A 121,896-nucleotide genomic window follows, 5' to 3' on the forward strand; every position below is an offset into this window, starting at 1 on the left:
TGTACTTGTACACACCTAGTCTCTAAGCCAAATTTATTTCTTTCCCGGTATCGTCCTATTTGGTGTTAGTCAGAGGCAACGCTATAGCGCTGCCTATAGTAAAGGTCACACGGCTCCAATGTTTTATTATTTATATATTTATTTTTATTTTCCCTGAGTCACTTCATATGGAATGGGTCGTCGGGTAAATTTCGGAAGGGGCTCATTTAATTGCAAATCGGAGGCTCTAGTGCCTCTTTTAAGATTCAAAAGTGATCAAAGGCAACTAGTCCCGCCTCCCAATGTGCTTTTTCCCCAAATGCATCTGATAAAAATTTTGAGATAGGTATTTTGTTTAAAATAGTTCAAAGATCATATAAGAAAAACTCCGATGTCGACACAACCCCCCAGGGCCCGGCTTTGTAAGTTATACCCTGGGGGTATATATGGTTCTTATGGAAGGGATGCTCGTGTAAACTTCAAAGAGGGCTCATTTGATATGAAATTGAAAGTTATAGTTTACCTTTTAAGACTCAAAAGAGATTGCAGGGCAACTAGCCCCCCGCCCCTCCACGCTCTTTTTTCCTCCAACCCATCCGATAAGAACTTTGAGATAGCCATTTTCTTAGAAATAGTTCAAAGTTCATGTAACGAAAATTCTGGAGTCGACACAGCCCCCCAGGGTCCTGGCGCAGGCATTGTAAGTTATGCCCTGGGGCATATATGGTTCTTATGGAAGGGATGCTCGTATAAACGTCTGAGATGGCTCATTTGATTGAAATTGAAAGTTCTAATTATGTTTTTGAGAGTCAAAAGAGATTCGAGGGCAACTAGCCCCGCTCCCCCACACCTCTTTTTCTCCTAGTACTCTGATAAATTTTGAGGTAGCCATTTTGTTAAAAACAGTTCAAAGGTGAGATAACAAAAAACCAGGTGTCAACACAACCCCAAGTGACCGGAAGCAGACGTTGTAAGTTATGCCCTGGGGGCATATATAGTTCTTACGGAAAGGATACTCGTATAAACTTCAGAGACGGCTCATTTGATTGGAAAATTCTACTTTACTTTCTAAGAGTAAAAAGAGACACGATGGCAACTAGTCCCTCCCTTCTCTCCCATATCCGTTTTTCCCCAAACCCATCCGATAAAAATATGAAATAGTTATTTTGTTAAAAATAGTTCAAAGGTCAGATAAGAATAACTCTGGTTTGATACAACCCCCCAGGGCCTGGGGGGTTGTAATTACGCCCTGGGGGCATATATTGTTTTTATGTAAGGGATGCTCGTATAAACTCAAGAGATGATTCATTTGATTGGAAATTGAAAGTTCTAATTCTGATTTTGAGAGTCAAGAGAGATTGGAGGACAACTAGCCCCCTTCAAACCCCTTTTCTTCCTAGTGCATTCGATAAAATTTTGAAATCGCCATTTTTTTATAGTTCAAAGGTCAGATGAAAAAAAAAACTCCGGAGTCGACACAACCCCCCAAGACCCACAGGCAGGTGTTGTATCCATGTGGCATATATGGTGCTTATGAAAGAGATGCTCTTATAAAATTCAAAGAGGGCTCATTTGTTTGGAAATTGAAAGTTCTAGTTCACTTTTTACGAGTCAAAAGAGATCCGAGGGCAACTAGCCCCTCCACACCCTTTTTTCCCAAAACCCATCCAACGAAAAATTTTTAGATATCGTTTTGTTAAAGATAGTTTAAAGGTCAGATAAGAAAACTCTGGTGTCGATGCAACCCCCAAGGCCCGGGGGCATGCGTTGTAACTTGTGGTCCTGGGGCACATATGGTTCTTATGAAAGGGAAGCTCGTATAAGCTTTGGAGAGGGCTCATTGTATTGGAAGCAGAAAGGAGTTCACTTTTTAAGAGTCAAAAGAGATCAGAGGGCAACTAGCCCCCCCCCCCACGCTCTTTTTCTAAACCCATCCGATAAAAATTTGAGATAGTTTTTTTTTAGATAGTATTTGTTAAAAATAGTTCAAAGGTCTGATAAGAAAAACTCCGGTTTGATACAACCCCCCAAGGCCTGGGGAGTTGTAAGTTATGCCCTGGGGGTTTGTATGAAAGTGATACTCGCACAATCTTCAGAGAAAACTCATTTAAGTGAAAATTGAAAGTTCTTATTCACTTTTTAAGAGTCAAAAGAGATCGGAGGGCAACTAGCCCCCCCTAGCCCTTTTTTCCCCAAATCCATCCGATAAAATTTTTGAGATAGCCATTTTTTAAAAACAGTTTAAACATCAGATAACAAAACTCCGGGGTTGACGCAATCCCCCAAGCCCTTGGGCAAGTATTTTAAGTTATGCCCCGGAGGCATATACGGCTCTTATGTAAGGGACGATCGTATAAACTTCAAAGGTAGCTCGTTTGATTGGAAATTGAAAGTTCTAGTTACCTATAAATGAGTCAAAAGTTAATGGAGGGCATCAATCCCCCCCCCCTAACACAAACACCTTCTTTTCCCCAAATACATCGAACAAAATTTTGAGATATCCAGTTTATTTGAAACAGTCCAACGGTAAGATAACAAAACTTTGTTGTCAGCACACACACCCCCCTCCAGAGTCAGGGGAAGGGTTGTAACTTATGCCACGGGGGCATACAAGGTTTTTATAGAAGAGGTGGTCGCATAAGCGTTGGAGAGGACCTAAATGATTAGAAATTGATAGTTCTAACTCACCTTTTAAGAGTTAACAGTGACCCGATGGCGACTAACCTCCCCTCTCTGTCAACCTTCTTTTCCCCAAATGCATCCCATCAAATTTTTTTACTGCGATTTTGTTCCAAATAGGCGAAAGATAATGTAACAAAAACTCCAGGGATAACCCCCCCCCCCAGTATCTCGGGGCAAGTGTTGTAAAATTTGCCCTGGGGGCACATAACGTTCTTTGGAAGGCATGGTCATATAAACTTCGGAGGGGGCTTATTCGATTGTAAATCAGAATTTTTCGTGCCCTTCTCAAGATTCAAAAGTGATCAGAGGGCAACTAGCCCCCCCTCCCAGTGCTGTTTTCCCCCGAATGCCTCCAATCAAAATTTTGAGGTAGCTATTTTGTTCAGAATAGTTTGAAGACCAAATAACAAAAATCCCGGGGTCAACACATCCCCCCCCAGAGCCCGGGGGCAAGTGTTGTAAGCTATGCCTCGAAGGCATAAAAGGCTATATGTAAGGGATGGTCGCATAAAATTCAGAGCTGGCTCGTTTGATTGGAAATTGAAAGTTCAAGTTACCTTTCTATGAGTCGTCAAAAGTGATTGGAAGGTATCTAAAGCCCATGCCTTTTCCTCCAAATATGTTCGATAAAAATTTTGAGATAACCATTTTGTTCAAAACAGTCGAAAGTTCAGATTACTATAAATTAGAGTTAGTATAGGTTTCTATTTCTTCTGATCTTAAGTTTCATATGGCCTTTACTTTTCTTTAGAAAACTTCTTTTTCGGAAAGTTTTTTTAAAAATTAATTTTATAAAAAGGATTACTTGCGTTAGATAAAAACGGATGGCTCTGGATAAGAACCACCAAATCTTGAACTTTCGCGTGCTTAAAAGTTGACATGCTTTCCAATTTCAAAAATGCTTACTCATTTTTGCTTGACGGCCTATAAAAAACAGATTGGCACCCTAACTCCGGTACCGATCGGTACTATGGGAAAAATTGACCGGTTTTCCCATGGTACGGATCGGTTTCTGAGCGTTTCTCTCTGCGTCTGAACGGGATATGAGTGAAAAAAGTTTTTTTTTTTACTTTTTTACCTTATTACGTTTTTATAGCACATACTTCGCATAAGTAATTATAAACTATTGCTCTTTAAGGGAAAAAACGTTGAAATAATGTTTTCTTATTCCAAATTTTTACAATTTCACAACCTGTTGTCCTGCTGTCTCGGGAATCAATGCCAAATCGAGTTGAATAAATTGATCCCATCCCACATCAACATTATTAATGTGGATCATAGTTGTTATTATCTTCTAGGTAAACTTTCAAGAAAAAGGGAAGGCGAGTAAAGCGAACGAGTCGACTGGAAAACATGTAGCAGGAGTAATATCTGGGAATAGTCAAAATGTTCAAAATAAAGTTAAGAACTTGAAAGACGAGGAAGTTGGAGTATTTCGAGTTAGTTTTTAATTAATTATCTGTGTGGCATTCTCTCATTACGTCTGTTGTTTGTATTGATTCCTCCCTGTCTTAAGCTGTCTTGCTATTGCTTGTACGGTGTGAGTTGCTAAGATGACAAATCGATTAGCTTCATATAGAATAATGGAGAAAAGTGACAAAAAAAAGCATTGCTGGCAAAATACCCACCACCTTATGAATGTGCTTTCTTGATTTTTTTTTTTTTTGGGGGGGGGGGTTGAGTTCAAAGAATGTGTTTAAATTTGTCTTAGTATGTAGCTTATGTTACTTTAATACTTATCTAGGGATTTTTTTCGTACGGGGTGGGGGAATGGCAAAAACATAAAAAATTTACGATGGTCAATAAGTGTTAGGAAACTAAGAATTTATGTTTTTCAGGAAATGGCGAAAATTCTCCTTCCGCCCGCATAACTGGTCGAATTAATTTGAAAATGCTATTTTGTTTTAAGTTTTTTTTTTGGGGGGGGAGACTAATGGAACATTCTATTTGAGGTATTTCAGACAAACAAAGTTAAGAATCACTCAAGAGCTTTCATGACTCCCCGACACTTAAAGATCTAGATTTGGTCATTTTGGTTTAGCTAAGCTAGATCATAAGGAATAACATAGAGTGAAGTTGATTGAGCCACAAATTTGTCAGTGGTTGTTCAAAGATGCTAGCTAAAAATATGGCCCTCTTACCAGATGTTTCTTCTTTTATTATTCCCAAAAGATCTACTACTCTATGGAGAAAATCCAAATTTCTCCACACAGTATTTATACATTCTATAAAACTGATGCTCGAGCCACGTCATATACCCAGCTTTTGAAAAAATAAAAAGGATCCATGAAATGAAATTGGAAGAACAAGACTTGAAAAGCTTATATCAATGCTAATTTATTCCCACATGTTGTCTACTATTCTGATGACCTTGTACTTTTTGTCAGATTCATCATATAGATGGAAAAACTGCTGTTCCAAACCGTTCGTAATTCCGATTTTATTCTCAAATATGAATAAAATGTGTTTCAGGCAAAAGGAGAAGTAAATATTGCCCTTGTTTTGGGCATTACGAAATGGGCCTCAGAAGTTGAAATCACTAAATGACACGTTTTTAAACTACCTAATAAGTAGTATATATGTATGTATGGGTTTTAGCACGAAAGGCGCACGCGCACCAGGATATAATAAACAGATAAACAAAAATTAAACATTGAGTATATTAAATTTGTTGTCATCACTACAAAAAGAACAGTGTACAAGAGAAACAAAATGTCTTCACTTAGTCCATTACTCAGGAAGTGCAGCCTTTATCGCATACTGACCCGCATAAACCTGCCAATATTATTGATGTTAATGTGGTAGTTACTTCATAGGGTCTTATTAATTAATCCCTTCTGCCTGGAACTATCCCTAATTATTCTGCTCTTAATTCTTGCAAACCAATACACTGACAAAAAAGTGTTCTAAATATTCTAAATTACCTCACATTAGACAAAAATATGAACCACTCTTCATCCTAAATTTTGCAGAGGTTTTTTGGCCAAAGTGGCATAAAATCAAATGCGTAATTTATAAAGTATTTTGGTGACTTTAGGAGTCAATGACAAACTTCATGAAACATAAGTAACAAACTAAGTAATTTTGTATGTTCTATTGCAGCGGTGTCAATTTAAAGGGAGGGGCTTGTTTTTAAAAACTGGAGGAGCAAGTTTTTGTAATTTCTTCATTGAGAATGATAAAAAAAACGACATTTTCAAAGAAAATACAAAAAAAGTATTTTCGAAACCTTTGGGGGGATTTTGGAAAGAGGGAAAGGGCAAATACCAACCTCTGTCCCCCTTTCCCTCAGGACCCCCCCCAGATTGACACTACTGCTCTACTGATAGTATAAATATGTAAGAAATTTATTTAACTGTATTAAATGTTATTATTCCTGGGATACTTAAGAATAACTGAATTTTCTAGTGAAGCTTTTCAACTTTGCATAAACTCCTCACAAGTTTATTCAATAGTCAGGAGCCGCTGGAGGTAAATGTATTTAAAATTATAGGTTATTAAAGGTTGTGCGTTATCAGTTAGCAGCATGCAATTGGATGTAGTCAATCATGGCGAATATAAAAATCAGTTTGAGAATGCAGTTTGATGTAGTCGATAATGATAAATACAAAATACAAAAATCAACATTATAGTATACAAGAAGATGCAACATCCCATTTTTTCAAATTCCCAAGAAATAGAACCCAACTGTCGAAAGTTCCCTTAAAATCAATAAGAAATTTCCAACTGTTCTAAAATTACTCAATTAATACTCAAATCTAAGGGAATTGACTATCTTTTGTCTCACGCTCTAGGAATATTCTTATCCATCTTGAAAATCTGACGACATAAGGTTTATTTTTGTTAATAGATTTTGTAGTAAATTTTATTATTTTACAAAATGAATGATGTATGGATTTTCTAACACTTTCCGTTTTTGAACTCTTAGCGAAGAGGCAGACTGATTTAATTTTTGGCTCGGATAAGCATAGATGTCTATCCAACGCGTATGCGCACGTCCCGATAGATCTCAGTGACTTCCAATGAATCCAGGCTCAATCCTTTTCGATTCTACGATGACGGTTTGCTCAATATTTATACTCTTAATACAGTGAATAGTGAGATGGCCGACAGATTTCTTGATGTGTCAGCTATTGGAAATAGAGTGCTAATTGGACCGAGGTAAAGCTGCTTTTAGCAAATTGATGGTCACGAATAATCAGCAAGCAAAACAGTAAAAGAAAATCAGGCTTTTTAGTGCCGTAAATAGACTTATCAATGTTGAAGTTCAAACTATCAAAAGGGTATAGGTGAGTGATGACTTTACGGGTGACACAGGACCTCACCATATGAGGAACTTGCTTTCTCATGAGCATTTCCCATATACACCTTCTATATTGGAGAGAAATGCAATTTCTGGGAAGGTTATACTTTAGTCAGGAACCAAGTTAGGCCTGGTCCTGGGTTCGATGCCAGTTGCTGCAAGATTGGGCGACAGACACGCCATCTGTCCCTGCCGTCATCTGTCGAAATCTTGACGATTTTCAGCACAAAGTTATGCTTAACAGTCTCTACCTCATTTCATGTATACAGACACTGAAATTGTTTATAGTTTACCTGGATTGATTCTGATTCTAGGTTCTGTTCTCATAATCTATGAATATAAGTGAAAACGAGGACCGCGAAATGGACTGGCCTATATGTAACGGAGAAATCAAACTGATTTGTGTTATAAATACATACATGAAAAAAAGTCAGTGAGTCAGTGAAAAGTCAGTTTTACCATGGAAAGTGTTTTCTTATTTTTTTTTATTTTTTTTAATAATGTGACTTTTGAACTTTGAAATCGCTTTTTCAGGTTAGATTACCGAAAGTATCCTAACAAATTATTCAGCTAAAAGAAACCTGGTATCAAAGAATTGTCCAAACTTGCTCTTTATAAATTAATTGTTTTTCTTTCTTATGTTTTTTCCTTCTTTACTGTGTGCTAAGTCCACATTGATGGTTTCTGAACAATGTATTCCAATTTAGCAAAATGAAATCTGTGACCCATGTTTGATTGCATATTCAGCATTTAATGTAATGTAGCATCGTGTAATGTCTATTTTTGACTGTACATATGTACATTCACATTTAAAGACTAACTCTTGGTCGAAATTACTGGAATTCTATACAGTTGGCTATTTGATTTTATGAATTCAGAAAATAAACGTTATAGTTAGACTCCTTGGCCGAACAAACGACATTGGACCTAACCTTACTTCTAACATGTTTGAGTCTTCACTTAATATTTTCAAGCTCGTATTGTGAAACAAACAGAATAATAAACAAGGATCTATATTTGCACCGGGAGGTTTTACCTTGGCTTGGTCTGAAATGTCTATTTTGTCAACAAGATAGTATGTTTCTAACCCTATCTGGTACTTTTGTCTTTTATAATAAATTTAGGGCCAAACGTTACTCCTCTGAATTTATTACGAGGACAAATTATAACCATCAGCTTCGATATGATTATAAAGTTCTTTCAGTTTGTGTAAAAAGTTAATGTCAAAGCGGTACCTCATTTTGGGGCCATATGGTACCGTTTTATATTCCATGTCCTTTTTAAGGGTCAAGCACCATATGAAGGTGCCTAAAAACCTTGAAATCACAAAAATCTTGAAGCTTTTAGGAGACACTCCCCTTCCCTTGCAGTAGTATCAAGCTTCGCTCAAAATATATGGGTTATTCATTAAAGTTTCTTAGGGGCAAGAACATCATAGTTTTCTACAGGATTAAATTTATTAGCGAAGTGAGATTCAATAATTTTTATAATAATTACTTTATGTAAGAATTTTGTGTGTGTTTCTTGTACATTCTAAAAAAAGAATAATGTCAAACCTGGAGATTGTGTGTATATTCTCTGATGAAAATAATATTTATATTTTAATTACAATTCACTAAAATCCTATTCAAATAAATTACAATTCACAAAGGATTGGTAACCCGTTAGAACTGGCTAAATTGTTATATTCCTATAAATCCTTATGTCTTGCAGATTCACAGCCTAACAGCAAGGAACGTTCCTCGTGAATTTCGGAAGGGCTTGGAACTAAATCGTGATAGACCCCAAGACAAAATCGTAAAGTTGCTATCTCCTTCTCGTGCTAATGATAATGCAAAAGTCACCATTCCAGCTAAACAAAGCGAATCAAAAGGTGCCGCATCTACAAAAGGTGTTAAAAGTGGTATTGCCAAACGTGCCGCCTTTTGGGACAATCGTATTGTCAACGGGATAGTCGAAGACGCTGAGGTATCTGATAACTTTCCAGAGTTGCTTTGAGTAATATTTAGTTTTTGCAATAATCCAAAGCTGTTATTTTTGTTATATACTAAATAATAATGTTTTTATGTGAAAATGTCTAAATTCTAATTTGGTTCGTCTTATAGGGTAGGCTGAAATAATGCCATGTTTCAGAGTAAATTATAGATCTCATTTTCTGCCTTTTCCATAATAGGAATGTTGAGAATCCCTCCAGAATAGAGAAAGTAGAAGGTTCACTTAAAAATAGTCCAAAATCAGTAATAAAATACTTTTTTTTTAAATTTAATCTTTAGTAGGTTGCAGCTACTGCCACAATCATTATGGATAGCTTTGCTAAAATATTCATTTACTTAAAGTGGAAGTTTCTTAAGGTATGTCTTTTATACGTTGAACAGCAGTATTCTACCCTTATCATGATCTCCAGGATATTTTGTTTTTACCATGGAGAGCGATGGTTTAGTGAACTCAATATTGATTTTAAGTTTCCCCGAAAAGTATTTTCGGGAAAAGGCATTTTCTGCCTTTTCCATAACAGGAATGTTGAGAATCCCTCCGGAATAGAGAAGGTAGAAGGTTAACTTAAAAATAGTCCAAAATCAGTAATAAAATACTTTTTTAAATTTAATCTTTAGTAGGTTGCAGCTACTGCCACAATCATTATGGATAGCTTTGCTAAAATATTCATTTACTTAAAGTGGAAGTCTCTTAAGGTATGTCTTTTATACGTTGAACAGCAGTATTCTACCCTTATCATGATCTCCAGAATATTTTGTTTTTACCATGGAGAGCGATGGTTTAGTGAACTCAATATTGATTTTAAGTTTCCCCGAAAAGTATTTTCGGGAAAAGGCATTTTCTGCCTTTTCCATAACAGGAATGTTGAGAATCCCTCCGGAATAGAGAAGGTAGAAGGTTAACTTAAAAATAGTCCAAAATCAGTAATAAAATACTTTTTTTAAATTTAATCTTTAGTAGGTTGCAGCTACTGCCACAATCATTATGGATAGCTTTGCTAAAATATTCATTTACTTAAAGTGGAAGTTTCTTAAGGTATGTCTTTTATACGTTGAACAGCAGTATTCTACCCTTATCATGATCTCCAGAATATTTTGTTTTTTACCATGGAGAGCGATGGTTTAGTGAACTCAATATTGATTTTAATTTTTCCCGAAAAGTAAAAGGGAATTAAAGCAAATAAAAGACAAAGCAAATAAGTTTCAGATATAAATGTTGAAAAAAAATAATTTAAGTTTCATTCAACTAAAGCACAGTGGATCTTTCTGAGTCTTAGAGGAGGAAACAAATCATTTTCAGGTAGAGTTTTCTGAGCTGAGTAAAGTGTTTTTTAGGTGAAATACAAACAAATCTCTTAGGAGAGAGAGGGTCCTAGGATTGTTGTTAAGGAGCAGTTTTAAGAGTTACACACCCTCTCCTTGTCCTTTTCCCCCACAAAGATATTGCTAATAAAATGGGTGCATGATACATGTTGAACATTCGTCGAGCTTATTGGATTGTTTCGTTCCGCCATTATTCTATTGAACCCCACTTATGTCTTTTTTACAGTTTTCGTTTACCATTGGATGGTAATAATTCGGCGCAAGATCGGAACTGTAGGGCAGGTGGTCTAAAACTTCCCGGCCAAAACTGTCCAAAAAACAGTGGGGCTGACCTGCTGTGTGAGGTCTTGCATTGTCATGAAGAAGGACAATTCCCTTTGCCAGCATGCCAAGTTTTTTTTTTCGCTCTGAAGAGCCTTTTAATGGTTTGGCAGTATGCTTCTGCATTGATAGTGGTTCCTCGTTGAGCAAAGTCGACCAACAAAACACCATGCTTATTCCAAAACGTCTACCCCGCGATTTCGCGCTGAGAGTGAGTCTCTTTGGCCTTCAATTTGATAGTGGAGTGTGTGTGTTTCTATTCCATGTTCTGTTGCCTCGATTTGGACGTGATATGTGAAACCCATGTTTCGTCTCCAGCTAAACTGGTTGCCACCTCAGCAGCAACCGTTGCAATGATGACGACGACGTAAAAACGGCAGTGAACTCTCTGTTATTGGAGCCAGGGTCAAGTTTTTATGAAGTGTTTAACTTAAAATCAGTTGAGAGGTATGATAAGTGTTTGAAAAAACTTGGCAACTGTGCCAAAAAATAGAGTAAAATACTTATTTTCTGAAAATAAATTTACTTTTTTGAAATAATCTTTTCCAAACGGACTTTTCCAAGCTCCATCCGTTTATAGTTTACGTATTAAAAGAAAAAAAGCTCTTCTGGTTTCTTCGTTTTTATTTTGCTATGATAATAATTTTTATAAAAACAAAAGAAAAGCTGTTTAGGCCTTCAAAAAACGGGTTTAGATATTAAAAACTCTAACTGAAAACGTGGTACCTTGAGTAAATATATACGCTACCCCTAAATGTCCATTTTTCTTAGATTTTCATATTATTTGCATGTTTGGGGGAATTTTGACGAAGTTGGTATTCGTTAAATTCACGCATTTGTATGTGTCTAATCTTGAAAAGTAAGCGAAATAAAGAGCAGTAGATTCGATACTGTGTGTTAAGGTTTTAATGATGGGGTATGAATGTTGGGGAAAAAAATTACATGATACATTGGGAATTACTATAGTCGTATTATGGTTTAGTAGTTTCCTTTCCCTTTAATTAATTTAAAAATACTTTTCGAGTTAGAAGTTCTATAAAGAAAAGTGAAGAGCCACGTTAAACTTAAGACCAGCAGAAATAAATTTCTATAATAATTCAAACTCAAACAACCAGGAATTATTATTAAAGAGTAAACGAAACCCAAAACGAACAGAAATTTAATAAATAATCATCGCAAACATACAGATAACAGACACCAATGTTAATGAACAAACACATCCTAAAACGAATAAAAATTAAATTGAATATTCACGTCAAACTTAAAACGAACAATAATCACTACAAACAAGAGTTTGGATACTGCCACCTTCCCCCTCTCCTAACCATAAAAATCTAAAACATATTACGTCACTGGCATTTTGCTGAAGACTGTGTATCTTGAACAGTCCTTGGAAAGAACCAATAAAAGTAAAAACTGAATATTTGATATGTAATGATATTAACTGAGGAAAACTCTGCAATTCAAGATTTTAGTTCACTGTTTTCTACTTTAATTTATCAATGTTGTAAATATAAAATAAAATATCTGCGATATGATACGTTTTCAGTGAAGCACAATACGTTTCAAGTAGATGTAGTAGCAATCGCAAGCAGTTGTAGTGGCAGCTGCATGTTTTTCAAGACAGAAGTAGAGTCAGTAGTCGCAACCGGTCGTGTTTGCAGCCAGAATAGTTGTAGTATATCGAAAGTTTCAAGTTAATACCCTTACCCATTCCTAAGATACCCTAGGTATGCCTTTTAGATAACTTCGATAAGCATAGTTTCTTTTGATGTAGCTCAATATACCCCACAGTGTTTCCCATAATATTGCCTCGATATCCTTAGCCTTTTCGGACAGAGCCAGGATCAAACATTCCCGCCTTTTTCAATGATTAATCCTCCATGTAAAAAATTGAAAAAATTTGAGTAAAATGTCTATTAATATTTCTATTTGTGTTAAAGAGGGCATCTGAAAGAGCAAGAGGTGGTTTTCCCCTGTTCCTTTTTCAAGGTCCCTCTCAAATTTTATTTGATGTTCTAACTTAATGCTCTTCACCGTTCCTTAGATATTGTTAGACTCTCCTGTATATACTGTTCTGATTTTGTTTGACATCTCCCTCAACCTTAAAAAAAAATTTCATCAATACCTTTAGCCGTTTTGGAGACTCAGGATCAAATATGTCTCCTTTTTCCAATAACCAGCCTTGTATATAACCAATGGGCAACTTATATGACTTTGAGCACTTGCCTTAGGGGTTATATGAGTTAAGTCATCACTGGGGGCATAGCAATTTGATTTTTTGACTATTTTGAACAAGGTAGCTATTCTAAAACTATGATTAGGTATCTTTGGAGAGAGGGCAGCTAAAAATTAAATGGGAGGGGGAGTGGTTGCCCTCTGACTACTTTTTAATATCCTTCTCAACATGCCCAGAAAGTTTAAACTTAATACCCTCAGCCGTTCTTGAGATATTGCAGATACGCATTTTTGATAAACCGGATGAACGTAGTATAATTTGATTTAGTTAAAAAGTTTTAATACCCTATCCTTTCCAAAAACACCCAGAATCAGACATTCGCCCTTTTCTTATTGGTACATCTTGCATGTAAAAAAAGGCAAATTGCATAATTTACAATCTTTGTCCTGGGGGCTGCGGGGGTATTGCATCTCTGAAGACATAGTTACTAGACATTTTGACTGTACTGAAAAAAGTCGCTTTTTCAGAATTTTGATCAGTAATGAAGGAAGGGAGCATTTAAAAAAGGCAGGGGGGCAGGTTGTCGTCCGTACCTCTTCAGCATCCCCAGAAAATTTCAGCTTAATACCCTTAGCCGTTACTTAGACGTTGCTGATATGCCCTTCTGACAAATGACATGCACACAGTGTGTTTTGTTGTCTTCAGCATCTCTCTCAAAAGCTGTGGTGGCGGGGATATGTCATCCCCATAGGCATAGTTATTTGACCTTTAGACTATTTTGGAGATCTGTTTTAAAACTTGATCAAATATCTTTGGAAGGAGGGTAACTAAAAAGCGCAACAGATAAAAAGAAGTTTAACTGAGTTATTCTGAAGCTGGAGTACTCGCTCACCCAAAGAAGAGAACTCACCTGACGAGGAGAACCCACTCAAAGAGGAGAACTGATTTTCTTCTTGTCTTGCTAGTACTTTGTCTGAGCTACTATCCATTATGGATAGTAATATGTACCTTCAAACATACCATCAGACGCAATGCTAATAAAAATAATACAGTAACAATAATAATAATGAAAATGACAGCAATTAAAAAGCGCATAAATGGCACTGAAAAATAACAACGATCTCGTGCACCTTCTAGGATCAACTTTTCTGTTTTCATTAAGTATTCGCTAACGACAATTCTTAAATTTAGGAATTCGTTAAACTTCGCTCTAGACAAACCATAAGTAAATTTTTCGCTTTAATTTGGGCACATGGTTTTTAAACATCCAACGTAGTGATAACTTTTTCCATAGAATGAAACTTTTGGTTGAAAATAAACATAGCCATTTATCAGGAGCTAGGAATAAGTACCTTTTCCCGTTTGTTAAAAATGAGAGATTAAGAGTCTAAGATATCAACTTCCACAGATTACCAACAAATATAAGCTATTTCATATAGCAAGTGAATCGCCATCTCTCCATATATATATTAAATAAAAAAAAACAAGTTTTTTTAAATGAAAGTAAGGAGCAACGTTAAAACTTAAAACGAACAAAAATTACTCCGTATGTGAAAGGGGCTTTTCCTCCTCAACGCCCCGCTCTTTACGCTAAAGTTTGACTCTTTCTCTTAACTCTACTTTTTAAAACAGGAAAAAACTTATATAATTAAGTCTTAATAATTAAGACGAAATTTGCATATTAATTAATCGGAATTAATCGGAATTAATCGGAATATTTTGAGAAAGAGGAGCGAGGGAGGAGGACTAGTTGCGTTCCAATTTTTGGATTACTTAAAAAAAACAACTAGAACCTTTAATTTTTTACAAACGTTTTCATTAGTAAAAAATATACGTAACTTATGAATTAACTTACGTAACGAAGTTCTATATTCGTATGTTTTTAATGCGTTTATGAGGGGGTTCAACCGTCGTCGATACCTCGCTCTTTACACTAAAGCTGAAATCTTATCCCAATTCCTTAAGAATGACCTCTGAATCACAAAGGCCGTAGAATAAATAGTTGAAATTACTAAAAATACTTTAGCGTAAAGAGTGGGGTATAACGAGGGGGTAATCCCCTCATATGCGTAATAATTTTTGTTCGTTTTCAGTTTTAATGCTGCTCCTTACTTTCAGTAGAAAAAACTTTTCATATTTTTTCCCTTGTTTTTTCAAATAATGCTAGAAAATCCTGCGCCTTCTTCATTGAAATTCTCTTCCCCCATGAGAAGTTTCTCCATGGAAATATCCTCCCACGTAACCCCCCCTCAACTCTCCCCCTAAACCGAAAAATCCCCCTGAAAACGTCTGTACACTTCCCAGTAATCTTTACTATATGTAAACACAGGTCAAAGTTTGTAACTTGCAGCCCCTCCCACGGGGACTGCAGGGGAGTAAGTCGTCCCTAAAGACATAGTTATTAGGTTTTTCAACTATGGTGAATAAAATGGCTATCTCAGAATTTTGATCTTGTGACTTTTGGGAAAACATGAGCGTGGGAGGGGGCCTATGTGCCCTCCAATTTTTTTGGTCACTAAAAAAGTGCACTAGAACTTTTAATTTCCGTTAGAATGAGCCCTTTCGCGACATTCTAGAACCACTCAGTCGATACGATCACCCCTGGGAAAAAAAAACAAAAAACAAATAAACACGCATCCGTGATCTGTCTTCTGGCAAAAAATGCGAAATTCCACATTTTTGTAGATAAGAGCTTGAAACTTCTACAATAAGGTTCTCTGATACGCTGAATCTGATTGAATGATTTTCGTTAAGATGGTATGACTTTTAGGGGGTATTTCCCCCTATTTTCTAAAATGAGGCAAATTTTCTCAGGCTCGTAACTTTTGATAGGTATAACTGATCTTGATGAAACTTATATATTTAAAATCAGCATTAAAATGCGATTCTTTTGATGGAATTATTGGTATCAAAATTCCATTTTTTAGAGTTGCCGTAACTATTGAGCCGGGTCGCTCCTTACTACAGTTCGCTACCACGAACTGTTTGATATTAAAAGAATTTAAAAGAAATAGTTTTTTCCGCCTAAAGTAGCTGGAATTAAATGCATTATTGATTTATCTATAATTTGTTTTGTAAATCCCTTCCCGATCCCCGCGAGTCAACATTTTCTTTGCTGTTTTTTTCTCTTTCTTTCTCTCTTTTTTCCTCTGTGCTCTGTGAGAGTTATTGAAGTGTAATTTATTTTTCCTTTATCATTATTAAAGAAGACGTACGAGTTGCCTCTCTGTCTCCTTTGTACCACTTTTGTGTGTATTGTTTCTGGTTAATAAAGCAAAGTGAAATCAAAGTAATTTTTTAATTCATAAGCTTCACAAAAACAGGTGCCACAGTGTTTATAGAATTGCTAGGGTTGATGGAGTTTAGGAGTCTGAATCTGGTATTTGTTGATATTTGTGATTGAATTACAGTTACTATTCACAACAATATTAAGCAGAGCCACATTTAACTCAACTCCTGGTGTTTAGCTTAGTTCTGAGAATGCTAACAAATCAAGCATCTTCTCTTGATCGAAATTGTTCAGCTTTTCTTCAAGCTTCGCAACACGAAACTTGAGAGATTGAATCTGAGCTTCGAAACCTTCTATGGATTTTGAGAATTTTTTAGGTTGAATAAATATTGATTCTCAATCATTTGGCGCGCTAACATTCATTCCTACTTTTTTTGTGAATACCCTTCTTCAGCTTTGCTTTCACTTTCTCTACTTCTGCTTTAGTGAAGTTGAACTGACTACTAGTAATTGATGCATCTACGCCTGTATAAATGACAACATCATTTTTCGTGTTAATAATTTTTCCCCAACCCCTTTTGTGAATATCTGGATGATATTCGCAGGGAGCAGTCTTTACTCCGTTTGTGCTTTCTTTAGAGGCATCGAGATAATTTTCCTTAAAATCCAGCAGGTCTGCATCGACAACATTCTTTGGTTCATCGAACCCGTAGCAACAACAGTGTGTCAAAAAGTTTTCCAGTTTGGTTCATCAGCTTGGCCACACAAACCGGCCAAACACACTTGGCCACATAAAACCGGATAGTTCTGGAAGCAAGCAAAGACCACATCCCTTTTTGTGTATCGCTACAGTCAAGTATAAATTCTGAGGCATTGAGGAAAGATGATAACAAAAGAAAAACTGGCTGAACTTGATTGGGGCAGGCCCACAGCTCACATTGGAAACCACCGTTCGGATAGGTGGCCCAGAACATCATGGGGGCTGCTTCATTCTCCGAAGTACCCTGACATCCAATCTCCATCCTCATTATGATAATGTCAAATAATTCAAACGAGCTGAATAGTTAGTTTACAACAGTTCACTTCACCGGAAATCGTTTACTATACAGACTCTGTCATTCAGGTGCCAAGGCGATGAATGCTAGATTGCCACTGTAAAGTAAAATTTTTAAATATTATAAAAATAAAAGCAGAGTGATATTTAAATGAAAACATTTTACCACGTCATAAGCTTCAGTGTCATCATTTCCTCTAGACAAGACGGTTTGATTTGAATAGCCACAAAACAACCTTTTGCAGAAAATTATTTTCTTAATCTACCGTAAGACAAACACGATTACCTGCAGGAGAGAAATCAATTCAACTGTTGGTTCCTATAGATGGTTCGAGAAACAAGAGAAAAAGTATATCATACAAGTGAAACCTATTCAAAGTAAAACGAAAAGTATATCATACAAGTGAAACCTATTCAAAGTAAAACGACGCGTTTTAGGAGTTGCCGCGGCAGAGACTGGTTAGGTCAGGAAAGCTACCGCACCCCTAATCCCTGTTCTAAGGGGTGCCAAATCTAGGAGGCAGGAATTTTTGAAGCTTATCCAGAATTTTAGAGTTTTGGTATTGCAGCCGTGCCATTTTTTACTTTTTATTTTAATTACCCAATATTTCAGGAAATTTAGTTTGATGATTCTAAAACATGTATAAAATAATATGAATTTCTAGACAATTATCGGCTGCAGACCTAAATTGTGCTACAAACCAATTTTTTCATCCTAACTGCAGTATATCAGAAGGCCTTCATATTACAAAATATGAAAAAATCGAGGGAAGCCTTCAGACTTATATGATAAATGAGTGTAGCCACCTTTCTGTATCGTAATTTCGGTGGTACCAATCCATGAAAGTTTAGGAGGGGGGGGCGAAAACTATTTTTCAAAATCTAGGAGAAGAGCCAACTTATTGATTTTTATTCAGCTCTTTCAACAAAAATACAGAGTAAATTTATTTTCAATGGAAAGACCCCAAAGAAAGATATTTTCAAAATCTGGGCTTAAATCGAAAGTTTGGCTTAATTAGCCGAGCTTTCAGAAAATTTATTTAATTCTTGTAGGCCATGTTTAAAATATAATAAATTTACTTGGAAAATTATTAGCTGGAGACCGAACTTGTGCTACAAACCAATTTTTCCATCCTCATTGCGGTACATCAAAAGGCCTTAAGTTGCAAAATAGAAATAATATCAGAATATGAAAAAACTGAGGGAAGCCTTCACAGTTATATGATAAATGAGTGTAAACTCCTTTCTGTATCATAGCTTCAGTGGTGCCAATTCACGAAAATTTAGGGGGGGGGTTGGAATATATTTTTCAAAATTAAAGAGGAAGGCTAACATGTTGTTTTTTTTTTCAATTTTTTTTCAACGAAAATATAGAGTAAAGGTATTTTTATGAGGGGATCTATCAGTTCAGATAATCAAACGTAGAAAACGGGCTTGGCTCTTGTGTCAACTACTTCAAACAACAGAAAACCCCAAGAAATATTTGCTGGTGGTAAGGAAGAAAAGCACAAGGAGCTTGAAAAATGCTGTTTAAAATCTATCAAAAATCAATAGATATGAGTTCTTTTTTAGCTTTTAGGAGGGGCTCTTTGGGCTTCGAAACGTGACAAACACAATTCTATTTGAAGCATTTGATAGGTTAATACTTTTAATATAAAGGGCTCTTATAAACAAATGAAATATTGGAAGATCAGTTAACCTAATTGATTGAATATGTGTGGTTTAAGGAGTGGATAATAGCTATTGGTTTTGTAATAAATATCACAAACTGTGTATCTGATTATTCAAAAGGTTTAAGTCAGGCCGGTGAACGGGGTTCACTACTCCCATGACCATTTAAAGAAATGAAACACATCATTCTCGCTATTTGAAACTACTACCCTAAAAATTGACGCCGGAACTACGTTTCTCTGAAACTGGACCACTACTCATAAATTTGAACTCTCAGAACTTTGAATTTTGGGGATAAATAAATATCATTTTTCTAACTGTTCACTGTCAGTTCCTAATACTATTCAAAGACACATTGTTTTCAAATAGAATGAAAGCATGCCTTTTGAAAGATAGGCCTGTACTAATTTTGGTAGGTTGCATTTGGAACTTGAAATGCTCTGGTTATATGCCGAGGCATATGCCTGATTAAAGGCTATTTGGAGGGTGGTCCGAGTCTACATTTTCTAATTTTGAACCGTTCCACTGTCATATCTTGTGTAGTTAATTGTTCTATTTTCTAATTTTCGTTTCATTTCTCTTATATAATTGTATTACTACACCTATTTTGTATTACTCCACCTATAGCTGGGTAAAAATAAATTATTATAATATAAAAGATATAATTTTTATAAGGAGGTACAGGGTTTACTAAAACATAGCACCACTAGAGGTGCTATTTATGTCAGTGTGGGCAAGTTAGCTCGAAATACAACTGGTGTTCAAACGCTTCGTGGTAAGGGGCGATGAGGCTCAATAGTAACCAAAACTTTAAGAAACAGAGTCTTGATAACAATAGATGCATCAAAAGAATTGAATTATGATGCTTATTTGAAATATGAAAAATTCATCAAATTTAATGGTACCCATCAAAAGTTCAAAACATGAAGTGACCTTAACGAAAATCACTTCATCAGATTCAGCATACTAGAGAACCCTACTGTAGAAGTTTCAAGCTCTATTATTCTTAGGGGAAGGAAATTTTCCATGAAGGGGGGCTTGGGTTTTCTAGAATTATTTAGAAACGATCAGAAAATAAATGAAAAAACAAGTTTTTTCAACTGAAAGTAAGCAGCAATATTACAACTTAAAACGAACAGAAATTATTACGCATATGAGTGGGGTCACCCCCTCGTCAATTAAAAGGAGCTATTTTTCTAATTAAACGGCCTTTGTGATTTAGGAGTCATTCTTAAAGAATAGGGACAAAATTCGAACTTTAGCATAAAGAGTGAGGTATTGACTAGGGGTCAACACCCCTCATACACGTAATATACGTAATTTTATCCCTCTCTCTCTTTTTAATTGGTTTCTTTTGGCATTATGGCTAACTTTTGGCGAGAAAGAAGTACAAAAGCACCTACAACATCAGCTAACTTGTATATAACCCAGGATAACCCCTGGGGGGGAATTAAATAAAACAAGACAAGTTTTTTTAACTGAAAGTAAGGAGGAACATTAAAAATTAAAACAAACAGAAAATACTACGTGTATGAGGGGGGTTGACCCTTCCTCCACATCTTGCTCTTCGCGCCCAAGTCTTTAGTACTTTTGAAAAAGCTTCTTATTCTTCTAATTAAACAAACTTTGTGTTCTAGGTTTCGTTCTCAACGGATTGGGACAAAGTTCTGACTTCAGCATAAAGAGCGAGGTGTTGCGGAGGGGGCGACCACCATCATATACGAAATAATTTCTGTCCGTTTTAAGTTCTAATGTTGCTCTTTATTTTCAGTTAAAAAAAACTTGTTTCTTTTATTTAATTTCTGATCGTTTTTTAAAAAGTGCCAGGAAATCTGGCTCCACCAACAAGGAAATAATCCCTACTCCTCACGGATGTATCCTCTAAAGCGATTCAATCCAGGTAAAAATTTACCCCGGACAATTACCTTTAACATCTCCACGCGTAACATTGAATCGGCAAAGAGAAAGCAAGACATAAGAAGAATTTCGTCTAGGAGTTGTAGCAAATTCACTCAGTGTAAAATTCCCCTGAAAAAATCACCCCAGAAAAATTCCCTCCCCATAGAAATTTTACCCCATAAAAAATCCCCCCAGCAGAAAATTCGTCTCCTCGCCCGAAAAATGCATGCATTCTTCCCAATAGCAAATACTATACGTAAACAATGGGCAAATTTTATAACTTGAAGACCTTTCCCCAGGGGCTATGGGAGGAAGGGGTCATTTTATCTCCAAGGGCATAGCTATTCAGCCTTTCAACTATTTTGAACAAAACGACTATCTCAAAATTTTGATAGGACGATTTTGAGAAACAAGTGGCGTGGGAGGGGGCCTAGTCGCCTTCCAATTTTTTGGTCACTTAAAAAGGGCACTAGAACTTAGAATTTCTGTTCAAATGAGCCCTCTCTCGATATTCTAGGACCACTGGGTTGATACGATCACCCCTGGGAAAAAAACAAATTAACACGTATCCGTAACCTTTCTTCTGGCAAAAAATAAAAAAATTCACATTTTTCAGGTAGGAGATTGAAACCACTACAGTAAGATTTCTGATTCGCTGAATCATGATGGCTGGATTTTCATGTAGATTCTAAAACTTTTAAGGGCGTTTCCCTCTTTTTTCGCAGTTAGGCAAATTTTCCGAGGCTTTTAATCTTGATAGGTAAGTCTAAACTTAGTGAAGCTTGTATATTTGTTATCAGCGTAATAAGCCAGTTCTTTTGATATATTTATTGGTATCAAAATCCCATGAACTGCGAATCCTGCATACCACGAACAGTTTGATAAACAGAATTTTGCATGCAGTTCTCTGCCAGTTCTTCATATTTTTCGAAGGAACTTTCCTTTCCAATAGAGTGAAAATAGATTTTTTTTGTTTTTATAGACATACTAATTTTGGCTCTAGGAGTATACTTTTGGAGCTTGGCGTCCAAACGCCTATGCTTGCTTATTCGGAGCATTCCAAGTTCCAAATGGCTGTATCTGTATCCAGAATTACTACATATATAAAAAGCCATGCTATTATTTAATTGGAAAGCAAGGTACCATTGAGAAATGTAAAGAAATGGAGGAGAGAAGTAAGAAAAATTATGTTTAATACCCCCCCCCCCCCGAAAAAAAAGAAAACCAAAGGATATATATATGAAAGTCAGCTGATTCTGTGGGTTTTCCATTTTTGTTTTTGCTTCTTTTTACCAGTGGTTGGCTCGCAATGTCACATAGAACGAACAGTTGTGTATTCTCTCAATATGAGAGAACAGTTGTGTATGGCCTTCGGTTTTATCTGACCCCATCAGGGAAGTGGGATCGAACACATTTTCAGTGGTTGTAGTTATTGTATTTGGAAGGACCATGGAATGGAAAAGAAAAGATACGGAATGGAAAAGATATGGGAAAAGGCTGTTCAGCTGTGTGAGAACTTTTGCTCGTAATTATTTTATGCTTGATGCTTATTACGTTTGTGTTCTGCTACCGTAAAGGTAGAGGCATAAAAGAGACCGGACAATGTTACAAATTTATGTGAATTAGTTTACAGGGATGGATTTCAGGTTTGACTTTCCCACCCACCAAAAGTATTGGAAACCTATAAAATATGGATTGTTGAACATATAAAGGGAAGACATTAAATGATTTTCTACGCTGACCCCCTAAAATTCGTCCTTTAATTAGAGTGTAACTCTATACTGGTTTAGTATTTTAAACTTCTTACTGTCTTGAACTAGTTTATCATTAAACCTCAGCTTTCTTCCCCTTTCCGCAAAAAGTTCATTCTTCTTTTTTCACTAAAGGTGGATTTTATAAAGAGGATTTATACAACATTCCACAACAACATTTGAATGGTTGCAATCTTCTTTCATTCAAATTTTCTCATATTTCAGATAATAAAAAGAAAAAAAAATGGTAATCGTCTTCAAAATGTCATTTTTCCACAACTAAAAATATCTTTGTTTACTCCAGCCAAGAACCACAGCCAGTCACTTAAAACACTTCGAAGGTTCCAACAATAATATACAAGCAAATCAAACGGTCATTCGGTCTAAATTTTGTGTGAATCAAGTCCCAGAAATACAATTTGATTATGGAATTAAAAATGTGATTCAGGTTCACATTTGCAAGGCATTATGTCAGTTGGTGATGGTGAAGGAACTGCTGGACAGCAATGTATCTACATTTTGAGGAATATTTTAACTTTCCTTGTTTCACATATTGGATTAGTATCCCTGGTTGTTGGATATTGTATCATTGGAGCCTTTACATTTGAGGTAAGCTAAATTCAGCATTTAATTCAAAATCCTTAATTGTCTCTTAATTGTCTTTACTACTTGCAAGCCTTGTATTGTTGTTGTTTTTACTTTTTCCTTTTATTGTACCATTTTTATGTATTGCCTCATCACGGGTGGTAAGAGATTGTCATATGGCTGGGCACCAGAGAAAATAGGATAATAAAAGGATCGTCGGTTTTATAGATTTTGTACGAAACTAATCTTTTACGATTAAATCTTTTAAGAAATTACACCGACAGTTTAGATCACGATTAATTATAAAAAAAAATCGCGAATTTAAATGAGAGGATAGTTCTTTGAGCGCAGAGAGGCTTAGGTTCTAATATATTTCCTAACCTAATATATATTATTATATATTTCCAATGCATTCTGCCACGCGTAACTTGTTTTTCCAGTTTTTGTTTCGTCACAGTTGATTCAATTTAAAGCTGCACGCGTTAAAACAACTGAGACGCATTGGGAGAAAAGGTAGGAAATATATAATTTAGGCTATATATTTGAACATCAGGGGGGTTGGGGGTAAAGTATAGCGAGGCTGCATGTAATATGTGATAACTATGATTATTCTGCATATTATGAAGCTGATAGGTACTTGTAGTGACATAGCTGCGGTCGATATATCATTCAAGTACCATTTTTTGTAACCTGTTTGCTAAATAAAAAATAACAATTGTTTGCTAAATAAAAAATAACAATGATCGTCAAATATTTGTTCAAATTGTGATTTATCTTCTGGCATATTTTGTCTGGTTTATGCAATATCTGTCATACTACTTCATACCAATTTTCTTGACAAAGAAGCATAAACAATCGTGACCGATGTATTTATGCTACTAAAACGATTTTCAAGTTTCACACACAAAATTATAACTAGTGAAATTAACGGCATTTTGTCTAATTGCCACAATGTCATCAAATTGCTCATTACAAAAATTCATTCGACTATAAATCTTGGATTCTACTTAATTAAGGACATTATAGGCTTTAGAGGCAGAGCATGAACTAGAAGTGAAGAAGAAAATGTCGACGTTTCGTCATGAAGTTACGGAGGATCTTTGGGACATTACGGGCAGCATGCCAGTTTTGTTTCAAGACAATTGGACCGTATCTGTTTCTCATAGATTGAAGGTATTTACTTTTAATACTTACCCAAATTTTGAACTTGTGTCACCGTACCTAAAATTATATTTTAGATTTTAAGAATAAAGTAATTTTTTTAAGCTTTTTGAGGAAATATGATTGAATTAAAAAAAAATATGGACATATACCTGTATAAACAAAGACTTCGTTGTGCTGCTAACTTGTGTACAAGTTATATCTATAACGCTTATTTGGAGCGCCAACTGACGATATTTTTACCTAAAGAATATTCATGAAATAATCAAACAGTTCGTGGTAACGAACTGTAGTAAGGAGCGATCCGGCTCAATAGTAACTAAAACTCTAAAAAATTGAATTTTGATATCAATAGCTACATCAAAAGAATCGCATTTTAATGCTGATTTTAAATATATAAGTTTCATCAAGTTTAGTCTTACCCATCAAAAGTTACGAGCCTGAGAAAATTTGCCTTATTTAGGAAAATAGGGGGAAAGACCCCCTAAAAGTCGTAGGATCTTAACGAAAATGACACCATCAGATTCAGCGTATCAGAGAACTCTACTGTAGAAGTTTCAAGCTCCTATCTACAAAAATGTGGAATTTTGTATTTTTTGCCAGAAGACAAATCACGGGTGCGTGTTTATTTGTTTGTTTTTTTTTTGTTTGTTTTTTTCTTTTCCCCAGGGGTCATCGTATTGACCGAGTGGTCCTAGAATGTTGCAAGAGGGCTCATTCTAACGTAAATGAAAAGTTCTAGTGCCTTTTTTAAGTGACCAAAAAAATTGGGGGGCATCTAGGCCCCCTCCCACGCTCATTTTTTCCCAAAGTCAACGGATCAAAATTTTGAGATATCCATTTTATTCAGCATAGTCGAAAATCATAACAACTATGTCTTTGAGGGATGACTTACTCCCCCACAGTCCCTGGGGGAGGGGCTGCAAGTTACAAACTTCGACCAGTGTTTACATATAATAATGGTTATTGGGAAGTGTACAGACGTTTTCAGGGGGATTTTTTGGTTTTGGGGGTAGGGTTGAGGGGAGGGGGCTATGTGGGAGGATCTTTCCTTGGAGAAATATGTCATGGGGGAAGAAAAATTCAATGAAAAGGGCGCAGGGCGCAGAACGAATCTGGTCACGTTAGAAAAAACGTCAAATTCAGAGATTAATATACAGTGCTGGGTGTTCGGAGCCTCTCTATTATGGAGTAAAATTTGAAAATAACACAACTATACGAGCGATAGAACATATATACCACAACCATAACTCAACTAACGAAAGAACTGCTAAGAGATAACACAACTATAAAGCGAAAACAGGTGAAAACTAACGGGAAAATAAACGAACTAAGAGGTGGAAGGGGCCCAGAGAAAAAATATAATCCTTTTCGAATTTTGAGCCTAACTTCCGCAAAGGAGTAATAATGTCAGAAGCCCCGAAATACCGAATTATTTTCTTTCAAACAGTTCGTGGTAACGAACTGTAGTAAGGAGCGACCCGGCTCAATAGTAAACGAAACTCTAAATAATAGAATTTTGATGCTAAAATATACATCAAAAGAATGGGATTTTCATGCTGATTTTAAATATATAAGTTTCATCAAATTTGGTCTTTGTCATCAAAAGTTACGAGCCTGAGAAAATGTGTCTTATTTTAGAAAATAGGGGAAAACACCTCACACAATCTTAACGAAAGTCACACCATCGCATTCGGCGTGTCAGAGAACCCCATAGCAAAATTTTCAAACTCCTATCTACAAAAATGTGGAATTTCGTATTTTTTGCCAGAAGACAAATCACGGTGCGTGTTTATTTGTTTGTTTTTTTTTTCTTTTCCCCAGGGGTCATCGTGTCGACCAAGTGATCCTAGAATGTTGCAAGAGGGCTCATTCTAACGGAAATAAAAAGTTCTAGTGCCCTTTTTAAGTGACCAAAAAAATTGGAGGGCACCTAAGCCCCCTCCCACGCTCATTTTTTCTCCAAAGTCAACAGATCAAAATTTTGAGATAGTCATTTTGTTCCGCATAGTCAAAAACCATAATAACTATGTCTTTGGGAATGACTTACTCCCCCACAGTCCCTGGGGGAGGGGCTGCAAGTTACAAACTTCGACCAGTGTTTACATATAATAATGGTTATTGGGAAGTGTACAGTCGTTTTCAGGGGATTTTGTTGGTTTTGGGGGTGGGCTTGAGGAGAGGGGGCTATGTGGGAGGATTTTTCCCTGAAGAAATATGTCATGGGGGAACAGAAATTCAATGAAAAGGGCGCATGATTTTCTAAAATTACTATAAAAAAAAAACAATGAAAAATAAACATGGAAAAGTTTTTTCTATTGAAAGCAAGGAGTAGCATTGAAACTTAAAACGAACAGAGATTATTACGCATATGAGGGGTTCTAAAAATACTTTAGCATAAAGAGCGAGGTATTCAGGAGGAGATAAATACCTCGCTCTTTATGCTATAGTATTTTTAGTAATTTCAACTATTTATTCTACGGCCTTTCTGATTCAGGGGTCATTCTTAAAGAATCGGCACAAAACTTACGATTTAGTGTAAAGAGCGAGGTATTAACGAGGGTAGAAACCCCCTCATATACATTATAAAAATTTAAGAATATAAAAGTTTGTTACGTAAGTTAATTCTTAAGTTACGTATATTTTTTACTAATAAAGAATTATAGTTGCCTTTTTGAGTAACCGAAAAATTGCATGGCAACTAGGCCTCCTTCCCCATCCCTTATTTCTCAAAATCGTCTGATCAGAACTAAGAGAAAGCCATTTAGCCAAAAAAGGAATTAAAATGTAAATTTAATTTTAATAATTTATGTGTGGAGAGCCAAAATCAAACATGCATTAATTCAAAAACTTTCAGAAATTACATAAAAAAAACTAATTTTTCTAACTGAAAGTAAGGAGCGACATTAAAACTTAAAACGAACAGAAATTACTCCGTATATGAAATGGGTTGTCCCCTCCGCAATCCCTCGCTCTTTACGCTAAAGCTTTTAATTGTTTTAAAAAGTAGAATTGTGGCTAAGAGTCCAACTTTAGCGTAAAGAGCGAGGGATTGCGGAGGGGACAACCCATTTCATATACGGAGTAATTTCTGTTCGTTTTAAGTTTTAATGTCGCTCCTTACTTTCAGTTAGAAAAACTAGTTTTTTTTATGTAATTTCTGCATAACGTCGCTCCAAAATTTTGCTAGTTTGTACAACCTATAGATCAGGGGTGGCCAGCCTTTAAAAGTTCATGGACCACTAAATGTATCATTTTTTGTTTGGAGGACCAATAATATGGATTTTGGAAAAAAAGGGTTCATACATGATAATCAGGAAAGTCTTAATATAGTTAATAGTAAATACACACAAATGCAAATATATATATATATATATATATATATATATATATATATATATATATATATATATATATATATATATATATATATATATATATATATATATATATATATATATATATATATATATATATATATATATATATATATATATATATATATATGTATGTATATATTGTAATTATTTAAAAAAAGAAAAACTGGTGTTTTTAGTATGATAGATGCTCTTGTTTATTTGAGATCATAATCAAGAAAATTCGGTTTCAATGACGTTAATGCAAGACAAAGAGCTGCATCTATTTTAAGCGGAGAATGGTACCGAGCTTGGTACTTGTTTATTACTCAGAACACACTCAATGAGTGAAGTTAGGTTCAGACTCTTTGGTGAAACAAACTAAGATGCAGGTACATTTTAATTAAATTTTTTATATATAGAGGTGGCTAGGTTAGGTTAAGTATTTTGATATAATTTACCCCACCCCCCCAATTTACAAATATATAGCCCAAAATTTGATAAAGCTAATGAAATAAAACAAAATATGATGAAAATATAATACTTGATTAGGAAAATTGTAAAATTACCATATAAATGGTATTCTACTGTCAGCAAACCACGTATTTACGCACATATTGACTTTTTCCGAACATGGCCTATTGTTACACTTTCAAAAATGTTCCTTCTCATAAGAGTATAAAGTCATGTTGTGTTCGTTGACGCACTGTTTTGTTGTGAGCAACAACCCCTTATCCTGGAAAAATATAATTGCCTCTTTTTCAGTCTTTAGCAAATCCCAAATCCATGTTCAGACACTATCTTCTATCACTATGCGTAGAAAACTAAATTGAGTTTTGTCTTTGTGGCTATGAAACCGGATTTTCTCAGCAAAATTCTTGGGTGTGTTCTGAATTGAATTGAATCAACTGAATAATGAACAAGTACCAAATATTTAATTAAAATACACCTGCATCGTAGTTTGTTTCACGAAAGAGCATAACTTCGCTTATTGAATGTGTTCTGAATAATACACAAGTACCCAATTGAATAATGAACAAGTTCCAAATATTTAATTAAAATGTACCTGCATCGTAGCTTGTTTCACGAAAGAACCTAACTTCACTTATTGAGTGTGTTCTGAATAATACACGAGTACCCCGAGTTTAATTGCTGTCACAAATTAAAACGTTTTTCACATAAATATGTAGTTGAACATTGAATCAAAATTTTCATCGTCTTTTCATTCATTAATGGGTATTCATTTTTTAGACAGACCAAAAATTAGCTCTTTACAAAGAGGATTTGAATTTTAATTTGAAACTGTCATCAGAAGAAAGATCAATAAGGCGTTCTTTTGTCTATATGTTTCATTTGTCTTCCTTGATTTTAGATACAAATGGATTTATTATCCACATATTTCCAGGTCTGGGATCTTCCTCTTTTGGGTAATACAAATAAAAATATTATGTCAGTGACAGTAAGTGCTGGTGAGTAATCGTGGATACCCCTTGACGGTTGAAATCCTTCTCTCCCATATACTCATCAACATTTATGAAAATTTATAGATCTCATCCACCAACCACAATTGCCTCAGTGATATTTACTTTCGAAAAGCATCTATCTTTCCTCGTAATATAAACACATCCTTAATTTCTCCTTGCAAAAATATATGGTTAGTTCATTTAACAGAGAAAAATATCTGCCAGGTATGCCAGCTTGGCTACCCACTCACCATCGGACAAGGATCCTTGAGATTTCTGACTATTTTGTTGCTGGAAAAATAATCCAATTTCTTCACGCAAAACGAACAGTCGGCTCAGTATTTTGCCCCTCGATAATCATATGGCCTCAGCGTGAAGAAGAAGCGAGTATACTGGGATCCCATTTCTTTGCATAGCATTTCAAACATTCAAGAGTTCAGATCTTTATGTCTAATTTCATTCACAATTTTTATCACACTGAATAATGCTTCGTTTAGTCGAAAGTATTTTTTTTACCATAAGCTGCTCGCAATGCATAATACAATGTGTAGACAGAACATATGGGTGACACATATTTTTACTCTTGCAACAGCTCCTGAGCAATGTCCAGTCACTTTTGCAGCACCACCTGCACACATGCTAATACATTTTTTTTTACTCAATTTTGTACTTCAGGAAATAACTGTAAGGTGCTTTAAAAATATCGAAGCTAGTTGTTCTGTCGAGCAAGCTCAGCCAGCAAAGAAGTTCTTCTTTTAATTCACCTTGAATTTCAACCCTCAAAAAACAAAGGAGAAGTGCTTTGTTACTGACGTCTGTGTATTTATCAAGTTGAATTGAATAAAATGGTTTAATTGAATTCAAGTAATTTGTATCTAAACTGTCAAAGAGTAGTTTAACTCTCTCTGCATAATTTTTCAAACAAGAGAATCGTGTAAGAAGGGGTTGCCAATCTTTTTTTCTAAAATTCCATATTCAACATTGCCTGGCAATCAGCAGGGCCACAAATATATTTTAAAATACCGAGTTAGTCGAAGTAAAAATTTAGTAAATTAAATACCCTTGTGGGTAAAAAGATCAATAGTTTGAAGCAAGTCCATGTACTAAATTATGGTCAAACTAGCAGTTGTTCACTTCAAATGCTCCAGCATTGAGAGCACTTACTCACATAAGTATTAGTCAAATAGTTTGTGGTAACGAGCTGTAAGCAAGGAGCGACCTGGCTCAAAAGTAACCAAAACCGAAAAGAATCTGATTTTCATGCTGATTTCAAATATATAAATTTCATCAAATTTAGTCTTTTGAACCAAAAGTTACGAGCCTGAATAAATTGTATTATTCAAACAGTTCGTGGTAACGAACTGTAGTAAGGAGCGACCCGGCTCAATAGTAAACAAAACTCTAAAAAACGGAATTTCGATGCTAAAAGATATATCAAAAGAATCAGATTTTTATGCTGATTTTAAATATATAAGTTTCATCAAATTTAGTCTTTTTCATCAGAAGTTACGAGCCTGAGAAAATTTGCCTTATTTTAGAAAATAGGGGGTAACACCCCCTAAAAGTCATCAGATGTTAACGAAAATCGCACCATCGAATTCAGCGTATCAGAGAACCCTATAGAAAAAATTTCAAGGTCCAATCTACAAAAATGTGGAATTTTGTATTTTTTGCCAGAAGACAAATCACGGGTGCGTGTTTATTTGTTTATTTGTTGTTGTTTTTTCCCTAGGGGTCATCGTATCGACCAAGTGGTCCTAGAGTGTTGCAAGAGGGCTCATTCTAACGGAAATGAAAAGTTCTAGTGCCCTTTTTAAGTGACCAAAAAAATTGGAGGGCACCTAGGCCCCCTCCCACGCTCATTTTTTACCAAAGTCAACGGATCAAAATTTTGAGATAGCCATTTTGTTCCGCATAGTCTAAAACCATAATAACTATGTCTTTGGGGATGACTTACCCCCCACAGTCCCTGGGAGAGGGGCTGCAAGTTACAAACTTTGGCCAATGTTTACATACAGTAATGGTTACTGGGAAGTGTACCGACGTTATCAGGGGGATTTTTTTGGTTTGGGTGTGGGGTTCAGGGGAGGGGGCTATATGGGAGGATCTTTTCTTGGAGGAATATTTCATGGGGGAAGAGAAATTCAATCAAAAGGGCTCAGGATTTTCTAGCATTACTATAAAAAAACAAACAATGAAAATATAAACATGAAAAAGTTTTTTCAATTGAAAGTAACGAGAAGCATCAAAACTTAAAACGAACAGAGATTATTACGCATATGAGGGGTTCTAAAAATACTTTAGCATAAAGAGCGAGGTATTTAGGAGGAGATAAATACTTCACTCTTTATGCTAAAAATTTTTTAAGTAATTTCAACTATTTATTATACGGCCTTTCTGATTCAGGGGTCATTCTTAAAGAATTGGGACAAAACAAGATTTATTATGAAGAGCGAGGTATTAACGAGGGGACCAACCCCCTCATATATATAATCAAAAATATAAGAATATAAAAGTTTTTTACGTAAGTTAATTCTTAAGTTGCGTATTTTTTTACTAATAAAAACGTTCGTTAAAAATTAAAAGACCTAGTTGCCTTTTTAAGTAACCGAAAAATTGGAGGACAACTAGGCCTCCTTCCCCACCCCTTATTTCTCAAAATCGTCTGATCAAAACTAAAAGAAAGCCATTTAGCCAAAAAAAGAATTAATATGCAAATTTCATTTTAATAATTTATGTACGGAGAGCCAAAATAAGACATGCATTAATTCAAAAACTTTCAGAAATTAAATAAAAAAAAACAAGTTTTTTGAAATGAAAGTAAGGAGCGACATTAAAACTTAAAACGAACAGAAATTACTCTTTATATGAAAGGGGTTTTTCCTCCTCGACGCCCCGCTCCTTGCGCTACAGTTTGATTCTTTCTCGCAATTCTACTTTTTAAAACAATAAAAAACTTTAGCGTAAAGAGCGGGGCGTCGAGGAGGAAAAACCCCTTTCATATAAGGAGTAATTTCTGTTCGTTTTAAGTTTTAATGTCGCTCCTTACTTTCATTTCAAAAAACTTGTTTTTTTTATTTAATTTCGAAAAAGGAGGAAACACCCCCTAAAAGTGATAGAATATTAATGAAAATCACACCATTAAATTCAGTGTATCAGAAACCGTATGGTAGAGGTTTCAAGCTCCTATCTGTAAAAGTGTGGAATTTTTGTATTTTTTGCCAGAAGAAAGATCACGGATGGGTGTTTATTTGTTTGTTTTCCCAGGGATAATCGATTCAGTGGTCCTAGAATGTCACGAGAGGGCGAGAGATCCTTAAGTGTAAGGATATATCCATGGAGGATGTTTTCATGTGGGAAGGGATATTTCTATGATGGGGGCACCGGATTTCCCAGCATTGTTTAAAAACGATCAGAAATTAAATTTAAAAAAACAACAAGTTTTTCAACTGAAAGTAAGGAGAAACATTAACACTTAAAACAAACAAAAATAATTGCTTATATAAGGAGGTTCATACCCTAGTCAATACCTCGATCTTTACGCCAAAGTTTTTTTTTAGAACTTCCAAAAGAGCTATCTATTCTAATTAACTGGTCTTTGTGATTCAGGGGTCATTCTTAAAGAATGGGAACACAATTTGGACTTTAGCGTAGAGAGTGAGGTATTCACGGGGAGGATAAGCCCCCTCATATACGTTTGCTCGTTTTAAGTCTTAATGTTGCTCCTTACTTTCAGTTAAAAAAAACTTTTTTTTTTAATTTAATTTACTTTCAAGGAGCTTACGCCAGGCCGCAGGAAATTCAGGAACGTGTAGTTCCCACCACAGATTAGATACCAATACAGTTATGAAAACTCCTATCTTGCCAATGAGAAGCTTTTGGTACAGAGCTATAAACTTGGCACCTCCTCCAAGCCCACGCTCCGAGCGTAGATCATATTACAACACCATTGGTGGGAACGCAATTTTGTTTGTTGCATATACAGCTTAGATACCGATACCAGTTGCCTGTTATCAATTAGATATCAATACCAGCTTCCTGTCTCCAGCTGCTACCATCGTTACCGCACACTGTGTCCCAAAAATAAATCGAGTTTTAATAACTGAATATTGGCATCTAAGCTGTGAGTTCACACCTACGCTAATACTGAAGATTGTGAAGACTGGATTGAAAACTGAAACAGAATGGAACTAGTTCGCATAAATAAGAAGCCAAACGAATCCGAACCCCCATATCAACTTTTTTATTTATTTAGCCTTTTCAGTAGCAATAAGGCTATATAATAATAAATGTAACTTTTAAATTTTTAACTTATTATGAGTTTCCTTGAAACTCAGTTTCTGAGTTTCCTTGTCTTTTTTCATGTTCATGTTCATGAAATATAAAAAAAAGCATTATATAATAATGGTCCGTTCTTTTCGTGACCCAGCTCAACATTTTTACAGACTATCAGTGGTCCATGGACCACAGGTCGGTGACCGCTGCTATAGATAAGAATCGCTTCATAATGATGATAAATAAAAAAAAATAACTGCAAATAAGGAGCGATATTAAAACTTAAAATGAACAGAAATTATTCCGTATATGAAAGGGTTGGTCCCCTCCTCAACGCCTGGCTCTTTACGCTAAAGTTTGACTCTTTCTCACAACTCTGATCTTTAAAACAATAAAAAACTTTAGCGTAAAGAGTGAGGGGACAATCCCTTTCACGTACGGAATAATTTCTGTTCGTTATAAGTCGTTATGTCGCTCCTTACTTGCAGTTAAAAAACTTGTTTTTTTTTAATTTAATTTCCGAAAGTTTTTGAATTAATACATGTTTTGATTTTGGCTTACCACACATGAATAATTAAAACAAAATTTGCATATTATTTTTTTTTTACTAAATGGCTTTCTCATAGTTTTGATCGTACGATTTTGGTTAAAAAAAGGGCTGGGGAGGAGGTCAGGTTGCCCTCCAATTTGTGGTTACTTAAAAAGGCAACTAGAACTTTTTTTTACGAAACGTTTTTATTAGTAGTAAATATTCGTAACTTACGAATTGACTTGCGTAACGAACTTGTATAATTGTATGTTTTTATTACATATATGAGGGGGTTCACCCCCTCGTCAATATCTCACTCTTTACACTAAAGCTTGAATTTTGTCCCAATTTCTAAAGAATGACACCTGAATCACAAAGGCCATCGAATAAATAGTTGAAATTACTCAAAACACTTCAGTGTAAAGAGCGAGGTATTGCAGAGGAGATGAATCCCCTTTTATACGTAATAATTTCTGTTCTTTTTAGTTTTTAATGCTACTCCTTACTTCCAGCTGAATTTTCTGTATTTATTTTCTCATTTTTTTAAATCATGTTAGAAAATCCTGCAGCCCCTTCATGGAAATTCTCTTCCCTCATGATAAATTCCTCCATGGAAAGATCCTCCCACGAAATCTCGTCCCCCGATCCACCTCAACACGAAAAAGTCCCCCTGAAAACGTCTGTACACTTCCCAATAACCGTTACTATATATAAACAATGGTCAAAGTTTGTAACTTGACGCCTCTCCCCCGGGGACAGTGGGGGATTAATTCGTCCCAAAAGACATAATTATTAGGTTTATTGACTATGCTGAACAAAATGGCTGTCTCAGAATTTCGATCCGGTAACTTTGGGAAGAAATGAATGTGGGAGGGGGCGTAGGCACCCTCTAATTTTTTGATCACTTGAAAAGGGCACTAGAACTTTTATTTTCCGCTAGAATGAGCTCTCTGGCAACATTGTAGGATTTCAGGGGTGATCAATACGATCACTCCTGAAAAAAGAAACAAAAAACAAGAGCTAAGAGCTCATATGGCACTTGTGACGAGGTCGGAAGAGCCAAGGGCCAGGAGCTCATACGGCCTGAGCTTTAGCGAAATTCTAAGAATCAATAGATTAATTTAAAAGGAAAATCAGAGGCTTAATGCTGGTCGGGATTTAAAATAATAGCTCTGAGACACGAGGTCCTTCTAAATATCAAAACTCATTAATATCATATTTAAAAATGCCTTACGAACGGTCACCCGTTCTTAAGTTAAAAATATTTCAATTTTTCTAATATTTCCGAACTAACACCCCCTCTAATCCCCCAAACAGAGCGGATTCAGTCCGGCTATGTCAATCATGTATCTAGGGCTTGTGCTAATTCTTCCCACCAACTTTCATCCTGATTTTTCCACTCTAAGAGTTTCCCAAGATTTCCGGTCCCCCAACTCCCCCCAATGACACTGGATCCGGTCGGGATTTAAAATAAGAGATTTGAGTTACGAGGTCCTTCTAAATAGTAAAATTCATAAAGATCCCATCACTCCTTCGTAAGTTAAAAATACCTCATTTTTTCTAATTTTTTAGAATTAATCCTCCCCCCAACTCCCCAAAAGAGATCAAATCTGTTCCGGCTATGTCAATTACGTATCTAGGAATTTTTTTATTTTTTAAAATAAGGCATATTTTCTCAGGCTCTTAACTTTTTAACTTTCTAAGACTAAACTTGATTAAACTTATTATATGTAAAATCAGTGTAAAAATGCGATTCTTTTGATGTAACTATTGGTATTGAAATTCCGTTTTTTAGAGTTTCGGTTACTATTGAGCCGGGTCTCTCCTTACTACAGTTCGTTACCACGAATTGTCTGAAAATAAAAGTTACTTCAGTTAGTAGGGCTCTTTTCTCGAATGGTAGGTGTGTGTGTAGGGGAGGGGGTTACCTTACTTATTCGTCCTAATTAATGCTCTACTGCAACAAACCGATTTGGTTTGGAATTGGTTCTGAATTCTAATTTATTATGGGATTTACTGCATAAAGTGTTGGTAAATAAATAACTTATTAGCTGATTTTGAAGGGCCCTTAATGACGCTCACTGTCTGAAAATCAGACTTGATATTACTTTTATTAAGTATTGAAATAAAACTTGAGTACTAAAAAATCAATCAATGCTACATTTTAGTTGTATTACATCAGTAACTCAGATGGATAAAAGAGTCCACTTTTACATACATATTTTTACGTTTTAGTTTTTTTTTAAAACTTCACTGAATCGTCGTACTGTAATGTGTAAACGTGTTCGATCAACTTTTCATATTAAGGAGGAGAAAGACATCTGACTCTTGCAAATTGGAATCTTAAAAAATTGACAAATTGAAATGTAATCGAAAGGTGTTTTAACAACCATTTCTAAAGAAACTGTAGTTGCTTTTAAATTGTAAATAGCCTATTTATTATAGCTTTCTAGAAAGTCAAGCAAATATTTTTAAGTGTAACAGGATTTTACAAGAAACAGAGTAAAAATTGCACAAATGCGTTTGTTCCACTTAACTTCTGACTCTTTCTTAAACAAAGAAAAAAATATTGCAAAAGCCAGAAAGTATTGAAACAAGATGTATCCGGCTCACTACTCTTCTCTGACAGTGTCAAAGGGTTGCACAGATACCAATGACTCAAATTTGTGAAAACCTGGACAAAAACGTTTATGTTTAACGGTATAGATTTTAACCGCGTACACTTACAAGGATGTTACCTAACAATTAGGTATTACAAAGAAAAACAAATTAGGTTATTTCGTATACAAGAAAAAAAAAACTGAAATGAACTTGATCAAAATCTGTTTGACCCAAGGACAAGAAAAAAACGTTGTACATTTTTTCTGTCAGACCGTTGTTATGCTTGGTCAAAATCTGTCTTTTTTAAGTTGTTCGCACCGTTTTTTTTTTCTTTTTTGATTTAATCAATTCAGCCTCTGTTAAGGAACAGTTATGATATTTCTTTCTCTCTTTAGCGTCAGTGCATGCACTTCAATTTTTTCCGGGGGGGGGGGGGTCAGTCTAGAAGTGAAAAGAAACAGATGAAGCTATGGTAAAAATAGGACATTAGCGTAAAATTATAAGAGTAACTATAAATCAACAGAGTCTAGCCCAAATGTCCCTTTGGATAGCCTACATCCCTGCAATAATACATAATCGATTATTTTTTTCGAGAAATTCGAGCTTACTTTGATCGAAGCTATGAAGAAAAAAGGATGGGATGGAAGTGAAGATCTTGAGGACCTTCAATGGACCTTTGGTGGCTCCTTATTTTACTCAATTATTCTCATCACCACTATAGGTTAGTACATTTTCTTCTATCAAGTCATTTTTTGACTGTAGAGTATTACTTTCACAACACGTGAGTGGAGAGAATCTGGGTTTTAACAGTTCATAGTGACTTTAATTGACAAAGACCACAAGGAATGCTAGTAGTACTGATTCACATAGTTGGGTAAATATCCTTGAAATAATAATCAACAAAACGTTATTATTAAAAAGATAAAATTCTCTACAAGTAAAAAGTTATAGCTGCAGTCATCATAAATTCTTACATTGTAATTTAGTCATCTTTTGGGATTTATCAAATGCGTAGAGGCTGTGGGAGGATTTTTTTTTTGGCATAATATCCGAACGATGTACCCCGTATCAAACCTTATAAAATCAAACCTAGAAAGCACAAATACAATGGCCCATTACGCCCTTATAGAATGAAATTTACTCTGCCTTTCTCTTCTTAATTACTCGGTCATTGTTATGTTTCTGCAGACAGGTTCTCAATTAATGCAGATGGTGCTAAAATATGTACGGACTTTTTCTATTAGATATTTGTTATGGTGAGATCGAATCGTTTTTAATTTATTATTTTCTTTGAGAAATCATTACCTTAAACAACAAAGAGAGATAAAACTCCACAAAAAAAAGCTCAAACGAAACTGCGGCCAGTAGAGAGGAAAGACTAAAATAACGCGGATATTTCGCCTGTATCCAAACTAGGCGTCCTCAGCACAAGATACAAAGAAAAAACACTAAAATAAAAACAAATAAAACCACCACCAATAATAATAAATGCAATTGTCGCTACTGATCCACGTAGGAAAAAGAAGCTCTTAGAGTTACTTCAATCAGAACATCAAAGCAATTGAGGAAAAATTATGAAAATTGAATCTTAGTTAACTATTCTGTTGCGAAATAATCCTCTTGTAAGTTAATATTGAAGCAACTTTTTTGGTCCAGTAGGTAATCTTGTCCCCTGGTGATTGTGTGAAATTTTAATTCCCTTATTGTCTATTGGTTCATTTTTCAAAAGACAATCATAAATTGGGTCAATAAAAATTCCCTTGTCTCTATTTACTGAAAGATTAGCAAATATATGTTTTTTAGTTTCTATGGCCTCCCTCGCCCACTGAGAAAAACCTCTATCATTAGAAATAGCTGTAGCCTCATCAAATTGTATAAAACGTTCGGGATGAAAGAATCTATGTTCAGCCAGAGCCGGAACAAAAGTTTCAAGAGGCTTTCTTAATTGTAGGGTTCTTTCTATTGAGTTGCGATGCTCAATAAATCTTTCAGTAAATTGTTGGTGAGTTCTACCAATATAAAACTTTCCACAAGAACAAGGAATTTTATACACCCCACTAACTAACTCTCCCCGGGTTAAATCCTTCCCAGAATTAAGAAAACTACCTAATGGTCTCACTGATTGGAAACAAGTATCAATGTTATTTTACCTACATAACAGTCTTTATTTTTTTTTTTCTTTTTTATAGTATCTTTATTTTGGTTTTAGAGGTGAATTTTACAAACAAGTGTTTGCTTTGGCTATGGGGCATCTCTCTCCCCTTTGTTGGCAAATCTCTTCATCTAATCTATTGAAACCTCCGCTATACACAGTTTTGGGCTCTCCCTTTGTTTCTGGGGCAGATTTATCGATGATGTTGTTTGCATTTGAACTACGGTTTAGAGTCCTTAGACCTTTTCCGTAAACCAGAGGCGCCATTTGGGGGGTCAGGGGTGGGCAAATGCCCACCCTAGATTTTCTAGGGGGCCCAAGCTTCCACCACAAAGGGCCCTTTGCCGGCCATAATAATCCATTATGTCCAACATGATCCATTCTGTCCAATTAATTTGAAATTACTGCACGTCTATTAACCAAAGAGCATAATTACCTGATGACCCTTGGGGTAATTACGCTATTTGCTATTTATCATTGTAAACTTTGAAAGTAGGTTAGATACATAATAAAAGTCTCAAGTTCTGTCAAATGCCCATTTCCTAGATGATTATATTAATATTATAAATTCTGAATATTTGCAGTAATTCCTCTAAGTTGACAGATTAAAATAGGTCAGTTCCTGTCAAATGTTTTGATGTTTATTTCCTTGTTTTAGTGAATATAAGCCACCATTTTAGATTACTCGAGTCAGTTCTTATTCTCTTTCTGTCCTCGTTTTATGTACATTTACTGTATCATATGTGTAAATAAACATTTTATGTTCGACACTACAAAGCTTATGAAAGTTAGAGACGCTTGACATCCTCTACTGGTCGAACCCCAGATTGTAGGCCAGCGCTACCATAAGACTCTAAAGACGAGAGCACAGAGAGAAGTAGACGACTTTACATCATTAAGCCTATTAACTTTTTAGTTAGGTAAATATAAAGATATTAATAGCCATTAGCATTAGAACTCCAAAGATGACCAAGCATCTGAAACAATTTGTGACAACTTTGACGCTAAGAAAGAACTTCATCAAATCTGGAAATCGGACTACTACTTTGGCGGATGAAATGAAGCGAGTGTACTCCAAGACTTTCGACCGTCTACTAGCCGAATTTGACAGAAGGTTTACAGATAACTTGCCAGTGCTGAGCACACTCCAAGCCTTGGATCGAAGCTCGACCAAGTTTATGGGCACAGAGTTGCTCAATCGTGTGTCTGCTCTTTACGGCGAGCTGGATATCGACGAAATGTTTCTCGAATCTCAAGCTGGTACTGCCAAGCGTTTCTTGCTGGATGATGAGAAAAAGCCGGAAAACTTCCTAGACATTGTCGACCATTTTCAGGCATTACCAGTGGCTTACTCAGAAGTAGTTAAAGTACTTCGTATTGCTGCCACACTTCCTGTCACAATAGCAAGCAATGAGCGTTTGTTTTCTAGCCTAGAAATAGTGAAAACTACCTGCAGTCTACACAGGAGACGATCGTCTCAATCACCTCCTTTTGATGTTTGCAGGGAAGGATTTAGTAAAAAATTGGACTACGACCAGCTTGTTGGCGATTTTGAAAAGATGAAACCTCGGCGGTTCCCCTTATTACCTCGAGTGTTGTAATATTTTTTTTCTCTTGTTATGTTTTCCTTTTTGTAAATATACTTGATCTGAAAGATTTCTGCTGAAGGAAAAGCAAGATTTTGGTTACAACCCTCAGCATGTTGATGAAGATTACTTTCACCAACGTATTGTTTACTTAAATAAGAAAGTTTCTCGCTGAGGAAGGCCAGCCTGTAGTCTAATTGAATTTTCCACTTTCAACTTAATCACTTAACCTCGTTGATTGTGATCTTCGATGTTATAATTAATCTTAGAGGCCAGTGTGGCTGAGTCCAACATTCGGTTACAGTACATTTCCAAGCAACACACGGTTGCTGAAAATGCGTTTTTACCTAGAATATTTGATCGATGTGCTGCCAAAACCCGCATTTTTTCTTACGCGAAACGAAGTGAGTCGGGGGGGGGGGGTCAAGATGGAGTTCATGCCCACCCCAAGATTTGGCCCAAATGGCGCCTCTGCCGTAAACATTTAAATAGTTTTGACAAAAATGTAAAACTTACAGTGGAGTTTGAAGAAAATGACAAACTACCTTTTCTTGATATCCTATTGACTAAAAGTGATTTCCATTTACTTTTTTCAGTATATAGAAAGCCTACACACAGTGATAGGTATTTGAACTTTCACTCATGCTACCATATTTCAGTGAAATGAGGGGTTTAGATTGCACTGGTGGATAGAGCTTTCAGAATTTGTTCTCAAGAGTTTTTAAATTCTGAATTGTTGTATTTGAGGGATATTTTATTTTGTAATAGTTATCCGATTAAATTCATTGATAAAATAATAAAAAATAGACGCATCAAACACAACAATAGGGTTATTGGGGTCTCACAGTGTATAGAATTAAACATGCCGAAAAGGTTCATTTCTTTGCCTTATGTACCTACTTAAGGGGAGATGCTTAAACGAATTTTAGGTAAACATAACACTGATACTTGTTTCCAATCAGTGAGACCATTTGGTAGTTTTCTTAATTTTGGGAAGGATTTAACCCGGGGAGATTTAGTTAGTGGGGTGTATAAAATTCCTTGTTCTTCTAGAAAGTTTTATATTGGTAGAACTCACCGACAATTTACTGAAAGATTTATTTAGCATCGCAACTCAATAGAAAAAACCCTACAATTAAGAAAACCTCCTAAAACTTTTGTTTCGGCTCTGGCTGAATATGCATTTTTTCATCCCGAACAGCTTATACAATTTGATGAGGCTACAGCTATTTCTAGCGATAGAGGTTTTTCTCAGTGGGCGAGGGAGGCTTTAGAAATTAAAAAACTTGTATTTTCTAATCTTTCAATAAGTAGAGACACAGGAAATTTAAATATTGACCCAATTTATGAATGTCTTTTGGAAAATGAACTAATAGTCAATAAGGGAATTAAATTTAACACAATCACCAGGGGACAAGATTACCTACTAGACCAAACAGAGTTGTTTCAGTATTAGCTTACAAGAGGATTATTTCGCAACAGAATAGTTAACTAAGTTTCAATTTTCATAGTTTTTCCTCAGTTGCTTTTATGTTCTCATTGAAGTAACTCTAAGGGCTTCTTTTCCCTACGTAGTTCAATAGCAACAATTGTATTTATTATTATTGGTGGTGGTTTTATTTGTTTTTAGTTTAGTGTTTTTTCTTTTTATCTTGTGCTGAGGACGCCTAGTTTGGATACAGGCGAAATATCCGCGTTATTTTAGTCTTTCCTCTCTACTGGCCGAAGTGTCGTTTGAGTTTTTTTTGTGGAATTTTATCTCTCTTTGTTGTTTATTGTCATATCTGGCCAGTTCGGCTTAAGAACTTTAAAATATTACCTCCACTGATCCCTAGAGGCCTCTCATTTAGCAAAAATGTGTTGAAAGTGGTACAGAAAACCTAGTATTTTTCTTAATTGTAATGCTCTTTCTTTTTCATTTTTTTTTAATTTCTGACCTAAATTGCAGTATAAATGAAGACTGTAAGAAAAATCCCCCTCCCTCAGTGAAGCTTACGATCTGAAAAACCCTTTTTATCCCACCGCCCTCGACCAAATTTATAGGTAACACTTCTAACATTATCCTCAGATTTAAGATTATCACCAAAAAAGGGAGCAAAACTGACCAATCAGGTGGGTCAAAGACACATAAGCATTTAAGGAATGTATACATTATTATCAATGCTATCTATATTTGCTTAGACAAGTTTTTTGTTTTGATGTCTAATTTTGTTTTTGTATTTCTGATGCTTGTGAAGACCCGTTGCAGCACCAAGTCACCTGAGGTCAATACAGCTGCACAAACTCAACCTAAAAATTTATCTTGGCAGAGCTTCAAAGCTGCACCATTCCCCTCTGTCGTAAATATCCTACTTCCTTTGACTTTTTCTTGTGATCTCGTCACATTTCAGGACACATTACCTTTTGCTTTGCCACACCTAAATTTCCCAGAAGCATGACTTCAGGCACCCTATCATTCCTTATCCTGAAAACAACTTAGTCTGTTATCATATTTCCTATATATGAAATTTTGATAAAAATGAACGTACCAAATGAATTGGCTTTTTATGTTGATTACAAATATATAGAGCTTTTTAGGTCTAATGGTACAAGACTGATGTTCGACACAAATAGGGAAACATCCACAAAAAGTCAAGCGATTGTTATGACATGATCACCCCTTGGGGAAAAAAACAAACAAATAAACACGCATCCATGATCTATCACCCGGAACAAAATGGAAAGTTCTAGATTTCTGTAGTCAGGAGCTTCAAACTTTTACAATAGGATTCCATGATCTAACGATGTGATATCCATCACCATCATGGGTATGTCCCTATTATTATACCCATGGGATGTTCCACCCAGCATAAGAAACAAGACAAATTTCCTCAGGCTCTTAGCTTTTGAATGGTAACTTTAAATTTAACGAGTTTTATATATTTGAAGTCAGAATTAAAAGTCAATTCTTTTAATATATTAATTGTTATCAAAATTCCTTTAAATCAAGTGTTGATTACTAATTGCCCGAGTCACTCCCTAGGCTTAATCACTGTTCGTTACAACGAACTGTTTAATTTACTTGTTACTTTAGTACTGTTTCTAAATCGATAACGGCAATGCATTTGTTGTTAGCTATAACTAATGGTTGCATATGATTGATTGGTTTAATGAACATTTTTCTTACAATAAACCTATCAGTGAAATTTTCTTAAAATTTATAAATATTACCCGTGACTTCAAAAGCTGGTTTTGGCGATTGTTCCGTTAAGTGCTAACATTCGTTTAACCTTTGTTTTGGTTGATATTTCAAGTCGGGCAGAATATATAGATCGCATATTGCCGAAAAATTACTAAGAACACATGAATTTTATGAAAAATGAATATTTTTCCTGGTTCAATCCATGTCCTTTATTTTTCGCTTGTTAACCACCGCTTACTTTATTGTTGCTCTATTTGTTTTTCATTTGACTCTTTTCTCGGTTTTGTAGATATCTTTTTATGTAGCTCTTTCCACTTTTGATATTTAACATCACATGACTTCTGAGTCACTTATAGGTTATTTAGCGAAAGATAGTCTTGTGTGAACTGTTAAAAATGTTTTTCAGGATATATTTGATTTTTCAGGCTTTCTTTTTTTTTCTGTGAAAGGTGTTAAATTCCTTATACTTGTAGTTTTTCAAAAAAATATTCATACAGGTGTAAATTTTTCAATATACATATCATACATATCTACTTTTCAAATAAACGTTTCTCTGTTCTATCTCTTGCTCTTTCTCTCTCCTCTCTTTCTTTTTCCATCCCTCTTCCCTCTCTCACTCACTATCTCCCTCTACCCCCTCTCTCTCTCCCTGTATAAAAGAAAGTTAATTAAAACACAAAAGTTAAGAGCAGCTAAATCTAAGAGAAATAGAAAAAAAAACAAGAATTTTCAAAGGTAAAACCACGGTGTTTTCAGAAAGAGGGAATGCAAACGAGTCAAGTAAGGCAAATTAAAGGACCTTCACTTTAAACTTTATTAAATATCAAATAAAAAAAAACAAGTTTTTTTTAACTGAAAGTAAGAAGTGACACTAAAACTCAAAATGAACAGAAATTATTCCGTATTTGAAGAGGTTGCCCCCTCCTCAATACCTTGCTCTTGACGCCAAAGTATTCAAAACTTTAAAAAAAACTTTCTATTTCAATTAAACGATCCTTGTGTGTTCAGGAGCCGCTCTTAAAAACTGGGACAAACTGTCAAACTTTAAGGTACTGAAGGGAGGCCATCTCTCCACATACGGAATGATTTCTATTGGTTTTAAGTTTTAATGTTGCTCCTTACTTTCAGTTTAAAAACTAGTTTTTTATTTAATTTCTGATCGGTCTTCAATTAATGTCTGTAAATCTGGCTCACCCTCCATAGAAAATTCCCCCTCACGAGAACTCCGTGGGAATTTTCTCCTAAGTAAAATACAGCCCCCCCCCCGTCAAATTACCCTACCTGCAAAATTTCTTGCAAACTATTTGGCCTGAAAATTCCTCTTAACATAATTTAATTAGAAAAAGACTAATTTCTAATCGTTTCCTTGATCACTCCAGAAATACCCTCTTTTCATGGATTTTTTTTTTTTTTTTACAGAAATCCAAACACACTGAAAAAATTCCCCGGATAGTTTCCCCAGAAGATCTCCACATAAGAAATCGAATTGGGAACGAGAACGGAAGACAAATAAAAGTCAAATCCCCACAGTGTAAATTTTCTTCTTTAACGCTCATTCTCCGGAAATTTCCCTCCCCAGAGGGAAATTTTATAATTATCCCTAGGCAAACCCACCCCAAGCACAAAACACCCCCCCCCCAGAAAAACATATGTATACCTCCCAATAACGAATACTATAAGCAACCAATGGAAATTTTCGTAGCTTACAGGTCTCTCCCCAAGGACTGTGGCGGGTCATGTTCCCCTAAATAAATAATTATCAAATTCTTTCAACTATGTACAACAAAGTGACTATTTCAACGTTTTGATCGGAAGATTTTTGGGAAAATGGGTTTGGGAGGGGGCTAGTTCCCCTCTAATCTTTTTGGCTACTTAAAAAGAGTAGTAGGACTTTAAATTTCCGTTCGAATGCATCCTCATCCAATCTTCCAGGACTATTATTTCGACACAGTTCTCCCTGGAAAAAAACAACAAATAATTACGAACCCATGATCTTTCTTCTGACAAAAAGTGCTATATTCCACATTTTTGTATAATAGGAGCTTAAAATTTTCCTGAAGGATTCTTTGGCACGTTGAATCTGATGGTGTGATTTTCATTAAGATTCCTTAGCTTTTAGGGGTGTTTCTCCCTTTTTTCTAAAATCAGGCAATTATCCTCTGGCTCGTACCTTTTGATTGGTAACACTAGACTTCATGAATCTTATATATTTGGAACAAGCAAAATAAGCTGATTCTTTTGATACATCTCATGATATAAAAATTTCGTTTTGTAGAATTTCAGTTACTATTGAGCCCGAGTTGCTACTATTGCCCTTGCTTACAGTTCGTTACCACGAACTCTTTGAAAAATTATATACCTGTAGCACGAAGAAGCGGGTAGATCTTGTAAAATGAAGAAAGTTTGACAGTCGTTGCTCGAAAGAAGACGTGTAAATTTACTTGGGCAATCAAACATTCACTTGCTAGTCTACCCTCTTAAAAAAATGTGGAGTTCAAAATTTCAGCCACGAAGCTCCTTTCTTCAATTATTCGAGTTTGATTTTATGCAAGAACATATTTTTGAAGTCATATATTTATTTTTTCTCATGATTTAGATCATGAAATAGAGATTATTTATAGAACACAGTTATTACTTTTAAGGATATGGTCATATAGCTCCAAAGACACAGTGGGGCAAAATTGTGACAATTTTCTATGCTGTGCTTGGAATCCCTCTGATGCTGCTATGCTTAGCTAATATAGGTGATGCTATGGCTCATTCATTCCGCTTTCTATATTGGAAGGTTTGCTGTTACGCCTGCACAAGGAAACCGAAAAGAACCAGAACTAGAAGAGGTCGTTCCATACGGGGTAGTGGGAGATACAGGTAATTGTTTTTTTTAGCTTCTTTTACAACTAATACTATTAAAAATTCACGCAAGCGCAAAGCTACCTGAGTGAACGCTTCTTTCATCCCAATCTATTAAAAGGTTCTCTTTTTACCCTCTTTCACGTAGTTATAATTTTCTTTAAATCCTTTCTTATGACCACTTCCTACCCCTTTCGGGGACGACCCGCTTTTCGTTTGACCACAAATAGATGGCCAAAAAGGGCAATCTTTGGCACCCTCTATTCCTCATCCGCAAAACGTGCACTGGCATTCTTAGCCTTTCTTTTATTATAGCCCCATAAAATGGGATCGAACAACATTTTTCACACTATTTAATTCCAATCCCCCCCCATCCGCCATAATTCAGAACGCGTTCACTGCAAAAAAAAACTAAAAAACAAACAAACAATAAATCTTCAGGTGATTCGACTACAGCAATTATTAGGTGTTACGTTACGAAACATAAGTTTTCTAAAACAGAAGAAGAACTAAAAATATTTGTCGGTTGTTTGGCCATTATTCGTAACTGATTATTCATGCAAAGGATGTTCTATTAGATATTCAAAATGTAATGAGAAGATTTTTGACGTCAGAAATTCGTATTTCTAAGTATTTCTGGAATTGAGAACCGGGAATATGTTGTTTTTGGGACAAAATAAATAGAAATAGCTAGGCATGTAAGATAAAAAGCGCTTTGGCACAAGCAAAGCCCACATAAATCTGGAGGCTTGTTCGGTTTTCCAAAGTATGCCATAATGGCCCTGGATAATTAGTAATTTTTCCTATCTTTTGAACAGGTCCACCTCCCCCCCTGATCATCCACTATCGGAACTCGAGGCAAATTTATGAGTATATTCTTGTTTTTAATTATTTCTTATTTATTAATTAAATTTATTTATTAATTTCTTAATTATTTTAATTTTTAATTTAATTACTGGTGCTAAGAAAAATAAGACAAGGACAAAGAGACTAGAGAAAGCCATTGAATGGATATAAATTTAAGGATAAGGTTAAATGCTCTAAATTCCGTTTATACAATAAAAGTTCCACAAGCCACCTTTTGAATCAAACGTAAACGAACTGGAATTTTGAGTCACTAAGAAACATGAAAAATTATAATACCTATTAAATTTTGAATTTGGAAAAAATTGAAAAGAAGATGTGTAGGGGGGGTCTAGTTTTAAACACAAATCAGATAGCCAGAACCCAAACAAATAGCTGATATTTGAACATCAAATATTGGCAAATTCTTTGGCAAAATCCGGCAGATTTTGTAAAAGCAAGGGTGGCACAACTGCAGTTTGAAGTTAATGCGCCATTTGTAAAATGTCAAGTGCACATCAGATTTTGAGATTGTGAAAAGTAGAAAACCTATTTTGTCAAAGCATTATATAATATTTGGTGCTAAGAGAATAAGTTAAAGGAATTAAAATGTAAAAAGTATACTCCAAGGCCGTATCCATGAGGGAGGGACACTGGATTTGAACCCCCCCGCCAAAATTTTTGGGTGACTCGCAAAAACATATCAAAATACATACAAGTAATTTTTGATGCTTTTAAAGTTTTTGTAACCCCCTTCTCATTTCCCCGAAAAAATACCCCCCAATCCTTGAACAGAATCTCGGATACGCCCTTGTTGTATTCATTTCAGACATCCAAGCAAGGTTGTTTATGAAATAGAATGCATTTAATTGAAAAATTTAAAAATCTATGTAAAATGTTTAGATATTGGACAATGGCATTAATTTAATGTCAAAATTTATGATTTGTATGTTAGAAAAAAATATATTCACCTTGCATAATTAGGCATCGTTCCCGACCTGGATCCATTCACAGAGGGCAGCGCCATTCCCAGCGCTCTGCTGATAGTGGTCGTTCTGATTCCGCATTTTCAAGATCATCCAATTCGGCTTCAATATCCGATCAAGATCGAAGGTAAGTGTACCAAACTCAGAAAAAGGTTTTTATTTATTTCATTTTTTTAAATATCTTATATTGTGTTTTTGTAAGTAATGATCCTATTTATATCATGTACACATGGAGGCATTATCGTGCCATTGCTTTGCTTTATTGGTTTCTTGACCACTGAAATTAGAAATTTGAGTCCCCGTTTTTTGTTAGGCTTATGTTTAAATTTCTATTTCTGACCGAAAATAGAAAGCGCTTCTTCAATTCTTCCTACCTCTAGCAATGCATTACACTCATAAGAAGGTAATATCGTATAAGTGAACATAGGCTATCGAGGCACAGTTTTGGCCTTAAAAAAGAGGTAGCGTAACTACCCAGCAAGACGTAGTAACTATAGCAAGTACTATGGTAAGGTCAAGAAAGACACATAGAATAGAAAATAGATTAGCGCTATGTGCGAGAATCACATAGCTTCGAGCAAGGTTAGGAAATGAAGTTAGTTACTGATTTCGTATTAAATCAGGAATTAAGTAGGGTTGTGTTCTATCCTCATTTTTAATTGATCATTTTGGGGGACTTTGACCTAAGGAGGACAGTAAAGGCAATGGAATCAATTGGGTAAGTAAAACTCTCCTTGACTTAAATTATGCTGATGATTTAAGTTCCCTAGATGAGTATGTTGGGAAAATGAATAGATTTCTGGGGGTTTTGAGCGTACAGGGTGCAAGAATAGGTTTGAAAATTAATGTTAAGAAGACTAAGTCGCTAAATCTAGGAGTAATTGAAGGTGAAGAGGTGATCCTGGATAACCAGATGATCAATCAAGTTGATAGCTACACTTACCTAGATGGTATTGTAAGTAAAGATACTGGGTGCAGTGTGGATGTTAAAAGTAGAATAGCAAAGGCCTGTGTTATTTTCTTCACAGGTGAAAAAAAGTTCGGAAGAATAGGAAATAGGTCTGCAAGCCAAGATTAGAATATTTGGGTTTACAGTGATAACAGTGGACGAGTACAGTTCTGAAGCATGGGCGCTTCAAAACACAGAGGAGGATTTGCTAGATGTTTTCCAAAGAAATTGCTTATGGATTGTTTTGGGTAACAGACCGATTGACTGCTTATAAAACAGTAAACTGTATGAAAAATATGCTCAAATCCCTCTTTCAAGGGCTATAATAAAGTAGTATCAATTTAGGGTCCAAAGTGTCAACATTTTTCAAGGCTGAATAATGTTAATTCAGTGTTCATTATTGAAATGATTCATTTTTCAATGTTCAAGGATGAACATTGTTCAGTCATAGTCCAGGCACCAAGACCTTAAAAATGTAACACGCCCATGACGCATCTGTTTCATGCAATCTGATAGCAGTTTCTAGCCCTATCAAAACCGCTGATTACGATTATACCTGGGAATAGGTACCTCCGAGGGGTGTTTGACCCTTAAAAATGACCGGAAATATTAAATAGTACTATCTAGCAAATTTCACTTGCAACCCATTACATTTTGGTCCTTTTAGCTGCAGCTCAACCTAACTGTGCAAAAATGTAAGCAAGTTAGTGCTAAAAAAAGTTATTGGCTAAATGCTATTTTTATTCAATAAATTGAATAAAGTGTCACAATTAGTTTATTGAGAAATCGTTTACATTCATTACAATGTTTAATTATTTATGACCCACAAATGAACATTAGCAACTGAACAGGAACAGTCCGAGTCAAGAGTAAAAATAAAATGTTCGAATTTAAAATTTTCAAGAAAAGTAGATAGTGGAAACTTAGCGTGGATAGTTTTGAAAAAACAAGAAAGTTAATGCAGTAATTGTTCAGTCTGGTAAAAAAAAAAAAAAAAGAGGCTATCCAGTCAAAGAGCCGTACAACATTTGATATAGATCATAAAATGAAAATATATTGATAGATAATAAAATCAAAAATATTTATCATCATCAGAATCCGGCACACATACACCCCCACAACTACATAGCAAGCTACTATTTTCTATTCCTTCATAATCACAACATTATTTGCAACCGTTTTTGCAAGTGCAATGTTGTGAGATTCTCTGGATCAAAAGGGGCCACTGAGGCAAGGACCTAGTTAATGGTATGAAACCTTGGATTTTACTGAATCCCCATCCAAAGCTCAAAGGCTTTGGATAATTGAAAGCAGTTTTAGATCCTGAAGCAGGAAATAAAGTTGGAAAAGGACATGTTTTATATGGAACCAAAAGGTGTTCTTGGTCGGTGGAATATTTTTTAGGCCTTTCTTCCTATGGAAGAGATGGACCCAAAGATCATTGAGTGACTTAGTCGCCAGGATTCTTACTGTGTGCAGCAACAACCAGCTTCCTGCATACCTCTGGAATTATCTTTTTGGGAAACTGTACAAACATCTCAGGACTTTGGGTGCTGAGATAGTAATGACTTTGGGTGCTGAGATAGTGTTATTAGCATGAACACTAACTTCCAAACACCCATTCTGTAAGCAAGATGCAACATAAAGCAATATTTCAATGTTGGCCCCCTTGTGAGTGCTTTGAATCTGTAATATTAACAGCTATGCATGGTAATTAAGCAATGACAGACTCTATTTTTGTGTGTCCGGTGTTGAATTTCTTGAAGCGGCATAGAGCGATGTATAAGGACTCAATCATTCAAATTGCTGTAACATTTGTTGGAATAGATGCCATAAGCATACGATCCTGACTTGCAAAAATGCTTTTCAAGTGGTTATTTTTGAAAATCAAAGAGGTTCGCACCCTACTATGTCTTTCCTGTCAGATATTTACAAATTAATTAGTGGCTTAGTGCGACGTGAAGAACCTCCACCGCTTTTTGTCATCGTAGAACCCTCGGATATAGCATCGTTTCCAAATTATGCGCCTATGATTGTGGCTTCACGCTTAAACGAGTGTGTCCGTATGCTAAATTTCTTAGTAGAAAAGCAATAAACTTGTTCACAGGATTCAGTCACAACTGTCTGGCCATCAGCATCACCACGCCAGCCACATACCGTTCTTGTCGTGCTCACGAACCTTCCTGCAAATATTAACGTTCATAACTCGAAGCACCAAAGTGAATTTGTGCAGAAAATTGGCTGCGCAGATAAAGTAAAGTACATAGTTGGTCGACAAGATGGTCGTTCATTTAAACGATGAAGAGTCGGCCACTGCAGCACCTGCAGCAATCCCCCTACTTTAAAAATTCGTGTTAGAGTTACTAAAACTGCATATACCGATATTATCAATATGGATCCCGATTACGATGTCTCCCAGATTCCACGCTTAATAGCAGCGCTGTAAGTGCGAAAAGGTATGGAAATTCTAGAATAGTACAACGGATCTTTAAAACTAAAAAAGAGCTTGATATCACAATCAAGCTTGGCATCAAAATTGAATATTGCCTATTCCGAGTGACTCTCCCAATGGGAAAGCCAAAGCAGTAGCTAAAATGTCAAGGATTTGTGCTTTTCGCAAATGACTTTAAGAACCCTGTTACTTGTAATAAATGTGGAGGTAATCACACTAACATGGACCAAGCATGTTCCTTTCAGATTGCTAAGTGCGCTAATTGTGGAGGGAATAATTGTAGCAATTGCTTGGTGTGTCCAGAACTTAAGAAGCATCTCCCTGTTCAAAGGGCCTCAGGAAAATTTAATTCATCTGTCCGTGTTTAATCTTTTAGTGATGATGAATTCTAACTCATCCGTGTCGTTATTTTATCAAAATGTTAATGGTGGTTGTGGTAAGCTTGGAACTCCCGAAAAGTTTTCTAGTAGTTAAGAAATTGTGAAACACCTTCTAAGTGCTTATAATGTCTCACAGCTAGAGCTCTCGCGTGAAGACATGTTCTTTCTTCGACCCGCCAAACTGACGTCTGGTCATCCTTCCGGCGGCCTAGAAATTTCCGTGAATAAGAAGTTTTCTTGCTCTCTTTTTGAATCTTCCAATGTATATATTTCAGTCGATTTTGGTTCTTTTGTTTTAATGTGTGTGGATGCCAACAAACTACCGAAGCGAGTCCTCTTATCAGAAATTTGCCACAGCTTGTGCTTCGCTTTCTAAATCCATTCATAGGGTTCGGTCAGCAAATAAGTCAATATTTATTCGTGGTGATTTTAATACGGATGTATAAAAAAGAGAGAGCGGGAGTGAGTGGGAAGAGCCGTATAGGTAACGCTCGGTCTATAGGTCTTAAAATGCTGGGGACAGGCAGCTTAAGTACCCGCACTTCCCACAACACATCATTAGAATTAAATAATTTCATAAGGAGAATCCATTTTTAGCTGATTTGAGGATATTTTACTTTTATCTGAAGATATTTTTGAGGAGGCAAAGAGATGAATGGACTAATTAGGTAGTCATTACACCCTTACACACTATTTTGAAACTGGAACAGGATGCTGAAAATTGTTTTGAAATTTAAAGTTGTCAAGAATTGTGCGTGTTTTTGTCTGTGCCCTTTGTGTTTTTCTTTTCATTTTCTTATACTCCTCTTTAGTGCATGTTTTTTGTGTACAGAGGGTAAGAATAAACTATTATTATTATTATTATTAATAAGAGAAAGCTTGAGATGGCTTGGACAAATTCTATGGATGAAGGATGACAGATTGCCAAAGACTGTCCTTGTCAGCAAGACGTTTAGTGCCATACGAGAAGCAAGTCGTTCCCTAATGGGGTGTGTTTTCGAAGAATTCGTCAGGAGAGATTTAAGGGAATGGGAGCTTCTTGGAAGGGTGTAAAAAAGGAGGCTTTGAATGTATTGGGATGGCAAAGGAGTGGCGTAGTATTGATGGTCTCTGGTGGCTTGGTGCTGTCATGAGTAGTTAGTAGTTGTAGTAGCAGTAGTAAAAAAATAGTGTGGTACATCTCCCATTTTACTTCTTTTTTTAAATGATTCGCAAAGCAAGACAAATTGCTTTAGTTCATGAGAACAATAAGATAGACATCAGAGTGTGCAAGGCAACATTTGTCTGGTAAAGTTTCAAATATTCTTTTATGATTACCCAATCATAATTATCTGAAAAGATGCTGGAAGGGGTTCCATAGACAGAATATTTATTTTCTAAAATAAAACAGGGAACGGCCCTGATAGAGACATTATATTTTCAGTAGCTCCAGCGCATAGACTACTTACCATCGTTTTTTGTTAGTCAACAATGTTCAGGCAAACCATAAGTTTTATGTATCCTTGTGAAACAATAAATCTATAATTTAAAGAAAAACTCTTTTCCCCAAAATACTGAAGATTGTTATTTTCACTTGCAAATAAATTTATAAGAACATGATATAGACGTTTTGTTTTGTAAAAAATATAGCTGGTTTTGTTTTGTCTTGTATGTATTTTTGTATGTTTCGCACCGTGACGTATCGCACGTGTATGTATTTTTGTATGTTTTGTTTCGCACCCTGATTGCTGGTTTTATAAGATGAAAATATTTTATGCTAGTTATAAATAACCAATATTTGGCTGATATCTAATACAGAGTTTTTAAAATCTCATAGGTACTTGGACGATCCGAATATGGAGATAGAAATCGCATCACCACAAATACACAGAGGAAGATCTTCCCAGCATTCCAAAAAATCTTCAAAACAGCCTGTGGGTAACAGTACTGAAGTGTCAACCACTGACCAAGGAAGCTCAAGAAATAACCATGGAGGAGACATGAGTCATCACGGTACAAGGGATTAAAAATACTTATAATGGTTCCTTTTCAGATCCCCAGCTACACTGCCAACCTCTACACAAAGCTCTGTTCATAACTTCCCATCCCAAGTTTCACCGCTAACACAACTCCTTACCCTAAAGCTCCGTACAACACTAATCTTCTTCCGCCAAAAATCCACAGCACTTCTTTACAGCCTTCGCAGTTCCCTAGTCCTTACAAATCCCCATCAACGAAACTTCAAACCAGTCAGAACTATAAGTAACTTTGAATTTGAATTAACTTCAAAATTCCGGTTTTTAGGATCTTGTGAAGCCAAAATTGTATTTCGGACGTCCTAAAAAAAAAAAAAAAAAAAAAAAAAAAAAAAAAAAAAAAAAATATATATAGCTTGCATATTTCGTAAACAGTTTCCAATTTCGATCACAGTTTGTATTTAAAAGCTTCTAAGATTTTCAATTGCAGAAGACCAAATATAGAACACCAAAATCATTATACGCTTAGTACACAAACCACAAAAGGTTTTTGATTTCCATCAGTTAGATAGATATAATGGTTTGCTTAGTTTAAAATATAAAAATAAACATGCAGTATATATCTATATATATAAAAATAAGTTGTCTCTCTGTGTGTCTGTCTGTGGATCAGGTGACGTCATGTTTCTGTGTTGACTGACGTCATGAAATTAGTTGTCGTCATTTTTGCTTTGACGGTGACGTCATTAACGGTATTTAAGACATTTGTTCACGGAAAAATGTTTAATTGTAAAATGACTGAAGAACCTACAATGGCAACAGCCGAGGAAGCTGCTCAAAGAGTTTATGCCAAAAAACTTGCTGCTGATAGAGAAAGTAAGAAAAGAAAGCGTTCCGAGGAATCACAAGAACAGCAAGAAAACAGGCTTGCGGCTAAAGAACGCAAAACCGCGCAGTTAGATGAAAATCCACCTGGACAGCGAGAGTCAAAACATATCAAAACTGAAAATGATAGCGATGATGATTGGGTTTGGGATTTTGACTTGGATAAGGTCATCAATGCCTACCAGATTTAAGTTAAAAAAACAAAGGTTCGTCGATATGTACTTCATAGTGACGCTGAAAAATAAAGAAGAAAAAGAAAACTGAAAAAAGAAAAAAGGTAAAAAACTAAAAAAAAACTAAAAAGAAAAAACACTCAAAGAGAAATTGCAGACCGGGACACAAATGACGACCGAGACAGAGGGAATATAAGTGACGACCGGGAACCTCAAAGAGAAATTACAGACTGGGACACCCGGACACAAATCACGACCGGGACACAGGGAATATAAATGACGACCGGGACACAGGGACACAACTACAACGGGGACGCCGGGGGCACAGGCGGGATATATAAATGACGACCGGGACACAGGGATTGTTCGAATAGAAATTACAGACCGGGACACCGGGACACAAATGACGACCGGGACACTCAAAGAGAAATTACAAACTGGGACACCGGGACACAAATGACGACCGGGACACAGGGAATATAAATGACGACCGGGACACAGGGACACATCATTAGAATAATCAGGTATAGATCTGAATACGGATTGTTTTTCCCATGGACAATTATATGTTGCATGTTCAAGAGTCAGTAAACCTGACAATCTATTTATATGCACAGACAATGGGACAGCGAAGAATGTTGTATATTCGCATGTTTTACGTAGTTAAAAACATATATTTATATCTATCTCTATTCACAGGTGGGACACAGGGACACAACTACAAAGGCGCGTAACTAATATGGCGCGTAACGACTTACGCGCGCGGGGGGGCTTGGGGGGGCGCGAAGCGCCCCACCAACTAGGTGTTGGGGTGGCGCGAAGCGCCACCCCAACAGCTAGTATATATATATATATATATATATATATATATATATATATATATATATATATATAAATCATGAAAAGAGAAATTACCAATGCAACAGCACAAACACAAAAAAAAAAAAAAAAAAAAAAAAAAAGAGACAGAAGGAGAAAAGGAAGACTGTTTTCCTAAATTAGTGATTAATATAGACCAGCACTTGAATGAGGCCTTAACCCTACTCATCCATACAATCACATAGGTCAAACAGCATAGCCATACACAATCAACCATAAAGAATAATCCATGGACAGGCAGTCATGTCGTCAATAAGTATAAGTCGTCATTTACCAAACAATAGAAAAAATAATATAGACAAATAATTCAGAGGCAACAACCCAACACAGGAGAATACACTGGCCTATATAGGGTTTCGCCACTTTAAATTCTCTACCCAGCACAGTGTTGTGGCTACCATAGAATATCCATGGCATCCCCGTGTCAGGTATCACCCCCCAAAATACATGCCTATGAAAGAAAAAAAACAGCAAATGTAAAACAACCAAGTAAAACCAAAACAAGCTTATCCTGTTAATATATCCCTCTTTTTAGCAACAATAGGTAAACTAAATATTATAAAATTTACCAAATCACAAATATTAACACATTGCAAAAAACCTGAATGAACTAAACAATTATAGAATTCATCTTTACCATGTGGCTAATTTTTAAAACAATCCGCTCAATTAGAAACACAATTCAAAATAAATGGCGCTGCGACAACATTTCTCGAACCTCCCAAATTAGTTGAAAATTTCTTTAAGTATTTCTAGATAATTCTTTTGATATTTATTTAAAAGTTCGTTATAATGAAAAATAAATTTTTTAAAAATTGCCAAGTTAATTTATTTGCAGAAAAACCTCTTGATATCAATTTTTGGCTTAAGATTTTACATCTATTTTTAAAATCAATATAATTACTACAAATCCTTGCATAACGAAATAACTGTGAGAAAAACGCTGAATATGTGATATTTGAGTGTATATTACTTTCAGGGAATGGGAAACTAATCACTTCAAAATCAAAATCATCCGTTTTATTATACATTTTAAAACTTAATTTATTATTATCACAAATATTAATATTTAAATCTAAGAAATGATCTTCATGACCAGCGCCATGACTAGGCTCAAGAATAAGCTCTGATGGATATATATTTTTAGAAATATCAATGAAATCCTTACAATTTAAGACCAAAATATCATCTAATTATCTTTTATTATTTGACAAAACATGTTTTAAATTAATTGGATTATTCTTATCCATCATATATTTATATTCTAGTTGACTTAAAAACAAGTCAGCTATAAATGGGCTGGCATTCCCCCCCCCCCCATGGGAATTCCCACAATTTGCTTGTACAAATCACCCCCAAATCTTATATAAGTATTGTATAAAACAAATTCTAATAACTCAAAAATCATATCTAAGCTGTAACATCTCAAGTTAACTGTAGTATTAAAGCAATTTGTCCATATAGCTTTTTTATTATAAGTGTCTATTTTTAAGAACCTTTTATTAGATAAGAGGAAAGATTTCTTGATAACAGTTTTTAAATTATCAAACACTACATTAAGTGATAAATTAGTATACATTGTCGCAAAATCGAAAGACTTAATTCTTTTAGCTGAAACCATTGTTAAAGAATCTATCACCTGCAGTGAATTATTAACACTCCAATATGGATTAAAATTCGAAAATTTTTTAATACCAGAACAATAGGTTTTAAGTTTATTTACAATTTCCTTTAAAATTAAAGAGAGTTATATATATATTCGTCTTCTTCACATTAATTTTTGACTCATTCTGATTCTCACTGTCGCATGTCGTCTAACTGCAAATGTCTTATGTCCGCACCGTATTTTTCTTTCTTCTTTATTTTGGAATTTCATAATTTCAGACAATTTTTCAATGCCCTTTACCTTAACTGCTCGTATTGATCTTTGTTGTTTTGGGGGGAAGCAACCCTTCTCCCCCAGCCTGGGGGAAGGGTTGTAACTTATGGCCGGGGGCATATAAGGTTTTTACGGAAGAGTTGGTCGTCTAAGCCTCGGAGGGGACTCAAATGATTAGAATTTGAAAGTTCTTGGTCCCTTTTCAAGAGTCAAAATTGATCGAATGGCAACTCCCCCCCCCCCCCCCTTTTGCCCCAAATGTGTCCAACCAAATTTTGGAGATAGTCATTTTATTCAAAAAGAAACCAAAGATCATATAAAAAAAAAACTCCTGGATTTAAACAACCTGGATTAAGTGTTGTAAATCAAATCCGAGGGTATATAAGATTTTTATGGAAAAGGTGGTCGTATAACCCTTGGAGGGGGCTCATTCGATTGGAAACTGGAAGTTCTAGTTCCCTTTTAAAAGTCAAAAAGGACTGGAGGACAACTAGCCTCCCCCCTACCCTCTTTTCTCCAAATCTATCCGATAAAAATTTGGGAGACAGCCATTTTGTTGAAATAAGTTCAAAAATCAGATAACAAAACTCCATGGTCGACACAACACCCAAGAGTCCGGGGGCAAATGTCTTAAGTGACGCCTTACGGGTATATAAGGTTTTTATGCGAGGGTTTTTGAAATAGCTCAAAGATCACATAAGCCCATCCCCCATCCCAACTAAAAAAACTTACTAACGGTATTTTATTCCAAAAATTATGGAAGCTGACCCCTATCCTTCCATGGCCTGATCCCCCTCTCCCCAAAAAGCTTATCAATGAGAAATCTTGGGAGCTGATCCTTCAATGTCCTGACCCCCCCCCCCCCCCAAAAAAAGAAACAATTAAAAAATTATCAAAGATATTTTATTCCAAGAATATGTTAGCTGATCCATGGCCCTCCCCCATGGCCAAATCACTCCCCGAAAAACGTATTTACAACGTTTCATTTGAAAGTCATGGGATCTGAACTCTGGAACTCCCTCCATTCCACCCCCCCGAAAAAATTGCTCTGGCCCTCCTTGCCCCGACCCTCCCTCTCCAAAAAACATCTTATTAACGACATTTTTCCCAACACATATGGGAGCTGACATCTGGTCCTCCATGGCCTGATACCCCTCCCCTCCCCCAAATGCCTATCAATGATAAATCATGGGAATTAACCCCTGGTCCTCCCTCTATGGCCTGACCCTCCCTCCTAAAAATTATTATCGTTATTATATTTCACAAATATGGGAGCTGACCGTTGATCCTCCCTTTAGGTCCCAACCTCCCCCTCCCTCCAAAAAACTTATTGACGATATTTTATTCCAAAAATTAAGGAGATACATTCCTGGACCTCCGAGGCCCCACCCCACTCCCCAAAAAACTTATTAACGACGTTTTATTCCAGAACTAATGGAAGATGATGCCTGGCCTTTCATGAGTCAATCCCCCTCCACCCAAAAAATGTATTAATGATAAATTATTGGGGCTAACCCCTAGTCAATCCTCCATGGCCGAACCCCTCTCTCCAAAAAAATTGTTAATGATTTAATATTCCAAAAAATACGGGAGCTGACCCCTGCCCCTGTCCTCAATGGTCTACCCCCCCCCCCCCAAAGAAAGAAAAAATATTAACAGTTCCTTATTCCAAAAACCATGGGAGCTGACCCTTGGTCCTCCCATCCATGACTGACCTGCACCCAAAAATAAACCTGACCCTGACCTGACCCTGCACCGTGTTAACAATATTTTATTCCAAAAATTATTGGAATTCAGTTTAATTTTTTTTAGCAATTGCCAGGATTGTTCAAGACACTTCTCTGCAAACAAGAGTTTGGCTATTGACCGTTTCTCTAACGATAAAAGCATAACGTCTACTGCGTATTTGGTACTTCAATAAAACGAATTATATTATAATCATTTTTATTTTCTAATTTCATTTACAAAATTGAAAATAAAATGAAAATTAGTGTGAAGTAAAATCTTTAGCTGACGAGTTTTCAGCAACTAGCATCATTATATAGGCCTATCAAATATTCAGTTCAATTTATTAGTTCTTGTTAAAACTGTTTTCAGAGACATATAGTTTTATTTTGGAATATAAAATTATACTGGAATAGGGAATTTTGAAAACTTGTAACATTGGTAATCAAAAACGAACAGAAATCAATTAAAAAAGCTTCCCGAAAAAGAAGTTTTTCTAAGAAAAATAAAGGCCATATTAAACTTAAGAATAAAAAAATACGATAAGTCAAGCTCAAAATAACCAGAAATTACAATTAAAGAATAAATGAAACTTGAAAGTGAACAGAAACTAAATATACAATTTTAGAAAAAAGAACATACAATAGGATCTAATATAAATGAATAAAAACACTTTAAAATAAGTGAAACTTAAATTGAATATGCAAATCGAGCTCGAAACGACCAAAAATCACTATAAACAAGAGCTGTGGTATTGCCTCCTTCTCTCACTGTAAAAGTCTAAAGCCTGCTGTATCATTGGTGCTTTACTGAAAACGAATTATATTTCAAATATTTTCTTTTGTACTTATTACTGCATTGAAAATAAACACAAAAATTATAGTAAAATTAAATTTTGAACTGATGAACTTGCAGCATTTAATGTCACTCTATATCAAATATTCGGTTTAATTTTATTAGTTCTTTCCAAGACCGTTCAAGACAAATATAGTTTCACTACAGACAAGAGTTGGGATACTGATCCCTTCCCTAACTGTAAAAGTCTAAAGCCTATTGCGTCAATGATACTTCACTGAAAACAAATTTTATTACAAATATTTTACTTTCCAGTTATTACAGCATTGAAAGTGGAAATAATCATTACAGTGAAATAAAATCTTGAATCGAGTTTGATTTTATTTGTACTTTCCAAGACTGTTCAAGACAGATATAATTTTCAATACAACACCAATGACGCAGTAAGTTTTAGACTTCTACATTGAGAGTAGGAATTGAGAGTAGGGTAATACCCAAACTCTTAATTACGACGCGGTAGCAAACCTCTTGTTTTTAGTGATTTTTGTTCGTTTCAAGCTTGATTTGCATATTCAATTTTAAGTTTCACTCGTTTCAAGATTTATTTATTTATTTATGTCAGAACCTACTGTATGTTTGTTCGCAATGACTGTTTAATTTCTGTTCATTTTGGGTTTCATTTGTATCTCAATAGCAAAATTTATTTTTGTTTTGTTTTTGGGCCTTATTTTTTTTTGGGGGGGGGGATTTGCATATTCAATCTAGACTTTATTTGTTTTAAGACTTATTTATACATTTATATTAGTACCTGTTGTCTGCTTTTTGCTAAGATTTTTTATTTGATTTCTGTTCATTTTGGGTTCATTTATTCTTTAATAATAATTTTAGTTATTTTAAGTTCGATTTATCGTATATATGGCCTTTACTTTTCTTTGAAAAACTTCTTTTAAGGAAATTTTTTTTTAATTAACTACTGAAAATGCGTGTATTTTTATAGAATATTTTTTCTCATTATAGTGCTGAAAATAAAGACTGATATACTTTTCAAACACAAATTTTACCGGCGTTTTAGATTACTCGACACAGTGCCATCATAGTTCTTATGTTTTTTTTTCTTTTAATCTTTAAATGAAATTATTTGTGGGAAAACCTTTGCTTCCAATAGAATGTCCGAGTAGAATATTGAAAATCGAAGCTTCTTAGTTTTGTGCCACACGACATCTACGCTAGAAGTAAATAAAATCTAAAAGCAACTTTTGACATCAGCAGTCCAGAAGCAGATGATACGCATGACATATCGTATAAGATAATGGAGCATAAGATAGTGGAGCCTACGTGGACGATAAGGGAGAATAAACATTTCTAACGGCCAAATATTGACCGAATCATATCGATCAAATTTTTCCGACAGTGAGCCTAAGACAGGTCTTCTTAAACTATGGGTTGCCACCCCAAATGGGCTTGCATAGGAAAATTCTGGGGTCACGGAAGCTTTTAATGTCAAATATTTTACAATTTTAAAAATGATACATGAAAGTAAATACGGCAATAATACCCTAAGAATTCCTTTGTCGAACGACACTGTCTCTGATATATATTCTGATATTAAAAAGGACCAATTAGTGCATATTATTACGAGAATTAAAGAAATCTCAAAATCTTCAGTTCGATTCGACGAAACAACTAATATTTCTAAATTGGCACAGGTGCTAGTATACGTCAGGTGCGTTTACAAAGAAAGCGTGGAAGAAGAATTGTTATTTTGTTGCCCTATGATAGACTATACCACATGGAAAGACATATATTGTAAAGTCGACGATTTTCTTAAAAACTGAAAGTTTACAATGTAAAAATTGCTGAGGAACATGCAGAGAGGGAGCAAGAGCGATGACTGGCAGAAATATTGGTTTTAAATCATTTTTTCAAGCTGTTCATTATAACTTTTACTCCCTGCTTAATTCACCGAGAGACCCTTGCAGTGAAAAATTAGCACCAGAATTGAACGATAGGTTTCAGAATGCAGTTAGTATTATTAAGAGCATTGTCCTTAACAGTCGCTTTCATCCAAATCTCTAGGGACACAGATTCTAGCTACACAACTTAATTATTGCATGCATAAGTAAGATGGTTGTCAAGAGGTAAAAGCTTAAGAAGACTATCGTATTAAAGGACGAAATCGAATACTTTTAAACTAGCAAAAATGTGAACTTGACTCCACTTCGCAGATATTACTTCATTTTTTCTCACCATTCAGTCCCAAGTGGATAGAGAAATACTTTGCCATATGTTTTTTGCCAGGGGTTAATGAATTAACACAAACTAGTTTAACAAATCAGATTTTTTTTTTCCAGGCGCAATTTAGTATTTTCAAACAGTTCGTGGTAACGAACTGTAGCAAGGAAAGGAGTGACCAAAACTCTAAAAAATGGAATTTTGAAACCAATGGCTACATCAAAAGAATTGCATTTTAATGCCGATTTTAAATATATAAGTTTCGTCAAGTTTAGTCTTACCCATCAAAAATTACGAGCCTGAGAAAATCTGCCTTATTTTGGAAAATAGGAGGAAACATCCCCTAAAAGTCATAGAATCTTAACGAAAATCACATCATAAAATTCAGTGTATCAGAGAACCATACTGTAGAAGTTTCGAAACTCCTATCTAGAAAATGTGGAATTTTGTATTTTATCCCAGAAGGCAGATCACTGATGCGTGTTTATTTATTTATTTATTTTTGTTGTTTTTTTTACCTCAGGTGTGATTGCATCGACCCAGTGGTCCTAGACTGTTGCAAGAGGGCTCATTCTAACGGAAATAAAAATTTATAGTGCCCTTTTTAAGTGACCAAAAAAATTGGAGGGCACCTAGGCCCCCTACCACGCTATTTATTTTCACAAAGTCAGCGGATCAGAATTCCGATATAGCCATTTTATTCAGCGTAGTCGAAAAACCTTATAACTATGTCTTTGGGGACAACTTACACCCCCGCAGTCCCCGTGGAAGGCGTTACAAATTACAAACTTTGACCAGTGCTTATAGTAATATATAATATATAATTATAGTGCTTTATATAATAAATTTTTTTTATGTATAAAATAAATTTTTTTATATGTAATATAATTATAGTGCTTTATAGTAATGGTTATTGGGAAGTGCACATACACTTTCAGGGGGAATTTTTTGCTTGGGGAGAGGGGTTGAGAAGAGGGGGATATGTTGGGGGAACTTTCCATCGAGGAATTTCACTGAAGGGAGTGCAGGATTTTCTAGCATTATTAAAAAAACAATGAAAAAATAAATATGAAAAAGAATTTTCAACATGAAGTAAGGAGCAGCATTAAAACTGAAAACGAACAGAAATTATTACGTATATGAGGGCATCACCACCTCCTAATACCTCGTTCTTTGCGCTAAAGTAATTTCTTACTTTATTCTACGGCTTTTGTTATTCAGGGGTCATTCTGCATGAATTGGGACAAAATTTAAGCTTTAGCGTAAAGAGTGAGGTACTGACGAGGGAGTGAACCCCCCTCATATATGTAATAAAAACATGAGAATTCAAAAGTTCGTAACGTAAGCTAATTTATAAGTTCATTATATATTTTACTAATAAAAATACTCTTAAAAAATTAATAGTTCTAGTTGCCTTTTTAAGAAACCAAAAAATCAGAGGGCAATTAGGCTTCATCCCCCGCTCCTTTTTTTAAAAATCATTCGATCAAAACTATAAGAAATCCTTTTTTCTCAAAACATAAATATGCAAATTTCTTTTTAATTATTCCTCTGCGGATAGCCAAAATCAAAACATCCATTCATTCAAAAACGTTCTATTGAAGATCACTTAATAACGCTAGAAACATAGTTCCTCACGCATTTTATATTAAATACTGATTTCAAAAAGGTAGCTTGAATTCAAAAGCCATTTTGGTTGGCTTAAGTGATTTGAGTGATTGATCGCCTGCCACTTAAAGCTTGTGGGAGTATTCCGAACTTTCGAGTGACTCAAAATCAAAATCACGATTCCTAAAAAGGCCCTTGACCGAATTCTGGAAAAAAAAAATAGATTAAAATTTTCACAATCAGTGATATGGCGTTAAATATTCTTTTGCCATTTAAGAATATATTTATGTGAAGTTACTTTCTCAGCGATATCATTCTTTGTTAAAAATTCTGAAGTGTTCTTATGACCAGCAGTGCCAAATATTCTACGAAGATTTAATTTGTGATGCAATAAAAAACAGGCATATCTATCTAATTAAATTTCATTACTTTCCTTTTATTCGAATATTTACAACTCAACGACTTCGTTCGGATATATTACAGAGAACAAGACAGTCCGAATTCCTTTTTAATCATATTTTGCAATGAATGCAATTTTTATGAAAAATAAAGTATATAATTTTTGTAACTATAATAAATACAGTTTTACAACTATACTACAACTATATACTACAGTATATTTTTAGCTAATAAATAAGTCATCAAAGAAATTCGTTTGTCTTTCTTTTATATTTATATGGGGTCACCACGAAACTCACTATCATAATTGGGGTCATGAACAAAAAATGTTTTAAAGCCCTAGTCTAAGATTATGATAGGCCTTTTGCTAGTATTTGAAATGCTGTTTGTTTTAAATAGGTCAAAAAACGGTAAAAAGTAACAAAAAAACTAATATTAAAAGAGGGCCTTAATGGGGCTTATCGAGATTAGTTAATAAACCCAACACTCAGAGTTTCTCATCAATATTTTCTCACAGAGAGATTCCTGACATAAGATTGACTCAAAAAAGACCTCAAGAAAATTTGAAATCCCAAGGCTATGAGCCCACTTCTTGTATCCAGTCTCATCGAGCAAAAATATGTTCCCCCTACTCCTCGTAGCATTTAAACCTATGCTACGAGGTTTAAATGCCTCGTATACACCTATCTTCATATTTTATCTGAAACAGAATAGAATTAGATCTATGCTGCATGGACAACGTAAGGTGTTGCTGCAACCTTTTTTCGGCTTCACCGAGTAAATTGTTAGAAGAGTAACACTTTGGTTTTGTTTCCTGGCTTCGATTAAACGCTGAACTTGTTAATCTGTAAGGATCTTAAAATAAATACTAAGTACACCAACTCGCAAAAGCTGCAAACCCCTCATTGTAATTAGCAAAAGTTACAAACCCCTCATCACTGAAGATGATTGTAGCCTAACAGCCGATTATTGCTTACAAGGCCCCTACATGTCTTACCACTCGATCCAAATTGGTCTTACCATCAAATACACCGGAAACAAATAATAGGTACACTAACTAGCAAAGAATGTGATCCCCTCATTGTCGAAGATGATTATGAGTTAACAGCCGACTGTTGCTTAAAATTCCCCTATATGTGTCACAATTGGTATTGGCCTATTTTTGGTTTCAGCTTGTACCTTACTACTGAAGTTGTCAACCCCTTTAAGCTTTCAAACTGGTATATCTCGTGAAGAAATTTTTCTACCAAAAAAATGAATGACATATACTTTGATAAGCTCATCAAAAAGCTATCGACTGCCGTTGAAAAAAAAAACTATCTGTCTTAGTTCAAAAGCTGACTTTTTTGTCGTAAGCCAAGTTTGTAACGTTATAACTAAGAAAGGAGCAAAGGATAAACTCTAATTTATTTAGCAATGAGAGAACTTTTAAAGTTTAAGAGACCCATCTGATACAATTTCTCTACCGCAATTCCAGGTGCGTATTACCGAATGATAAACGCAGCTGAAATGACGATCAGAAATCGGTAAAAACAGTAGATGGCAGCATTTCGGTCCCCATTTTTTGTTTCTGTAAATTTTTCTGTTGATCATTCATAGAAGATATATTGGCTGTGGGGCTGGGTAATTGCCGCATATATTTAAAACTTATAGGTTTTAGTCCATTTTCAATTGGAAACTGATGCCTACCTGCTTGCCTGCTAGAACGGAGCTTCCACTCGAAAGCAGAAACTGGTTTGATGAAATAAAAGCTAGACTGCATAATTTCAGATAGTTCTCTCTGACATAGGCTATAAAACTCCACTTCACTTCACACACTACAGGCTCTGGCTCAAGGACAAACAAAAACCATCCTTTTTGGACCCAGTCAAGAGTTCTGCGAAGTTTTCCAAAATGCAAAGTCATATTCATCAATCCGGCCTAAGATTCACACTTTCTATAAAAACCGCAGAGGTTTGACCCCTACTACTTTCTAGGAATAAGCTGAAATCGGGGTGCTAAGAAAAAAAAATGACAAAACCAAACTGTTGCTCTCGCAACAAAACATTTTGTTTTATAATTTTATAATAATTGTATAATATTATATTTGTTTATAATGTTTTATAAGTTAGAATTCATGTAGCATGAAAACATCTAGGCAAATTCAATACAATTATGTACAACCAATACCATTTATCGCCATCATTTTGAATTCAAGTGTATCAGTAACAAAGTTTTTTTTATTTCTAGGGCCCCGATCTCCAGTCATTCTTGATGAAACACGATTAACTGGATATTTCAATAAATACGCACTTGATAAGAATGGTCTTAGTTCAAGAGAAGATATGATTGAACATATTAAAATTCAACCCACTACCATTGACAATAAGACAACAACAGAACTCCCTTATAAAGTTCCAAAGCCTGGAATTCATAGAAGTAGTCGAAATGATAGTGATAAAAGTGACAGACTTGCTCGCCTGCCAGAGGATGATTATTATTTTGAAGATGATTACTACGATGATTACTCGTATGATGATAGTGAAACTCATGTCGCTAAGCCAGTGCCTATTTGGCTAAGTATCCTACTTGTAGTAGGTTATATATTTGGCGGAGCTACGCTGTTTTCTGGTTGGGAGCAATGGAACTTTTTAGATTCAGCATACTTTTGTTTCGTAACATTGACAACGATTGGTTTTGGTGATTTTGTTCCTGCTCAAAAAGTAAAAGAAAATGTAGAAGTCAGTATAGCCCTCTGCTCGTTGTACCTCCTCTTTGGAATTGCCTTGCTGGCCATGAGCTTTAATCTTGTTCAGGAAGAAGTGATCAATTCAGTGAAGTCTGTGGCTAAAAGACTTGGAATAATAAAAGATGATGATGAGGAAGATGATGATTAAAATAAAATATGGTAATAAAGTTGCAATGTTTTTGTCTTTCTGCCCGGTGCGAACCTTTGGAAAAGTAGAAATTTCAATGGATTTCGAGTGCAAATTGAACCAAAATATTTATTATTAAATTAATTACAATTTAGAGGGTGTTATCATAATAGATGGCAAAGCAGTGGTAGATATTCTGACGCTAATTTGATTTCTTTTTTTTAACATAACAAATGGACTTAAATACTTTTGAAAATTTTTATAGGAGGTGGTCAGAAATTGAATTTGATTGGTGAGCACCAGACATGCTAATGAATCATTGTTCATTACCCGAAAAGATATTAAACAATATAGAAAAAGAATTGCAGTTCGCCAGAAGGGAAACAGCTGACTGTAATGGTGGCAATCAATGATAAAAGACAATCAGACATAAATAGCTGTTTTTGCATGCCTCAATCAACTTATGAAACCTTTGCTGTTGATATGGAAGAAAATATGGAAAGAGCTCGCCAATTTGCATGCTGCGCCTTATTTTATTATGAGTATAATATGTCTATGTAATCGGTCAACGGATGAAATTTTTTGATAAAAATGTCTATCGACATGTCTTCTACATGGTAATCTAGTAGGACATAGAAGACGCAGATAATACAGCGGTTGTAGAAGCTTTAAAATCATGATGAATATTAAGCAATTATTATTTAGCTTCCTATATTTTTTTGGAGTTCAGAAATAGGTGCTAGTTCAGAAGTGTCACTTTTTTCGGAAGAAAGGGTCTCGTGAAAATCTCCTGATTGGGGTGTTAAAATCCTACTTCTTCTTTTTAATTGCTTGAAAGTTCTGTCTAAATTAAAATCATTATGTCATTCTCGGCTCCTTCTTGAATAGGATCATTTACTCCAGTTAAAAATCATTATCAGGGAAAGTGGGGTTCATAGTATTCTCTGAACAAATTGCATTCCAAGAGTGTTGGAATGCAAATTGCGAGTACTAGTGTTGGCTGATGTCTAGATTTGCCGATTTACTGACATATCGATATTTCCACTTTCAATATTCGATATGAATGTTATGGAGATTATTCATTGTACTTCATTGTATTGTATAAAGGAAATTCTTTCTGTTTGTGAGGCTTAATAACTAAAACCATAGAAGTCTGGGCAAAAAAAAAAAAAAACTACTCATATAAAGAAGTATTCCTACCCCAAGATCGATCACTGGGACAACCTCTCCCTAAGAAATTTGAAGCAATATCCAGAAAATGTAATTTTTTGAATTTCCACCTTTTGGTCTCTTAGGAAGATTTCTTATTTTCCCTCATCCCACTCATGAATCAAATATAGGCTCTTTTTTTCTTGCATAGTATTTTTTACCGCTATTCAAGAATAAGAACATGTCAAAATGTTTACCAGAAACTTATTTCCGCTACTAACTTTTCAATTGACCCATCATAGGAAAAATTATATCGGAATGAGCAGAGATGAAGAAAGGGGGAGGGTGTAAAGGTCATGAAATTCACAACAAACTCATGCGATTCGAGCTCAGAAAGGAAAGCTTTGAGCTTTTCAGAGTTCAGGGTTTTTTTTTATTTGCCAATAAATACTGATTGGAAATAAAATATTCATATTCACCATCGAAAGGCTTCATGGTCAGGGATAAAAGGAGAATTCCAGACCTGTTGACAAGCAATGAGGGGATTGAAATCTGACCGTATAGAAGTGGTAGGAGGAATTCAGATATTATGTGAAAAACTAAGGCTATGTGGAGTTGAATCAGGAACAAACACTGGAGATTTTTGAAGAGATTTCGGAAGATGGCCATGAAGCAGATGAAGAGACAAAAAAGCACAAGAAAGAATGTAAATAGACTGTAGGCTTACGAGTGGTTTTGGTGAAGGACGGTTAGTGTCCATAACCAGACGCTGTACTGTATTATGGACGACAGAAAGTAGTCAAAGTGTCTAAGGAACAGTAGACATCCATAAAATGGGGCAATACAAAACATATGACTGGACAAGGCAGAAAAAAGCCTCCGAACAGATCCAAGAAATGCATGTCCGAGTTTTCGAATGATACACATGCTCCGTGAGACCTTAACCTTAATCATGGCTATAAGGTGTTTAAATAAATTTTTTCATAAAGCAAAATACCAAGAATCTGGACCATCAGATTATCTGGTCTTCACAAGGAGCCTTGTGACACCTGAAGGTGTGTAAACTAACGGAAAGTTTTACCAATTCGAGAAGAAATAAGAAAATATGACTTGCCAACATTCAAGGCCAAGTAATTTACATCAAACCATGAAATTACTCTCTAGAATACCGCCAAAAGGTAAGACCTGATATCACATTCCGTCTTCCCAAGAGTTCCAAGAGTGGTGTCATCTGCAAAAGTAACGAGAAGGTCTTCATTAGAAGTAGTATTGGAACACGAAGGAACATCAGGATGACACAGCTTGCAGCATGCTAGAGGCCTGGTGTTTTTGACTACCGAAATCAGATCACTAACATAAATCAGAAATAGAACGGAGCCTAAAACAGATCCCTCAGGGACGCCATAATCTACTTCAGAAGGGCTTCAAAAAAGCAGATCAGTTGTAATAAGCCTACCACAAAGATATGATTCAAACCAAAAGAATGTATTTGATCTTATACCACAAAGGGATAGTTTCTAAAGAAGAATTCGATGGGTCAAAGACTCAAAAGCTTTACTAATATCCAAAAATAAAGCTTCCGGGGTAAGGTCAGAATCTTTCAACTCAAAGGTTGTCTTATTGAATTCAGAGTTCTATTTTAATTGAAAAAATGTATAAAGCCCAGTATGTGGTCTTTGCGGAAACTTTTTCACTCAACCGTCCGTGGTAAGATACGGCTAAAAAAAATGTATTCTTTCAATTTACTTTTGAATTGTAACTAAAGAGCAGAAGAAGTACTAATGTTCAAATATTTTCAAGATCGATTTCAATTTCGTTATTTGTGTTGTTGATATTCCATGTTGATATTTGATGTCACTATATTGAAATATCTAGACAATTAATTTCAAGATTTGTTTATATTGGAAACGCCTTTTTCTTTCCTTTTTTGAGGGGGATGGGCTGAAGGACATCAGTACCCCATCTATTTGTGGTATAATTCTACTTTATTTAAAAAAAATTGTCTAAATTTCTTTTAAATATAATTTTTATGAATGAATAGAAAAAACACTTTCCTAAAATTTTAATTTGAACCACCAATCTAGTTTTCAGTACAGCGCAAATGAGACCAAGACCAAGAGACCAAGAGAGCCAGGAGAGTCAAGCTGAAATTTCTTTCTTTATAGTTTCTTGGAAATTCGTTTTTAGTACCAAGGCCGTTACGGGTACCCTGCATTTTACACTAGATATGGAAAATAGAGACATGTTTTCTGCAGACAAGAATAAGTGTGGATTTGTCTTATAAGGGCTATTTAACCAAACATCCTTGGTGGTGTCCCATAAGGACATTTCGATCGAAAGGGGCATGCAAATTTCATAAGACAAATACGGGCAGAACAAATCAAATAGTGTTGGAGAGACACTGGTGCTAATAAATCCATAGCATGAACTTGTGGGTTAACTGCTAATTATTTCAGCAATCTCTAATCAAACCGAAAGACCAACTTGTTTGCAAGATAATTCCAGCATTAGAGACCTATTGACCCACATGATCAAAGGATCGAACAAAATGAATAACCTTGGAAACAAATATAATACAGATACTTAGAATAAAAAGACGGGGACGTTATTTTCCTGTGGGGGAAGAATTTTAATAAGTATAACTAAATGAATATAAATTATATTGCATAAATTTTAGAAAATATTCTTAAAAATATTCTCTAACGATTTGTTTTTCTTTTATTGTTTTTTAACTGCTTTTTCTGTGTTTCAATAATTATTGTAAATATATTTTATTAATAAAATTTGTGTGTATAAAAGCCTTCATTCTTTAGATTTCTTTTTCAAAGACGGAACTTCGTCAAGTAATCGTTAACTCAATGACATATCTAACACCAAAGCTATGTAACATCTTCTATGTAACTTAACCTGTCTAAGTCACGTTAGAAAATTAATAAGATTGAAAGAAGCAAGTGTGCTTCAAATGTAACCAATTTTTCGTAATCGATTGTCTCCCTGTATGCGGATTATCACAAGCGATACGTAAACAATGCGGATTATCACAAGCGATACGTAAACAATATCCTATTACGTAAAATACAAGTTTACGTATGTAACAGCCCCCATGTGTGCTACTCCCAGTTACAACCGGGAATTCTTCACGGCCCCTGAAGTCTAGCATGTCACACGATATTGTGTTATCCTTAACATAAGTAAACAATCTCCTAATCCGTAACAGGCAGTGGAACCTTGAAGAAAAAACGTCTTGAAGAAAAATGTCCTACAAAAACTTCATGAAATGTCATGAAACGTCTTTAAAAACGTATTGAAGAAAGATATCTTAAAAAAAAGTCTTGCAAAGTCTTGAAAAACGTCCTAAAAATATCTTTAAAACCTCTTGAAATGTTTTGAAACCTCTGGAAAAACGCCCCCGAAGAAAAATGTCTTAAAAAACGTCTTGAAACGTCTCGAAGAACATCTTGAAGAAAAATATCTTTAAAAATGTTTTCGAATCTTGACAAGTCTTGAAGAAAAATGTCTTAAAATACGTTTTCGAACGCTTTGAAACCTCTTGAAAAATATATTGAAGAAAAAGTCTTAAAAAATTCTCCACTTGACTAGTGGACTCTAACACGTTCTATAATGTAACAACAAAAATTAAACAAAACCCTATTACGGAAGAACCAAAGAAATTCTGAAGAAATTATTTCTTATTATATAAAAACCAAAGAAATCCTGATTAAGTGGGGTCTCATAAGTTTATTAAATACCCAAAGCCTATGATGTAACATTCATAGATATTATGATTTAGCGGGCCCCTGAAGTTTTTTTTTGTAAACACTCTCTATTAGGTAAACCCAAAACCTATTACATAACAACCACAGAAATCCTGATTTTGTGGGGTCTCGTAGGTTTTTTAAGCACTCAGACAATATGATGTAACATCCAAAGAAATCTGGATTTGGTGGTCCCCTGTGGTTTTTTTTTGTTAATAACTGTCTTTTAGTTAAAAACCCAAAACCTATTATATAACAACCAAAGAAATCCTGATTTGAAGGGGCCCTCGTTGGTTCTTTAAACACCCAAACCCTATGACGTAACATCCAAAGAAATCCTGATTTGGCGAGCCCCTGAGGTTTTTTTTTAACAATCTCTATTAGGTAAAACTCAAAACTTATTACAAAACGACCAAAGAAATCCTAATTTTGGGGGGCCTTCGTAGGTTTTTCCGTACAACCCTAGGTATTTTAAAAATGCTTCGTTTAGAAAACACTTCCCTATGACATGACAGATACCGGCGTCTCTTAGAAAATATTCCCTGTGATGTTACGAACACCTACACCCTCAAGAGGATAGTAACAACTGGGTCATGAGAGAATTGCCGTTCAACATAAATCATCAAAGGAAGAAAGGAGTAATGGCTATACTGTCTCTATACTGGCTATAATGTCTCTCTCTCTCTCTCTCTCTCTCTCTCACTCTCTCTCTTTCAAACGATTTTTCGACCTATGTTTTTCTTGAGAACAACAAATAAGTTATTCTCTCTCTGTCTCTCTCTCTCTGTCCCTGTCTCTCTCTCTCTCTCTCTTTCCCTCTCTTGAACAGTACTTAGAAATTCAGTGAGGATTTAAGACTCAAATGATTTGTCGACCTATATTTTTCTTGAGAACAACAAATAAGTCGACAATTTCATTTTAAAAGCAGAGGGCTGTCACTACTCATATAAGCAATATCATAGGCAGCACCACTGTATAACAGCTTGAAATATTATTGAAACTTTTAAAGGAGCTAATTCAATTCAAAATTAAAATTTCTGTTGTCCTTTTTAAGAGTAACAAGAGATTGGAGTGCAAGCATCCCTTCTCTCAAGCCCCTTCGTTTTCCAGATGCATCCAGTCAAAGTTTTGAAACAATGGTTTTATTCAGCATAGTAGGACGGTACAGTAACTATGTCTTTAGCATCTTTCCCACCACACATACCAAGTCTTATTTATTAGGCATGTTAAACCCCCCTCACCACCACTCCACAATTTTACAACTGGAGCATAATGTTTCAAAACTAAATGTTACTTTAAATAAATGTGAAGGCATTGTGTTTGCGGCAGCCAATAAGACATCCCAGCAATATATTGAGACGGCTAATGGTAATAAGTTGAAACTATTGAGGATTTTACTATTGCTACTTCTGCTCTTACAATTTAAGTAAATACAAAGAGTGTAGGCTAAGTGTATCTAGGTTGTCAGAGAGCTTAGATAGAATATTTTGGGAGCAATATTAAGTATTATTTTTCAGGTAAACTTCGAAAGCTGTAAAATTAAATTAAAAAAATACTTTCTCTCTCTCTCGCTCTCTCTCAAATGATTTTTCGACCTATATTTTTATTGACAAAAACAAATAAGTTTCTCTCTCTCTCTCTCTCTCTCAAATGATTTTTCGACCTATATTTTTCTTGAGAACAACAAATAAGTTATTCTCTCTCTGTCTCTTTCTCTCTGTCTCTCTCTCTCTCTTGAACACTACTTAGAAATTCAGTGAGGATTTAAGACTCAAATGATTTGTCGACCTATATTTTTCTTGAGAAAAACAAATAAGTCGACAATTTATCAAATCCTCTCACTCTCTCTCTCTCTCAAATGATTTTTCGACCTATATTTTTCTTGAGAACAACAAATAAGTTATTCTCTCTCTGTCTCTTTCTCTCTGTCCCTGTCTCTCTCTCTCTTTCTCTCTCTTGAACAGTACTTAAAAATTCAGTGAGGATTTAAGACTCAAATGATTTGTCGACCTATATTTTTTTTTAGAACAACAAATAAGTCGACAATTTATCAAATCCTGCCCCAACAGGTTTAATTTATTTAAAATTTGATGTCACTAGATTATTCTCTCTCTCTTTCTCGCTCTTAATCTTTCTCTCTCTCTATTTCTCTCTCTTGTTTTGATTTTCCGACCAATATTTTTCTTGAGAATTACAAATAAGTCGACAATTTATCAAATCCTGCCCGAATAGGTTTAATTGATTTAAAGTTTGATGTCACTAGATTGATCTTTCTCTCTCTCTCTCTCTCTCTTTCTCTTGATTTAAAGTGTGTTGTCACTAGATTATTATCTCTGTCTCTCTCTCTCTCTCTCCCTCTCCCCCCCTCTCTCTCTTTCTCTCTCTCAAATGATTTTTCGACCTATATTTTTCTCAAGAACAACAAATAAGTTATTCTCTCTCTGTCTCTTTCTCTCTGTCTCTCTCTCTTGAACACTACTTAGAAATTCAGTGAGGATTTAAGACTCAAATTTGTCGACCTATATTTTTCTTGAGAACAACAAATAAGTCGACAATTTATCAAACCCTGCCCAAACAGGTTTAATTTATTTAAAATTTGATGTCACTAGATTACTCTCTCTCTCTCTCTCTCTTTCTCTCTCCTTCTCTCTCTCTCAAATGATTTTTCGACCTATATTTTTCTTGAGAACAACAAATAAGTTATTCTCTCTCTGTCTCTCTCTCTTTCTCTCTCTTGAACACTACTTAGAAATTCAGTGAGGATTTAAGACTCGAATGATTTGTCGACCTATATTTTTCTTAAGAACAACAAATAAGTCGACAATTTATCAAATCCTGCCCAAACAGGTTTAATTTATTTAAAATTTGATGTCACTAGATTACTCTCTCTCTCCCTCTCTCTCTCTCGCTCTTAATCTTTCTCTCTCTCTATTTCTCTGTCTTGTTTTGATTTTCCGACCTATATTTTTCTTGAGAATTACAAATAAGTCGACAATTTATAAAATCCTGCCCGAATAGGTTTAATTGATTTAAAGTTTGATGTCACTAGATTGATCTTTCTCTCTCTCTCAATCTTTCTCTTTCTCTCTCTCTCTTTTTCTCTTGATTTAAAGTGTGTTGTCACTAGATTACTATCTCTTTCTCTCTCTCTCTCCCTCCCCCCCTCTCTCTCCCTCCCCCCTCTCTCTCTCTCTTGCTTTTGAAAACTATTTAGAAATTCAGTGATGATTTAAGACTCTATTCAAATGATTTTTGACCTATATTTTTCTTGAGAACAACAAATAAATCGACAATTTATCGAATCCTGCCCAAAAATGTTTAATTGATTTCAAGTGTGATGTCACTAGATTACTCTCTCTCCCTCCCTCTCTCTCTGTCTCTTGCATTTCAACACTACTTAGAAATTCAGTGAGGATTTAAGACTCTATTCAAATGATTATTTGACCTATATTTTTCTTGAGAGCAACAAATAAGTCGACAATTTATCAAATCCTGCCCAAACAGGTTTAATTGATTTAAAGTGTGATGTCAATTGATTACTCTCTCTCTCTCTATCTCTTTATTGATTGTTCATAGTTTACAGTTTTAGCACATACACAACATATGCATTATGACATTAATGCAGCAGTAGGGTTTTCTTTTTCCGTTTACTTTCATTTGATTAATAATTTCAGAAAGATGACGAGAGTTTCTATCAATAGATAAAGTGTTACCAGAACCATTAGCAATTTATTGACCTTTATCGTCAACTATTAGTTTCAGGCTTGCATTATCTTTGAGCACTAACTTCTCAGGAATTGCTACTCTCGCATGCCCACCGTCATAAAGGTTGAAGTTTTTGGGGAGTTCAAAGTAATCTAATCTCTTACTGTCATGACAACGCACGCATACATTTCCAATGCTATTACCACTAGTACTTGTTCCATAGTTCAAATATTTGTCTTTGTCAGCATTCAACGGAACAATAACTTAATCAAGTCCACCTACTTTCTTGGAATATTTCATCTTCACTTTTTTTCAATCCAATCTACAAAAGACACTGATTTAAAACATACAATAAACTAGGCTGTGTCAATGACCATCCATAGAGTACCATAGAGGGAGCCACATGAAAAATAAAAAAACATGTTCACTCGTCTAATTGATTCTTTGTCCAGAAATTCTAAGCTCAAAAAATTATATGTCCCAAATTGTCTTTTGAAGGAAGATGGGATGGGGAGGGTCATTGTGTGCCTTTGAAGTGGGGCATGGATGACCTTGAGTTCCCTCTGAAGGAAACGTTCATATAAGCACTCATTCCCATGAATACGATGATACAAGTGGTATAATAAACTAGGTAGTGTGGATGACCATCCAAAGAGTACCACAGAAGCAGCCACCTAAAAAAAAATCCAAAAAACAATGTTCACAGGTATAAGAAATTTGAGTCCCAAAAATTCTTAGTTCCGAAAATTCTAAGTCCCATAATCTTTTTTGAGGCTAGGGGGGCAAAAGTTTGGATTTTGGAAGGGTTATTGCGGCCCTTACAGGTGGGTTATGGTTGACAATAAGTTCCTTCTAATAGAAGTGTTGATATAAGCAATCATTCCTATGAATATGATGACACAAGCGGTTACACTATGCCTATGCTTTTAATGATGTCATGTAAAGTTCAATACTATATCATAAATTCTATTAGTCCGGTTGGAATCAAATGAAGTGGTTTATTTTTTTTTGTTGATTAAATTACGACAGGTATTTGAAAAATAGATGTCGGATGGATTACGCTAATGATTTATCTCTGTTGTAGCATGGTTAGCTATGTAGGTCAATGCTCTTACGCTAATGATGTATCTCTGTTGTAGCATGGTTAGCTATGTAGGTCAATGCTCTTACGCTAATGATGTATCTCTGTTGTAGCACGGTTAGCTATGTAGGTCAATGCTCTAGTTTAGTATAGACAAGCGTTAGTGCCCAAATAAAGGTATTCGCCCTGTAGTATTGCCTCCTACATTACTTATAGATAAAATAATTTTAGGAAAATATTTTGTGAAGTGGCACATGGTCTCATAGGAAGGAAAGTTAGAAACAGCCAGGAATATTAGTGAAAGTACTTGAAAGTGAACAAGCACAGAACAGCAAGATGCCTATAGGACCTCCAGCATGAATAGATGTTTTATGCAATCTTGGGTCCATCTTGGTTTTCCACACTTGGTGATGCTTTTCCATCAACAAGAGTCAAAATATTGTAAAAAAAACTCTCAAACCTACTACCTCCGACTCTATATATTTATGCCTGCTAGCACTATTGGGAAGCAATCTATAAGAGATAACTTAGCTAAAAAAAGGTTTGTCAGCCTATAACACCTTGCCAAAACAAAGAAGACCCAGAATAATTATTTAATAATCAGAATCCAGTGCAAACGCTGTGTTATTTGCTAGGTTATAACTTCCCCGAGGGCCACGAATCGTCAAGGTCACCCTGAACCACCATTTTCTCTCTCTCTCTCTCTCTCTCTCTCTCTCTCTTTCTCTCTTGCTTTTGAACCTATTTTTTGACCTATATTTTTTTTAGAACAACAAATAAGTCGACAATTTATCAAATCCTGTCCAAACAGGTTTAATTGATCTAAAGTGTGATTTCACTAGATTACTCTCTCTCTTTCTCTCTGTATCTCTTTTTCGCTCTCTCTCTCTCTCTCTCTATCTCTCTTTCTTGCTTTTGAACGCTACTTAGAAATTCAGTGAGGATTTAATACTCTATTAAAATGATTTTTCGACCTATGTTTTTCTTGAGAACAACAAATAAGTCGATAATTTAATTTTAAAAGCAGAGGGCCGTCACTACTCATATAAGCAATATAATAGGCAGCACCACTGTATAACAGCTTGAAATATCATTGAAACTTTTAAAGGAGCTAATTCAACTCAAAATTAAAATTTCTGATTTCCTTTTTAAGAGTAAAAAGAGATTGGAGTGCACGCACCCCTTCTCTCAAGCCCCTTCATTTTCCAAACGCATCCAGTCAAAGTTTTGAGACAACGGTTTTATTCAGCATAGTAGAACGGTACAGTAACTATGTCTTTAGCATCCCTCCCACCACACATACCAAGTCTTATTTATTAGGCATGTTAAAACCCCCTCACCACCACCCCACAATTTTGCAACTGGAGCATTATGTTTCAAAACTAAATGTTACTTTAAATAAATGTGAAGGCATTGTGTTTGCGGCTGCCAATAAGATACCCCAGCAATATATTGAGAACGACTAATAGTAATAAATTAAAACTATTGAGGATTTTACTATTGCTACTTCTGCTCTTACAGTTTAAGTAAATACAAAGAGTGTAGGCTAAGTGTATCTAGGTTGTTCAGAGATATTTTGGGAGCAATATTAAGTTTAATTTTTCAGGTAAACTTCGGAAGCTATAAAATTAAATTAAAAAAGCACTGTTTGTGTCAGGATTAATGATTGTCGAAAACGTTTCTCCAACATACAAATAGCAACATATACTATGGATTCTTATAGAAAAAGAGCTGAAAAGATATTAAATATTATTATTTTGAATAAAAAGGACTCTTTCAATAAAAAAAGACAGAATGAGCGGAAACAAAGTCTAATAGTTGTCAAAGCGTAAAACTACCATAAACAACTATCAATAAATAAATGAAACTCAAAACGAACAGAAGTTACAATAAATAGCCAAGTCAGACTCAAAACGAGCAAAAATTAATATGAGTAGGACTGATAACCCCCATGCCTTCTCAAGACCAGAACACAATTTGCGCTTTACTGAAAACAAAATATGTTTGAAATGTTTCCACTTTTCTTATTTTCATAAATAAAAATATCAAAACTTTTATGGAATAAATATTAGTATATGTCAATTAAACCGACAATCCACGATCATTTTTTTTTTTTTGTTATTTTTTTTTTCAACTTTACTTCTCGAGTGTATATTATATAACCAACAAGTGATGGATTAACTTAACATCATTTCTCGAGTGTATACCACATAACAAAAGTACTGCAAACTTTTTTTAACTTATATGAAAATGAGCAAACAAAATAGGAACACAATATGAGCATTATAGTCTGAGATTTAATAACCTAATTTTAAACAGAAAGTAGGTCTATCAGTTTCCAAGGCTACTGTGTAATGAAACAAAGTTGGTTGGCCATATGTCTGGTATATGGCCCAGTGCTGAAAGTCTTTATTTGAAATAGTGTAGCATATTATTTTCTGATCGTATGCTCGGTCCAGGGTAAATAGGCACCCCCCTCCCCTGATACAAAGTAATCTTCAGTACTTAGGTAATTCAATAATTATTTAGTTACGTTTCGTAAAATAAAATCACACATGCAAAAATCTACCATAATATTACTAATGTCTGAAAATCAAATAAATCTAGAATTAATTGTCTCTACTTACAGGTTTAAAAAAATTGCTAAGAAGTTGAATATAAAATTCAATCTCGGGTCTTTAATCATCAAATGTTTCGTATAATTGATGATCCTTTTGATAAAAAGGGCAATGACATAGACCTTTTATCTTATAAACCTCAAATTTCCCCCTTGATGTTTTCACACTTTCAAGGATTCCATAATGACCCCTGACCTCATTTAAAAATCTAAATGCTATTAGATTTTTAACTTTTGCGCTGTATCTAAAATAATGAAATAATGAAAATGTGAGCTTTGTAACACAAATTATAAATAATTTGTACATTTAGGTGGGGTTTAGGTGGCTGGCTCCGTATTTCGGTCAAAATGTTCCTGTAAGTACCCTCCAAAAGTGAGGGTTTGCGCTAATTCGTACTTTAATCTTCGAAGTTGGCTCATATTTTACTCTTTACGTCAGTGCAAACGTGACAAGTGTTGCCTTAAAGCCACGTCGAGTTAGGCTCAGAATACGCAGGGCGAAAATAGCTACGTGGAGCTCCAAGCGCAACTTAATGCTTTACCTGAAAAAATTATAAGATCAGCTTGAAATGCCCAAGGCTAAACTCAGGCTAGAGTCGAGCCCTGCTAGCCCCATTTAACGTGTAGATAATGCAACCCCGTTTACTTATTTGGGGCAATTGCTACTATAAAAAGAAAATTAGATAAAAAGAAAAAGAGGGGGACATAGAACAATGGTTTGTAGAATTTGATTGAGTAACCGGAAGCTACAGTGGAAGCTACAGTGATGACAGTGGTCTAGTATGGCTCTGTAACGTTGGCATTCCGAAAGACATAAGAGGATTTATTAGATGTTTTCCAGAGGAATTGCCTACAGACTGACTTCGGTATATGTCTTGTGGACCGTTTGTGAAACAGCAAGCTTTACAAAAAATATGATTTTATTCCATTCACGAGGGTTATAATGAAACAAAGTTTAAGATACGTAGGACACGTTATGTGAGGAAAAAAGACAGATTGCCAAAAATCTCCCTTTTCCGCCCACCACCCACAAACGGAGAGGCAAATGTTTGGTTTTCAGAGATTTCAACTATCCAGAACATTCACTAACCATCCACAGAGGGTTTGCAGCCTGGTTTCTGTCAATCATCAAATATTTTCAACTGAGGAGGAATTTCCTGGCATTATTTGAAAACCAATCAGAAATTATGTATAAAAACAAGTTTATTCAACTGAAAGTAAGGAGCAGCGATAAAAATTAAAATGATCAGAAATTATGTCGTATGTGGAGGGGCTGCAGCCTCCACAAAACCTCGTCAACTCCTCTTTGGATTTCCGGAAATTACTTGAAAAATGATCAGAAATTACATTAAAATGCCCCTTCCCTATCCCTTGCCCCTTATGTTAAAGTTTGACTTTATGTCCAATTTTTAAGAACGAGACCTGAAACACAAGGGCTGTCTAATTGGAATAAGAAGCTTTCTTACAGAGGCACTTAAAAACTTAACAGTAAGAAGTAAGGGACTGAAGAGAGGACAGTCCCCGTAAAAATACATAATAATTTCTGTTAATTTCAAACGAACAGTTTTTGAAAAAAACAGTAATTTCAAGTGAACCAAAATTACCAAGTATTAGAAGGATGTTGCCCTCCCCCTTGATTGCTCAATCACTTCTCAACCCCTTGATTGCAGAATTTTTGTCTCAATTCATTAAGAACGACTCCTAAATTTAATTGGGACACTAAGAAGCTTTTTTTAAAAAGTAAAAAAAAAATTAGCATAAAGACCAAGGTTTTGAGAAGGAGGCAACCCCCTTCATATGCGTAATAATAGTAGTATCGACATAAGGCTTTTAAAAGACACATAGCCATTGCTCCTTTCTTCCTTTAATTATTAAGTTGAACGGCGACCCAATCAAGATATAGGTATTATTAAGCTTCTTAGAGATGCAGGTGCATTTCACGTAATTGTAGTAGAGGGTGGCGCAATCTTGCGATACTTGTTGAATCTTACGATTTGCTTCAGTATTATTTCTGCATCGGAAGGGTAAACATCTACATTTTATTTTAAAAAGGTGAAGATGAAATATTCCAAGAAGACGTGTGTACATGATGAAATTGTCGAAGCAATGAATGCCGACAAAAAAAATATTTGGATTATGAAGCAAGTGCTAATGATGGTTTTATTGGAAATGTATGCATGCATTTGTGAAACCGAGACAATTCAAGTGTTTTAGAGGTGAATATGCGAGAGTAACATCTCCAGATAAATTAATCTTGAAAAAGAACATAAACCTAGACTTTTGTTGTTGACAAAGGCCATCTTCCTGCTAATGGGAAATGTTACCCGTTGATAGATCTTATCACCATCCTCCTACTATTACCATTCAGCGAAAGGTAAAAAGAAGACCAATGTACCCTCACAAAGTCATGCAGCACATCTTGTCTATATACCAAAGCTGTTACCTATGCAATAATAACGTGGTAATAGACAGAGAAATCGTAAGTAAAATAAAATGGGTACTAGCATGCATTATCTGCAAGGAAATCTAAAGTGAACCGACGAAAAATAACCGCCGTACAAGCACAAGCGATAGTTTACCCACAGACATATTCATTGAACCATGAATCAATCTATAAAAAAAATGAGCAACGTTGCTACAAGTGAGACCTATTGTTAGTCTATAGTCGGTAGTTAGAGAGTTTGGATTAAAAATCAATAAAATTGACAGACGAATAACTATAGATAATCTTGTTATTTTTGAAAAATGATGAATTCTAGATGATAATTTTCAAAGACTGCCAGTGCAGAAGAGAATCTTCACTAAGAAAATGGTTGACGATATAATGAGAAATGATTCTCCGTCTTTGGAATAATGTATGAGACTTATGTGTTGTGGCCCAGAGGAATTTACTTAATTTATTAACACACTAATTAAAGAAAATTATATTACACATCTGTTTGAAGATTACCCAGAGTTCCAATTACTCCTCCAATTTCTCTAGTGATACAATGAGCAATTTGCATAAGCAACTAGTTATACCAAGGAACATTCATTTTATTGATCACGAGTCAGTTTCCTTATGCAAGTGAGACAGTCAACATCGAAAAAATGTTATAGACATGTCCATTATGTTTGTATACATTGAACACTTGGTCATCCTGTGAGAATTGTACTTTGTTTATATCTATAATGAAAAGTGTAGATTAGACAGTCCATGTAAATTGCAGAGAGGATATAAAGTGCAATTTAAAGACTATAATTCCTGCCGTGAAGAGATTTTCGACTCTCATACTAGAGGTTTCCTATGCTTCTATCGTCACTATGATAAATGTAATCAACGGGAAAACACTTACCCTGACATCATTGAAAAAAAAATCCCTAGACGCGATTTCAGTTTCTTTTTATGAGACTGGTATCGTCATGTTTTTATACTGTTCTGGGAAGAACAACCTGGTCTACGCTTCAATTTCTGGAATAATCAGAGAGTCTCGCTTTTATGACATCGCTGTGAAGATACAGGCTACTATGGATATAAACCTACTACCTTTTATTTAGCTGTCAAAAAAAGTGATTCTTCACATGAGAATTTTGTGTGTGACATTGTGTCAAATAAGGAAATTGAAATAGCTAAATTTTATAACATGAATCAGAATGGTATTATTGACTTTACGAAGAAAAATTAATAAAAATGAATTTACAGTGTTTTCTAGAAAATGTGACCCTGACTTTGCATGCCAAGATGAATAACAAGTTGAATAATGACCAGATGCCGCCACTTACCGTTTCCGATGGTTTCTTATACGTGGAAACAGAGTTTTTTAAATACAAGTTTTACTAATAAACAAATTTACAAACATTTTTAAAACATTTCCCTCTTAGGGCACTGAAATTTATGTAACAAAGGTAAGTCAGGGTATTTTCAACTGGAAAGTCATTCAATCGAGGATTGTTACCGGAAATGCTGAGGTATTAACCGTAAGTATTTCGACGACACCGAAAAAAATATAATAATGCATAAATCGACAGCTTCTGGTTCATAAGTCTTACAATTGCTTCCAATTTTGAATAATAGATTATCCACTTTAGTAAAGACAGTTTTTAATGTGAGGCACTTAGAGCGGAAGTTGTAGGCCGAGAGGATAAAAAATTCCATATTTTTTGCTGTTTGAAAGATGGAGAGCCAATGTCCCTTCTTTACAGTTGATGGGCTAATATTAACAATGTAAAGGATATTGTTAACGCTTTGAATATGATGAAGGAAATCCGAGAGTATGCAATAAGATTGGTATTTTGACATGTAGGGATCCAAACTGAATACATTGATTATTTGATTTGTGTTAGAGCACTAAAGAGAGTCTAATAGAGCACTGCCTTCAGGGGTAATTTCTTAATAGATTTCAAATTGTTTTAGCGAGATTAATGCTACACATCAAATACAATGATTCCACGGGTTTTTGCAAACCTTTCTTTGGCTATACCATTTTAAACTGATTGGGTATCTTGATCCAGGGATTGTATTGTCAATTTATATAAGGTCCTGTAGGATTTATGAAAGGATAAATTTTAGAGTGGAACTCAATTTACTTTACATACAAAAGATGAAATTTGAAATATTTCTAATTTATGTGGAGAATTTGTCCATGATCCAACGGCACTAACAGTTTTTGCTAAATCCAAAGCAAGTTTTGAAGGAATTTCACAATTAATAAAGGACGAATCGGTGTAGGTACGTTTGCCCGTAGCAATATGTCGTTGATTTGTGATTGTAAGAGGAAGGAGCAATTTGATATTATTTCCACTATGTCGCAATTTCTCAATTGTCAAAGCAACAGAACTCATAACCTGTGGTTTTCATGCATTAAATATTGCTGAGATGAGAAAAACTGTCACATCGGGTCCAGTGCCAGCAACGTTTCCCAAAATAAAACTGGACCGTGTAAGTTCTAGCTTTATATCAATCTTTACATTGGGAAGCAGCCACTGAGGTATAGTAACTATCTTGTGATTTATTTTCCCAACCAAGTGTAAATCTCTAGTTGTTGCATCTCTAAGTAGATTGTTTTTGTCAGTGTCCGTTTTATATTCATATCCCATAGCCATATCTCTCAAAAGCTTATAGGAAATTGGAGTCATCAACATGAATTGCATGTAACTTGCATAATTTGAAATATTATTGCATATACTCACCCATGTTCCATTTATGTAGACACTTATTTGTCTAGGCAAATTGTATAGTATACAATTATCATAGAATACGCCCTCGGCTGCAATGGGTTTTCACTATTAGATTGTTTGATATTAACATATAATCTATAAATGTGGAACGTCAATCTATGAAATAATCTTCACTGGAATAAACCTGAAAGTGTACGGTTTCAGAGAGCGGTTGTTGCAGATAAAATTGTTCATAGTAATCATGTTTTATACTCACATCAACATTTTTTGTATCGAAAAGACTTAGAGATTAGTTGACTGAAGGAAGATCTTGTTTATGTAGTAGTTACGCCATTTCTACGAAAAGAAATCCTTTTTCGATGTAACAGTTTTTTCTTTTGGTTTATTCTTGGACAAGAGCGATGTTTCACGATTCTCTTCTGAGTCGAGACTGAAGTGTGCTGAGGTGTTTCTCCCCTTATTAAACCTTTTCCATTTTGTAATGATTTCAATTGCTAGCCAAGACATAGCGCGCCATACCTGAGTCTTGTGAAACACTTTCTTTAAATTTCTTCCCAGAGCCCCAATAATGTATTGTGGAGAAATCACAATCTGTGGCAACCGGTCCAATATATTTCTTTGCCTGGGGTAATGCAGAACGAAACAGCTTAGCAAACCAATTGCCGAGACTGTAACCGGACACTGACGAACGAACCCAGTAATAGTTCATTCTATGACCCAATTGTCTCGGTCAAAGAGCAGCAACAAGGGAGATTTGAAACTTTCCTCCATGAGAAAACATAGACAGACCCAACTAATTAAGTTTTGACTGAAAATACTGCAGTGTCCCACCTCAAGACTTATCAGTGCAGCGTATGATGAATTGCTTATCCTGGGACAAAAACCTCAATGGCCCTTCCATGTCATAAAACTCCTGGACATCAGAGGTTTATCGTGTGCGTGGAATAGAGAAGATGGCCCAATCTCAGATCACAAAGTTTTTTACACGATCTTCAAAACCGAGATTCTCACATAAATCCTCATTTAGATGATTCGTTTCATTCTCAATGGGAGAGCTAATGTAAATTCTTCTATGTCCCATTGAGTAGTTGAGGGTGAAGACACTAATTTGATGGACGGAGATTTTTCTATTGATGGATAAAAATCGGTCATACTACCACGTCCATTGTATTTTAAAGTGAGATTTGGGTATATATCAAAGTCAAGGGATTTTATCCATTCCTCCCCGTCACCATAAATTGGCCAAACGTTTGGCCAATCATATGTACGATCACTTTTTTTTACCCGCAATTCTTTTGTTGATAACTTGACACAGCTCATGCATATTGCTGTATTCCTCACTGGGTATAGTAGCAAAGGGGTAATCATCAGAGCCAAAATTTGCCACCGAACACTTGTCAGAGAAGTCACTGGGTCTTAATTTAATCTCATGTAGAAGATCCTTTCTCAGAATATCATGTGTATTTTTAAGAATACAATCAACAAGAGCAGCTTCATACCTTCTCTCAAACATGATGGCTGAGGAGAATTTTGTCCCAGAATCGCTTGTTTTATTCAACTCATCGTAGAGTGGGTCGGAGACATAGGACATGAATGTCACTTAAAAGTCATTGGACATTGTGAACGTCTTCAGTGGCAATCCAAGAATCAAAATCAGTTATATCTTAGCCAATGAACAAGCAGCCTTCTCTTACCCCTCGCGAGTTCTAAACTTTCATATCTTTTCAATTTGATATATTCCAGTAGTTTAACCTTTTGCAATTCATGGTCACAAAAACCATCAAAAATCCCGTCATCTTTTATGTCTTGTAGACGGTATGTAACAAATTTAGCGTCTAAGACTTTTGATATTTTAAAAAGTTCAGAAAGCAACAAGTTATTCCCTTTTGAAAAATTTTACTTGTTCGATTGACTCGAAGTGTTTCAACAAAAATTAATTTCTGCTTGACAGCCGTTTCACTACAATATTGTTTATGAAAAATGTCAAGTATATTGTTACTGTGATGAACTTCAAGAGGGCTACTATTGGAGAAAGATCGACGAAGACATTGATTATAAATCAACATTATTTTATCTAAATCTTGAGTAAAAGTAGCAGTATTTTTCAATGTCCAATATCCTGAAATTTCGAATCATTCTTATCAATCGTTCAGCCAGAGTTGGCTTTGTCGGACTATGACTATGATTAAATAAAAAAACCTAGTTTTTTTAACTGAAAGTAAGGAGCGACATTAAAACTTAAAACGAACAGAAATTACTCTTTATATGAAATGGGTTTTCCCTCCGCAATCCCTCACTCTTTACGCTAAAGTTTTTAATTGTTTTAAAAATTAGGATTGTGGCAAAGAGTCAAACTTTAGCGTAAAGAGCGAGGGATTGCGGAGGGGAAAACCCATTTCATATACAGAGTAATTTCTGTTCGTTTTACGTTTTAATGTCGCTCCTTACTTTCAGTTAAAAAGACTAGGTTTTTTTATTTAATTTCTGAACGTTTTTGAATTATTGCATGTTTGATTTTGGCTCTCCGCACATAAATTATTAAAATGAAGTTTGCATACTATTTCTCTTTTTGGATAAATGGCTTTCTCTTAATTTTAATCAGAAGATTTTGAGAAATAAGGAGTGGGGAAGGGGGTATAGTTGCCCTCCAATTTTTCGGTTACTTAAAAAGGCAACTAGAACTTTTAATTTTTAACGAACGTTTTTATTAGTAAAAAATATACGTAACTTAAGAATTAACTTACGTAAAAAACTTTTATATTCTTATATTTTTATTATGTATATGAGGGGGTTTGTCCCCTTGTTAATACCTCGCTCTTTATACTAAATCTTAAGTTTTGTCCCAATTCTTTAAGAATGACCCCTGAATCAGAAAGGCCGTAGAATAAGTAGTTGAAACTACTAAAAATACTTTAGCATAAAGAGCGTTGTATTTATCTCTTCCTAAATACCTCGCTCTATATGCTAAAGTATTTTTAGAGCCCCTCATATGCTTAATAATCTCGGTTCGTTTTAAGTTTTAATGCTACTCCTTATTTTCAGTTGAATAAACTTTTTCATGTTTATTTTTTCATTGTTTTTTTTTATATTAATGCTAGAAAATCCTCCGCCATTTTCCTTGAGTTTCTCTTCCCCCATGACATATTCCTCCAAGGAAAGATACTACCATATAGCCCCCTCCCCTCAACACAGCCCCCAAAACCAAAAGAATCCCCCTGAAAACGTCTGTACACTTCCCAATAACCATTACTGTATGTAAACACTGGTCAAAGCTTATAACTTGCAGCCCCTCCTCCTGGGACTGTGGGGGAGTAAGTCATCCCCAAAGACATAGTGGAGTCTCGTCTAGAGTCGAAAGATCTACTTGCATTATATGCAAGAGTTAAAAGGCTTTAGTTTTTTGATAATGATTACCCCAAACTTTATTATTATGATGAAAAGTGTAGCTAGGTTAATTATGTAAATACTCTCTCGCCAACTTCTTTTCAACTGCAGCGCCTAAGGCAATTTGGGGGAGGGGAGTATTCATAATTCATAAAAAACCTTCAAAACTTGAGCAACTTTGAACATAATGTGGTGTGAAGCGTAATGTGGTGTGATGTGATGTGAAGTGAAATTTGTACATTTTCATCTCCAGCGAGATAGGTTGAGGATCTTTTACATTGCTCACGATATGAACGAGGCATTAGGTCTACAAGCCTTGATGAAACTTTAGATAAATCTTCTTCTGGTTTTGTCACATTCCAAGTTTCAGAACTTTCTGAAGTTGGGGGTTAATCAATGTGATTTATTTTGAATGGTTTTCTTGCGGTAGGGTTTATGCCTATTGACGCTTCGAAGGGCATTTTGAAGCCAAATTAATTTTTCATCGTTGGCAATTGTTTCATTATTAATAAACTTATCATGTCTATCTTCAAAGTGCTCTTTTGGTGGAAGAGCAAGTTCGATTGGCGTCAATTTTCAAGGCTTAGCCATCTCTAGAGAATAGTGTTTACAAGACCTACGATTATTGGCAGTAAGAATGACAAGAAACTACCACCCACTTGAACTAGCCATATTCTTTTAAAAATATTTTCCTTTGTTTTTGCAGGCAAGGGTACGTAAATGTGAACGATGTTGCTTTGTCTGTTGCCCAAAACCTTCTGGTTGTTGAATATTGCCTTCAGCTAATTTTATACAAAGCGCAGATAGAAGATTAATGAATTCATTGTCAATACCATATTTTAGTATAGCTTTCCTAAGCCGTGGTTTTTAATTACCTAAGAGATAAAATATATGTCTTTTTCATGTAGCTTCTTCAATGTCATGATGGTGACTGATGAACTTATTTAAAATTCACGGGCAGATATACAGTAATTTCATTATCAAAAATATTCATGACCACACGTAACTCTTTGGGTGTGTTTTGATTAGGATAAAATAGAATATAGCCACACGGTTTATTAGCAGCGTGATTATATGCCAAGAGTAAAAATTTTGGTTCACCCGGATATATTTGCTTGTTTAAACTTAAAAGAGAACTTGACTCACGAACAACCCTATAGATGATATAGTAAGTACAATTAAAAGCAAGCGGTCTCATACATTTACTCTAATGAAAGAGAATATGGAGAACAACGGTTACGGAAAATTTTTCATGATGAGATCGGACAGTAAACAATTGTAACATCTCCTGAGAACATTCTTCAATGGATTCATCAAAAATCAACCACGAGTTTGGCTATCCCAGCTTGTCTGATGTTTAAATAGTCTGCTTGCAGGTCCGAAGGTGTATTGTGTGCAAACACAAAATAAGGATATCAAACAAGTCTGCAAGGGGGTGCCTTCATACTATTTAAAGATAAATTTCGATATGGGCGTTTATAGGAACTGTGTAGAAAATAATTTAGTTCCAAGAGCAAAGGTTATGGCGACTCGCCCTTTATAATTTAGAAACTATACAGTTCAAGTAGAGAAAAATGCCATATTGGCCATATTGAAGAAAGTCTATGTGCGCACAGACCGTTTGAGAGTACTATCATACGGTCACCACCTTAATTCAGATCGAGACGTATGTTTAGAGTATAGAAAGTGAACCAGTCTTGAAAAAGCTCAATAGTTGGTGGGAGGGGGGTTCCATCAGTCTTCAGCTCTGCAATTTGCGTTTTCTCGTAATTTTTTATTGTTTTTCTAAGTAGCATTCTTACGTATTTTTTTAAATGTTTTTATTTATCTATTTTATTTTTTGCGCAAAGCGGAATAAATGTTTTCAACAGTGCTTAATAGTATACTATTATTTTACCATAGCCGACCGGGCTCCCGGCCCAACAGCCAACACATCTTCCGGCCACACCCGTTCGGCCGTTCGCAGTGTTGCCGTGCTGACGGGGTTTACATGTCAAAGTGCCTTTTTTTATGTTTTTTTTTTAACGTCCAGAGCCTATCTAAATATATCTATGTAAATGTATCTCTATCTCTATGTTTCTCAATAGTAAATACTTTATGTTGAAAGGGGCTTTGGGGTGTCATATCACCCTCAAAGGCATAGCCGTTGGACTTTTCAACAATGCTGAACAATATGTCTTTCTCACAGTTTTAATCAGATGTCTATGGGGTAAAAAGGGCAGTGGAAGATTTTTTTTTTTCAAGATTCAAGATTTTATTTAAACTTCTGTACAACAAACACAATATATAAAAAAAAGGGTTAAGCCGGAGACACAAGGTCGATCGACAAAGACCCGGTATAACAATATAGCACACCTATTTGACAGAAAAAAGAAACAAAAACAAATGCATAAAATAAATATAAATAACTCCACGACTCACCACTAGACAGGAACCCACCCACAAAACAACTGACACTCGGCAAATATCAATCCGAAAAACAAAACAAAACAGTGTGCAAGCGAGGGTGACCGATGACCAAAAAAAAAAAATGAGCCCACCTTATCAATATCAAACAAACAACTATTCACTTTAAGATTTTTTTTTATTACTGATTCTTAAGGATAGAATGAAGTTGCTTTTTAATATGTGGGAGAGATTTATTGTAGTCAATATATGGTAGATAAAGATGCCATGAACCCATGATCGAGAAATATGGCGAGAACCGTGATCTCTCAGTCGTTAATTTCAGGTGCTGCATTCTCCATTTATTACGGGTTTCATAAACATGGTCAGGTTGCTCAGGGAAAAAATTTCTCGTACGAAAGTACGAAGGCAGTTCTGAGCGGTTATATTTTACCTTGAATAAAAAAGAACGAAGAGTGAATAATTCTGAAACAGGCAAAATATTAGTTAATAAATATATAGTTTCAGTTTTAGATTTATTTGGATAGGAAGAAGGCGACGGTAAATATCTTTGCAAAATTCGAAGAGCCCGGTTTTGAAGAGTCTGTATCGGTTTTATATGATATTTGAAAGTTGCTAAATAAATTAGGGGACAATACGTAAGATGGGAATGCACCAAGGCAAAATAAATGAGTCGTAGAACTTCATAGGGGAAAAAATGCTGAAGCCTCCTCATTACACCAACTCCTTGGGCGATTTTAACGCGTGATCTATTACGATGTTCTTTATAAGATAGATTTTCATCAATAGTTATACCAAGATACCGGACTGAGTTACCCTTTGAATTCGAATATCTGTAGCCTGATCAAATATAGTTGAAATTCCTTTTGCTTTGTGTCCAAGTCTACTATAAATGATGAATTTCGTTTTGGCGGCATTCAATGACAAAAGATTAGCTTTTAGCCATACAATCAGCTGGGAAAACACGATTTGCAGCTTCTCTTTGACATCATCTTCCGACTTCCCTGCAAGTGTTGATCCGGTATCTTCGGCGAAAAGGACATTCAGGCTGTTGGTTTCTGTTGCTGATGGAAGGTCATTTATGTATATTAGGAAGAGCAGTGGTCCTAGAATTGAACCCAGAGGAACACCAATATTGGGCAATAAGCATGGATCCGAAACTGTTTTATTGATAGTTGTTACTTGGGATCGACCTGTTAGGTAAGATGCGATAAAATCGTGCGCTGGTCCTCGTATCCCGCCATGGCTTAATTTAAACAACAATGTTTCGTGACAAATCGTGTCAAATGCCTTCTCAAGATCCAAAAAAATACTTGCCGGCATCATTTTTTTATCAAGACATTCGTGAATAAATTGGACCATTGTCAGGATAGCGTCCTGCGTACTTTGTCCCTTTCTAAACCCATACTGATTTTTTGAAAAATAATCATTCGAAATAAGGAAATTTTACACTCGATTATAAAAACATCGCTCCATTTTTTTAGAAAAACCTGAAAGAATAGATATCGGTCTGTAATTCGTGCAATTACTCCGGTCAGAGCTTTTATACAGTGGTATCACCTTTGCTTTCTTAAATGAATCCGGAAAAGTTCCCGATCTAAATGACAGATTTATCAAATGACACATTACTTTATTAATACTCGGTAAAATAACTTTCACAATGTTCGTAGACGATTCATCAATCCCCGGGGAATTCCCATTTTTCAAAAGCTTACCAATATTGGCAAGCTCTTTCTCTGTTACCGGTGTTAAAAACATAGATTTTACAGAAGGCTTTACAAGGTATGTACGATAATCACATTGACCATAGGGCAGGTTATGTTGGAGCTTGTTGGCTACCGATTGTCCAATTGACGCGAAATGCAAATTCATGTAACTAGCTATTTCTAGCTCCCTTTCAATTATATGACCATGAGCGTCCTTTATTTCTGATGGTGTAGAAGTTTTTGGTGATCGATTTAAGCATGAATTGATTAGCTCCCAAGTTTTCTTTGGTGACTTACTTACTTCTCTACAAGAATCAAAATAAAATTTTGTTTTAGCATTACGTATTATTTTTGAAAGTAGATTTTTGTATTTTTTGAAAGTTGTTTTATTTTCTTCGCTTGGGAATGATAACAATTTTTTATAAAGACAGTTTTTTTGTTTTATTGAGGTCAAAAGGGAGGGCGATATCCACGGTTGAATGGGTTGATTATATTTTCCTTTTCGTGTTTTTACTCTGGGGCATGACTCGTCAAAAGCAGCGTTAAATTTTTCAAAGAAATGAGCCATTGCAGAGTTTACGTCTTCAGAATCAAATACACGAGACCAATCGATAATATTCAATTTATCCTTTAAACAGTCCAGAATTTTTTTATTGATAATCCGGTGTGATATTTCTGGTGCTTTTTTTGTTTGAAGTTGATATTTCACATCGGAAATTAACAAAAAATGATCAGAAAAATCCGTTAAAACAATTTGTGAAGACGTGGCTGGTGTTGTTAAAAATATGTTGTCGATGAGAGTTGCACTAGTGAGTGAAACCCGCGTTGGGATTGTACATGAGGGAATCAGTGATTTTGATGTCATTAGAGAAATAAATTCGGTTGTTTGAGTATTTTCATCATAATTCAGTAAATTTAGATTAAAATCCCCCATGACCACAACATCTTTATCGTCTAAAGATGCTAATAAGGATTCAAAAGATCGCAGAAAAAGCGGGATTGGTGCCAACGGAGGCTTATAAACGACACAAATTTGTAATTTCTTGGTTCCGGCCCGACATTCAACAGCCAAAATTTCACACAATTTTTCAACGTCATATTTTTCGAGCTCTGGCAGACGTTTAAAATGCACTCCTTCTTTCAAACATAACCCGAGGCCACCTTTTCCATGGTTGCCTTGTCCATGGCTAGCTGCCCTTCTGTCTTTTTGGTCACTTAAAAAAGGGCACCAGAAATTTTAATTTCCGTTTGAATGAGCCCTCTCTCCATTTTCTATGGCGACTCGATCGATATCATCACCACTGAAAAAAAATTAGATAAACAAACATTCGTAAGCTTTCTTCTGGCAAAAACTACAAAATTCTACGTTTTTGCAAATAGGCCTGAACCCCTACCGTGGAGTTTTCTGATATATTGAATCTGATGTTGTGATTATGATTACAAGTCCTTGACCTTTTCGGGGTGGTTCCCCCTTTTTTGAAAACCAGGCAAATTTTCTCAGGTTTGTAGTTTTTGGTGGGTAATATAAAACAGTGAATTTTATGTATTTGGAATGATTATGGGGAGAAAATTCTTTCGATGCATGTATCGCTGTTAAAATTCCATTTTTTAGAGTTGCGGTTATTATTGAACTGATTTACTCCTCACTTACAGTTTGTTACTACGAACTGTTTGATAACAGTAGTGGATAAATACAGATTTTAGAACTTGCACTTTACAGTTGATTAACTTAGCCCACTACAATTTAATTGGCTTAGGCTTTAGGCTGTAATTGAGAGAGTAAAGTTCTTTCCAAACCAATTATATTATGTATCTGTCAAAAGTAGTGGAGCCAAAATACCCATCAATGCTTAACAGGGCTCATGGATGGCTAGAAAACCAGGGCGTCGAAGCGCACTTTTTGAGGCTCCAGGCAAACTCTCTTTCCTTTCTCATAATCATAGTTGTGACGCAAGACAAAACCTAGTAAAGAACGAAGTCAAATCTTGAAAGACCAAATCAGTATTGAAATCAGTTTTGATTTGGTCTTTGAACTGTAAGGACATAAACTGGATTTAACTCTGAATCTAATTGGATTGCGCAACTTGTGACATTGAATACAGTAAGAGATTAAGAAATATTATTATCTTTGAGCATTCAAAGAGTGTAGACTTAAAGCGGTATAATAAGACATTAATATAACCCTAATTTGCAAGCAGGAGAGGGGCAGTTCCCCCGTCGCAACACTGGTGACCACACAACATTTATTTCCATTTGTGAAAATCGTCAATTTTTTACAAGTTATTTGAACAAACTGTGGCTTTAATTTAGTGGCATTGGAATATAATTATAAAGGTGTACCGTGTCCCGCAATTCCCGTTCCACTGGGCCACCTTTCCAACGGTGATTGCCACTTCTATCGTGGGCCTGCCCATATTCAAGAAAAGTGCTTGTTATTTTGTGTAAGGAAGAGAATACTGTTCATTCTTCGCGGATTATAGCTGAAATTTTCCAATGTCAGTACAGTAGTGACCCAGTCGTCCTTTGAGCAATCCAAGAAGCTGATCAATGAGAAGTTGGATAAAATCCTAACGGCACAAGCTCAAGTTTCTACAAAGCTAGACTCAATTTCGGCAGAAATTAAAATTCTAAAGGATGAGGCCGTATTGCGAGATTATGTTACCAGATTGTTTTAAATCATTTTTTCCAGGCCCTCCCTCAGTCCGACCATATAATACTCGTTGTCCTTTAAGTAAGCTTCCTGTGCCTTTCATTGTCTCCGAATGGTCAAGATTTTCGCCTAAAAATGTTATTACAAATTATTGGAACACATATTAATCTTTTTTTGATCAGAGTCTATCGCTATTAACATTAAAAACTAAAATCAAAGCTCTACTAATTAGTAAATATTAATTTGTGAGTAGCTCCCGGCCCTTCAGCTATCGGATAAATATGAGAATATTTTTGATAAATGTTTTTCTGCATTTATTTTTTGGTGTGAGATAGTGAGAAGTGTGATGACATTCGTTTCTTCTGGGTTTCGTTGTTTTTACTGTTTGTATTGTCGCCCGGCTTTCGAGCCAGTCTCCCTGCCGGGGATGTTATGTGAATAGTTTGAATATGTATAGTTAAAGAATAATAAAGAACTAGCCCATAGCAATAGAAGACTTGAAAACGTGTTTTGGAGAAGAAATCGTCCAGTGAGGATGAATTACCATTTGAAGTTGATTCAGGAATAGTAAATGTTATGTTATGTCGATTAGTTTTTATGGTAAAAGATTATGCGAAAACAGATATATGGAAATTTTAAAAATAGCGTGAAACCCCTTAAGGTACATACCTGTTATCCCGACCACACTCAAGAAGTTCGATTTGTTTAATAACGGTTTTTCTATGAGCGCTCTCAGATAATCACCTTGGCCTGAGTGAGATAAACTACTATGCAGGTATACTTTAATTAAATATTTAATATTCAGAGTTGCTTAGGTATTTAATATTATGCGTCCTGGGCGGCCTAATTTCCATAATGTTTTTGTTGTAGTTTCCATAATTGTGTTATTAAGGTAGTATGCTGTCATCATATTTAGTATGTGTTATTATGATTAACCTAATTTCACTTGTTGAATGTGTTTGGAATAAGACTTAGGTACCCCCTCCCTCTCAACAAATGAACTACGTTCATCTTTAGTTAGAGAGTTTGGTAACACAACAAAGCTACGGTTCATTAAAGCAAAAATATTTGTAAAGTAAAAGTAGTACCTTGAGATTTCTGATTTTATGCTCCTTTTCAATATTATAGTTGATATATCATAGATTCTTTGTTATTTATGAACTTTATGTTATATTATGGGGTTTTCTGCAGTATCAATCCGACTTTCGACTGTGATTGAGTGCATTATTTCCCAAAATATTATTTGAAATTATTTTAAAAAGTGGATAAAGAAACATGATAATCTGATTAGTAAAATTATGCTAATCAGATTCGCAATTCCGTATTATAAAGTAAGAATTTATAGTTTTTATATCTTCCTTGGGCTGTATCCGGGACCGTAAGGAGGTTGAGGTGCCTTGTTAGGGTAACGATTATGTTGAAAAGGAGCTTATAATAAGGAATCTTATGGTATTACTTTCGTTTTATTAAAACTTTCCCTTCAAAACCGCTGTTATTTTCCAATGCTACCAAAAATTTATCTTAGTCGATTCCTACCAAGGGGTTGCTTAAGCTTGTTTGCACTTACGCTTTTTACTATTTATATTAGTAAAAGATTTTTCGCGAGCATTACCTAATGTAATGTCATCGTTCGTGTCATCATTACTGGTTTTTCATTTAAAGGTTATTAAACTAAACTGAATCAGAACCAAGGACGGAAGTAAGTGAAACAACCTCAATCAGTATTCTATGATCGTTACTTCAGTAAAGACTATATAACGTTCACAAAATGACAAGGTAAGTGAACTACGGTAACTGGAGCTTATGTTATTGTCTGAACTAAACATTATCGTAAACCATTAATTCAAAATTCCTTTATTGCTTCCAGTTTGACCGAGTCCCATCCTGGACATAGCACTAGACTGTATCCAGAATTTAATGTTTTGATGAGCCTGCTCTTTGTAAAAAAATAAATACAGAAAACAATTACGAAGTAGCAAACAAGAAATTGTATATTCTTTTAAAGTAAGAAATTTACAATTATAAGTTCAAGTTGAGAACAGGTTGTAAACTGCGCTCTTACAGCAGAACCGAAAACCCCTTAGATAATCAAAAGTTCAAATTTTACATAATTTTTACAGGTTGTTTTAGGGGGCCCTTAGCATGTCAACTAGTCCCTGTCTATATCACAGTCTCTCTGTTCTAGTAGGCTATTATGACTGCTCGGCCCCAGATATGGTAGTCATTGAAGGTCATCTAGCCGCCAAAGGGCAAGGACAAGGGTATGGACTTGCATTCTGCTGTATAAGGGATGCAAATTACCCAGAATATAAGGAGGGGCAATGGTTCTTTTCCCACTTTGTTAATGTAGATACAAAACGGGTATTTTTCAAGATCTTGAAGGGAAGGGTAAACATCTTGTGGTTGGCCACTTCTGAAGGAAACACATCAAACAAATTAAATTACTACCATTAGCTTCCTGATTTTATGCTATTTCCAAATATCATGGCTGCTTTCCTGACAATGCACCCCACCCTGCCCGCTGATGGTCACAAAAATTGTTCTAGGAATGTATAAATAACTTAATAAAACCAAAAAACATAAAAAATTACTTTATAGTATGTGAAATGTTTCTATACTAGTCTGTTAAACGGAAAGCACTCGAGAATTACGTTGTGAAATATCTAACAGAAACCGGTTTTCCTTAATGAATCGATTATGATTTGCTTAGGGTAGGTTAAATATTTAATATAATGCGTTCTGCCCGGCCTGCTTTCGATAATTCTTTGTCGTAGTTTCCGTAATTTTGTTTCTAAAATATTATATTATCATCAAGTTTTAATATATTTTATTAGGATTAACCAAACTACATTTATTGAGTGCGTTCCGTTTAACATACAAGTGTCCATGTTTCTATTAAGTAGATTATCGCTTTTCCTTCCATTGCTATGTACTTTTTAAAACCATTAAAATGATATGTTTTTGTTCAATCTTGCAACCAATCACAGGCAAAACTAAATTCTGTCGAATCGAGACTGCAGAAACTGTTTTCAAATAGTTCGTGGTAACGAACTGTAGTAAGGAGCGACCCGGCTCAATAGTAACCAAAACTCTAAAAAATGAAATTTTGATACCTATACCTACATCAAAAGAATCGCATTTTAATGCTGATTTTAAATATATAAGTTTCATCAAGTTTAGTCTTACCCATCAAAAGTTACGAGCCTGAGAAAATTTGCGTTATTTTAGAAAATAGGGGGAAACGCCCCCTAGAAGTCACAGAAAATCACACCATCAGATTCAGCGTATCAGATAACCCTACAGCACAAGTTTCAAGCTCCTATCTACAAAAATGTGGAGTTTTGTATTTTTTGCCAGAAGGCAGATCACGGATGCGTGTTTATTTGTTTTTTTGTTGTTTTTTTTCCCAGGGTCGATCGTATCGACCCAGTTGTCCTAAAATGTTGCAAGAGGGCTCATTCTATCGGAAGTGAAAAGTTCTAGTGGCCTTTTTAAGTGACCAAAAAAATTGGAGGGCACCTAGGCCCCCTCCCACGCTAATTATTTTACCAAAGCCAACGGATCAAAATTCTGAGATAGCCATTTTATTCAGCATAGTCGAAAAACCTTATAACTATGTCTTTGGGGACGACTTACTCCCCCACAGTCCCCGTGGGAGGGGCAACAAGTTACAAACTTTGACCAGTGCTTACATATAATGGTTATTAGGAAGTGTACAGGCGTTTTCAGGAGGATTTTTTTGGTTGGGGGAGGGGTTGAGAAGAGGGGGATATGCTGGGGGATTTTTCCATCGATAATTTGTCATGGGGGAAGAAAATCTCCATGAAGGGAGCGCAGGATTTACTAGCATTATTTAAAAAAAACAATGAAAAAATAAATATGAAAAAGTTCTTTCAGCTGGAAGTAAGGAGCAGCATTAAAACTTAAAACAAACAGTAATTATTACCCATTTGAGGGGCTCACCTCCTCCTAATACCTCGCTCTTTACGCTAAAGTATTTTTAGTAATTTCAACTATTTATTCTACGGCTTTTGTGATTCTGGGGTCATTCTTAATGAATTGGGACAAAACTTAAGCTTTAGTGTAAAGAGCGAGGATCTGACAAGGGGGCGAACCCCCTCATATATGTAATAAAAATATGAGAATACAAAAGTTCTTTACGTAAGCGAATTTATGAGTTATGTAAATCTTTTACTAATAAAAATATTCGTAAAAAATTAAAAACTTTAGTTGCCTTTTCAATTAACCAAAAAATCGGAGGGCAACTAGGCTTCCTCCCCCGCTCTTTTTTCTCAAAATCATTCGATCAAAATTATGAGAAAGCCATTTAGCCAAAAAAAAAAAAAATGCAAATTTTGTTTTAATTATTCCTCTGCGGAGAGCCAAAATCAAAACATGCATTGATTCAAAAACGTTCAGAAATTAAATAAAAAAAACAAGTTTTTTTAACTGAAAGTAAGGAGCGACATTAAAACTTAAAACGACCAGAAATTACTTCGTATATGAAAGAGGCTGCTTCCTCATCAACGCCCCGCTCTTTACGCTAAAGTTTTTTACTGTTTTAAAAAGAAGAATTGAGAGAAAGAGTCAAACTTTAGCGTAAAGAGCGAGGCGTTGATGAAGAAGCAGCCTCTTTCATATACGAAGTAATTTCTGGTCGTTTTAAGTTTTAATGTCGCCCCTTACTTTCAGTTAAAAAAACTTATTTTTTTTATTTAATTTATAGCAAAGAACGTATGACGTTTTACAAGATTCAATTAAAGAAGAAATATATTATTATGGCTATGTGTACGACTATCAGGGGGAGGAGAGAGGGCGAGTTACATCGTCAGAAAAGTGGAAATGATGTTTGGAGATAGTATTAAATAAGGAATCTAATGGCACTAGGCACTGGTTTTATTTGTTTAGCATGTTTCTTTCAGAAGTAATCAACCACTAAATATTTACCGGGGGAACATTTTTTCCCTTTTGATTTGTCAGTGAAAATATCAAAAAGAAGTTTATTTAAAAATCTAAGGGCGAGACAATAAAATCTAGAGGGAAACCCCGCCCGCCCCCAATCAGCGCCCATGTGTAGTCTTTGGCTAAGCACTGAATTAAATGACTTTGTTGTTGCTGCTCTTTTTCAATTGTATTAAGAACCAAGCTTTGATGAAAAATAAATACTAAAAAGGATGAATCAGCATTATCCTACGGCTATATGTAGGAATTAGAGTTGCTGAGGGTAAGGATTCAATAAAATTTAAAGTGAACATAAAGGCTTATTAAATACAGTTTCTCTGAGAAAAATAAAGGTATGATTCTATTGTAGCTAGTCTTACACTAAAACTACCGAATTCGCTACATTGTTAGGGTAATTTATGCTAAGTTGTAACGGCATAAGTAGACCAAAAGTTGCTGGAATTTGAAGCCCTCTAAAGACACGAAATTCTAGTTGATTTTTTTTCTTTTTAAAAACATTAAAATTGTCACGAAATAAAATTAGCATATATCAAACAGACATCCATCCCATTGTTTATTCGTAGAATATAATTTTAGTCTGTTATCTGATTTTAGCAGGAATTAACAAAAAAAAATGCAATGTTATTTTGGATTGATCATGGCAGTGGGACTGTAAAATCGTCTGAAAAAAAAGAACAAGAAATTATTCAAAGCCCCCCCCCCCCCCCTACCTAAGTGGTAAATGGTAGGTTTGTGAGTGACCCCAATATATTGAATATATGGAATGACGAAATCAGTCTGAAAAAATGGGGCGTAAAATTTAGAGCGGCAGTAGAGAGGGTGCGTTAGATACTTCGCTCTTGAGGCAACCACTGATAGACTTGTCTTAGATGACTGTGAGAAGACATTTTTCTTAACACCATGATTTTTACGACATATGGGGGGGATCGATTCCAAAACGTCTGTATGAATTGCCTTTTGTTTTCCTTTTTGTAAAAATTATTATATTCAATGACTTACAGTTAATATTAAGCATGCGTGCCGCATTGTTATCTAAAGGGAAAGAGGGAAGGGACAATCATGAAGTTTGATTTGATAACCAAACTCATATATATCCCATACTATAGTAGTTCCTACCTGGGAAAAATCTTTCCCCACCCGGGGTATGGTGTTAATAAGAAGTGTTATTATATTACATAAATGATTTCTTTTTAAGAATAACATTTCTGGCAATCAGCATTGGGGTTTGTCTTTCCAATCCCGTTGAATTACCTGCTTCATGCCCAAGTCAGGCTTTTGTTGCCCTACAACCAACGAAGAGATTCCCAGATTTAAGAGGAGATCTATTTCTGAATCAAGAAGATCCTAATAGTCCTGTTAAGATTACTGGAAAAGTTACAGGACTTCCCCCTGGCTTTAATGGATTTCATGTTCACATGATCGGCAACATAACAGGTGACGACTGCCTTTCTACAGGATCCCATTTCAATCCTTTTGGGGTAAGTAGAGAGAGAATTTGAACGTTTTACTCAGGAAAAACACCTTGATTTGTCTCTGCAAATACACCCGTGCCTATAGTAACTTAAATTTTAGTAAAGTATTTCTCTCCACATTTAAATTATTTTTGACTTATCTTTGTTTTAAGTTTTAGTTTTAGGCTTCACTTTCGTTTGTAAAAGACTTGTTCTTTTACTATTTACAATCTCTTTGATCTTAATGACATAGGTTACTCTGAGATAGCTTCAATATGAACAGGCAGCCACCCCATCAATCCCCGCTGTTTACGTTCAAGTTTAAAAGCTGTTTAACGAACCTTTGTAAAGGATATTCAACCCCAAAAGGTTTACCACCTAAAATATACACCAAATAGCGTTTCGTTTTCGATAATTAACACTTGGAGGGGAGGGGGCTCTTGAGATTTGTTGTCCTTAGGCAATACCCCTGCCCACTCTCCCGTCTTTCGAGCAGTGAAGCATGTGAATAATATATTTTTTGTTGCCCTCAAAATTTTTCTGCAATAAAAGTGGAAAATTGACTATTATATGCTTAGTACAAATACATCCCTAAGCCCACGGAGGGTAAGTTCCCACACCCCATCCGTGTTAATGTTCTAAATATGTGTTCAACATACTGGTTCAAAATGTAGGGTCTATTGTCCATTCTTTGAAGCTTCAGTATGAAAAGGTATCTTACGTAAGTCGGTAAAACCTAAATCGGTGCTTTGGTAAAGCTTCAGTGGATGTAAAATTGAGGCAACATCATGCTTATTTTGGTATCCGAGAAATTCAAAAGTATCTAAAATCAGGTATGGCGGTTGCTAATTTCGGTGCTCAGGAAAATCTATAAAGTAATGTGGATTAACATGATAGTACGTTTGATGTGTCCCGACAGCATCATTACGAGCTAAAACAGTGTGGCTAGGAAAAAATAAGCGGTACTTGTGTATTATTCAGAACACACTCAATAAGTGAAGTTAGGTTCTTTCGTGAAACAAACTACGATTCTGGTACATTTTATGAGAAAATCCGGTTTCATAACCACAAAGACAAAACTCAATTTAGTTTGCTACGCATAGTGATACAAGATAGTGTCTGAACATGGATTTTGAATTGAAGATTTTGGGATTTGCCAAAGACTGAAAAAGAGGCAATTATATTTTTCCAGGATAAAGGGTTGTTGTCCAAAAAAAAAAACAGTGCGTCAATGGACGTAATATGACTTTATACTCTTACGAGAAGGAACATTACGAGAAGGAACACATAGTGATAGAAGATACCTAACCTAACCAAACCTAACCTAGCCTAAGTTCACTTATTAAGTGTTCTGAATAATATACAAGTACCAAATAAGCCTGTTATGGATTAAAACTGGAAACAAATCATTGTTGGTATACTACCTACCTACTTCCATCCAAGAACCAAAAATATCAAATCATCTGAATGAGACATTTGCATGTGTCATAAAAGTATCTGTGGCTGTTTTAACCATGGAAAATTCTACGAAAAATTTATCATGCCTCTGAGAGCCTAACTAAAAGAAAGTTTCATAATTGAAACCCAACTCGGTAGGCTTTCTAAGATAGAGAAATTAGCAAGTTACTATCCCACTTTCGATACTTTTGGGTCCCTAAATCAACGAAATACTATTCTGGTTTTAAATCCCAAAGAGCTTCAGCCTGGGTATTGAAGACCCAATTTCAAAGAGAACCCACCACTGTTGTGTATTTATTCAAATTTTATAATAATTAGCTTATTTTACACTTCTTATAATATATCAGGGCTTCTTAATTTATTTTTTTACGACCCTATTTATGATTGCGGGTTTCGTGGATAAAAGAAAGACAAGTATATATTTTTTGATGACTAATTTATTAGCTTACAATATGTATACACACACAAACATATGAAAATATATAGTTTTAGAATTTGTTTAGAAACATGCAAATATCTAAAATTGAAAACTACAAAAAATTGTAAATTTGTAATTATTATGGTTACAAAAATGATATACTTTATTTTTCATCAAAATTGCATTCTTTGTAATAACATGTATAAAAGGGAGTTCCGACTGTCTTATTCTATGTAATTCAAACGCAGTCGTAAAGTGGTAAGTGTTCAATTAAAATGAATGTAAAGAAATTGTATGAGAAAGAGATGCCTGTTTTTCATTGCATTACAAATCAAATCTTCGTGGAATATTTGACACTGCTGGTCGTAAGACCTCTTAAATTTTTTTTTTTAGCGAAGAACGATATCGCCGAGAGAGTAACTTCACATAAATATTTCGTTGAATGGCTAGGAACATTTAATACCATACCAACGATTGTGGACAATTTAATTCTAAATTTTTTTTCAGAATTCGATCAAGGGCTTTTTTGGGAATCGTGATTTTAAGTTTGAGTAACACGAAAGCTCGGCAAATTCCCATGAGCTTCAAGTGGCAGGTGATCAGTCTCACTTAAGCCAATCCAAAACGGCTTTTGAATCCAAGCTACCTTTTAGAAATCAGTATTTAATATAAAATATGTGCCGAACTGTGTTTATAGCGTTTTTAAGTGATCTGCAATAAATTTTGCAATAAAACTTTATAATGCTTTTTCTCGATTATAAAAATGTCGACACTAGAAAACATTTCGACGATTTTTTTCTACCATACTTTTCCAAACGTTGATCTTTTTAATGAAACTTTCAATTTTGTCGTTCGAATTAAATACATTGCAATTTATTTAATGTCGCAAATATATCTGACTAATAACACAGCTTAGATAGCCATAAGGTATTTTGAAGAAAAGCACCAAGTCCACATTTTTGTTAGTTTAAAATATTCGATTTCGTCCTTTAATAACGATAGTCTTCTTAAACTTTTACCTCTTGACAACCATCTTACTTATGCATGCAATAATTAAGTTGTGTAGCTAGAATCCGTGTCCGCTAATGGTCTTAATTTGTGTCCAATGCTATTTCTCCTATGATAGAAAATCATGAATAACTTCTGCGATTTTGGTGATTTTGAACTGATTTTTTTTTTTGATGACTCTCGAGTTAAAAAGGAAAAAAATGTTGGTTTCACTTTTTCTGTATATGCTTTACCTATTGTGCAAAAAAAAGAAATCAAGTTATTTTAGTTTTGTGAATAAAAATTTAGTGGATGGGAAATGACAGTAGATTTTTTTTTTAGTTCATCCTGCCAGTATTTAAAAAAAAATGTTGGTTGCAGAATTGTTATATTTTTATTTTTAACGGTGCAAAAAATTATTTTTAATTTTCAACATTTTTCTTGCTAGAAGGTATGAAGTTGGCTCCAGAGGGTAGAATTTTGGATCATATGTAGATTTTATAATCTACAACCATTACAGAAAATTTCTGATGTCTATCATAAATAGTTTGAAAGCAAAATCAGAAAAATACAATTTCAAAATGTGCTTACTTTTTACTTATTTTACCCCTGTTTCCGGCTTAATAGCGTTGTTCATCAGCCAATAGAAAAAAAGGCGGGATTCTTATCCAATTTTAGGCATTACGCCTCCAAGGCATTGTGTCTCTGATTAGTTGACTTGTCAACTGAAGTCAATAAGACATTTGAGATATGAGGAAGAAAATTATCAACAAAAGGTGGCTGAATTTAAAATACCGGTAAGTAAAAATTACATATACAAGTTTCATTCCCTCTTGTCCATTAAATAAAAAAAAACAAGTTTTTTTTAACTGCATGTAAGGAGCGACATTAAAACGAACAAAAATTATTCCGTTTATGAAAGGGGGTAGTCCCTCAATGTCCCGCTCTCTACGCTAAAGTTTGACTCTTTCTCACAACTATACTTTTTAAAACAATAAGAAACTTTAGCGTAAAGAGCGAGGCGTTGAGGAGGGGACTACCCCTTTCATATACGGAATAATTTCTGTTCGTTTTAAGTTTTAATGACGCTCCTTACTTGAAGTTAAAAAAAAACTGTTTTTTTTATGTAATTTCTGAACGTTTTTAAATTAATGCATGTTTTGATTTGGCTAACCGCACAACGAAATTTGCATATCTTTTTTTGTCTAAATGGCTTTCTCATATTTTCGTTCTGACGATTTTGAAGAAAATGGGGTGGGGGAGGAGGTCTAGTTGCCCTCCAATTTTTGGTAACTTATAAAAGCACCTAGAACTTTGTATATTTGTATTACATATATGAGGGGGTTTGCCCTTTCGTCAATACCTCGCTCTTTACACTAAAGCTTAAATTTTCTCCCGGTTCTTTAAGAATGACCCTAGAATCACCAAGTCCGTAGAATATATAGTTGAAATTACTTTAACGGAAAGAGCGAGGTATTTAGGAGGAGATGAACTCCTCATATGCGTAATAATTTCTGTTCGTTTTATGTTTTAATGCTGCTCCTTACTTTCAGTTGAAAAACTTCTTCATTATTATTTTTTCAGTGTTTTTTTTAATAATGCTAGAAAATCCTATGCCCCTTCATTGAATTTCTTTTCCCCCGTGACAAATTCCTCTAAGTAAAGATCCTTCAACGTAGCTCCCTCCCCTCTACCCCCCCCCCCTCAGCCAAAACCCCTCAACCGTTGACTTTTAATTAAAAGGAATAGTTGTGGGAAAAGTCAAGTCATGGCCAATTGTAGAAAAAGCCAAGACAGATTGTCCAATTAAGTGGGCATCAGGTCAAGGTAAACACTGATCAAAGTTTATAACTTGTAGCCCCTCCCCCGGGAACTATGGGGGAGTAAATCGTCCCCAAAGACATCTTATTATGTTTTTTGACTATGCTTAAGAAAATGGCTATCTCAAAATTTTGATCTGTTGACTTTGAGAAAAAAAATGAAAGTGGGAGGGGGCCTAGGTGCCCTCCAATTTTTGGTCGCTTAAAAAGGGCACTGGAACTTTTCATTTTCATTAAAATGAGCCCTCTTGCGACACCCTAGGACCAATGGGTCGATACAATCACCCCTGGGAAAAAGAAAACAAAAAACAAATAAACACGCACCCTTGATCAGTCTTCTGGCAAAACAATTCTATGACTTTTAGGGCGTTTCCCCCTTTTTTCCAAAATAAGACAAATTTTCTCAGGCTCTTATCTTTTGATGGGTAGGACTAAATTTAATTAAAATCCGATTCTTTTGACGTATTTATTAGTATCAAAATTTCGTTTTTTAGACTTTCGTTTACTATTGAGCCGGGTCGCTGTTTTGTTTTTCTATGGTTCTTTTCATTTTTTTTAGAAAGGTGCTGCTTGGAGAACAAGATAAAGATAATTTGTCAAATGGATCGAAAATTTCAGAAGAATTTTCAGCAAATCCTCTCATAGACGATTCAAATAAATTGGGAAACGGTAGTGGTTCTTACGGTGTTGATTGCCCCGATACGAATACTGAGATAGACTTATCTGGAATTCCAGATGGAAACTGCATTGTGAATCTAAGGTATTTCCTTGCTGAAGTAATTTCAGCATTCAGACACAAAATCAGTTGCGATCACGGAAAATTGATTATAAAGCAATTAGAAAAGAAAGGCCTGAAAACTGAACTGAAAGTTAAGTGTAATAAGTGTAACTGGGAAAAGAGGATTAAAGGTGAACCAGAATGTCCAGCAACAAGCGTAAAAGAATATCTTTCAAGTTTTACGGACCAGACACAGGTTGCTTTTTCCGAAAAAAAAATCAAGTCTTAAAGGCTGCTTGAATTCGAAGGCTGTTTGGGGAGCCATGGGTAGTGGAGGAGGGTATTCTACACTGTGTGAATTCTTCGGGGTGCTTGGAGTGAAACCAATGTCACGAATAGTTTATTCCCGTATTAAAAGGCAGCTTGGTAATGCTTGGATGAATAGTTTATCGGAAATTTTGCTAGAAAATGGACGAGAGGCCTTAAAATCAGCCATTCATGATGATAGGTATAAGGAGGACTCATACTGGACAAAAGTGATATGTGATGGAGGCTGGAATAAGCGTAGCAAAGGACACGATTATTCGGCCAAAGGATGTGTTGCAGTTATCATAGATGCATTTACGAAAAAACTGTTATATGTTGGCATAAAAAATAAATACTGTTATATATGTTTTTCTTCTGCAAACGCCAAAGTAATTCCCAAAGATCATTTCTGCTTTCTGAATTATAATGGAAATTCAAGGAGCATGGAAACATATTCTAGTTGAAGGCTTTCGTTCCAGTGAGGAGTCACGGATTACAGTTTTTAGAGTTTATCGGTGACTGTGATTCCAGTGTTTTTTATAAGCTAAAACAAAGTGTTTCCTACGGTTCCAACATACGGAAACATGAATGTGCAAATCACGTCACAAAAAACTATACAGCCCATCTATATAATTTGTGCAAAAATAAAAAAGGTTTGTACACAAAATGTCTTCCCCGAGGAATTATCCAGCAACTGACAAAAAATTTAAGGGGTGCGATAAAAATAAATTCTGAAAATAATGGAACAGCAGAAGAATTGAAAATCTTGTTAAAAAGAGGTCCGTACCATGTTTTCGGAAACCACACAAAATGTGATTCTGGATGTCCTAAGATTGCTGAATTGACCGTGAATAGTAAAATAGAAGATTGGTGGAATAATTTTCCCCTGCACGTGTTTGAAGATGTTATGACAGAGGTCGATATTGTGTGTCGAAAAGCAGAGCAGCTTCGAAATGACGCAACTACAAACTTAGCTGAAAGCTACATGTCAGTTGTTGCTAAATTCATCGGAGGAAAGCAAATAAGCCGGTCTAAACGAGGTTTATATCATGCAAGAGTTCATGGAGCAAGTCTTGCTTATAATTCAGGTCCAAAATGGCATCAATTAGCTTGGAAAAATATTTTTGGGCTTAGTCCTTCTAGCGTAACAAAAAAATATTGTAATAAAACGGCTAAACTCCGTGTAATATCTAAACGTAATTTGACCAGTTATTATAGTGCTCTTGGAGGAAAACACGTTGCTAAGTTAAAAAATAGAAACTATAACTTTGGTAATCGTGACTATGGACCAAATTGCAATAAGCCAGACATGACTTCTGATGAAATGAATTTGGCCATACAAAAATATACTGACGAGAATTTAAAATTGGATTTTGCCAGTATAAGCTGTTTGTTCAACAGTACCAAGGGCCAATCCAAAAATGACACTTGGGTTGAAGAAAGATCTAAGAGAATAACTAGTAGTTACTTCCACAGAATTGCAACCAGAAAAAACAGCACCAGAGTTGCCCCAATTGTTAAGCAAATTCGAAACTTGGGACCTAGATTCTGCTCTGCCCTAATGAAAAAGGGCTTAGATTTAGAAGTAGTGGCACTAGAAGCATATGAAAACAAATTCAACTTAAAAGTCGTAAAGGGAGATCAAATAGGACTCAGTGTGCATCCACAGTATCAGTATCTTGCTGCATCTGTAGATGGGCTGCTCCCTAATGGCACACCTATAGAGATAAAAACGGTGCATAATATACCAGAGTTCAAAACCATTTATGATGTGGCCCAGTCAAAAAATTTAGTTAAAGCATTTTTTCTTGAATTATCCAGTGAAGGTCTTCAGCTAAAAAAAAATCACAGGTATTTCGCCCAGATACAAGGCCAACTCGAGATACTGGATAAAATGGTATGCCACTTAATAGTTTATAACTCTATTGAGGATTGGGAAATAATTACAGTTCACCGATCGAAAGACTACTGGGAAAAAATATTTCCGAAGCTTGAAGCCTTCTGAAATGAATCCTTACTTCCTGAAATTTTAGACTCAAGGGTTGCAAGGAATATGGAAATCAGAGAACCTGTGTCTGTAAAATGTACAACAGCCCACCAACCGAAGGACTCAAGCTTGTCTCAAGAAATAAAAAGAGGAAAAAAAAGAAGGTTGAGTCGAGTTGAAGTGAACAGCAAGAAAAAAAAACGCACAGAAGGGATCGGGGGAGAACAGTGAATTTACCAGGAACTCAATGCATGAAAACAGTGATTTTGAAGAAATAATTTGGTCTGATTTGGAATAGATAAATCTTCGTGTTTGATAAAAAAAAATGTGTTAAAAAATATTGGCAAGGAAAATTATTTTTTCCTCCATAAATTTCTGTCTCATTCTTCGTCAATGTCCAAAAATAATGAAGTTTCTTATCTGGTCTGAAGTATATTAAATACATTTAATACAAACAATTTTAGTTTTTTTCTTATAAATTTCTTGTATGTTACTTGGGCTTAGTATTTGTGATTTTTATAGTTTTTCCTACAATTATTACGTTTTCTGTACAATTCGTTCATTTTTGGTATTTAATTAAAGCGTCTTTAAGTTTCTTTCCGAAATCTTGTGCATCTCGCCCTAACACAAAATAACGTTAATGCCCTAATCTTATTACAAGGAAAATAGCTTTCATCTTATTAATTCCAAAATACTGACAAAAAAAAAACACTATAAAAATCAAGGTGACTGGAAAGATATTGAAAATGAACTGAATGTGTAATGTATAATTATTTAGTGTTTAATATACTAATTACAGGAAACATCAACAATTAAGGTTTACAGATTCTATTTAGCGACAATTTTTTATTTTGGTTTACGGTTAGAACGGAACTCTAGTCGAACTCCTATGGGCAGTAATTTGTGTCCTTTTTGGTTTAACTTTAGCACTCATTTTAATTTTTAATCGTTTAGGATTTAATTATTTGTATATAGCAGTACCCATTTCTTTTATGTTTGGTATAATTATTTATTTTTATTTCTCTTCATTTTCAGTCAATTATGCATAGACAGTAATGTTTGACCGTTTCACATTTAGATCATTGAAGGATTTTATTTTCTGTCCGTCTGTTTCAAATGGCTCTTTAATTTTCAATTACTTAACTCACTAGCCTAATTGTATAATGTACATTCCCAGATTGCTATGAAATCACGATCTTGTATCAGACTTAGCAGACATCTGCCATGCTTGGGATACTTATGTCATGCTTGGCACAGATCATTCACTCTTAGTACTGTTCTCACAGTTCCGCTATGCTTGGCACACTTCTGCCATGCTTGGTACTAGCCACCTGAGGTATATGATTTCTGAGAGTGAAAAACCTCTCAAACATTCATCCTTTTTCTTTGGGTAGTTTACTTTTGCATGTGCGGACTGTTTGTTTTCGTTGTTGTATTTTAATGGGGGCAGATACGATGGACAAGGGTTTTTAAATTCCTTTTGGGAAATCCCAAACTTTTTACTGTTATCGCTTTTCTTCTATTTCAATAAAAATTCTTTTTTATGTGCTTTAACCCGTATGCGCCTGAGAGGCTATATTTCTTCCAAAATAAGTTCATTAGTACGGGTATGCATTGAGTTTTTCGTTTTACACAAACTTTTCCTCTTGTTATCTTCCCAATAAATTAGTTTTATTTCCATCAATTCTGTTTATGTGCTACTTTTTCATAGTAAATTTATGATGGAATGGCGGATTAGTCTTCTTAGTTATTTAGCAGGATGAGATTGAGGAGCACAAAAACACAAACGTACGCAAACACAGGAACAAGTCTACACACACACATCAAATTACCAATTACGCACTTATTGTTTGATGCAAGCTGTGCTAGAGTTTTGTTCGCAGGAATTCTTCAATTCAATTCAATCATATATATTTAAATAAAAACACATAATTCCATGTACATAATCGGCCAGGAAAGCACAAAAGTGCTTGACTAGGGCAGAAACTTCACTAAAGAATAATTAAACAATCAACTAACAGAAACAACGAATCAACTGGATTTATCAAAAAAGAAAAAAAAGAGAAAAAAGGGGAGTGACGAAGAGAAAGAAAAGAAAAAAAGAAAATAAAAGAAAAGATCGAAAAGAGGAGGACCGCATGATATTCAAATCTAAACAGTATTTCTGGAACGACCCTTCACTGCTCGCTTGAAGGTAGTAAGGTTATTTGAGTTCCGGATTTCCAAGGGGATTGAATTCCAGATAGCTGGTGCATATCCGTAGAAAGTCCTTTGCGAAAGCCAAGTTGGGTATCGCACAGAAGATTCTACTCCTGGAGGTAATCATACATTCTTTCATGGACTACTTTCTCATAAATCTTCGAAAAAAAGGTAAAATAGAAATGGATCGGTAATTACTCGGTTCATTTTTTGACTTCCCTTTGTGAAGGGGTAGCACTCAGGCTAATTTAAGTCTTTCTGGAAAAGTTCCCTCTTCAAGTGATAAATTAATCAGATGAGTCAAAATAGAAATAACAATTGTTTTTGTTGCTTTAACGATACTTCATCTACTCCACAGGATTGTTATTTCATACACATAATTATTTCATTTATTTCATTTTCATCACAATTTGTAAAAATGAATTCAGAAGTAACATGACGAGGTTTAAGTTTGGGGACTGGTGGACTTCGAGAACTGAAGATTAAAAGAAAATAGCCAGGTGGGTGTTTCACCCACCTGGCTAACTGCTTGCAATTCTCAATACCCAAGGGTTCTCCCAATAGCCAAACAATTTTCATTTCCAAACGGACTCGGTCTCGGTTGAGGTTTGGGAGAGTTCACGCTTTACATTTCAAAACAGACACCCATCTCGAAAATAAAAGATTTGTCTACTTTTCGTACAAGTTCTACCATTTGCATTCAATGCACATCGAATCAAAATCTCTGAGCGAAAAAATATAGGATTACCCTTTAAATTGATGTGCAAAAGAAAACACTATTTTTAGCTCAGCAGTGGGTATATTTTCTTTTACATAACCTGTTCATTTTAATTAATCTCCGTAGAATCTAACGTGCTTTTGCTAAACAAACATCTTTTGTTTTTTTCTCCCACTTGTTTATGTTTTTGTCAAGTCTCATAAACGAGTTTGCTATCGAATAGATACTAGCAGTGGCGTTATTAAGATTCTTAGAATCTGTTTCAGAAATTGGGCGGGAACAAAAAAGACCATTAGCCATGCTCAATAAAACTTATAATCCTAACTGCATTCTGAAGCTTGTTGTTCAATTCTGGTGCTATTTTTTCACTGCAAGGGTCTCTCGGTGAATAAGACAGTGATTAAAAGTTATAATGAACAGCTTGAAAAAATGATTTAAAACCAATATTTATGTCCGTTATCGCTCTTGCTCCCTCTCTGCATGTTCCTTAGCAATTTTTGCATTGTAAGCTTTCAGCTTTTAAGAAAATCGTCGACTTTACAATGTATGTCTTTCCCTGTAGTATGGTCTATCATGGGGTGACACAATAATAATCCTTCCTCGACGCTTTCTTTGTAAACGTACCTGATGTACGCTAGCACCTGAGCCTATTTAGTAATATTAGCTGTTTCGTCTAATAGAATTGAAAATTTGGGATTTCTTTAATTCTTGTAATAAGTTGCACTAATTGGTCCTTATTAATATCAGAAATTCTATCTGAGACAGTGTTGTTCGACAAAGGAATTTTTCGAGTATTATCGCCATATTTACTTTCATGTTGTACTTCTACCATTGGAAATATTTGACACTAAAATCTTTTGCCCCCCAGAATATTCCTATGCGACCTAATTTGGAGTCGCGACCCATAGTTCAAGAATGCCTGGACTATATGAAGTGTTCAGGGTATTCGACTTGTTTTTATTTTGTATGCGTCGTTAAAATATTAGATTCAAAAAGGAAATCAAGGAACATGTTACTCTTAGAGCCTCGTCTTCGACATCGCAAATAATATTTAATAGGCAATTCGTGATATTTTTTTTTATAATCATCAAGAATCATCATGTCATCAACGTATTTCAACCTATACCATAAAAATACTAAATTGCGCCTGAAAAAAAAAATATATCTGACTTGCTAAACTAGTTTGTGTCAATTCATTAACCCCTGGCAAAAATCATATGGCGAAGTATTTGTCTATCCACTTGGGACTGGATGGTGACAAACAATGAAGTAATATCTGCAAAGTGGAGTCAATTCAGAATTCACGAAGGGGCTTTTTAACTATTTTATTGTTGCTAAGCAGCTTACAGGCTTTCTCAAGGTCAATTAGCATCACTTGAAAAAGTGACGTTAAGGGGATTCGATACCGTAAAGAATCAACCTGTCTCGCTCATAATAAACTTTTTTTAGTGTGTGCGGCTAAACTATTTAGGATTAATTAGACGGTCTTGCCATAGCTTGTATAGCTTGGATAAGCGATCGGAATAAACGTTAGAAAATTAGAAACCGACGCCTACTTTCCCTAGAATCTTAGAAAAACCTTGTAACTTCTCTTGTTTTGTGCCAAAGATAGAGATTTTCAGTTTCAGTGACACCTTGTATCATTAAAAAATATGAATTTTGTTTTTTCGATTAAAAGGAGCAGAATTTCCTTTTATAAAGTTAGGAAAGGCTAGGTTCTAAAAATATTCTAGCCTACTTGATAGGAAAATGCCAGAAACTACATAAAAAAAATGTCATTTAATCAATTTGATAGCTGTAGAACTTTCCTATGGTGCCACCTGCTTTCATTGAAAACTTTACTGACACAGTTGCAATATTTCTTCAATAAAATTTTATTGTCAAACCACAATTTCTCAATTAGTTTTAATGATAAGTAGTCTCCTGGGAGAATTTGCTAACATATACTTTGTCTTTGAGACAGTCAGCCGTTATTGAGACTCTCTCTTAAAGTTATCAGCTTTGTACTGTGAAAACTAAAATTACCACCATTCTTTGGAATTGGCAAAAAGAATACATGTTTCCAATGTTTTGGAGATACACCAGTAAACATAGTTTTATTGAAATATTCCTTAAATCTCGTGAAAACTTTATCTGAAAGGCTTAAATTAGTTCAACAGCTATATCAAAATTATCAATGCAATAAATGCCTACTCTCTTTAATTTGCCTATAAAGCTTTCTATAACGAGACTCGCGACATTAGTCGGCGATCATTAAAATCATATGTATCTAGTCTTACTTTTTTGTATCATTTGTCCGAAGTTTAAAAACTTGTTTTTTAAAAGAAACTGTTGAATTAGAAAAACTTCCCGATAAACGCTAAATTGGCAATAATAACTATTTTTCAGATTCACATGAAGAATATTTTGTAATTACGAAAATTTTTTGAATATTCCGGAAAAAGTCACTATCCCCTAAAACATGATGCAAAATCGAACTAAAAAGTACACTATTAAAATCACCACAGTCAAAAATCCTAGTTTGGATGCCTAGAACCCCCTCTCCCCCTAGATTTGGTACCATATGACACCATTAATGTCATTGGTGCCCGTGCCCTTTAAAAAGTAAAGAAAGCTAAGAAACGTAAAATTTACCTTATTGAAGGTCTCATCTTTGTAGATACTTGACTGAAGTCTTATTGTCTCCCTCCATGTTTGCAGCAGTAGCAGTGACCTATTAAAGAACGTACCATAGCCCATGCCGAAAAAAAATGTATTACGCGTTTTAAAGAAAATTGTTTAGTGAATAAAAATTCCCAATCGACGATAATTCAGAAATAACTACTATTGTAGGGATTTAATGGAACAGCACCTTTTAATTGTGAAAACAACTTTTTGAGAATTTCCAAAAAACATGAAACCCCTAAAAACAGACGTGGCTTCAAATTACATTAAAAATGTTCACCATTGAAGTTGTCATTAAATTTGTTGTCTAGATATTTACTGTCCCTCCCTTAAAAACCGTAGATAGTCTGAGATAAGACTTATCTGAGATAAGATAAGAAGGGTTGTTGCGATCAGGAGCTGGGTAGATTGTTTTTTTTCTCTTTTTTAAATTTTACTCCTATGTTCATGGGTTTACTCCAAGCAAATGAAAACTCAAGGAGAGTTAATTGTTCTTTTGTATTGTTTTTTTAGTGTTTTCTCCGTGTGTTTTTTGTTGTTGTTGTTTGTTTTCTTGAATAAAATCCTTTATTAAATTAACTAATTTGTTGCAAACGTGGTTAGTGAAATTTGTTAGTTGCGAGTTATATTTTTGTCAAACATAATATAGCAATGAAACCGTTTAATAACCCTTACTTTAAGCATAAGAGCAATTGCGAGTTTTGTCCTGTCCTCTCTTCTCTTATTTCTCTTTTGCTACTAAGTAATATCTATTTTTATTATTTAGATTTTACCCGTTTTTATGGCACTTGGTATTAAACAAGTGACATATAGCGATCGCAAATTCTGTCGGTCTGTCTGTCTGTCCTGTCAGGTACTTCAAGGCAAGCTAGGACGATGAAACTTGGCAAGCGTATCAGGGATCGGACCAGATTAAATTAAAATAGTTATTTTCTCGATTTGACCATCTAGGGGGGAGGTGGGGGGCCGGTTAATTTGGAAAAATACAAAAAATGAGGTATTTTTAACTTACGAAGGAGTGATCGGATCTTAATGAAATTTGAAGTTTGGAAGGATATTGTGTCTCAGAGCTCTTATTTTAAATTCCGACTGGATCCGGTGGCATTGGGGGGAATTCAGGGAGGAACCTAAAATCTTGGAAAACGCTTAGAGTGGAGGGATCGGGATGAAACTTGGTGAAAAAATAAGCACAAGTCCTATATACGTGATTGATATAACCGGGATAGATCCGGGAGGGTTAAGTCTGAAAAATTAGAAAAATGAGACATTTTGATATTATGTCTCAGAGCTCTTAAATTAAATTTCAACCCTATCCGGTGAAGGGGATGTTTGGGGGCGGAACCTAAACTCTTGGAAAATGCTTAGAGTGCAGGGATCGGGATGAAGCTTGGTGGGAAAAATAAGTACAAGTTCTAGATACGGGATTAACATAACCGGAACGGATCTGCTCTCTTTGGGGGAGTTGGGAGGGAGATTAATTCTAAAAATTAGAAAAAATGAGGTATTTTTAACTTGCGAAAGAGTGATCATATCTTAATGAAATTTCATATTTAGAAGGAACTCGAAACTTAGATCTCTTATTTTTTATCCCGACCGGGTCCAGTGTCATTAGGAGGGGGGGGGGACCAAAAATCTTGAAAAACGCTTAAAGCGGAGAGATCAGGATGAAATTTGGTGGAAAGAATAAGCACAAGTCCAAGATATGTGAGTAACATAACTGGGCCGGATCCCTCTCTTTGGTAGAGTTGGGGGTGGGAGTAATTCGGAAAAATTAGAAAAAATTAGGTATTTTAAACTTATGAACTGGCCATCAGATCTTAATAAAATTTGATATCTAGAAGGATTTTAGGCTTTAAAACTGTCATTTTAAATCCTGACCAGATCCGATGACATTGAAGGGAGTTGGAGGGGGAAGCCGGAATTCTTTAAAAACGTGAAATCGAGGTACCTTACGAATGGGTGATCGGACCTCAATGAAACTTGAGGTATAGAAGAATCTTATGTCTCAGATGTCCTATTTTCAATTCGAATTGGATCTGGGGACATAGAGGGTTGGAAGGGGGAAACAGAAATCTTGAAAACCGGAAATCTTGGAAAACGCTTAGAGTGGAGATATCGGGATGAAACTAGATGGGAAGAATAAGCACAAGTTGTAGATAAGAGATTGACATAATTGGAACGGATCCGTTCTCTTTGGGGGAGCTGGGGGTTGTTAACTTGGAAAAGTTAGAAAAATTGAGGTATTTTCAACTTAAGAACGGGTGACCGGATCTAAATTGAATTTGATAATTCGAAGGAACTCGTGTCTCAGAGCTTTGACCAGATCTGTCGACCCTGGGGGGAGCTGGAGGGGGAACCAGAAATCTTGGAAAATGCTTATAAATGTCGTAGATAGTGCCTGACGTAACCGGACTGGATCCGCTCTCTTTGGGGGAGTTAAGATGGTGGGTTTCAGTGCTTTGGCGAGTTTCGTGCTTCTGGACGTGCTAGGACGATGAAAATTGGTAGGCGTGTCAGGGAGCTGTACAAATTGACTTGATAAAGTCATTTTTCCCGATTCGAACATCTGGGGGATGAAGGGAGAGGAAATATTGGAAAAATTGAGGTATTTTTAACTTGCGAGTGGGTGATCGGATCTTAATGGATTTTGATATTTAGAAGGACCTCGTGACTCAGAGCTCTTATTTTAAATCGCGACCGGCATTAAGCCTCTGATTTTCCTTTTAAAGCAATCAATTGATTCTTAGAATTTTGCTAGAGCTCATAGCATATGAGCTCTTGGCTCTTCCGACTTCGTCACAAGTACCATATGAGCTCTCAGCTCTTGTTTATTCTAAAACTGCAAATGTGAAAAATTTACTTTCTAAAACGAAATTTGTCTGATGGAAATAAAGAGCAAAGTTAAAAAATAGCACAAGTAAATATTGCTCTGCAGCAGGCGCGGCATGTATCTGTAAAACGTACAAATAATCTGGACGACGATATTCCCCTACATTTAATGGACTACGCAAAACCGTTGCTATGCTGGAAAAATTAAAACAATACCAGACTTTTTGAACAGGCAAAACACAAAGCGCTTTAGGATATTTTGCATGGTTAATAAACAACTCTTTCTTGTCTTACGCGTGGGTTTGTGATTCCAATAAAGTAACAGTTTTACATAATTCTATAAACATTGAAAAATGTCAAGAGATTATTGATAAATGTTGCATATGCTGTGAAGCAATAAATTTTGACCATTCATTCCGCTCTTTACATCTCAGCACTTTACTTCACTATTTATGTGAAAAAAATACTTTGATTTTTTTTAATTAATTACAGCTATAAGCCAGAATAGGCGTTCCATCCGCAGAATAATCTCTTACTTCAATTGTAATTGCGACTAAAATTCCTATGGTGAAAGGCTGGAAAGTATTGATAAAGCCCAGTTGTAGCCTAATGGTGTTTTTGCCAGTGCTAAATCTTCCTTAAGTTTTAAACAGCGTTCTAGTCACGATTATGCATTAATTTAAGTTCATCTTTTCCTCCTAGGAAGAACATGGTGGTCCAGATGATACGAGGCGCCATGTCGGAGATCTTGGAAACATTCAATTTGTAGAAGAACCAACTGAAGAAGCTGCAGTGGCAAGAATTAACATCGAAGACTCAGAAATATCCCTATGCGGAGAAAGAAATGTTATTGGACGGGCAATTGTTGTCCACGCTGGACCAGATGATCTGGGTCGGGGTCGGAATGAGGAAAGTCAGAAAACTGGAAACGCCGGACCAAGAGCTGGATGTGGAATCGTTGAAGAGACTGAGGGTCTTTTGGATTCCAGTGAAATTTTCTAGTGCCACAAAGTTCACATTATAAACGCTTTGCAACATAACACTTATTAATGACTATTTTTTATATTTTATATTAAAAAAGGAAATCAAAAGTGTCTTGTTATCTACACTAAGAAGATCCGGTACTAGCATATATTTTAGGCATAGTCACCATCTGAGGGGGATAATGCTGATGCCTCCCCTTAACCATTGTCATCACATCTGTTTATTGGAATGGGAATCGAATTGATAGTAGCCAAAAATCGCTATCTAACATTTCATAGTAACCAACTGCAAGTAAGGAGCGACTCGTGTTAATAGTAACCGTAACCCACTGAAAGACAAGAGCCAGCGAAAATTGGTCTGGATTTTGTAAAGGGGGAAAACCTCCCCACAGAAGATGGGAGATCTTGATAAAATTTGCAAAATCAGCTTCAGTCTATCAGACCCTGTTCCAGGGTTTTCAAGTCCTTATCTGCAAAAATGGGACTTTTTTCTGGGAAGAATAATTACAGAGCCGCGTTTGTTTGTTTTTTGTATTTTGTCGTTTGTTTTATCAAAGGGTAATAATATTAAACCAACGGTACTGGAAGATCGGAGGCTTATTCGAGCCGAAATTAAAAGTTCTAGTTCCTTTTTTTCAGTAGCAAAAAAATTATGCCAGACCGAGGTGGCGTTTTCTACCACTTTGTGGCAAAAATCAACAATTTTGACTAAAGAGGCAGAAAAAGCCATCGGTAGAAAATTCCGAGACAGCCGGTGAATTTAAACTACAAAAACACATGCATTGAGCTTCCCAGTTTCAGAGGCAGTAATGCAGTGCCGTAGCACATTCACTCCTAAAGATGAACGTGGCTCGTTTTCGAGGGGATTGCACGTGGTTTTTAAAATTTACAGAATATGGTTTTCGCATAATCTTTACAATTAAGATTAAATTGAAATAATAGGTATCATTCCTGAATCAGCTTCAATTGACAACTCTTCCTCACTTGGTTGTTTTTCTTTTCTTTTTTTTCAAAGTATTTTTTTGTAAATTTTCTGTTACTTTAGACTTGAGTTTGTTCTTTACTAAGTTGTGTCTGACGTTGTAACCATGATTATGTGCAGTAACATATAATTGCGCATCATTTGTTACGGAAAAGTAACAGTAGATCTTTGTGTATGCGGGGAGAGCGAGTGTGCCTGAAGGCTGAGATCATACCACCGTCAACTCCTATTGAAACTTAGAAAAGAGGAACAAAAACACAAGATCAAAACATTGTAAAGACCTTGGATCAGGAGAACGAAGCAACACAGGAGGGAAGGAGCAAAGGAACAAAATCAGGAACAAACTTAGGAACATGATAGAAAAACATAGAGGACCACAGGATCAAAGAAATACAGGAAGAGAGACAGGTACATGCACAGGACTGCGCATTACAACAAGCAATAGTGAAAGAATACAGGAACGATTGAACACCAAAACAAACGCAGGGACAAATGTTTTAGTTTAAAGGATGGCTTGGGTAAAAGTACTTTCTTTTTTATAAAAAGTGCATTTTTTGGTGCAGCCTGTGTTGATAAGGCTCTCTTCAGTACTAACTTCTTACTAAGAATGTGTTTGCGATGCACATTTACTGTTATCAAACAGTTCCTGGTAAAAAATGTAATTAAATAGTTTGGAGGAACAAGCTGTAAGTAAAGAGTGACTCGAGCTAATCGTAACCGAAACTCTCAGAAAAATGAGTTTTGATAGGAACTAATACGTCGAAAGAATCAGATTTTTATGCTGATTTAAAAACATAAAATCCATTTAGATTGAAGCTACCCATCAAAAATCACGAACTTGAATTTCGAAAAGGAGTAAATACCCCGAAAAGGCAAGTGATCTTGATGAAAATCCACAGCATTAAATTTATCATAAAAGAGCACACTGGCATAGAGGTTCCAAGTTCCTATATGCAAAAATGTGGATATAAATGAGACCATGTTGGCGCGTTTATTTGTTTTTTATTATTTGCCCTATTAGTGACGGAATCGAACCAATCGTTCTAGCATATCTGAGAGGGCTCATTTGACCAAAAACAATATTTCTAGTGCCCTTTTTAGCCGGTTATAAATATTGATCCACAGTGGTATTTTCTGCCATTTCGGGACATCAGATAACGATTTCCCCCCTAAGTCCAACAAGTTTCTATCGATTAAAAATTTTTAGATAGCCAACCGATTTGATAATATAGATATTCTAAATTTCAATTGGAATTTTTTACTTAAAATCCCTGTTACATATAAAACTGGTTTATTAGCTTGGCCCTTTCTATGATAGTTGTAAATATTGGCTCTTTGAGCGTGTCCGGATGCAGGGTTAATTCTGAATACTCAGTCCGAAAGCTGTTTTCGTCATTTGTTCTTTGAACCTCAAGAATAGTCGTAATTTCTTTTGTCCCTGCTCATCAGCAACTCAACAGTAGCTAAGGAAGAAACAGAAATCGACCTGGAGATGGAAAACAGCTTCTATGCATCCAGTGTATTGTGTCTTCAAGTCTCTCTTTTACCTTTATTGTGAAAAAGCCATTGATTTTTGCAGCTTAAAATTCATTGCTATTTTATTAAGAATATCCTCTTTTTTCTTTTTGAATGAACTCTCTTTGGTCAGAAACCAGTCAGAAACTGATTAGCCTAACAGGAACTAAAGAGCAAAATTAGGCTGGGTCAATCTTATTCACCTGTTACATACAGGTTAAATACAATTTAATTATACAAACTAACTTGAGGAAAGGTAAATTGTAAGCTGATCGTAAGCTTTTCAGATCTTGGGTTAAATACGTTTAAGCTAATTTGATTTTTTTGCTAATAGAAAATTGGTGCTCTTGTAGGGTATTAAATAACAAGAGCTAAGAGCTCATATGGCACTTGTGACGAGGCGAGAAGAGCTAAGAGCCAAGAGATCATATGGTATGAGCTCTAACAAAATTCTATGAATCAATAGATTGATTTAAAACGGAAAATAAGAGGCTTAATGCCCGTCAAGATTTAAAATAAGAGCTCTGAGTCACAAAGTCCTTCTAAATATCAAAATTCATTAAGATCCGATCACCCACTCGTAAGTTATAAATACCTAATTTTTTCTAATTTTTCCTCTCCCTTTTGCCCCCCAGATGGTCGAATCTGGGAAAACGACTTTATCAAGTCAAATTGTGCAGCTCCCTGACACGCCTACCAATTTTCATCGCCCTAGCACGTCCAGAAGCACCGAAATCGCCAAATCACTGAACCCCTCCCCCAACTCCCCCAAAGAGAGCGAATCCAGTACGATTCTGTCAATCACGTATCAAGGACATTTGTTTATTCTATCCACCAAGCTTCATCCCGATTCCTACACTCCAAGTGTTTTTCCAAGATTTCCCCCTCCAAATCCCCACAATGTCAAAAGATCTGGTCGGGATTTGAAATAAGAGATCTGAGACATGAATTCCTTCTAAAAATCAAATTTCATTACGATCCGATCATCTATTCTTAAGATATAAATACTCCAATTTTCATGTTTTCCAAGAATTCCGGTTCCCCCCTCCAACTCCCCCGAATGTCACAGGATCTGGTCGGAATTTGAAATTAGAACTTCAAAGCACTAGATCCTTCTAAATATCAAATTTCATTAAGATCCAGTAACCCTTTCGTAAGTTACAAATACCT

At 35.3% G+C, this 121,896-nt stretch overlaps 4 protein-coding genes across 6 annotated transcripts in view; 3 read left to right on the forward strand and 1 right to left on the reverse strand.

Annotated features, from left to right (window-relative positions):
* The window catches only part of LOC136028184 (uncharacterized), a 155,612-nt gene extending 146,574 nt beyond the window's left edge, over positions 1 to 9,038 (forward strand). For all 3 annotated transcript variants that reach the window (XM_065705885.1, XM_065705887.1, XM_065705886.1), the window contains 2 exons: positions 3,960 to 4,100; positions 8,678 to 9,038. In XM_065705885.1, the coding sequence (XP_065561957.1) occupies positions 3,960 to 4,100; positions 8,678 to 8,962 (426 nt within the window). In that variant the 3' untranslated portion in view covers positions 8,963 to 9,038. The remainder of the gene's footprint in view (positions 1 to 3,959; positions 4,101 to 8,677) is intronic.
* A 13,667-nt stretch (positions 9,039 to 22,705) lies between these two features.
* LOC136028185 (uncharacterized) lies at positions 22,706 to 67,273 on the forward strand. The gene is made up of 7 exons (XM_065705888.1): positions 22,706 to 22,994; positions 23,997 to 24,143; positions 36,950 to 37,076; positions 45,917 to 46,142; positions 47,952 to 48,080; positions 53,551 to 53,726; positions 66,494 to 67,273. Exons 1-7 carry the CDS (start codon positions 22,854 to 22,856, stop codon positions 67,138 to 67,140), a joined length of 1,593 nt encoding a protein of 530 aa, XP_065561960.1. The 5' UTR covers positions 22,706 to 22,853; the 3' UTR covers positions 67,141 to 67,273.
* A 24,546-nt stretch (positions 67,274 to 91,819) lies between these two features.
* LOC136028523 (uncharacterized) lies at positions 91,820 to 94,493 on the reverse strand. Its single transcript, XM_065706368.1, has 2 exons — positions 94,420 to 94,493; positions 91,820 to 93,293 (listed from the first exon to the last, which is right to left on the reverse strand). The coding sequence occupies exons 1-2, from the start codon at positions 94,491 to 94,493 to the stop codon at positions 91,820 to 91,822; spliced, it is 1,548 nt and encodes a 515-aa protein (XP_065562440.1).
* A 1,921-nt stretch (positions 94,494 to 96,414) lies between these two features.
* On the forward strand, positions 96,415 to 118,337 carry LOC136028186 (uncharacterized). The gene is made up of 3 exons (XM_065705889.1): positions 96,415 to 96,505; positions 100,887 to 101,169; positions 117,949 to 118,337. Exons 1-3 carry the CDS (start codon positions 96,498 to 96,500, stop codon positions 118,246 to 118,248), a joined length of 591 nt encoding a protein of 196 aa, XP_065561961.1. The 5' UTR covers positions 96,415 to 96,497; the 3' UTR covers positions 118,249 to 118,337.
* The last annotated feature ends 3,559 nt before the right edge of the window (positions 118,338 to 121,896 follow it).

This window comes from Artemia franciscana, chromosome 6, assembly GCF_032884065.1.
Source record: "Artemia franciscana chromosome 6, ASM3288406v1, whole genome shotgun sequence".
Lineage (NCBI taxonomy): Eukaryota > Metazoa > Arthropoda > Branchiopoda > Anostraca > Artemiidae > Artemia > Artemia franciscana.

Bases quoted from the DNA above. Each gene is read 5' to 3' on its own strand.
- LOC136028185 (XM_065705888.1), top strand. From the start codon at position 22,854: ATGTCAGTTGGTGATGGTGAAGGAACTGCTGGACAGCAATGTATCTAC. The intron at 37,077-45,916 runs GTTAGTACATTT...ATTACTTTTAAG, and splicing joins TATTCTCATCACCACTATAG to GATATGGTCATATAGCTCCA. The intron at 53,727-66,493 runs GTACAAGGGATT...TTTTATTTCTAG, and splicing joins AGGAGACATGAGTCATCACG to GGCCCCGATCTCCAGTCATT.
- LOC136028186 (XM_065705889.1), top strand. The intron at 101,170-117,948 runs GTAAGTAGAGAG...TTTTCCTCCTAG, and splicing joins CCCATTTCAATCCTTTTGGG to GAAGAACATGGTGGTCCAGA.
- LOC136028523 (XM_065706368.1), bottom strand. From the start codon at position 94,493: ATGGGCAGGCCCACGATAGAAGTGGCAATCACCGTTGGAAAGGTGGCC. The intron at 93,294-94,419 runs GTACACCTTTAT...CCCTTTTTTAAG, and splicing joins AACGGGAATTGCGGGACACG to TGACCAAAAAGACAGAAGGG.